This window comes from Bos indicus, chromosome 29 (genome assembly GCF_029378745.1).
Source record: "Bos indicus isolate NIAB-ARS_2022 breed Sahiwal x Tharparkar chromosome 29, NIAB-ARS_B.indTharparkar_mat_pri_1.0, whole genome shotgun sequence".
NCBI lineage: Eukaryota > Metazoa > Chordata > Mammalia > Artiodactyla > Bovidae > Bos > Bos indicus.
The window spans coordinates 27,477,748-27,593,949 of record NC_091788.1 but is presented as its reverse complement, the minus strand read 5'-3'; the positions used below and the strand labels follow the sequence as shown (position 1 = coordinate 27,593,949).

The 116,202-nt window shown below is 38.7% G+C and overlaps 6 protein-coding genes and 4 pseudogenes across 6 annotated transcripts; 8 read left to right on the top strand and 2 right to left on the bottom strand.

Annotated features, from left to right (window-relative positions):
• The first annotated feature begins 23,851 nt into the window (after window positions 1–23,851).
• LOC109554038 (olfactory receptor 8B3-like) lies at window positions 23,852–24,781 on the top strand. The gene has a single exon (XM_070782693.1). It carries the CDS (start codon window positions 23,852–23,854, stop codon window positions 24,779–24,781), a length of 930 nt encoding a protein of 309 aa, XP_070638794.1.
• Window positions 24,782–36,474: 11,693 nt separating this feature from the next.
• Window positions 36,475–37,407, top strand: LOC109554220 (olfactory receptor 8B3-like). Its single transcript, XM_019954542.2, has one exon. The coding sequence runs from the start codon at window positions 36,475–36,477 to the stop codon at window positions 37,405–37,407; it is 933 nt and encodes a 310-aa protein (XP_019810101.2).
• A 10,559-nt stretch (window positions 37,408–47,966) lies between these two features.
• On the top strand, window positions 47,967–48,538 carry LOC109554291 (olfactory receptor 8B8-like; annotated as a pseudogene).
• A 3,148-nt stretch (window positions 48,539–51,686) lies between these two features.
• LOC109554037 (olfactory receptor 8B8-like) lies at window positions 51,687–52,286 on the top strand. Its single transcript, XM_019954344.2, has one exon. The coding sequence runs from the start codon at window positions 51,687–51,689 to the stop codon at window positions 52,284–52,286; it is 600 nt and encodes a 199-aa protein (XP_019809903.2).
• An 8,711-nt stretch (window positions 52,287–60,997) lies between these two features.
• Window positions 60,998–61,930, top strand: LOC109554229 (olfactory receptor 8B3-like). The gene has a single exon (XM_019954549.2). The coding sequence runs from the start codon at window positions 60,998–61,000 to the stop codon at window positions 61,928–61,930; it is 933 nt and encodes a 310-aa protein (XP_019810108.2).
• A 10,726-nt stretch (window positions 61,931–72,656) lies between these two features.
• LOC109554036 (olfactory receptor 8B3-like) lies at window positions 72,657–73,356 on the top strand (annotated as a pseudogene).
• A 9,955-nt stretch (window positions 73,357–83,311) lies between these two features.
• LOC109554257 (olfactory receptor 8B3-like) lies at window positions 83,312–84,237 on the top strand (annotated as a pseudogene).
• Window positions 84,238–93,208: 8,971 nt separating this feature from the next.
• LOC109554035 (olfactory receptor 8B2-like) lies at window positions 93,209–93,841 on the top strand (annotated as a pseudogene).
• A 6,701-nt stretch (window positions 93,842–100,542) lies between these two features.
• LOC109554034 (putative olfactory receptor 8G3) lies at window positions 100,543–101,517 on the bottom strand. The gene has a single exon (XM_070782444.1). The coding sequence runs from the start codon at window positions 101,476–101,478 to the stop codon at window positions 100,543–100,545; it is 936 nt and encodes a 311-aa protein (XP_070638545.1). The 5' UTR covers window positions 101,479–101,517.
• Window positions 101,518–113,945: 12,428 nt separating this feature from the next.
• LOC109554033 (putative olfactory receptor 8G3) lies at window positions 113,946–114,917 on the bottom strand. The gene has a single exon (XM_019954342.2). The coding sequence runs from the start codon at window positions 114,879–114,881 to the stop codon at window positions 113,946–113,948; it is 936 nt and encodes a 311-aa protein (XP_019809901.1). The 5' UTR covers window positions 114,882–114,917.
• Between the last annotated feature and the right edge of the window lie 1,285 nt (window positions 114,918–116,202).

Here is a 116,202-nt window from a genome sequence, read left to right as displayed (position 1 = left end):
AAAAGCAGCAAAGATTATTTTCAATAGTAAAAAACTGAAAACATTTCTTCTAAGATCAGGAACAAGAGAAGACAATTACAATTAGTAGCCACTTTCACCACTATTATTCAACAAAGTTTTGGAAGTCCTAAACACAGCAATCAGAGAAGAAAAAGAAATAAAATGGATCTACATTGGAAAAGGAGTAAAACTCTCACTCTTTGCAAATGCTATACTGTACATAAGAAACCCTAAAGATACCATCAGAAAATTACTAGAGCTAATCAATGAATTTAGTAAAGTCACGGGATACAAAATCAACGCACAGGAATCCCTTGCATCTATACACTAATAACAAAAAATTAGAAAGAAAAATTAAGGGAAAATCCCACTCACCATTGCAACAAAAAGAATAAAATAGCTAGGAATAAACCTACCTAAGGAGACAAAAGACCTGTATGCAGAAAACTATAAGATATTGATGAAAGATGACACAAAGCAGATGAAGAGATATATCATGTTCTTGGATTGGAAGAATCAATATTGTGAAAATTAATGTACTACCTAAATCAGTCTATAGAGTCAACGAAGTCTGTCAAATTACCAATGATATTTTTCACAGAACCAGAGCAAAAAATTTCACAATTTTATGGAAACACAAAAGACCTCAAACAGCCAAAGCAATCTCGAGAAAGAAAAGTAGAACTGGAGGAATCAACCTTCCTCCCTTCATAACATACTACAAAGTCACAGTGATCAAGACAGTATGGTACTGGCACAAAACCAGAAATATAGATCAATGGATCAAGATAGAAAACCCAGAGATAAACTGACACACCTATGGGCATCTTATCTTTGACAAAAGAGACAAGAATATATTCTACAATGGAGGAAAGACAGTTTCTTCAATAACTGGTACTGGGAAAACTGGACAGCTACATGTAAAAATGAAATAAGAACACTTCCTAGCACCATACACAAAAATAAAATCAAATTAAAGACCTAAATTTAAGGTCAGAAACTATAAAACTAGGAAAACGCAGGCAGAACACTTTGACATAAATTCACAGCAAGATCTTCTTTGACCCACCTCCTAGAGTAATGGAAATAAAAACAAAAAATTTTTAATGGGATTTAATTAAGCCTAAAAGCTTTTGAACAGCAAAGAAAATGATAAACAAAATTAAAAGACAACCCTCAGAATGAGAAATAATATTGCAAATGAGACAGCTGACAAAAGATTACTCTTCAAAATGCACAAGGAGTTCATGCAGCTTACTGTCAGAAAAATAGACAACCCAACCAAAAAATGTGCAGGGGACCTAAGCAGACATTCTTCCAAAGAAGACATACAGATGGCCAATAAACACATGAAAAAAATACTCAACGTAGCTCATTATTAGAGATATGCACATCAAAATGAGGTATCACCTCACACCAATCAGAATGGCCATAATCAAAATCTACAAACAATAATTGCTGGAGAGGATGTGGAGAAAAGGAAAACCTCTTGCACAGTTGGTGGCAACATAAATTGATATAGCCACTATGGAGAACAGTACGGAGATTTCTTTAAAAACTGGGGGAAAAAAACTTGTGGATGCATGCATGCTAAGTCACTTCAGTTGTGTCTGACTCTCTGTAACCCTATGAACTGTGGCCCACCAGGTCCCTCTGTCCATGGGATTCGCCAGGCAAGAACACTGGAATGGGTTGCTATGTCCTCCTCCAGGGTATCTCACAGACTCAGGGATTTAACCTACATCTACGTTTCCTACATTGGCAGGCAGACAGGTTCTTTACCACTGACTCAGCAATCCAACTACTGGGAATACACCCTGAGAAAACCATAATTGAAAAAGACATGGGGGCTGTCCTAAGATAGCAGAGGAATAGGATGGGGAGACCATTTTCTCCCCCATGAATTCATCAGAAGATCATTTGAATGTTGAACAACTTCCACAAAACAACTTTTGAATGCTGGCAAAGGACACCAGGCACCCAGAAAGGCAGCCCACTCTCTTCAAAAGGAGGTAGGACAAAATATAAAAGACAAAAAGAGAGACAAAAGAGTTAGGGACAGAGACCCATCCCGGGGAGGGAGTTATGAAGGAGGAGAAGTTTCCAAATACCAGGAAACCCTCTCACCAGCGGGTCTGTGGGGAGTTTTGGAATCTCAGAGGGCAACATAACCGGGAGGGAAGAAAAACAAACAAACAAACAAACACAAAACCTACAGAATACATCCCTTAACCACAACTCCCAGTGGAGAAATAGTCCAGACTCTCCTGTCTGCCACCAGCGAGCGGGGGAGGTGTGGGGTGCATGCTTAGGGTAAGCACCAGGCCTGAATGCCCTGAGGACAATCTGAAGGAGCTAACTGTTAGATAGCAATCAAAACTGCTGGATAGCCAGAGAGAAAAAAGAGAGAGAGAGAGAGAGAGAGAACTTTCCCACAAAAAGCTCTAACCTAAGGCACAGCCTGGCTGGCTCACAGAACAAAGAATTGAGCAAATACCAAAGGAAAGCTAGCTGGCTGCGGCCTGGCCCATCCCCCTGCCAGATGTAGTAGAGAGGCAGGTGGGTGACAGCCAGAGACAGAAGGCGAGAGAAAATCTCGGGCCCAGAGATGGCATCCTCCACCAAACTGTGAGCAGGCTCCCAGTTGCTAACCACATCTTCCTGGGATCCTGGACGGTTGCCATCTGCAAGGAGGGTCGCAGCCTGAGATCACTGCCCCAGAGGAGACACATGGCACAGCTGAGATGGCGCTCTTGTGGTGCGCCCAGGAAACTGAGCAGCTGGGACTGGGGAGGTGATGAGATGCACACACCTAGGGTAGTGCGCCTGCCAAGCACCTAGTCGCCTGAGCTCCTGGACCTGGGAAGGGCACAAAACGCAGGCCCAACCAGTCTGTGCCTTTGTGGAGTACGCAAGAACCTGAACTTGAGCAGCTTAGACCTGGAACGTGCATGCAAACCAGGGCCCGCTTCGGACAGTTCCCCTTCAGAGCAACCTGGAGCCTGAGCAGTGTAGACCAGGAAAACACAGGTGCCATGAGCTGAGGCAAACCCAGTGTGGTCCCTACACTGTGAGCACTCCCCACACACGCCAGTGATATTTGTTTGCAGTGTTCCTCCCTCCCCACAGCACAACTGGACAAGTGAGCCTAAATAAATGACCACCTTTGCCCCCTTGTATCAGGGCAGAAATTAGGCACTAAAGAGACTTGCAAACAGAGGAAGACAAAATAAACAAAGAAGAGGGATCCGCTCTGGAAGTGACAAGTGCAATGGATTAAAACACTGTAGTTAGCATTGACTAAGCACTGGAAGGGACCTATAGACCTTGAGAAGAAGTATAAGCTAGAACAAGGAACTAACTGAAACTGAACTGACCTCGCACTGCCCTCTACAGCTCCAGAGAAATTCCTAGATATATTTTTATTATTATCATTTTTTAAATTTTTTATTTTTAAGTTCTTTATTACTCCTTTAATTTTCATTGTTATAACCTACTATTACTATGATAGGGGACTGGAATGCAAAATTGGAAGTCAAGAAACACCTGGAGTAACAGGCAAATTTGGCCTTGGAATACGGAAAGAAGCCGGGCAAAGACTAATAGAGTTTTGCCAAGAAAACGCACTGGTCATAGCAGACACCCTCTTCCAACAACACATGAGAAGACTCTACACATGGACATCACCAGATGGTCAACACTGAAATCAGATTGATTATATTCTTTGCAGCCAAAGATGGGGAAGCTCTATACAGTCAACAAAAACAAGACCAGGAGCTGACTGTGGCTCAGACCATGAACTTATTACCAAATTCAGACTTAAATTGAAGAAAGTAGGAAAAACCACTAGACCATTCAGGTATGACCTAAATAAAATCCCTTATGATTATACAGTGGAAGGGAGAAATAGATTTAAGGGCCTAGATCTGATAGATAGAGTGCCTGATGAACTATGGAATGAGGTTCGTGACATTGTACAGGAGACAGGGATCAAGACCATCCCCATGGAAAAGAAATGCAAAACAGAAAAATGGCTGTCTGGGGAGGCCTTACAAATAGCTGTGAAAAGAAGAGAAGCGAAAAGCAAAGGAGAAAAGAAAAGATATAAGCATCCGAATGCAGAGTTCCAAAGAAGAGCAAGAAGAGATAATATCACTTTATCAGCGATCAATGTAAAGAAATAGAGGAAAACAAGAGAATGGGAAAGACTAGAGATATCTTCAAGAAAATTAGAGATACCAAGGGGACATTTCATGCAAAGATGGGCTGGATAAAGGACAGAAATGGTATGGACCTAAGAGAAGCAGAAGATATTAAGAAGAGGTGGCAAGAATACACAGAAGAACTGTACAAAAAAGGTCTTCACGACCCAGATAATCATGATGGTGTGATCACTGACCTAGAGCCAGACATCCTGGAATGTGAAGTCAAATGGGCCTTAGAAAGCATCAGTATGAACAAAGCTAGTGGAGGTGATGGAATTCCAGGTGAGCTATTTCAAATCCTGAAAGATGATGCTGTGAAAATGCTGCACTCTATATGCCAGCAAATTTGGAAAACTCAGCAGTGGTCACAGGACTGGAAAAGGTCAGTTTTCATTCCAATCCCAAAGAAAGGCAATGCCAAAGAATGCTGAGACTACCGCACAATTGCACTCATCTCACATGCTAGTAAAGTAATGCTCAAAATTCTCCAAGCCAGGTTTCAGCAATACGTGAACTGTGAACTTCCTGATGTTCAAGCTGGTTCTAGAAAAGGCAGAGGAACCAGAGATCAAATTGCCAACATCCGCTGGATCATGGAAAAAGCAAGAGAGTTCCAGAAAAACATCTATTTCTTCTTTATTGACTATGCCAAAGCCTTTGACTGTGTGGATCACGATAAACTGTGGAAAATTCTGAAAGAGATGGGAATATCAGACCACCTGATCTGCCTCTTGAGATATCTGTATGCAGGTCAGGAAGCAACAGTTAGAACTGGACATGGAACAACAGACTGGTTACAAATAGGAAAAGGAGTACGTTAAGGCTGTATATTGTCACCCTGCTTATTTAACTTATATGCAGAGTACATCATGAGAAACGCTGGACTGGAAGAAGCACAAGCTGGAATCAAGATCTCCGGGAGAAATATCAATAACCAGATATGCAGATGATGCCACCCTTATGGCAGAAAGTGAAGAGGAACTCAAAAGCCTCTTGATGAAAGTGAAAGTGGAGAGTGAAAAAGTTGGCTTAAAGCTCAACATTCAGAAATCGAAGATCATGGCATCCGGTCCCATCACTTCATGGGAAATAGATGGGGAAACAGTGAAAACAGTGTCAGACTTTATTTTGGGGGGCTCCAAAATCACTGCAGATGGTGACTGCAGCCATGAAATTAAAAGACGCTTACTCCTTGAAAGGAAAGTTATGACCAACCTAGATAGCATATTCAAAAGCAGAGGCATTACTTTGTCAACAAAGGTCCGTCTAGTGAAGGCTATGGTTTTTCCTGCGGTCATGTATGGATGTGAGAGTTGGACTGTGAAGAAGGCTGAGCGCCGAAGAATTGATACTTTTGAACTGTGGTGTTGGAGAAGACTCTTGAGAGTCCCTTGGACTGCAAGGAGATCCAACCAGTCCATTCTGAAGGAGATCAGCCCTGGGATTTCTTTGGAAGGAATGATGCTAAAGCTGAAACTCCAATACTTTGGCCACCTCATGCGAAGAGTTGACTCACTGGAAAAGACTCTGATGCTGGGAGGGATTGGGGGCAGGAGGAGAAAGGGACGACAGAGGATGAGATGGGTGGATGGCATCACTGACTCGATGGATTGAGTCTGGGTTAACTCCGGGAGTTGGTGATGGACAGGGAGGCCTGGCATGCTGTGATTCATGGGGTCACAGAGTCGAATAGGACTGAGCGACTGAACTGAACTGACCTGAACAATTACCTTGCAAAAAAAGACCTCATTTTTAAAGCAAATTTCACATATATATTTTTTATAATTTTTGTGATCGATTTTGTTTTGTATTTTTAATATTGTATTTTTGAGAGTTTAACCTCTACTCTAGATTTTTAATTTTTGCTTTTTGGTATGTATTATCAATTTTGTACCTTTAAGAATCTAATCTTCAGTACCCATTTTTACTTAGGGGTGTGATTATTGGTTTGATCGCTCTCTCCCCCTTTGACTCTCGCTTTTCTCCCCCCTAATAGAGATAGGTCACCTCTATCTCCTCTCTCCCCCTTCTCTTCTCTACTTAACTCTGTGACTCTCTCTGGGTGTTCCAGGCTGTGGATAACAATTAGGGTACTGATTACTAGTTAGATTGGTCTCTCCCCTTTTGACTGCCCCTCTTCTCCTCCTGGTCACCTGTATCTCCCTTCTCCCTCTTCTCCTCTCTATGTTACACCGTGAACCTCTCTGGGTGTTCAAGACTGTGGAGAGCACATAGGAAATTGATTACTGGCTAGATTTCTCTCTCCCCTTTTGATTTCCCCTGTTCTCTTCCTGGTCACCTCCATCTTCCTCCTCCCTCTTCTCTTCTGTATGTAACTCTGTGAACCTCAATGGGTGTCAGTCACTGTGGAGAATCTTTTCACTATTAACCTAGATATTTTATCATCAGTGCTGTATGGATGGAGAAGTCTTGAGGTTACTTTAAGAATAAGACTGAAAGCCAGAGTCAGGACGCTTAAATTCAAACTTGAGAACACCAGAGAACTCCTTACTCCAGGGAACATTAATCGACAAGAGCTCATCCAAAAGCCTCCATACCTACACTTAAACCAAGCTCCACCCAAGAGCCAACAAGTTCCAGAGCAAGATATACCACACTAATTCTCCAGCAACCCAGGAACATAGCCCTGCAGGAACAGAGCATTAAAATACAGGCTGCCGAAAGTCACACCAAACCCATAGACACCTCAAAACTCATTACTGGACATTTCATTTCACTCCAGAGAGAAGAGATCCAGCTCCACCTACCAGAACACTGATGCAAGCTTCCCTAACCAGAAAACCTTGACAAGCCACTAGTCCAACCCCACCCACAGGGAGCAACCTCCACAATAAAGAAGAATCACAAATTTCCAGCATACAGAGAGGCCACCCTAAACATAGCAATCTAAACAAAATGAAAAGGCAGAGAAATATTCAGCATGTAAAGGAACATGATAAATGCCCACCAAACTAAACAAAAGAGGAGGAGATAGGTAGTCTACCTGAAAAATAATTCAGAATAATGATAGTAAAGATGATCCAAAATCTTGAAAGCAAAATGGGGTTACAGGTAAAAAGACTAGAGACAGGGATTGAGAAGATGCAAAAAATGTTTAACCAGGACCTAGAAGAAAAAAAAAAAAAAAGTCAATCAATAATGATTAATGCAATAACTGAGATCAAAAGCATTCTGGAGGAAATCAACAGTAGAATAGCTGAGGCAGAAGATAGGATAAGTGAGGTGGAAGACAGAAATAGAAATGGTGGAAATAAATGAAGCAGAGAAGAAAAAAGAAAAAGGAATTAAAAGAAATGAGGACAACCTCAGAGACCTCTGGGACAATGTTAAATGCCCCAACATTCGAATCATAGGAGTCCCAGAAGAAGAAGACAGAAAGAAAGGCCATGAGAAAATAGTTAAGGAGATAATAGTTGAAAACTTCCCTAAAATGGGGAAGGAAATGGCCACCCAAGTCCAAGAAACCCCAAGCGTCCCAAACAGGATAAACCCAAGGCGAAACACCCCAAGACACATATTAATCAAATTAACGAAGATCAAACACAAGGAGAAAATATTAACAGCAGCAAGGGAAAACCAACAAATAACACACAAGGGGATCCTCATAAGGATAACTGCTGATCTTTCAATAGAAACTCTTTAAGCCAGAAGGGAATGGCAGGACATACTTAAAGTGATGAAAGAGAAAAACCTACAACCCAGATTATTATATCCAGCAAAGATCTCATTCAAATATGAAGGAGAAATCAAAAGCTTTACAGACAAACAAAAGCTGAGGGAATTCAGCACCACAAAACCAGCTCTTCAACAGATGCTAAAGGGTCTTCTCTAAGCAAGAAACACAGAAAAAGCTTATAAACTCAAATCCAGAACAACAAAGTAAATGGCAATGGGAGTATACTTATCAATAATTACCCTAAATGTAAATGGGTTGAATGCCCCAACCAAAAGACAAAGACTGGCTGAATGGATACAAAGAAGACTCCAATATATGCTGTCTACAAGAGACCCACCTCAAAACAGGGGACACATACAGACTGAAAGTGAAGGGCTGGAAAAAGATATTCCACATCAATAGAGACCGAAAGAAAGGAGGCGGGGCAATGCTCATATCAGATAAAATAGACTTTGAAATTAAGGCAATTAAAGAGACAAAGAAGGACACTACATAATGATCAATAAAATGATCAATAAAAGAAGAAGATATAACAATTATAAATATATATGCAACCAACGTAGGAGCACTGCAATATGTAAGGCTAATGCTGACAAGTATGAAAGGGGAAATTAACAGTAACACAATTATAGTGGAAGACTTTAATACCCCATTCACACCTATTGATAGATCAACTAAACAGAAAATTATCAAGGAAACACAAACTTTAAATGATACAATGGACCAGTTAGACCTAATTGATATCTATAGGTCATTTCACCCCAAAAAAATGAATTTCACCTATTTTTCAAGTGCACACGGAACATTCTCCAGTATAGATGACACCCTGGGCCATAAATCTAGCCTTGGTAAATTTAAAAAAAGAAAAAAATGAATACATTTCAAGCATCATTTCTGATCACAATGCGGTAAGATTAGATGTCAACTATAGGAAAAAAAAAAACTATTAAAAATACAAACATATAGACTCTAAACAACACACTTCTGAATAACAAACAAATGACAGAAGAAATCAAAAAAGAAATTAAAATATCCATAGAAATAAATGAAAATGAAAACAAGACAACCCAAACCTATAAGATTCAATAAAAGCAGGGCTAAGGGGAAGGGTTAGCAATACAAGCTTACTTCAAGAAACGAGAAAAATAAATAATCTAACTTTACACCTAGTCTGATTTTGGTGTTGACCATTTGGTGATGTCCATGTATAGAGTCTTCTCTTGTGTTCTTGGAAGAGTGTATTTGCTATGACCAGTGCATTCTCTTGGCAAAACTCTATTAGCTTTTGCCCTGTTTCATTCCATATTCCAAGGCAAAATTTGCCTGTTATCCCAAGTGTTTCTTGACTTCATACTTTTGCATTCCAGTCCCCTATAATGAAAAGGACATCTTTTTTTGGGTATTAGTTCTAAAAGATCTTGTAGGTCTTCATAGAAACATTCAACTTTAGCTTCTTCAGTGTTACTGGTTGGGACATAGGCTTGGATTACTGTGATACTGAATGGTTTGCCTTGGAAACGAACAGAGATAATTCTGTTGTTTTTGACATTGCATCCAAGTACTGCATTTTGGACTCTTTTGTTGAACATGATGGCTACTCCATTTCTTCTAAGGGATTCCTGCCCATAGTAGTAGATATAAGGGTCATCTGAGTTAAATTTCCCCATTCCAGATCATTTTAGTTCACTAATTGCTAAAATGTTGACGTTCACTCTTGCCATCTCCTGTTTACCACTTCCAATTTGCCTTGATTCCTGGACCTAACATTCCAGGTTCCTATGCAATATTGCTCTTTACAGCATCGGACCTTGCTTCTATCACCAGTCACATCCACAACTGGGTATTGTTTTTGCTTTGGCTCCATTCTTTCATTCTTTCTGGAATTATTTCTCCACTGACGTCCAGTAGCATATTGGGCACGTACCGACCTGGGGAGTTCCTCTTTCAGTACCTTCTCATTTTACCTTTTCACACTGTTCATGGGGTTCTCAAGGCAAGAATACTGAAGTGGTTTGCCATTCCCTTCTCCAGGGGACCATATTCTGTCAGACCTCTCCACCATGACCCACCCATCTTGGGTAGCCCAACATGGTATGGTTTAGTTCCATTGATTTAGACAAAGCTGTGGTCCATGTGATCAGATTGACTAGTTTTCTGTGATTATGATTTCAGTGTGTCTGCCCTATGATAACCTCTTGCAACACCTACCGTCATACTTGGGATTCTTTTACCTTGGACGTGGGGTATCTCTTCACGGCTGTGCCAGCAAAAGTGCTGCACTGATTATGCCAGCAAATTTGGAAAACTCAGCAATGGCCACAGGACTAGAAAAGGTCAGTTTGCATTCCAATCCCAAAGAAAGGCAATGCCAAAGAATGCTCAAACTACCACACAATTGCACTCATCTCACATGCTAGTAAAGTAATGCTCAAAATTCCCTAAGCCAGGCTTCAGCAATACGTGAACTGTGAACTTCCTAATGTTCAAGCTGGTTTTAGAAAAGGCAGAGGAACCAGAGATCAAATTGCCAAAAACCACTAGATCATGGAAAAAGCAAGAGAGTTCCAGAAAAACATCTATTTCTACTTTATTGACTATGCCAAAGCCTTTGCCTGTGTGGATCACAAGAAACTGTGGAAAATTCTGAAAGAGATGGGAATACCAGACCACTTGACCTGCCTCTTGAGATATCCGTATGCAGGCCAGGAAGCAACAGTTAGAACTGGACATGGAACAACAGACTGGTTCCAAATAGGAAAAGCAGTACATCAAGGCTGTATATTGTCACCCTGCTTATTTAACTTATATGCAGAGTACACCATGAGAAACGCTGGGCTGGAGGAAGCCCAAGCTGGAATCAAGACTGCTGGGAGAAATATCAATAACCTCAGATATGCAGAGGACACCACCCTTATAGCAAAAAGTGAAGAGGAGCTAAAGAGCCTCTTGATGAAAGTGAAAGAGGAGCGTGAAAAAGTTGGTTTAAACTCAGCATTCAGAAAACGAAGATCATGGCATCTGGTCTCATCACTTCATGGCTAATAGATGGGGAAACAGTGGAAACAGTGTCAGACTTTATTTTGGGGGGCTCCAAAATCACTGCAGATGGTGACTGCAGCCATGAAATTAAAAGACACTTACCCCTTTGAAGGAAAGTTATGACCAACCTAGATGGCATATTAAAAAGTGAAGACATTACTTTGCCAACAAAGGTCCATCTAGTCAAGGCTATGGGTTTTCCAGTGGTCATGTATGGATGTGAGAGTTGGTCTGTGAAGAAAGCTGACCACTGAAGAATTGATGCTTTTGAACTGTGGTGTTGGGGAAGACTCTTGAGAGTCCCTTGGCCTGCAAGGAGATCCAACCAGTCCATTCTAAAGGAGATCAGTCCTGGGTGTTCTTTGGAAGGAATGATGCTAAAGCTGAAACTCGAATACTTTGGCCACTTCATGTGAAGAGATGACTCATTGGAAAAGACTCTGATGCTGGGAGGGATTGGGGGCAGGAGGAGAAGGGAATGACAGAAGATGAGATGGCTGGATGGCATCACTGACTTGATGGACATGAGTTTGAGTGATCTCTGGGAGTTGATGATGGACAGGGAGGCCTGGTGTTTTGTGATTCATGGGGTCACAAAGAGTCGGACATGACTGAGTGACTGAACTGAACTGAATGTCTAAAGCAGCTAGAAAAAGAAGAAACAAAGAATCCCAGGGTTAGTAGAAGGGGAAAAAAATCGTAAAAATTAGGGCAGAAATAAATGAAAAAAGAAACAAAGACTATAGGAAAAAATCAACAAAACTAAAAGCTGGTTCTTTGAGGAGATAAATAAAACAGACAAACCCTTAGCCAGACTCATCAAGAAAAAGGGCGGAAGAATCAAATCAGCAAAACTGGAAATGAAAATGGAGAAATCACAACAGACATCACAGAAATACAAAGGATCATAAGAGACTACTATCAGAAACTATATGCCAATAAAATGGACAACTTGGAAGAAACGGATGCATTCTTAGAAAAGTATAACCTTCCAAAACTGAGCCAGGAAGAAATAAAAAATCTTAACCGACCCATCACAAGCCCAGAAATTGAAAGTGTAATCAAAAATCCAACAAAGAGAAGCCCAGGACCAGATGGCTTCACAGGTGAATTCTACCAAAGATTTAGACAAGAGCTAACATCTATCCTAGTCAAACTCTTCCAGAAAATTGCAGAGGAAGGTAAACTTCCAAACTCATTCTATGAGGCCACCATCACCCTAATACCAAAACCAGACAAAATACCACAAAAAAAGAAAACTACAGACCAATATCATTGATGAACATAGATGCAAAATCCTCAACAAAATTCTAGCAAACAAAATCCAACAACATATTAAGAAGATCATGATCAAGTGGACTTTATCCCAGGGATGCAAGATTTCTTCAATATTTGCAAATCAATCAAAGTGATACACCACATTAACAAATTGAAAGATAAAAACCATATGATTATCTCAATAGATGCAGAGAAAGCCTTTGACAAAATTCAACATCCATTTATGATAAAAACCCTCCAGAAAGCAGGCATAGAAGGAACATACCTCAACATAATAAAAGCCATATATGATAAACCCACAGCAAACATTTTCCTCAATGGTGAAAAACTGAAAGCATTTCCCCTAAAGTCAGGAAAAAGACAAGGGTGCCCACTCTCACCACTGCTATTCAGCATAGTTTTGGAAGTTTTAGCCTCAGCAATCAGAGAAGAAAAAGAAATAAAATGAATCCAGATTGGAAAAGAAGTAAAACTCTCATTGTTTGCAGATGACATGATCGTCTACATAGAAAACCCTAAAAACACCACCTGAAAATTAGTAGAGCTAATCAATGAAAATAGTAAATTTGTAGGATATAAAATTAACACACAGAAATTCCTTGCATTCCTATATACTAAGAAAAAGCAGAGTGAGAAATTTAGGAAGCAATTCCATTCACCATTGCGATGAAAATAATAAAATACTTATGAATAAATCTACCTAAAGAAACAAAAGAGCTATATATAGAAAACTATAAAACACTGATGAAAGAAATCAAAGATGACACAAATAGATGGAGAAATATACTATGTCATTGGATCAGAAGAATCAATTTAGTGAAAATGAGTATACTACCCAAAGCAATCCCTATCACGCTACCAATGGTATTTTTCAGAGAACTAGAATATATAATTTCACAATTTGTATGGAAATACAAAAAATCTCGAATAGCCAAAGCAATCTTGAGAAAGAAGAATGGAACCAGAGGAATCAACCTACCTGACTTCAGATTATACTACAAAGCTACAGTCAGTAAGACAGTATGGTACTGGCACAAAGACAGAGATATAGATCAGTGGAACAAAATAGAAAACCCAGAGGTAAATCCACGCACCTATAGACATGTTATCTTTGTTTGACAAAGGAGCCAAAAATATACAATGGGGAAAAAAAAGAAAAAAACAATCTTTTTAACAAGTGTTGCTGGGAAAACTGGTCAACCACCTGTAAAAGAATGAAACTAGAACACTTTCTAACACCATACACAAAAATCAATGCAAAATGAATTAAAGATCTAAAGGTAAGATGAGACACTGTAAAATTCCTAGAAGAAACCTTAGGCAAAACCCTCTCTGACATAAATTACAGCAGGATCCTCTATGACCCACCTCTCAGAGTAATGGAAATAAAAGCAAAAATAAATGGGACCAAATTAAACTCAAAAGCTTTTGCACAATGAAGGAAACTCTATGCAAGATAAAAAGATAGCCTTTCAGAATGGGAGAAAATAATAGCAAATGAAGAAACTGACAAAGAGTTAATCTCAAAAATATACAAGAAGTTCACGCAGCTCAATTCCCCAAAATAAACAACCCAATCAAAAAATGTACCAAAGAACTAAATAGACATTTCCCCAAAGACATACAAATGGCTAACAAACACATGAAAAGATGCTTAACATCACTCATTATCAGAGAAATGCAAATCAAAACCACAATGAGGTACCATCTCATGCCAGTAAGAATGGCTGCTATCAAAAAGTCTACCAAAAATAAATGCTGGAAAGGGTGCAGAGAAAAGGGAACCCTCTGGCACTGCTGGTGGGAATGCAAACTAGTACAGCCACTATGGAGAACAGTATGGAGATTCCTTAAAAAACTGGAAATAGAACTGCCATATGACTCAGCAACCCCACTGCTAGGCATATACACCAAGGAAACCAGAATTGAAAGAGACACATGAACCCCAATGTTCATCACAGCACTGTTTACAATAGCTAGGACATGGAAGCAACCTAGATGTCCATTGGCAGATGAATGGATAAGCTGTGATACATATACAAAATGTAATATAACTCTGCTATTAAAAAGATAGGACTTTTAAAAAATAAGAAGCATATATAGATATAAGGAGAAAGTCCCTGTGCATGTGCTTGGAATGATACATGCTCGAAAAGACCAGAGAAAATTTTAAATTTTCACCTGAGCCTTATCCTCTACACAGAGATTTCCTAAAACAATCTAAACTACATCCACCTCATTAGAACTGATTCAAAATTGAGAAGGGAGTTCTAGATGACAGGTTGGCAGGATGCTAAGATCACCCTGCCTCAGGAACACATCACATTACAACTACATATAGAGAAACTCTTGCTAAAATCCATCTGGGCAAGAATTGACCAGCTGTTCTACAATGAAGGTTATAAAGAATAATCCATATGGAGTCTTCCAGGAAGGGGAAAAAAGTGATATTGTTGGGACCTATACTTCTCACCTGGGGCAAAGAAGAAGAAAGGGATATCACAGGCAGGGGAATCCTCCTGGAGGAGCAAGGATTTGGGGTCACAGTTTAGGCACACCAGCCCGAGGGTTTAACAACAGGAAATAAACCCCCTTTCTGGCTTGAAAACCAGTGGAGAGTTACCTGAATGCTGCAAGTAACTGACACCCTGCTCTTGAAGAGCATGTGCCAGACCTGCTCACTCCCAGTCACAGCATGGAGGCAGCAGATTGAAAACTGCGGGATTCCATCCAGCTGGCAAGGATCACCTCAGCATCCTCTCTACCCAGCCCTAACTGAGCTCCTGCCCCAACCTCTCATGCTCCTGTGGTTATTGCCCACTAAAGGGGAGGATACCATTGCTAACAAAAGTGTGCACACTTGGAGGGATGGGAGGTGACTTGGACACTGAGGCTGCAACTGAGCCACTGTCAACTCATATGTTTCTGCAGGCACTCCAGGAGGAGTGAAGTTGGGTCCAGGGAAGAGAATACTATCACCAGAGTGCACATCGTTTTCCATATTGGGAGAGGGCAGGTTCAGTTCTGTGTTGTGGCACCAACCCCTCCACCATGACTCAGTCAATAATCAAGGCAGGCACATTGGGGAAAAAGTGGGGGAAAAGTCACTAACAAGTCACTACCCAAGGCGAGGACACTGGGGGAAATGTGGCCAAAAGTCACTAACAAGTCACTAACCACACTGGGGAAAAAAGTTGCTAACCAAAGCATGCACACTGAGGAAAAACCAGCTTAGAAATATAGACCCAATCTCTCAGGCCTTGGTCCTGTCCCAAATACTGATTACCATCAAATGCAGGAGAAACCCAGTTTCTCAAGGTTCCTGTACCACCTCCTTAGGCTACAGCTCTGGACCTCATAGGAGAGTGACAGCCATTGAGAACTGGAGAAGCTTTTTCTCACCCCTGGCTCTGGCTCTTTTCCCACCAACTCCATCCATCCCACCAATGCAGTGGCTGCCATCACACTCCAGGAGAAGACAAAGTCCATGCTCGCTTCAGAGCCAGTTCTCCCAGCAAAGCCATTGGACATTCGCAGACTGCATAGGGACATTCCCACACAAGAAACCACCTTCAAGCATGGGATAGGTAATTGTTTTACCTAATGTCATGGAGACAGCGAAAATTAAGCAAACTGAGATGTTAGAAGAATTTGTTTTAAACAGAAGCACAACAAAACCTCAATAAAAACTGTAATAGAAAGGAGATAAAAAAAAAAGAAAGGAGATAAATAATTTACCTGATAGAGTTCAAAGCAATAGTAAGGAGAATTCTAACTAAAGTGGGGAAAGGAATAGATGAGCACCATGAAAGTTTTAACAAGTAACAATAAAATATATTTAAAAATCGTAACTGAAGTATGTAATAACTGAAATGAAAAAGACACTGGAGAATTAGCAGTAGATTAGTGATAAAGAGTAACACCTAAATGGATATGAAAGAGAGAATAATGGAAATTGCCCAGTTAAAATAGCAAAAAAATGCAAATAAAATTTTAAAATATGAATAGTTTAAGGGAGCTCTGTGACAACATCAAGTTTACTAATATTTGTATTCTAGTGGATGCAGCAGCAGAAAAGAGCAAGAAACTGGTGAAAAAAAAAAGTAATGAAATTATGGCTAAATACTTAATGAACTTGAAGAAGAAAACCAACATGTAGGTTTGGGAAGTAGAGAGTCTCAAATAAGATGAACCCAAAGAGAACCAAACCAATCCATATCATATTTAAAATGGCAAAATTTAAGATCACAGTAGAATATTAAGGTAGCAATAGAAAAATAAGGAATTTCATATGAGAGAATCTATATAACATAAACCTATTATAAGCTGATTATTCTGAAGAAACTTTGCAGGGCAGAGGAAGTAGCATAATATATTTGAAGTGCTGAAAGTAAAAAAAAACTACAACCTTAATATACTCTTTGAAGGCAAGCTATCATTAAAAATTGAAGAAGAAATAAAGAGCATCTCCAAGAAGCAAAACCAAGAAGCGTTCATCAGTCCTAAACCAACCATATAAGAAATGTTAAAATGTCTTCTTTATTGAAAAAGAAAAGACTAAAAGAATATTAAGAAATATAGGAAGAGAAAATTTCACTGGTAAAGGCAAATATATGGTAAGGGCTATTGATCAACCACTTAAATAAGCTAGTGGAATGGTTAAAAATAAAAATTGTGAGATCATGTCAAGATATCAAAGCAACCTAAGTGCCCATGAAAAACTGAGTGGATAAAAAAGATGTGGTATATGTACACGATGGAATACTGTGCTGTGATTATTCACTCAGTCATGACTGACTCTTTGTGACCCATGGACTATAGCCTGCCAAGCTCCTCTCTCCATGGGGATTCTCATGGCAAGAATACCAGAGTGGATTGCCATGCCCTCCTTCAGGAGATCTTCCCAACCCAGGGATCAAACCAAGGTCTCCCACATTGCAGGTGGATTCTGTACCATCTGAGCCACCAGGGAAGCCCAAGAATACTGGAATGGGTAGACTATCCCTTCTCCAGTTAATCTTCCCAACCCAGAAATCGAACCAGGGTCTGCTTCATTACAGGCAGATTCTTTACCAGCTGAACTACAGAGAAGTGTAAATCGAAATAATAGTGAGATTATCACCTCACACCTGTTAGAATGGCTATCATGAATAATAACACAAACAAAAATTGGCAAGGATGTGGAAAAAAGGAAACCTTAATACAATTCTGGGAATACAAACGAGTGCAACCACTATGGAAAAAGTTACAGAGGTTCTTCAAAAAACTAAAAATAAAACTTCTGTATGATCCAACAATTGGTATATATCTGAAGGAATCAAAAACAATAATATGAAAAAATACATGAAACCAGTGTTCATAGCAGTATTATTTTAATAGCATAGATGTGGCAGCCACCTAAGTGTCCATCAACAGATGAATTTATACATACATACACATACACATTTAATGGCTGAGTAATATAGATATTCAGTCGGTTCAGTTCACTCAGTCGTGTCCGACTATGTGACCCCATGAACCGCAGGATGCCAGGCCTCCCTGTCCATCACCAACTCCAGAGTCCACCCAAACCCCATGTCCATTGAGTCAATGATGCCATCCAGCCATCTCATCCTCTGTCATCCCCTTTTCCTCCAGCTCTTCGCATCAGGTGGCCAAAGTATTGGAGTTTCAGCTTCAACATCAGGCCTTCCAATAAACATGCAGGACTGATCTCCTTTAGAATGGACTGGTTGGATCTCCTCGCAGTCCAAGGGACTCTCAAGAGTCTTCTCCAACACCACAGTTCAAAAGCATCAATTCTTCTCCACTCAGATTTCTTTATTGTCCAACTCTCACATCCATACACGACCACTGGAAAAACCATAGCCTTAACTAGATGGACCTTTGTTGGCTAAGTAATGTCTCTGCTTTTTAATATGTTGTCTAGGTTGGTCATAACTTCCCTTCCAAGGAGTAAGCGTCTTTTAATTTCATGGTTGCAATCACCATCTGCAGTGATTTTGGAGCCCAGAAAAATACAGTCTGACACTGTTTCCACTGTTTCCCCATCTGTTAGCCATGAAGTAATGGGACCAGATGCCATGATCTTCATTTTCTGAATGTTGAGCTTTAAACCAACTTTTTCACTCTCCTCTTTCACTTTCATCAAGAGGCTTTTTAGTTCCTCTTCACTTTCTGCCATAAGGGTGGTGTCATCTGCATATCTGAGGTTACTGATATTTCTCCTGGCAATCTTGATTCCATCTTGGGCTTCCTCCAGCCTAGTATTTCTCATGATGTACTCTACCTATAAGTTAAATAAGTAGGGTGACAATATACAGCCTTGACGTACTCCTTTTCCTATTTGGAACCAGTCTGTTGTTCCATGTCCAGTTTTAATTGTTGCTTCCTGACCTGCATACAGACTTCTCAGGAGGCAGGTCAGATGGTCTGGTGTGCCCATCTCTTTCAGAATTTTCCACAGTTTATTGTTATCCACACAGTCAAAGGCTTTGGCATAGTCAATAAAGCAGAAGTAGATGTTTTTCTGGAACTCTCTTGCTTTTTTGATGATCCAGCAGATGTTGGCAATTTGATCTCTGGTTCCTCTGCCATTTATAAAACCAGCTTGAACATCTGGAATTTCGTGGTTCACGTATTGCTGAAGCCTGGCTTGGGGAATTTTGAGCTTTACTAGCGTGTGAGATGAGTGCAACTGGGCAGTAGTGTGAGCATTCTTTGGCATTGCCTTTCTTTGGGATTGGAATAAAAACTGACCTTTCCAGTCCTGTGGCCACTGCTGTTTTCCAAATTTGCTGGCATATTGAGTGCAGCATTTTCACAGCATCATCTTTCAGGATTTGGAATAGCTCAACTGGAATTCCATCACCTCCACTAGCTTTGTTTGTAGTGATTCTTCCTAAGGCACACTTGACTTCACATTCTAGGATTTCTGGCTCTAGGTGAGTGATCACACCATCGTGATTATCTGGGTCATGAAGCTCTTTGTTGTACTGTTCTTCTGTCTATTCTTGCCACCTCTTCTTAATATCTTCTGCTTCTGTTAGGTCCATACGATTTCTATCCTTAATTGAGCCCATCTTTGCATGAAATGTTCCCTTGGTATCTCTAATTTTCTTGCAGTGATCTCTAGTCTTTCCTATTCTATTGTTTTCCTCTATATCTTTGCATTGATCGCTGAGGTGGGCTTTCTTATCTCTCCTTACTATTCTTTGGAACTCTGCATTCAAATGGGTGTATCTTTCCTTTTCCTCTTTGCTTTTTGCTTCCTTTCTTTTCACAGCTATTTGTAAGGCCTCTTCAGACAGCCATTTTGCTTTTTTGCATTTCTTTTTCTTGGAATGGTCTTGATTCCTGTCTCTTGTACAATGTCATGAACTTCCGTCCATAGTTCATCAGGCACTCTATCAGATCTAGTCCCTTATATCTATTTCTCACTTCCACTGTATAATCATAAGGGATTTGATTTAGGTCATACCTGAATGATCTAGTGGTTTTCTCCACTTTCTTCCATTTCAGTCTGAATTTGGCAATAAGGAGTTCATGATATGAGCCACCGTCAGCTCCTGATCTTGTTTCTGCTGACTGTATAGAGCTTCTCCATCTTTGGCTGCAAAGAATATAATCAATCTGATTTCAGTGTTGACCGTCTGGTGATGTCCATGTGTAGAGTCTTCTCTTGTGTTGTTGGAAGAGGGTGTTTGCTATGACCAGTGCGTTCTCTTGGCAGAACTCTATTAAATAGCCTTTGCCCTGCTTCATTCCGTACTCCAAGGCCAAATTTGCCTGTTACTCCAGCTGTTTCTTGACTTCCTACTTTTGCATTCCAGTCCCCTATAATTAAAAAGACATCTTCTTTGGGTGTTAACATATATATTAGCCATGAAAAAATGAGATTCTGCTGTTTGCAATTATGTAGTTGACCACAGAGAATAGTATGTTCAGTGAAATAATGCAAAGATCAGTGCTATATGTTATGTTATATGTGAAATATTTAAAAAATGAAAGAAAAGTGAATATTACAGAATAGAAACATTTTTACAGATGTAGAGACCAAACTAGTAGTTACCAGTGAGGAAAGGGAAGGGGTGAAGGGAAATATAGGAGTAGGGGATTAAAAGATACAGAACAGTATGCATAAAATATATAAACAATGAAGACATATTATATAGATGGAGAATATAGTCAATATTTTCATAAAAATTTAAATGAAGTATAATCTATAAAGTGAAAAGTGAAAGTGAAGTTGCTCAGCCGTGTCTGACTCTTAGCGACCCCATGGACTGGAGAAGGAAATGGCAACCCACTCCAGTGTTCTTGCCTGGAGAATCCCAGGGACAGGGGATCCTGGTGGGCTGCCATCTATGGGGTCACACAGAGTTGGACACGACTGAAGTGGCTTAGCAGCAGCAGCAACATAATCTATAAAAATATTGAATCACTATGTTTTACACCTGAAACTAACATGATATTGTAAATCAACTATACTTGAAGAGAAAGCTCTTTCTTTGACTTCTGTTAACTTGATTGTAATGTGCCTTGTGATGGATTTCTTTTGGATCATCTTTTTTGGGATATTATGTTTTAGTTTCCTAATTCTGGATGTCCAGTTGTTTGCATAGACTTGAGGATTTTTTCAGCCAGATTTTATTTGATAAACCTTTTAGATCATCATTTACGTTTTCTCCTGTGGTGATCCATGGAATGCCTATGTGGCTCATGTGATACTAACACTTCCTATAAATCTTAGACTTTTGACACAACTTTTCATTCTTTTTTCTTTTTGCTCCACTTACTAAATTATTTCAGATGTCCTTTTTCCAAACTCTATAATTCTTGCTTACATTTGTTTAGTCTGCTATTTTGACCTTCTAGTGAATTTTTCAGTTCAATTATTGCGTTTTGGCTTCATGATTTCTGTTCGGTACTCTTCAACGAATATAATTGCCACTTTTTTCACGTACTGTTCTTCAACTACCTTGAGCATCTTTATGATAGTTAAAGAAATTCTCAGTCAGGTAAATCATGTATCTCCATTTCATGTATCTCCAATTCAGGGCCAATTTTAGGATCACTTTCTTGGAAAGATACTTTTTTTTTTTTTTTAATGTAATCGCACTTTTCTTCATTTTTCCTTGTCTTTCTGCACTCATGTCTGCATATAGACAAAATAGCAAACTATTTTAATTCTCATGACCTGGCCTTGTAAAGGAGCTGACCCTCTCAATAAACTTGGCTAGAAAAAGCAGACCTCTCAATCTTGTGATAGTATAACCACTTTGTTTTTAGCAGCTCCAGGCCTCTGGAGAATGTCAGGATCCTGTAGACCCTTAACACAGGAGATTAGTCAATTCCTCAGGCAGCTCCCAGATCAGTTGGGTCATTGGTTGAACAGTGTACCTTTTCCTTTACCAAGGAGAAACTGTAGGAAAAATATTTTCTACTACTAGCTATGTTAAGTTAATGTGGGGTAGGTGGCTATAGTGAATTTTAGCCCAAATTGGTGTCTCTCTTCTCTCTCACCTCAGGCAGATAAACTATGCCATATCCTATATCCCTTCAGCTTTCTCACACAGGCTATACAGAGGCAAGTCTTCTGAATGGCCCTTAGAAAAATTGGGGCTTTGGATGTATTGTGCATCTTTCTCTCCCCAGGGAGAACCTGGGAACTGGGGAATTTTGTCCCAGTCACATAGTTCTGGATCACCACACATATATGGCAAGATGTACCTTGCATTTTCTTAACAGTTTCAACATGATTGGTATCATGCTGGAACTGTGTGCAGCATCCTTTTGACTAAGTTTTGGATTTCTTGTAGAGGGAATCTGTACATAATTTGTTTTGAGTCAGTGTGTTCATGCAGGGAAGGAGATTCTAGGGCTTGCTCTTTTGCCATCTTGCTGATGGGAAATGGTCATTAATTTTGGCTGTTCCTTGGAGGATGAGCAATCCCTATAGCAAAGGAAAAGCTTGAATAAAATATTGAGTCTATAAGGAATTAAAGACAGATTGTATATACAACCCCCTTAGTTCCCTATTACACATAGAAACTGTTCCCTGGGGAATAGGAACAAGCTGCTGCCGTATCTATATGTGAGTACGTTATATCATTACACTCATATTAAATCCTCTGTGACTTACTATGTGGCCAAAGTGATAATAATAATAACAACCATTTATTTTTTTCTGATGCTGGATAGGAAGGAAATTATAATCAAAATTATGATCTCTAATTCTGAAAGAATTCTAGGGCATATAAAAAATTAATTACAGATGGTGGTTTCTTAAAATCAATTAACCAAATCCTCAGAAACTGAAATTGCCCTTCCAGGACTATGGGGTAAAAACAAGAAGAAAGACCTGGGGCATTCTGCCTTTAAGAGAGTGAGTTTCTGAATTCCATTTATATTCATGTTTTCCTTGTTCAAGAGGGAGACTGAGAACCTAAGATATGACAGTCCATTTCTTATTTGTGCAGTCCTGAGATTCAGTGAATCTTGCAGAGAAATCTTTTGAGGGGAGAGCAGGGAATGTTCAGAATCATTTACAGACACAAGAGATGCAGTTTCTTAGTAAGTTTCTTCTCCATGGGTGGAACACTATTTCTTCTACTTTTATAAATTTTGCTCTGTGGTATATGGAAGGACTGAGGATGAAGCTGAAACTCTAATACTATGGCCATCTGATGTGAAGAACTGTCTCACTGAAAAAGATCCTGATGCTGGGAAAGATTGAAGGTGGAGATGGTGACGACAGAGGATGAGATGGTTGGATGGCATCACCGACTTGATGGACATGAGTTTCAGTAGGTTCTGGGAGTTGGTGATGGACAGGGAGGCTTGGTGTGCTGCAGTCCATGGGGTCACAAAGAATCAGACATGAGTGAGCAACTGAACTGATATAGAGTAACTTAAGCTGTCCTAGACTTTAGTTCCTCTAGCCTTGTTTATTTGTTTTTTAAATAAACTGGAAGCAATATTCTTGGATCCTACCCTGTATAGTCTTATGTGCACTAGAGGCAAAAACCAGGCTTTGGAGATTACTGCCAAAAGAAGAGGAGAGGTGAGGAGAGAGTCCAAGTGAATGAAATAATGGTGAGATGAGAGAAGGGAAACTCTGTCCTCGTTCACACTTGTTTTCCTCTGTTGTTCAGTTGCCCAGTCATTTCCGACTCTCTGCAACCCTATGGACTGTAGCCCGCGAGACTCCTGTGTCCATAGGATTCTCCAGGCAAGAATTCTGGAGTGGGTTACCATTTCCTTCTCCAGGGCATCTTCCTGACCCACGGATCAAACCTGCCTCTGCTGTGTCTCCTGCATTGCAGATCGATTCTTTACCCCTGAGCCACCATTATTCTTTTGGATAAAAGGCTAAATTTTGATGCTTTACAAAGCATCAAACACTTTGTAAAATGCTTGCTTTACAAACACTTTGGTTTGTAAAGCGTTTATACAGGAAATTTATGTCACTGATTTCCATGGTAATGGTAAGTAAATTATGTGGGTCCAGTTTGGGCTAGTCACAGTCATTCCCAGTGCATACATCACTTTATGTGAGGAGATGTGGGAAATACTCTTTTTCCTCTATGTAACGCTTCTCTCCCATTTTCACAGATGCCCTTAGAGAAGAATGGCTCCAGGGAATGACTCTTTCACAACTCAGTTCATTTTAGTGGGATTAACAGACCAATCAGTTCTTCAGCTCCCCCTGTTTTTCCTGTTTCTAGTAATGTATATGGTCACTGTGATGGGAAATTTGAGCTTGATCATCCTAATTGGGCTGAGTTCACATCTGCACACCCCTATGTACTTTTTCCTCTTTAATTTGTCCTTCATAGATCTCTGTTATTCTACTGTTTTCACACTTAAAATGCTGATTAACATCATATCAAAGAAGAAGATTATCTCTTACATGGGGTGCATGACTCAGCTTTACTTCTTCACTTTTTTTGGTATTTCTGAATGCTATGTGCTGACATCAATGGCCTATGACCGCTATGTGGCCATCTGTAACCCACTCTTGTATAAAATTGCCATGTCCCCTAAAGTGTGTTCCAGCTTTATGCTTGGTTCCTACTTGATGGCATTTTTGGATGCCATGATTCTTATTGGAGGCATGCTGAGACTGAACTTCTGTGATGCAAACACCATCAACCATTATTTGTGTGATACCTACCCTCTGCTCCAGCTTTCCTGCACAAGTACCTACATCCTTGAGCTGGAAGTTATCATTGTGTCAGGCATCAACATCATTCTGCCCAGTCTCACCATCTTTGTCTCTTATGGCCTCATCCTCTCCAACATCCTTCACATCAGCTCCACAGAGGGCAGGTCTAAAGCCTTCAGGACCTGCAGTTCCCACATTATTGCTGTTTCTCTGTTCTTTGGATCAAGTGCATTTGTGTATCTCAAACCATCTTCTATGCCCATGAATAAAGGAAAAGTCTTATCTGTCTTTTACACCAATGTGGTTCCCATGATGAATCCCTTAATTTACAGCTTAAGGAACAAAGATGTTAAACTTGCTCTGAGAAAAGTCCTGAGGATGGTGAAGTTTTGATCAGAAACATTATCTGTCTGTGCATATAGTTTTAGGAGAAGGAGATTCTGTGTGTTCATTTAAATAGTTATAGTTAGAATTTATTTCTCTCTTTTTTAAATAACAAAATTTAAATAATATTTGAGCCTTCCCCCAATAATTTATCTCTGGTTTTTCTGTCTGTTGCTTCTTTTTCCCTAATCATTTGCATGGCATCTCCTACAGTTTTCCTTCTTACTAGTAATTTTAAATTAAAAATGTAGTATCTCTGTTATTTTTATTGTCATTTCATATTTTCAGTTTTTACTGAAAAGGAAAATGGTCCCCAAGTGATCAAATTTGAGACACCTCTGATATAATGACAGACCAGTGATGAAAATCACCTAGATAAAGTGGTACTAAAGTACCATTGTTTCACTGGGGTTGTGCTTATTTGCCACTTCCTGTTAGAAACATGCATCACATATTCTGTTTCTACTCCCATTTTTCCATTCTCTGACCTGGAAGACTATGTCTCCTTTAAATGTTAGAGATTGAAGTTTCCATAAAGGCTTTATCTGTAATTTATTTTGTATCTAGTAAATATTTTATATCAAACTTCTTTGGCTGGAGTTTTCCCTTTACCTTTCCACAATGAACTCAGCAGATAATCTAAATATATTTATTTCATTGATAGTAAAATGAAGCTCCAAAGGGCTAATTATTAAATGTCACAGGTTCATAAAGAAAAAAATCTAGACTAAACAGATAGCCTTCTAATTTCAAGTCTGCTACTTCTGTAGTCTACGTACATCTACTTCATTCTATTCTATTTGTTTCAGTTATGATCATTAATGAGAAAATATTTTTAATTTGAAGCTTAACTGTTGTTTATTCCAGGGGATGTATGAATTTCTCTCATGGTACATGGTGCTTTTTGTTGTTTGTTTGCTTGTTTAGGCAAAGAGTTTCATGGGTTTCTTTGGGTGGGAAAGGAAGGTCTTTTGGACTAGTATATTGGTGAGATGGGGCTTCCCAGGGGGCACTATGATATAGAAACTGCCTGCCAATGCAGGAAACGTAACAGATGTGGGTTTGATCTCTAGGTCTGGAAGATCCCCTGCAGGAGGGCAAGGCAACCCACTCCAGTATTCTTACCTGGAGAATCCCATGGGCAGAGGAGCCTGGAAGGCTACAGTCCATAGGGTTGCAAAGAGTCAGACACGACTAGATGACTTAGCACACACATTGGTGAAATGATTGACTCATATAGGAAGGGTTTTTGTATGTGTCTAAAATTAATAAAATGAATTTCAGGTGTTTGAAAGTGGTTTTTATTATTATTATTAAAAGAACAAGATGTGGTAAAGAAAGGAGTCCAGAATCACATCATGAAGACAGACCTCTACAAGACACATAGCCAGAAAATAAGAGGTCGCTGTGTGGGAAGTGGTCATAAGGCTTAGGAAACAAATTTTATTCTGAAATTGTATTCTTCTGTACAGGAATGTATATGTATCTCACAGTATATAAATCTTTGACAAAGTTATAGTGTACATGACTGTACAGTAGTAGGGCATTGGGAAATGATGGTGAAAAAGAGTCACATTTGGAACCAGGGAGAAAGAGGGCAGCTACAGGTGATAACATAGTTAAGAGCATTTGAAATTCAAGTTAGGAAGAAGGAATTTAGAGAGTACATTGAAGGACTTGAAAGCTCCTACCTATGACCCTGTTCTCCTTTCTATAATGCCCTAGAAATATTATTGAGCTCACAGTGTTTCTGTATATAGGCTATCAGCTTAAGTTCTTTGATTTTTGACAGGCCTTTTTTTTTTTTTTTTTTTTTTTTTGTGGAGCTTCATATGCTACTTCCATACAGATTTTAAATTACTCAACCTCAAAGTGCAACTGGCAGTATAATGACATCTTGAAAGAAATACTTGTTGGATACATATATTTTTGCACTGTCTATACTGGAAAAGATGTTGCACTCTTATGTTTTAAGGCAAAAATGCAACCTATAAAAGCCTCAGTATGATGTGTCAAGGGTTAATGTAAATATTTTCCATGGATGTCAGGCATGCACATGTCCAGGAGAGGCTTCGATAAAACTTATGGAACCAAAGGTCAGATAGTAGGACCTTTCCCCTCCAATATCCAGTGTCTGTGCTCTGATTACTGATTTTTGCTTCTGAACCAGATGTGCAGACACAGGGTGGGCAACCACTGTTGGTGTGTCTCCTCACCATGGCTATAATCCCCTTCTGATCCAGCTGAAGTGACTTCCAGGGACTTTAAAGGCTTGTACAGTTTTCCCTTCCCATCCTGTTTTTCTTTTTGGAGCCAGACATTAAAGACTAGGACTTTTGTAAAGTAAGAAGCATATACAGAGATAATGGGAAGGTCTCCTTGTATGTACCTGGAATGATATAGGCTCAAAAAGACCAGAAAGGAATTTAAATCTTTCACCTAAACCTGATCCTCTGCACAGAGGTAGCCTAAAACAATCTAAATTATAAAAGTGAGAAGGGAGTTCTAGATGGCAGGTTGGCAGGATGCTAAGATCACCCTTCCTCAGGAACACATCACATTACAACTACATATGAAGAAACTCTCGCTGAAATCCATGTGGGCAAGAGCAGAACAGCTGTTCTACAATGAAGGTTATAAAGAATGATCCATATGAAGTCTTCCAGGAAGGGGAAAGAAGCGATATGGTTGGGATCTATACTTCTCACCTGGGACAGAGACGAGGAAAAGGGATATCACAGGCTGGGGAATCCTCCTGGAGCAGCAAAGATTTGGGGCCACAGTTTAGGCACACCAGCCTGAGGGTTTAACAACAGGAAATAAACCCCCTTTCTGGCTTGAAAACCAGTGGAGAGTTATCTAAATGTTGCAAGTAACTGACACCCTGCTCTTGAAGAGCATGTGCCAAACCTGCTCACTCCCAGACATAGCATGGTGGTAGCAGATTGAAAACTGCCTGGGGCTCCATCCAGCTGGCAAGGACCACCCCAGCATCCCTGCTGAGCTCCTGCCCCAGCCTCTCATGCTCCTGTGGTCACTGACCACTAAAGGGGAGGATGGATTCCATTGTTAACAAAAGTGTGCACGCTTGGAGGGATGGGAGGTGACTTGGACACTGAGACTGCAACTGAGCCATGTCAACTCATATGTCTATGCAGGCACTCCAGGAGGAGTGACGTTAGATCCAGGGAAGAGAACACTATCACCAGTGTGCACATTCCTATCCATATTCAGAGAGAGCAGGGTCAGCTCTATGTTGTGGCACCAACCCCTCACCACTGCCCAGCCACTAACTGAGGAAAAGTTGTTGATGCTTAGTTATTAAGTCATGTCCAACTCTTTTGTGACCCCATGGACTGTAACCCACAGGCCCCTCTGTTCATGGGATTGCCCAGCCAAGAATACTGAAATCAGTTGCTATTTCCTGCTCCAGAGGACCTTCCTAGCCCAGGAGTCAAACCTGGGTCTCCTGTCCCTGGTAGATTTTTTTTTTACCACTGAGCCACCAAGGAAGCCTTTTGCACACTAAGGAAAAAGTGAAACCAGCACTGAGCCAAGAAACCAACACAGCCCCAAGCTCACAGGCCTAGAATAATTCAGAAACTGCCATCACATACAGGAGAAACCCACTTTCTCAACTCTCTTGTTTAAGCTCCTCAGGGCACACAGCTACCCCTGATAAGGTGATGAAAGCCATTGAGAACTAGGAAGCCCTTGCTCACACCTGGCTCTGGCTCTGGTCCCACCAACTCCAGCCCTACATCCCACCAATGCAGTGGCTGCCATCACACCCCAGGGAAAGATATGGTCCATGCTCACTTCAGATCCAGTTCTCCCACCAAAGCCATTGAACATACACAGACTTCATAGGGACACTCCTATACAAGAAACCACTTTCAAGGACTGGAATATGTAACTGCTTTACCTAATATCAGAGAGACAGAAAAACTTAAGAAAAATAAGAAGTTGTAAGAATTTGTTTCAGATGAAAGAACAAGAGCAACTAAAACCTTGATTAAAACCCTAATGAAAAGTAGATAACTAATTTACCTGATAAAGAATTCAAAGCAATAGTAGTAAGAATGCTAATAAAACCAGGCAAAATAATAGATGAACAGCATGAGTATTTTAACAAGGAACTAGAAAAAAAAAAAAAGACAGTTATAGCTCAAGTATACAATAACTGTATGAAAAATACACTAGAGGGAATTAGAGGCATTTTAGTGGTAAAGATGAATGCTTAAGTGATATGGATGATAGAATAATGGAAACCACACAATGAGAATAGCAATAAAGAACAACAGATTTTTAAAAATATGAGTAGTTTAATGGACCTCTGTGACAGCATCAAGCTTATTAGCATTTGTGTTGTAGTGGAACCAGCAGAAAGAAAGAGAAAATGTAAAAGATATATTTAATGAAATTTTGACTAAACACTTGAAGGAAGCAGCTATCCAAGTTTGGGAATTACGGAGAGATGAACCCAAAGCAAAATACACTGCAGCATATCATAGTTAAAATGGCAAAAGATTAAGATCAAAATAGAATTTTAAAGGCAGCAATAGGAAAACAAAGAATCTCATTGGAGGAAACCCACATAAGTCTATTATAAGCTGATTTTTCTGAAGGGCTTCTTCAGGAGTAACACAAATATATTTAAACTTCTAAAGGGGGGGGTGGGGAACCTGCAGCCTAGGATACTCTTCCAAGCAAGTCTATCATTCAGAATTGAAGTAAAAATAAAAAGCATCTCCAACAAGCAAAAACTAAAAGGGTTCACCAATACAAAAGCAACTATAGAGGAAATGTTAAAAAGTCTTCTTTGTTGAAAAAAGACTACAAGAAGAATAAGAAATTAGAGGAAGGGAAAATTCTATTGGTAAAGGTAAGTATATAGTAAAGGCTGTGGACCAATCACTTTAAGCTAAAATAGTGGTTAAAAATGAAAATTGTAAAATCAGGCCAAGATATGAAAGCAACCTAAATGTCCATCAAGGGCCAAATGGATAAAATGTGGTAAATACACACAATGGAATACTGTTCGGTTATTAAAAAGAATGAAGCTTTGCCATTAGCAATAAATGAATGGACTTGGAGGATATTATACTAAATGAAATAAGTCACTGAGAAAGACAAACACTAAATAATATCATTTATATCTGAAATCTAAAAGATACAACAAACTAGTAAATATAAGAATGAATCAGACTCACAGATATAGCAAACAAACTAATGGTTACCAAAGAGGAATTAGAAGATGGGCGGGCAATAAAAGAGTAGGGAACTAAGAGATATAACTACTGTGTACAAAGTAAACAAGCTATAAGGATATACTGTACACACTGGGACTATAACCAATATTGTATAATAAATATAAAAGAAATATAACCTTTGAAATTTGAATAACTCTGTTGTACACCTGAAACATATGATATTGTAGATATAAATCTCTATAAAAAGGTGAAAATTATAAATTCAGCCATGCTGCTGCTGCTGCTAAGTCGCTTCAGTTGTGTACGACTCTGTGCGACCCCATTTACGGTGGCCCACCAGGCTCCCCCATCCCTGGGATTCTCCAGGCAAGAACACTGGAGTGGGTTGCCATTTCCTTCTCCAATGCATGAAAGGGAAAAGTGAAAGTGAAGTCGCTCTGTCGTGTCCAACTCTTTACGACCCCATGGTCTGAAGCCTACCAGGCTCCTCCGTCCATGGGATTTTCCAGTCAAGAGTATTGGAGTGGGGTGCCATTGCCTTCTCCAAAATTCAGCCATAACTACAACAAATGGAATAGACATGAAAAACGTAAAAAAGAACATCTAAAACACAAAATGTGGGAGAAGCAAGTACAACTGTAAATATACTAGAATTTGTTTGAACTTAAATTATTACCAGTTTAAAATGAGTGGGTATAGGTATAGGTCAACATATATGAAACTTGTGGTAACCATAATAAACAACCTGCAGTAGATATTATAAAAACTAGAGAGAAAGGAGAGAAAGGAGCACAAACATAAAACTACAGAAATCATCAAACTACAGTGGAAGAGACCAATAGAAAAGGACAGAGAAGACATTCAGAAACATCCAGAAAACAAGTAGCAAAAGATAGTAAGTAATACATATTTACATGTCAGTAGACTAAATGTTCCAATAAGAAGACATAGGGTGGCTAAATGTATTAAAAACAAAACAAAACAAACCAACAGACAAACAGAGTACCATCTAACATATGCTGCCCACAAGAGATTCATTTTGGATCTAAAGAGACACACAGAATAAAATGAGGGATAGCAAAACCAATACAATATGGTAAAGTAATTAACCTCCAATTAAAATAAATAAATTTAAATGAAAAAAAAAAAGATATTCAAGTCAAGAGGAAAAAAAGAAAGAGGGGGATATAAGACAAAGTAGTCATTACAACAAAGTCAATGAAAGACAAAGGAAAGGACAAATGAAAGACAAAGGAAGGACAACGAAAGACAAAGACAAGGAAGGACATTAAAAGGATCAATGAAGAAGAGAATATAACGTTCAGAAACGTATATGGACCTAATATGCTTATGTGCTAAGTTGTTTCAGTCGTGTCCGATTTTTGCGACCTCGTGGACTGTAGCCAGCCAGGCTCCTCTGTCCATGGGATTCTCCAGGCAAGAATTCTGGTTTGGGTAGCCATTCCCTTCTACAGGGGATCTTCTCGATCCAGGAATTGAACCCGGGTCTCCTGCATTGTGGGTAGATTCTTTACCTTCTGAACCACCAGGGAAGCCCTTGGAAAAAGGTACAGAGGTTCATCACAAAGCTAAAAATAAAACTGCCTATGATCCAACAATCAGTATATATCTGAAGAAAACGAAAACAGTACCATGAAAAATTATATGTGACCAGAGTTCACGGCAGCACTATGGTCAATAGTAAAGATGTGGAAGCCATCTAAGTGTGAATCAACATATAAATTATGTATATATGGACTTCCCTGGTGGCTCAGATGGTAAAGCGTCTGTCTACAATGCGGGAGACCTGAGTTCGATCCCTTGTTGGGAAGATCTGCTGGAGAAGGAAATGGCAATCCATTCCAGTACTATTGCCTGGAAAATCCCATGGACAGAGAAGCCTGGTAGGCTACAGTCCATGGGGTCCCAAAGAGTTGGACACAACTGAGCAACTGACTGATATATGTGTGTGTGTGTGTGTGTGTGTGTGTGTGGATATATATACATACATCATACACATATACATTTAAAGGCTTAATAATCAGTTAAATTCAGCCGCTGAGTCATGTCTGACTGTTTGTAACCCCATGGAATGCACCATGCCTGGCCTCCCTGTCCATCAACAACTCCAGGAGTTTACTCAAACTCAGCTCCATTGAATCGGTGATGCCGTCCAACCATCTCATCTTCTGTTGTCCCCTTCTCCTCCTGCCTTCAATCTTTCCCAGCATCAGGGTCTTTACAAATGAGTCAGCTCTTCACATCAGGTGGCCAAAATACTAGAGTTTCAGCTTCAGTATCAGTGGGTTTGAGAGTCCTTTGGACTGCAAGGAGATCCAACCAGTCAATCTTGAAGAAAATCTGTTCTGAATATTCATTAGAAGGACTGATGCTGAAGCTGAAACTCCAATACTTTGGCCACCTGATGCAAAGAACCAGCTCATTGGAAAAGACCCTGATGCTGGGATAGATTTAGGGCAGGAGGAGAAGGGGATGACAGGTTGGATGGCATCATCGACTCAATGGACATGAGTTTGAACAAACTCTGGGAGATAGTGAAGAATAGGGAAGCCTGGAGTGCTGCAGTCCTTGGGATCTCAAAGAGTTGGACAAGACTGAGAAACTGAACAACAACCAAAAAAAGAAGAGGAAGTGGGAAGAATTAAGACATTGAGACTAACATATAAACACTACTATGTATAATATAGATAACTAATGAGAACCTCCTGTATAGCACAAGAATCTCTACTCAATGGTCTGTAGTGACTTACATGGGAAGGAAATTAAAAAAAAAAAAAAGTGGTTATATGTATACATATGACTGATTCAATCTGCTATACAGCAATAAACTAACACAACATTGTAAAGCAATTACATTGTAATAAAAGTTAACTAAAAAAATGAAACCTATTAGGCACCATCTACATGCTAGACTAGCGATATCCAATTTAAATATAATTCAAGTCCCACATATGATTTCAAACTTTCTGCTAGATGAATTAAAAAGGTAAAAGAGAAGATGTGACATTAATTATAATAATGTTTCCTGTAACTCATTAGATCCAAAATATTATCACTTCAACATGCAGCCAATATAAAAATTAAGATACTTTTACCTTTTATTGTACTAAGCCTTCAAAATGTTCTCAGAACAGCACAGATCAATGTGATACTAGTCTTTTTAATTAAAAACACTTGATCTCTATTTAGATTTCATAACATTTACAATTTAAGAGATAGATTCCCAACTTAAGTTGTGTCAAGCATATTCTGGGCTATCTCTAGTTCTGGCAAGTGGGGGTTGCTCTCAAGTTTCGGCTCATGAGCTTGGTAGTTGTTGCACTTGGGCTCTAGAGCGTGGGCTTCAGTTGTTGTGGCCCAAGGGCTCAGTAGTTGTGGCGAATGGAATTAGTTGTCCCAGGACATGTGGCATCTTCCCTTATCAGGAATTGTACCCATGTCCCCTGCATTGGCAGGTAGATTCTTTACTACTGGACTACCAGGGAAGTTCAATGGCCGTACACTTTGTGTCATTTAAAAATAAAATATCTTATTTAGTTAAATAGTAACTTTTTCATATTTTTACAGTTTTATTGAGATAAATTGACTGTATATGTTTAGTGAACGTGAAAGTGACTCAGTCATGTCTGACTCTTTGTGGACCCATGGATTATATGGTCCATGGAATTCTCCAGGCCAGAATGCTAAGGTGGATAGTCTTTCCCTTCTCCAGGGGATCTTCCCAACCCAGAGATCAATCCCAGATCTTCTGCATTCAGGGGGATTCTTTGCCAGGTGAGCCACCAGGGAAGCCCAAGAATACTGGAGTGGGTAATTTATCGCTGCTCCAGTGGATCTTGCTGACCCAGGAATTGAACTGGGGTCTCCTGCATTGCAGGTAGGGATTCTTTACCAAGTGAGCTATCAGGGAAGCCCAGTTTTAGGGAATGTGGTTCAAGATGGTGACATAGGAGGATCCTGGATTCACCTCCTCTCATGAATGCAGTGAATCTACAGCTACATATGAAGCAGTCACCTCTGAAAAAGATCTGAAAACTAGCTGAGCACCTTCTTCACCTTGTAAGGTGAGGAAAAGTCACACTGAGGTGGATAGAACAGGCTGAGATACAGTCTCACTACAAACTCAACCTCTGATGCATAAACCAAAAATGGCGAAGGTACTCACAAACCTGATTTTTTTTTTTTTGCACTATTCTAGTTCTGATATAGAAGAAAATTGTTATTTAGAACTGTTAAAATTATAAAAAACCTTTATCCTGAAGACCCAGTGTTCCTTTTCTCCTTTAATAAGATTTATTTTCTAGACTGTGTAGAGAATTTATGGATTAGGAAATCTCAGAGGGAACATTTTTCCTATAAATGAGTTATTGACAGGCCAGTTAATTGGGATTCCCTAGTACCTCATCTGGTAATGAATCCACCTGGAATTCAGGAGACCCCAGTTCAATTCCTGGGTCAAAAAGACCCTCTGGAGGAGGGATAAGCAACCCACTCTGTATTCTTGGGCTTCCCTTGTGGTGCAGATGGTAAAGAATCCATCTGCAATGAGGGAAATGTGGGTTTGATCCCTGGGCAGGGAAGATCCCCATGGAGGAGTATATGGCAACCCACTTCAGTATCCTTGCCTGGAGAATCCCCAAGGTCAGAGGAACCTGGTAGGTCACAGTCCATGGGGCCACAAAGAGTTGGACAAGACTGAGTGACTAAGTATAGCACCAGCAATGATTTTCTAGGACTCATTTCTGAATCATATTTTCCAGAATTGCTCTTATGCCAAGCTTAAATATGTCTGGCTTCATGCATAAACTGGGTGAAAGACTCTTAACAAGTTTCTGAATTTCTTACATATTTGCTACATAAATTGTTTTTGCATCAGTTGTTTTTGTAGGAAAAAAGAGATTAGGGCTTCCTCTTCATTTCTGTAATCTAAATGAACAGAAAATGGGAGTTTTGGCTCTTCTTTGGGGAATGGAAAATCCCTAAGTGAAGGGAAAACTTGAGTAAACTATGGATTCTCTAAGGGACTAAGGACAGGTTAAGCTACAGACTGCAAATGCAATCCCCCTAGGTCCCTATTATACATAGACTGTTTCCCTGGGGAAGAGACTGAGCAAACTTCTGCCACATTTATAAGTGAGTGCATTATAGCATTATACTCACATTAAATCATCTGTGACTTACCAAGTGGCAAAAATAATAATAAATAAAAATGTTTATTTTTCTCTGCTGCTTGAGTGGACTGAAAGTCATAAACAGAAATTATGATTTATATTTCTAAAAGATTTTGAAGTCAAATCAGAAAATACATGTGGGCTGAATTCTATTAGAATCAAAGGAACCAAGGCTTCAGAACCTGAAATTGCCTACTAAGACCAGAGGGTAAAACCAATGATAAGAAAGCCCTGGGGTTTTCTGGAGAAAGGAAGGTGAGTTTCTGAATTTCATTTATTCATGTTCTTCTTGTTTGAAATGGAAGTCCAAGGATCTAAGATATGATTATTTCCCAATTTTGCCTCCTGAGACTCACATAAATCTTAGAAAAATATCTATTTAAGACATGGATCAGTGAATGCTCAGAGACATGGGGCCTAAAAGGATGCATTAGATCAGTCAGTAAGTTCCCTCTCCATGGATGGAAGTCTCACTCATCTACAATTACAGTTTTTACTCTGTGATGTGGGGCGGAGAGTTAACCTCTTGTAGACTCTGGCCTACAATGGCAGCCCACTCAAGTACTCTTGCCTGGAAAATCCCATGGATGGAGGAGCCTGGTAGGCTGCAGTCCATGGGGTTGCTAAGAGTCGGACATGACTGAGTGACTTCACTTTGACTTTTCACTTTCACTTTTCACTTTTTCTTGCCTGGAGAATGCCAGGGACGGGGGAGACTGGTGGGCTGCCGTCTATGGGGTCGCACTGAATCAAACACGACTGAAGTGACTTAGCAGCAGACTCTGGCCATTTAGTTTTAGTTAAGAAGCAATTTTCTTTGTTCTCACCCCACCAGTCTAATCGGCTTTAAAGAGCAGCACTTAATCACTAGAGTCTTTGTCTATAGTCTTACTGGTGAGGGGAGACTCCAAGTGAAAGGAGAAATGTTGAGATATGGGAAGAATGAGTCGATCCTGGTCCAAATCTCTCCTTTATCCACTGTTTGTTTTTTCCCCAAGCAGTCAAGTCTGCACAGGGCAGTGGTTTCTTTCTTCTGTAGGCTAAGTTTTGATACTCTTTCCTATTTAGTTTATAAAGACCCAAAAAAGCAAAATTCCCTGTCACCCCATTTCATGAAAATGGTTAACACAGTTCCATGAGAGAGTAGGTAAGACAATTCCATAAATCCAGGCTGGGTTACTGTCAGATATCCCCGGCCGAAACACCACACTTGTGAGAGGAGATACTGTGTGAAAATTGAGTCATTGTTCTCTATGTAACCTTTTTCTTCTGTGCTCACAGATCACCTTAGAGAAGAATGGCTCCTGGAAATGGCTCTTTTGTGACCGAATTCATTCTGTTGGGATTAACCAACCAGCCAGATCTCCAACTCCCTCTATTCTTCCTGTTCCTAGGAATGTACATGGTCACTGTGCTGGGAAATTTGGGATTGATAACACTAATTGCACTGAATTCACACCTACACACCCCCATGTACTTTTTCCTTTTTAACTTGTCCTTCATAGACCTCTGTTATTCTTCTGTATTTACACCCAAAATGCTGATTAACTTCATATCAAAAAAGAATATTATTTCTTACGTGGGGTGCATGACCCAGCTCTACTTTTTCAGTTTTTTTATCATTTCTGAAATCTATGTGCTAACATCAATGGCCTATGACCGCTATGTGGCCATCTGTAAGCCACTCTTGTATAATGTTGTTATGTCCCCTAAAGTGTGTTCCAGCCTTATGCTTGCTTCCTACTTGATGGCATTTTCTGGTGCCATGGCTCACACTGGATGCATGCTGAGACTGACCTTCTGTGATGCAAACACCATCAACCATTATTTCTGTGACATCCTCCCTCTGCTCCAGCTTTCCTGCACAAGTACCTATGTCAGTGAGCTGGAAATGTTCATCGTGGTAGGTATCAATATCATTGTGCCGAGTCTCACCATCTTTGTCTCTTATGGTCTCATCCTCACCAACATCCTCCACATCAGCTCCACAGAGGGCAGGTCCAAAGCCTTCAGCACCTGCAGTTCACACATCATTGCTGTTTCTCTCTTCTTTGGATCAGGGGCATTCATGTATCTCAAACCACCTTCTGCTGTGTCTATGGATGAGGGGAAAATCTCTTCTGTCTTTTACACCAATATGGTTCCTATGATGAACCCATTAATCTACAGCTTGAGGAACAAAGATATTAGACTTGCTCTGAGAAAAACCCTGAGTATGAGACAGTTTTAATTAGAACTGTCTGTGTGCATGTGTTACAGGACAGTGATATTGAGTGTTTAATTTTAATGACAATCTTCTTATCATATTTTTATTATCTTTTTTACCTAGTATCTTAAATAAATTTGAGTCCTATTTATATAATTTATTTCCATTTATATATATATATTTTTTCACTGTTTTCAAGATACGTGTCATCTCTTTTTCTTGCATAGTAATAACATTAAATAGTGAATATATTATCTCTTTTCATTATAATTTTGAAATTATTTTTCCACTGGGAAAAGATGAGTGGTCTCCAAATAGTGAATTACATAGCACTAGACTGAAAACATATCACTAGGGCTGTTTTTATCTATCAACTTGCAATAAGAAGGATAAATGAGGATAAATGCTCTGTTTCTACTCTTATCTTCCCATATTTGACTTGGCAATAATATATCTTCTTTAAATACCAGAGACTGGCGGTTCTAAGAGTATCAAGGACAATCCATTTCCCATCCATAAGCTTTTGGCGAAGAGTTTTATTTTTCACCTTTGTAAGTAAAATTGACACATAGCCAATCAACAAAATACATGTCTTGCATGGGTGGGAAAGTGAATCCAATACTGGATAATGATTTACTTTAAGTCACACAGCTTTAGAAAGAAAAATTATAGACTAAATTCTGATCATTCAGACTTCGAATGTATTATTCTTTAGTATGTTCTATACACTCTTGATTATGTTATTCTTTTTCAATGAACATGAAATATAAGAAAACATTCCTGATTTAAAGTTGACTCTTCTCTGTCTCAAAATGACATATGAATTTTTCTTAAACTGGGTAATCCTTTCTTTTCTTTTTAGCAAAACAGCTTGATTGTCTTTTGCTGTTGTTGTTATCAGAAAGAGAAAGTTTTTGGGGATCATATAGAGATGGTTTGCTCAAAAAGGGAAATTACTATTTCTGCAAAATTAAAAACCTGAATTTGGAATGCTTTTAAGTGTTTGTACTTCAGAGAACAGAGCATGAGCATTAAGGATGCTCAGATCAGATCAGATTGGTCGCTCAGTCATCTCTGACTCTCTGCGACCCCATGAATCGCAGCACGCCAGGCCTCCCTGTCCATCACCAACTCCCGGAGTTCACTCAGACTCACGTCCATCGAGTCAGTGATGCCATCCAGCCATCTCATCCTCTGTCGTCCCCTTCTCTTCTTGCCCCCAATCCCTCCCAGCATCAGAGTCTTTTCCAATGAGTCAACTCTTCCCATGAGGTGGCCAAAGTACTGGAGTTTCAGCTTTAGCATCATTCCTTCCAAAGAAATCCCAGGGCCGATCTCCTTCAGAATGGACTGGCTGGATCTCCTTGCAGTCCAAGGGACTCTCAAGAGTCTTCTCGAACACCACAGTTCAAAAGCATCAATTATTCGGTGCTCAGCTTTCTTCAAGTTCAACTCTCACATCCATACATGACCACAGGAAAAACCATAGCCTTAACTAGATGGAACTTTGTTGGCAAAGTAATGTCTCTGCTGTTGAATATGCTATCTAGGTTGGTCATAACTTTCCTTCCAAGGAGTAAGCGTCTTTTAATTTCATGGCTGCAGTCACCATCTGTAGTGATTTTGGAGACCAGAAAAATAAAATATGACACTGTTTCCACTGTTTCCCCACCTACTTCCCATGAAGTGATGGGACCGGATGCCATGATCTTCATTTTCAGAATGTTGAGCTTTAAGCCAATTTTTTCACTCTCCTCTTTCACTTTCATCAAAAGGCTTTTCAGTTCCTCTTCACTTTCTGCCATAAGAGTGGTGTCATCTGAATATCTGAGGTTATTGATATTTCTCCTGCCAATCTTGATTCCAGCTTGTGTTTCTTCCAGTCCAGGGTTTCTCATGATATACTCTGCATATAAGTTAAATAAACAGGGTGACAATATACAGCCTTGACGAACTCCTTTACCTATTTGGAACCAGTCTGTTGTTCCATGTCCAGTTCTAACTGTTGCTTCCTGACCTGCATACAAATTTCTCAAGAGGTAGTTCAGGTGGTCTGGTATTCCCATCTCTTTCAGAATTTTCCACAGTTTACTGTGATCCACACAGTCAAAGGCTTTGGCATAGTCAATAAAGGAGAAATAGATGTTTTTCTGGAACTCTCTTGCATTTTCCATGATCAGGCGGATGTTGGCAATTTGATCTCTGGTTCCTAGGCCTTTTCTAAAACTAGCTTGAACATCCAGAAGTTCATGGTTCACATGTTGCTGAAGCCTGGCTTGGAGAATTTTGAGCATTACTTTATTAGCATGTGAGATGAGTGCAATTGTGCGGTAGTTTGAGCATTCTTTGGCATTGCCTTTCTTTGGGATTGGAATGCAAACTGACCTTTTCCAGTCCTGTGGCCATTGCTGAGTTGTCCAAATTTGCTGGCATATTGAATGCAGCACTTTCACAGCATCATCTTTCAGGATTTGGAATAGCTCAACTGGAATTCCATCACCTCCACTAGCTTTGTTCGTAGTGATGCTTTCTAAGGCCCACTTGACTTCACATTCCAGGATGTCTGGCTCTAGGTCAGTGATAACACCATCATGAATATCTGGGTCATGAAGATCTTTTTGTACAGTTCTTCCGTGTATTCTTGCCATCTCTTCTTAATATCTTCCGCTTTTGTTAGGTCCATACCATTTCTGTCCTTTATCCAGCCCATCTTTGCATGAAATGTTCCTTTGGTATCTCTGATTTTCTTGAAGAGATCCCTAGTCTTTCCCATTCTGTTGTTTTCCTCTATTTCTTTGCATTGATCACTGAAGAAGGCTTTCTTATCTCTTCTTGCTATTCTTTGGAACTCTGCATTCAGATGTTTATATCTTTCCTTTTCTCCTTTGCTTTTCACTTCTCTTCTTTTCACAGCTATTTGTAAGGCCTCCCCAGGCAGCCATTTTGCTGTTTTGCATTTCTTTTCCATGGGGATGGTCTTGATCCCTGTCTCCTGTACAATGTCATGAACCTCATTCCATAGTTCATCAGGCACTCTATCTATCAGATCTAGTCCCTTAAATCTATTTCTCACTTCCACTGTATAATCATAAGGGATTAGATTTAGGTCATACCTGAATGGTCTAGTGGTTTTCCCTACTTTCTTCAATTTAAGTCTGAATTTTGCAATAAGGAGTTCATGGTCTGAGCCACAGTCAGCTCCTGGTCTTGTTTTTTCTGACTGTATAGAGCTTCTCCATCTTGGCTGCAGAGAATATAATCAATCTGATTTCGGTGTTGACCATCTGGTGATGTCCATGTATAGAGTCTTCTCTTGTGTTGTTGGAAGAGGGTGTTTGTTATGACCAGTGCATTTTGTTGGCAAAACTCTATTAGTCTTTGCCCTGCTTCATTCCATATTCCAAGGCCAATTTTGCCTATTACTCCAGGTGTTTCTTGACTTCCTACTTTTGCATTCCAGTCCCCTATAATGAAAAGGACATCTTTTTTGGGTGTTAGTTCTAAAAGGTCTTTTAGGTCTTCATAGAACCGTTCAACTTCAGCTTCTTCAGTGTTACTGGTTGGGGCCTAGACTTGGATTACTGTGATATTGAATGGTTTGCCTTGAAATGAACAGAGATCATTCTGTAATTTTTGAGATTGCATCCAAGTACTGCATTTCAGACTCTTTTGTTGACCATGATGGCCACTCCATTTCTTCTGAGGGATTCCTGCCCGCAGTAGTAGATATAATGGTCATCTGAGTTAAATTCACTCATTCCAGTCCATTTCAGTTGGCTGATTCCTAGAATGTCGACATTCACTCTTGCCATCTCTTGTTTGACCACTTCCAATTTGCCTTGATTCATGGACCTGACATTCCAGGTTCCTATGCAATATTGCTCTTTACAGCATCGGACCTTGCTTCTATCACCAGTCACATCCACAGCTGGGTATTGTTTTTGCTTTGGCTCCATCCCTTCATTCTTTCTGGAGTTATTTCTCCACTGATCTCCAGTAGCATATTGGGTACCTACTGACCTGGGGAGTTTCTCTTTCAGTATCCTATCATTTTGCCTTTTCATACTGTTCATGGGGTTTTCAAGGCAAGGATACTGAAGTGGTTTGCCATTCCCTTCTACAGTAGACCACATTCTGTTAGATCTCTCCACCATGACCCGCCCGTCTTGGGTTGCCCCACGGGCATGGCTTAGTTTCATTGAGTTAGACAAGGCTGTGGTCCTAGTGTTATTATGTCAGGACTCAAAGAGCATATGGTCAATAAATAAGATGTCCCAGTGTGGGACACAATCGTGAGATTTAGGGACCTGGGTTTCCCTTGTGGTAAAGTATCTTCCTTCAGTGTGGAAACCTGGATTTGATCCATGGGTTGGGAAGATCCCCTGGAGAAGGGAACCCACTCCACTATTCTGGCCTGGAGAATTCCATGCACTGTATAGTCCATGGGATTACAAAGAATCCTACAAGGCATCAGTTACAGGAGATAAATCATGAGGAGTAATTGCATCAAGAAAAGAAAAAGTAATTTGCACAGAAAAGTTTTTGATAATGAAAACATTTATCTATGGACTCACTCCTTGTGCAAGACCCTAGATACTATTGAAATCACAGGATTTCTCTAGAAAAGATGAAAGCTTAAGTTATTTATGATTTAAAATGTTAAAGCAACAGGACTAGATGACTTTTGATCAAGTAGATTATTTCTGGTTTTGCTGGATTCTGTGTGCTACACTCATATGGAGTTTTAGGTACAGAAACATCAAATTGCAGCTGGGAGAATAATGCCAATGTGAAAGAAATATTTGGAGAATAAAGCGAGTTATGACAAGAATCTTGGATTATTTTTTGAAAGTAAAAATGTGCTACTTTAAAAATCCTCAATATGCTGTATCAGTGACCCTGTAATCATTTTCTAAGATATTTTGAAAAATATTAACTACCAAACGCTCTTCTTAAACTCCAGTCAGTATTTACGTATTTTGAAATTTGGCAAAGCTGACTTTTTACCTTTTTTTTTTTTTTTTGAGATGATCAGCATAACTAAATGTTTTTTGAGATGTTCAGCATAACTAAATCTTTGGCTAATATTTCTAGATGACCACTCTTTTTTCATCTCCTGACTGCAATACGGACATGACTGATTTTTCCTTAACAAGATCTATTTACCTAAAATTGTTGATCTTGGTTAGAATTTTGTTTGTTTAAACTAGTATTTCTCTCTATAAACTTGTTTTTCAAATGGAAGCAAATGCATCTAAACAAATGAACTTAACTGGGCCATTTGGAAACCTACAGAATACTGATGCATGTACTCTATTATGTATTTTATAACAATTTGAGGATCCCCAAGAGTAAATTAAGCCTGATCACTAATCTTTCATTTCATGCGCCTCAAAATTAGAATGAAATCTGTTCATTAATATAAAAGAACAGCTCTTTATAATGAGTAATGTATATCTTTGGTTAATCTGAAAAAAATATAAATAACTTAAAATACAATGTTTCATAATTACAGGTAGTAACCTTGTAAAGGAGGCAACCTTGCTGATTGTTTGGCAACTTAATCACGTTTTAGTTAGCAATCTAACTGTGCATCTCTCTACTTGGACTTCTTTTAAGCGGAAGGGGAATCAAGCCAGAGGATTTTTTTTTCTCCATTTTATTTTATTTTTTAACTTTACAATATTGTATTGGTTTTGAAATATATCAACATGAATCTGCCACAGGTATACATGTGCTCCCCATCCTGAACCCTTCTCCCTCCTCCCTCCCTGTACCATCCTTCTGGGTCGTCCCAGTGCACCAGCCCCAAGCATCCAGTATCGTGCATCAAACCTGGACTGGTGACTCGTTTCGTATATGATATTATACATGTTATATGTTCAGTTCATTCTCTTTGACTGAACTGACTCTTTGTGACCCAATGTACTACAGCACACCAGGCTTCCCTGTCCTTCACCAACTCCCAGAACTCGCTGAAACTCATGTCCATCAATTCAGTGATGCCATCCAACCATCAGATCCTCTGTCATCCTTCTCCTCCTGCCTTCAGTCTTTCCCAGCATCAGCATCTTTTCTAATGACTCAGTTCTTCTCATTAGGTGGCCAAAGTATCAGCGCCTAAGCTTCAGCATCAGTCATCCCAATGAATATTCAGGACTGAGTTCTTTTAGGATTGACCGGTTTGATCTCCTTATAGTTCTTCCTTTCCTGAGTTATGTCATTGGCACTGACAGGTTTTGAAGGAAGTTATGGTTCTGCTGAAGGTGTTCCATCTTAGAGTCAACCTCATAAGCCCTGGATTTCTCCTGTGCCCATGAACCAGGACAGAGCTTTTCTAAGTTCATGTGAAATTGGATTCTTTTTCAAGTTGCTGCATCATTAATATACATTTTCTTACCTAATTTAGCTAGACTAATGATTTCAAATATTATACAATATATGGGGAAGATTCTAAATAAGAGCTAGAGAACAAAGAAGATGTTTCAAAGAAGTCTACATTTAAAATTTCACATGGATGATTTTAATTTTCATTCATCAGAAATTCAATTGCTAACAATTTCTTCCATCTCTCCCTTTTAAGGGTTGCCCCACTAAAAACAAATAAGTAAATTACATAATTGTGGTAGCCGCACAAGTCATTATTTTGTTTGTGGAGGCCCTCTTTTTTTGGAGCATTTTGAAAGCATATTTTTGAGCATTTGATGCTTTTCTGTCAATAAGAGAGAGAAAACTCTATTATCATAGAATGATATTCTTCTCCCTCAAGATAAACTCATGTAGGTTTGTTTTATACACAAAAACATATGTATTTCTAAAATGTGTTTTGGACATTTCTAAAATGTGTCCAAGACAATTGAGTGGTCTTTGAAAAGTAAACATTCTCCTTTCTTTTTTATGTTTTTTGAGAAGGTTAAATTTTTGTAGCATATTTAAAGAGTGCAAGATACTTCAGTCAATCAGAACGGTACTTTCATGGCTTCTCATCAAAGTTAACTCTGATTCACTTTCTTCTTTAGTTTTAACCAAGCCTTAATCATAGTTCTAAGAAATTATTCTTTACTACATAGCTTCAATTTTCAAGTGGGTAATGGAGAACCACTGAAAGTTCTTGAACCAAGGAGGGACAGAGCTGTGCTTTCAGACCTTATTCTAGCAGCATTCAGTTCAGTTCAGTTCAGTCACTCAGTTGTGTCCGACTCTTTGTGACCACATGAACTGCAGCATGCCAGGCCTCCCTGTCCATCACCAACTCCCGGAGTTCACTCAAATCCACATCCATCGAGTCGGTAATGCCATCCAGCCATCTCATCCTCTGTCGTCCCCTTCTCCTCCTGACCCCAATCCCTCCCAGTATCAGAGTCTTTTCCAATGAATCAACTCTTTGCATGAGGTGGCAAAGTATTGGAGTTTCAGCTTTAGCATCAGTCCTTCCAAAGAACACCCGGGGCTGATCTCCTTTAGAATGGACTGGTTGGATCCCCTTGCAGCATTGTTCATGAACAAATGAGTGAATATATGAGAAAATGCTAAAATAAGAGTTATGTGCCTCTATAGTTCAACATTACACTAGTTCAGTTTAATCATAAAGCCAGAAGCTGTGTGGTGGCTGGGGACAGGTAGGTGCAGGTCTTTGTGGTTGTAAACATTGTGGTTAAGCATAAGAGAAGTTTTGAATGTATTCTGAAAGCTCTTAGATAAAAATAAGATGAGTTTCAGAAGTATTGATTGAGTTCTTTCTGTGTACTCAGCTTTGTTCTTAGTTTCAGGATCCAAATAGTTAACAGGGTAGAATAAATGTTTGACTTAATAAAATATACAGTTTATAGAAAAGCATGAATTAAAAGGGGAAAGTTTGATGAATATTATAAAAAAGAATCTACTTAAATTTATGAAAACATGAGTAGTAACAGCTGATGTTTATTGACACTCATATGCCAATACTGGCCCAACCATTTTACTTATTTTTTTATTCACTTGATTAACACAGCAGGTCAATGAAAGAGATGCTATTTTGACATTCCTTACTTCACGTAGGTGAACCTAGAGATTCAATAACTTGTCCAAAGTGTTATAGTATGTATAAGTGGAAGAAGGAAGGTAGGATTCAGAGGACTCTCTCTAATTCCATAACCCCTACTCTGTTCTATCATGAGAAAAATTGTTAATTTCAGTCACTGAAATGTTAAAGGAAATTAGCCAGTAGAAGAGTCAGGTAGAAATTTCAGGAAGATGTGAAAAGTATAAACTATAGAAGTGACATATTATATAACAAATTATTTCAGAGACATCTCAGATAGAGAACAACTGAAATGAGTCACTGCAACATTTGATGAATTCAGATAAAGAAATAAAGAAACCTGTAAGTAGGTCTCTTGTGGAAATACGCCCATTTAGTAAATGCGAATAAAGAGGGAATGAGACAATGTAACAGCTTCCCCTTCAGAGGTGTAGATAATGAGGAGATGTGAATTCACTTTGGATCTAACTGAGGGATGTACAGTCCCTAGAATAAAGCAAAAATGAGTAAAAGAGTGAGTCTGTAAGGAAATAAAGACAGATCATGAACCAGGATCCAAAATTTCCTTATTCCATATTAAACATATAATCTACATTCTGGGGAAGAGACCAGGCAAGCTTCTAACCTGTTTTTCACCAAGTGCATTACATCCTTAAACTCACATTAAATATTCTGGGTCTAATCAAGTAGCAAGTATTATAATAAAAGGACTATCTTCTGTTGCTTGCGAACACTGAAAATATCAGAAATTATAGAAGTTCACAAAGATTTCCAGGGCATATGTGAATTAATGTCTACTTTCTCTCCCCTAAAATCAAAGGGATCAAGCCTGGAAAACATGAAATGACATTTGCAGAACCAACATGGTAAATACACAGGGTAAGGAGAAAGTCCTGAAGTTTTAAGATCAAAGTTGGGTGAGTTTCTGAATTTAATTTATAATACTTTTTCCTCATTTTGTGATCAAAGTCCAGGGACCTATCATATGTCCATTCTTTCTCATTTTGTGAAGCTGAGACTCAAGTAAAACTACTGGAAGCATTTGTTGGAGAGGAATCAGCGAATATTAGAGGGGCTCAAAGACATATCAGTCAGGAAGTTTCCTCTAAGTAGGTGGATCTCTCATTCTTCTTCCTTTATGACTTTTACTCTGTGATAAGGTTGGTAACTTGATTCTCATAGACTTGGGTCCCCTCATCTTGAAGCAGTGTTCTTAGTTCCTGCCACATAAGGTCTAACCTGCATGAGAAGACAGCACCAAATTGCTAGGGTCACTGCCTCCAGTTGGACTGGTGAGGGAAGAGTTGACATGAACGAAGGTTGGGATAGTGTCAGGCATTCACAGTGTGTATACTCTTTCATAGGAGGAGAAACTGTGGAAGAGCTGAGTTGTTCTCTAATGGAACCCTTTTGCCTGTGTCCACAGATTCCTTTAGAGAAGAATGGCTCTTGGAAATAGGTCTTTCCTGACTCAGTTCATTTTGATGGGAATAACAGACCAACCAGATCTCCAGCTCCCCATTTTCTTTTTTTTTTTTTTCTTTTTTTAAATTTTTTTAATTTTTATTTTTTTTTAATTTTATTTTATTTTTAAACTTTACAATATTGTATTAGTTTTGCCAAATATCGAAATGAATCCGCCACAGGTATTCCCGCGTTCCCCATCCTGAACCCTCCTCCCTCCTCCCTCCCCTACCCTCCCTCTGGGTCATCCCAGTGCACCAGCCCCAAGCATCCAGTATCGTGCATCAAACCTGGACTAGCGACTCGTTTCATACATGATATTATACATGTTTCAATGCTATTCTCCCAAATCTCCCCCCCCCTCTCCCACAGAGTCCATAAGACTGATCTATACATTGGTGTCTCTTTTGCTATCTCATACACAGGGTTATTGTTACCATCTTTCTAAATTCCATATATATGCGTTATTATACTGTATTGGTGTTTTTCTTTCTGGCTTACTTCACTCTGTATAATAGGTTCCAGTTTTATCCATCTCATTAGAACTGATTCAAATGTATTCTTTTTAATGGCTGAGTAATACTCCATTGTGTATATGTATCACTGCTTTCTTATCCATTCATCTGCTGATGGGCATCTAGGTTGCTTCCATGTCCTGGCTATTATAAACAGTGCTGCGATGAACATTGGGGGTACACGTGTCTCTTTCCCTTCTGGTTTCCTCAGTGTGTATGCCCAGCAGTGGGATTGCTGGATCATAAGGCAGTTCTATTTCCAGTTTTTTAAGGAATCTCCACACTGTTCTCCATAGTGGCTGTACTAGTTTGCATTCCCACCAACATTTTCTTCCTGTTCTAGGAAAGTACATGGTCACTGTGATGGGGAACCTGGGCTTGATAATCTTAATTCAACTGGATTTACATCTACATACTTTTCCCTCTTTAACTTTTCCTTCATAGATCTCTGTTATTCTTCTGTGTTTGCACCAAAAATGCTAAGTAACTTCACTTCGAAGAAGATCATTTCTTACATGGGGCTCATGACTCAGCTCTACTTTTTCTGTTTTCTTGTCATTTCTGAAATATATGTGCTGACATCAATGGCCTATGACCTCTATGTGGCCATCTGTAAGCCACTTTTGTATAACATTATGTCCCCTAAAGTGTGTTCCAGCCTTGTGCTTTGGTTCCTACTAGATGGCATTTTCTGGGCCATGGCTCACACTGGATACATGCAGAGACTGAACTTCTGTGATGCAAACACTATTAACCATTATTTCTGTGACATCCATCCTCTGCTTCAGCTCTCCTGCACAAGTACTCGGTCAATAAGTTTTTTTCCTGTGGTTTTTTTCCCTGTGGTGGGCATCAACATCACTATGCCCAGTCTCACCATCTTCATCTTTATAGTCTTATTTTCTCCAGCATCTTCCACATCAGCTCCACAGAGGGCAGGTCCAAAGCCATCAGCACCTGCAGTTCCCACATCATTGCTGTTTCTCTCTTCTTTGGATCATGTGCATTTGTATATCTTAAACCATCTTCTGCTGCATTTCTGGATGAGCAAAACATCTCTTCTCTCTTTAACACCAATGTGGTTGCTATGATGAACCCTTTAATCTACAGCTTGAGACACAAAGATGTGAAAACTTCTCTGAGAAAAACTATATAATTTTGATTAGAAACCACACCTCTTTTTGCAAATAATCACAGAATAGAGATATTATCTTTTTAATTTTAATGATTTTTATTAGCAGTATTATTATCCTATTTTGTACCATATTGAAATAAATTTTTGACATATCAATTTATTTATACTTATCAAATAGGAGACTTCTCTTCTTGTTTACCATTTTCATAATTTCCTTCCAAACATGTTCCCACTTATTAATACTATTTAGAAGAACATTTATTATCTTATTTATCATTCATTATAATCATTTTATTTATTTATTATAATACATTTTCTGCATTAGTCTGAACTTAGCTTTTCCTGTGAAAATAGAAGACTGGCCAACAAATCATCAAGTCAGGGGACATTCAGTTCAGTTCAGTTCAGTCACTCAGTCATGTCCAACTCCTTGAAACCCATGGACTGCAGCACGCCAGGCCTCCCTGTCCATCACCAACTCCCGGGATTTACTCAAACTCATGTCCATCGAGTTGGTGATGCCCTCCAACCATCTCATCCTCTGTCATCCCCTTGTCCTCCCACCTTCAATCTTTCCCAGCATCAAGGTCTTTTCAAATAAGTCAGTTCTTTGCCTCAGGTAGCCAAAGTATTGGAATTTCAGCTTCAGCATCAGTCCTTCCAATGAATATTCAGGACTAATTTCCTTTAGGATGGATTGGTAGACTCGCCTTGCTATAGAAGGGACTCTCAAGAGTCTTCTCCAACACCACAGTTCAAAAGCATCAATTCTTTAGCACTCAGCTTTCTTTATAGTCCAACTCTCACATCCATATGACTTCTGGAAAAACCATAGGTTTGACAAGACGGACCATTAGTGTGACATAATGTCACTGGGGATGTCTTATCTGCCAATTGACTTTAGAAGCATGAATCTGAGAATGTTTCCTCTTCCCATCTTTTCAGGCTTCATTAAGCAATTATATCACATTTAATTTCTGAGGTGGAAGACTTCATAGACTATTAAGTATAACCCACTTTGTATCTGTAAGCACTGTGCATGCCTCCTTTGACAAACGATTTTGTTGCCTGCATGTATGGATTGTCAAAATATATTCGTTATATGTTTGGTACATAGAGTGGTTAATGATTTATTTATCATTTCAGTTCACTTCAGTTCAGTCGCTCAGTCGTATCCGACTCTCTGCGACCCCATGAATCGCAGCACGCCAGGCCTCCCTGTCCATCACCAACTCCTGGAGTTCACTCAGACTCACGTCCATCGAGTCAGTGATGCCATCCAGCCATCTCATCCTCTGTCGTCCCCTTCTCCTCCTGCCCCCAATCCCTCCCAGCATCAGAGTCTTTTCCAATGAGTCAACTCTTCGCATGAGGTGGCCAAAGTACTGGAGTTTCAGCTTTAGCATCATTCCTTCCAAAGAACACCCAGGGCTGATCTCCTTTAGAATGGACTGGTTGGATCTCCTTGCAGTCCAAGGGACTCTCAAACTCCAACACCACAATTCAAAAGCATCAATAATTTGGCGCTCAGCTTTCTTCACAGTCCAACTCTCACATCCATACATGATCACTGGAAAACCCATAGCCTTGACTAGATGGACCTTTGTTGGCAAAGTAATGTCTCTGCTTTTTAATATGCTATCTATGTTGGTCATAACTTTCCTTCAAAGGGGTAAGCATCTTTTAATTTCACGGCTGCAGTCACTATCTGCAGTGATTTTGGAGCCCCAAAAAATAAAGTCTGACACTGTTTCCACTGTTTCCCCATCTATTTCCCATGAAGTGATGGGACCAGATGCCATGATCTTAGTTTTCTGAATGTTGTGACAAGGAAAGTTACTTAATTCTCATAGACTATCTTCTTGGATTAGAAATACAATTCTTGGTTCTGACCACATGAAGTCTAATGTGTATTAGAAACCAGTGCCAGGTTACTAGGGTCACTGAAAGAGGAAATGTTGAGATGAGAGTAGAACAATAGTGTCCTAATCCAACCTTCTTCTCCCTTGGCTTTTCCAAGGGAGAAGATAGCAAACATACCTGCTACCATACGCAAAGCAGGTATGTTTGCCTATGGTAGCACGGGCCTTCCCTCTGTAGGCTCTCTGTGATTTCCTTTAGGATGAACTGTTTGGGTTTCCTTGCAGTCCAAGGGACTCTCAAGAGTCTTCTTTAACACCACAGTTTAAAAGCACCAATTCTTCGGCACTCAGCTTTCTTTATAGTCCAACTCTCACATCCATACATGACTACTGGACAAACCATAGCTTTGATTAGATGGACATTTGTTGTTAAAGTAATGTCTTTGCTTTTTAATATGCTATCTAGGTTGGTCATAGCTTTTCTCCCAAGAGCAAGTGTCTTTTACTTTCATGGCTGCAGTCACAATCTGCAGTGATTTTGGAGCCAAAAAAAAAAGTCTGCCACTGTTTCCACTGTTTTCCCATCTATTTCCTGTGAAGTGATGGGACTAGATGCCATGATCTTAGTTTTCTGAATGTTGAGTTTTAAACCAACTTTTTCACTCTCCTCTTTCACTTTCATCAAGAGACTCTTTAGTTCTTCTTCACTTTCTTCCACAAAGGTGGTGTCATCTGCATATTTGAGGTTATTGATATTTCTCCTGGCAATCTCAATTCCAGCTTATGCTTCATCCAGCCATGCATTTTGCATGGTGTACACTGCATATAAGTTAAATAAGCAGGGTGACAATATACAGCCTTGACATACTCATTTACCAATATGGAACACGTCTGTTGTTCCATGTCCAGTTCTAACTGTTGTTTCTTGACTTGCTTGCAGATTTCTAAGGAGGCAGGTTAGGTGGACTGGAATTCCCATCTCTTTAAGGATTTTCCACAGTTTCTTGTGGTCCACACAAAGTCTTTGGCATAATCAAAAAAGCAAAAGTAGATTTTTTTTGTGGAACTCTCTTGTTTTTTCGATGACCCAGTAGATGTTGGCAATTTGATCTCTGGTTCCTCTTCCTTTTCTAAATCGAACTTGAACATCTGGAAGTTCTTCACAGAGTTCTGCTATTCTTCTGTGTTTACCGCCAAAATGCTGATTAATTTTATATCAGAGAAAAATATTATTTCTTATATGGGATGCATGACACAGCTCTACTTTTTCAGTTTTTTCACCATTTCTGAAATATATGCTGACATCAATGGCCATCTGTATGGCCATACACATACAGATGTATGTGGCCATCTGTAAACCACTTTTGTATCATGTTGTTATATCCTCTAAAGTGTGTTACAACCTTATGCTTGGTTCCTACTTGATGACATTTCCTGGTGCCATTGGTCACGCTGGATGCATGCTGAGACTGACCTTCTGTCATGCAAAAACCATCAACCATTATTTCTGTGATATCCTTCCTCTGCTCAAGCTCTCTTGCACAAGTATCCACATCAGTGATCTGGTAGTTTTCATTGTGGCGGGCACCAACATCATTGTGCCCAGTCTCACCAGCTTTGTCTCTTATGGTCTCATCCTCACCAACATCTTCCGTATCAGCTCCATGGAAGGCAGGTCCAAAGCTTTCAGTACTTTCTGTCCCCACATCATTGTTGTTTCTCTCTTCTTTGCATCATGTACACTTATGTATCTCAAACCTTCATCTGCTGTGTATATGGATGAAAGAAAAGTCTCTTCTCTCTTTTACACCAATATGGTTCCCAGGATGAACCCTTTAATCTACAGCTTGAGAAATAAAAATGTGAAAGCAGCTCTGAGAAAAACTCTGAGTAGGACAGAATTTTGAATAGATACTTTCTCTGTGCAGCTTGTCACAGGGCATAAATTTCTGTGTTTAATCATAGTAATTTTGTTGGAATCTTTTTGATTCTTTTTTTTTTAGATGTTCAAAAATCTTTATTACTGCATTGTTTGTAAAAGTAAAAACTTAGAAACATCCATATGTAAGATTGTAATGTAATGTTCAATCAAACAAATATTAAATAAGAGTATGCAGCTGTTAAAATTTTATAACAATCTCTACATATGGTGGAAGGAAATCTGAGTCATCTCTCTATTTATTTCCACATTGTATTGAGCCAGACTTCTCTCTGACCCAATCATTTGCAGACTTTCTCACCATCTCCCATTTATTAATACTATTTAGAAAAAATTTGTTACCTCTTGTTTTTTTCTCAGTTTGAACATTTTTCCCCTCTGGGAATATAAAACTGCTCTATCTATAGTTGATGAAATCAGGGAACATTAGGGTGAAATAGCATCATTTGCAATGTCTCATCTGACACTTTCCATTGGAAGTATGAATCAGACAAAATTTTCTCTTCCTATCTTTCAGTCTTTCTTGAGCAATAATGTATCTCCTTAAATGCCTGAGATGGAAGATTACATGATGTTGATTAAGTATAAACAACTTGACTTCTCTAAACATTATGCATTATGATTATGGAAAAAAATTTCTTAGTTTGAACATCCAGTCCTGCACATAACACATTGTTAAAATATATTACCAGAATGAGAGAGCCAAGTTGAGAGTGGTACTTTGCTTCTACTTTATGTCATTGTTTTTGTTTCAGTAAACATTGAAAGGAGAAAATACTCTAATTTGAAAGTTGACTTCATCTTTGGGTGGTATATGACTTTTTCTCAGGATGGGTATCAGAAAAGTTTACAGCAGTATCAGAAAAGTTTTTTGGATATGTCTCCTCAGCCTAAGAAATAAAGGTAAAATTAAACAAAAGGTACTGCATTAAACTGATAAGACATTGTGCAGCTCAAGAAACATAGCAAAATAAAAAATCAGTCTATTGAATGGGAGAAGATGTTTAAAAACAATATGTCTGATAACAGGCTAGTGTCGAAAATATACAAATAACCTGTATTACTCAGCATCTAGAAAACAAAGAACCCAATTAAAAAATGGGCAGAGGTGTATTTTTTCAAAGACATATGGATGACTACCAGACCCATGAAACAATGCTCAGCTTCACTAATCTTCAGGAAAATGCAAGTCAAATCCAAGGAGATACCTCACTACTGTCAGAATGGCAAACAAAAAGACAACAAACAATATTTGTTGCTGACAATGTGGAGAAAAGGGAACACTCATGTACCATTGGCAGCATGTAAACACGATGGAAAACAGTGTGAAGTTTCCTCAAACATTAAAAACAGAACTACTCTACAGTCCAGCCACTCTACTCCTGAGTATTTACCTAAAGGAAATAAAATCATTACTTCAAAATATATACATACCCTGAAGTTACCTAAATCATTATTTATAATGGCCAAGATATGCTTGCCTAAAGGCCCAATGATATAATAGATGAATAGATAAAGGAGATGTGGTGTATATTTATACAATGGAATATTACTTACACATAAAAAAGAATGAAATCTTGCTATTTGAGAGAATATAAAAGAACTTACAGAATGTAAATAGAAAGACAAATACTGTATGACTTCACTTATATTTGGAATCTACAAAACAGAAAAAATTAACAACATAGGCAAGCAGAAACTCTTACAGATACAGAGAATAAACAGATTGTTTCCAGAGGGAAGGAAGAGGGGATTGGAGAGAAATTAGATAGTTTAAGAGGTGTAATCTTCCAGTTACAATATAAACAAGTGATAAGCATGAACAGTGTGGGGAATGTAGTTGATTATAATGTAGAACTTTGTATGCTGAAAGTTGGTAACAGGACATAATGTTAATTTAATTTTAAAGTGTATAGAAATAGCAAATCAGTTTATTACCCATTAGGAACTAATACAATGTTGTTGGTAAACTATACCTTAAAAGCTAACAAACAAACAGATGTATAGAAAAATAGATCAGATTTTTTGTTACCAAAGATGGGGATCTGGCGGGAAGGCAAAGTGGATGAAGACAGGACAAATGCCCCGTTCTCAGATGAATAAGGATTAAATGTAATATACAATATGATAAATGTAAATAACACTATTCTATGTTTTATATGAGAGTTGTTAAGAGAGGAAATCCTTGGAGTTCTCATTACAAAGAAAAAAAGATTTTTTTTCCATTTTATTTTGTATCCATATCAGATGATGGGTGTTCTTATTGTGGTTATTACCGCATGATGCATGTAAATCAAATCATTATATTGTACACCTTAAAGTTACACAATACCATATGAAGAAAAATGAAACTGTTTTAGTCTTTCAGTAGTGTCCTACTCTTTGTGATCCCATAGACTGTACCCAAAAGCTCCATGGAAATATCCAGACAAGAATACTGGAGTAGGTAGCCATTCCCTTCTCCAAGGGATCTTTCTATCCCAGGGATTGAAGCCAGGTCTCCTGCATTGTAAGCAGATTCTTCACCATCTGAGCCATCAGGGAAGTGATTATATTTCAAAACCCAGAAGAAACATGTTTAAAACTGGAAAAAAGATTGCCTGTGTTTAGATTTGAATGTATTCTGGATACTAGGTACTTATCAGATACATTATTTACAAGTTTTTCTTCCATTCTGTTAGTCCTCTATTCATTCTCTTGATGATACCTTTGAAACCTCAAAAGTTTTTAATTTCATGATGTTCAGCATCCACTTTTTTTCTTTTTTTATTTGCCCTTTATTAGCATATCTAAGGAGAAGGCAGTGGCACCCCACTCCAGTACTCTTGCCTGGAAAATCCCATGGATGGAGGAGCCTGGTAGGCTGCAGTCCATAGGGTCTCTAAGAGTTGGACACGATTGAGCGACTTCACTTTCACACACTGGAGAAGGAAATGGCAACCCACTCCAGTGTTCTTGCCTGGAGAATCCCATGGACAGAGGAGCCTGGGGGGCTGCCGTCTATGGGGTCGCACAGAGTTGGACACGACTGAAGCAACTTAGCAGCAGCAGCAGCAGCAGCAGCAGCAGCGTATCTAAGAACCATTGTTCATCCTGAAGTCAAAGAGATTTGCTCTGATGATTTCTTCCAGGAGTTTAAAAATATTACCTTTCATATTTAGATATGAGGTTTATTTTGAGCTTACTTTCTTATTTTGTGGAGTGTTCCAAATTCATTCTTTCAAAATGAACTTAATTATTCTAGTCACTTTTGTTGAAAATACTACTCTCTCCACCACATAATCTTGGCATCCCTGTTGAAAATCAAGTGAGCATAAATGGAATCGCTTATTTTAGGACTCTCTGATACACACACACACACATATATATATATCCCTCACATGTGTGTATGTAAATGCGGCAAATTCATATCTATGCTCTAACTTCATTTTCTTTCACTTCATTTCTCTACTGTGCTTGCATCACTATTTTTAAATATGTTTATTTAAAATTGTTTTTTTCCATTGGTTAAAAACAAAGGTAGGCATGGTGTTATAGTGTTTTCAAACTACAATTTGTGACTATTGTGACAATAAGAGAGATGGTAGAGAAGTAAAAGGAAGAGGCTTTATACTTTCTTCTCCTGAGCTATTTCTGGAAAAACTGCTTCCCTTACCTGTTAATATTCCTCTAAAGGGTTCAAAGCCTTCTTCCAATGAGATAAGAGGAAGTGAAAGTAGAGTGGAAAATGATTACCAATTTGTTATCCTGTAGTATTATAATTTATGGTTTTCTGCAGTTAAAATATATTAGACATATATTTCAAGGATCTTAATCTAACTTTTTTTAATTGCTGAGTTAGTAGGTTTTATTTATTTATTTTATTTTATTTTTTAACTTTACAATATTTTATTGGTTTTGCCATATATCAACATGATTCTGCCACAGGTATACACATGTTCCCCATCCTGAACCCTCCCTCCCCATACCATCCCTCTGGGTCATCCCAGTGCACCAGCTCCAAGCATCCAGTCTTCAGAGCCCTTATGTGGGAAATTCCCTAAAACAATTTTTACTTCTAAATCAAGTCTTAGTCAAGTCCAAAACTTCCACCAAAGGCAACTGTTTACCTAATCATGAAAACATTTCAAAATATATCCAAAACATTTCCAAATCATAAAATTCCCTTCTCTGACAAGGACCTACTTGGACAAAATACCTTTCTTCCTTAATTCCCAGGGAGAGCTATCAGAGATTAATTTTCACACTGTAGTTGTTTTGATTCCAAAGAACATTTTTACTTTTAAGACACATGAAATCTGTAAGAAGGCATTCCCCTTTCGGAAAAACTCTTTAGAGCCAGTTTCATTTTCCTCGTGTACCATCTATTATGTTGTAGACTTTTTAGAGAGTTTATGAGATAACATATCTCAGAGGCAACAAAATGTCCCTATGAGTGAGCTGTCAATAGGATTGTTGGTACCCCAAATAAATTCCAGATTACTGCACTTTCCTTCAAATAATGCAGATTCCATTAATTGTGGAATTTGCTAGAATGAATTTCTGAGTCCTATTTCTCTTCTTTTGATCTTTTCAGAAGTTTTCAGCTCTGGAACTGTTTGAGGAAATGAAAGGGCACTCAAACATGGCCACTTGGTTCTGAAGAGAACATGAAAACTCAGCACTGATCACATGAATCATGGATTGTCAGGTCCTGTTTGTGCTTCTTCATTTTTACTTAGGGTCTTCCCTAGTGGTTCTGATGATAAGAAACTGCCTCCAATCTGAGACCCGGGGTCAGCATGATCACCTGGAGAAGGGAATGACAGCCCATTCGGTATTCAGGGTCTCAGGAACACAGTCAGGTTCAGTTTCGTTCAGTCACTCAGTCAAATCTGACTCTTTGTGATCCCATGGACTGCAGCATGCCAGACTTTCCTGTCCATCACCAGCTGCCAAGGTAAACTCAAGCTCATGTCCATCGAGTCGGTGATGCCATCCAACCATCTCATCCTCTGTCGTCCCCTTCTCCTCTCACCTTCAATCTTTCCCAGAATCAGGATTTTTTCTAATAAGTCAGCTCTTCACATCAGGCAGCCAATGTATTGGAGCTTCAGCTTCAGCATCAGTCCTTCCAATGAATATTCAGGAATGATTTCCTTTAGGATGGACTGGTTGGATCTCCTTGTTGTCCAAGGGACTCTCAAGAGTTTTCTCCAACACAACAATTCAAAAGAATCAATTCTTCTGCTCAGCTTTCTTTATGGTTCAACTCTCATGTCCATTCATGACTAGTGGAAAAACCATAACTTTAGGTATATGGATGTTTGTGGGCAAAGAAATATCTCTTCTTTTTAATATGCTGTCTAGATTGGCCATAGCTTTTTTTCCCAAGGAGCAAGTGTCTTTTAATTTCATGGCTGAAGTCACCATCTGCAGTGATTTGGTGCCACAAAAAATAAAGTCTGTCACTGTTTCCATTGTTTTCCCATCTATTTGCTGTGAAGTTATGGGACCAGATGCCATGATCTTAGTTTTCTGAATGTTGAGTTTTAAGCCAACTTTTTCACTCTCCTCTTTCACTTTCATCAAGAGGCTTTTTAGTTCCTCTTCAATTTCTGCCATAAGGATGGTGTTATTTGCATATCTGAGTTTATTGATAGTTCTCCCTGCAATCTTCAATCTAGCTTGTGTTTCATCCAGCCTGGCATTTCTCATGATGTACTCTTCATATAAGTTGAATAAGCAGGGTGACAATATACAGCCTTGACGTACTCCTTTCCCAATTTGGAACCAGTCTGTTGTTCCATGTCCAGTTCTAACTGTTACTTCTTTTGACCTGTATACAGGTTTCTCAGCAGGCAGGCTAGGTGGTCTGGTATTCCCATCCCTTTAAGAATTTTTCACAGTTTATTGTCTAGCATCTCTTATTAAATATCATAAGCATTTGTGAAGTTTCCTGTGTTATTTATAACCTCAATTCATATAATTAATAATTTTCTCTTTACATTGGATCATTTTCCATAATGCTACATCATGTATTATACAGCCCCTTACCTAATTTAGTTTGATTAGTAGATTTAAATATTATACAATGTTTTGGGAAGATTCCAAATAAGTAATATGGAACTATGTAAAGTTTCAAAGAAGCCAAAAATTAAAATTTCAAATAGCACTATCTTTATTTTGATTCCTCAGAAGTTTAGTGTTTATTGGTCTTTTCCATCTCTCTTTCTTAGGCATTGCCTTGCAAAAAAATAAATCAAAATCACATAATCGTGATAGCACAAGTCATATTTTGTGTATGGAGGAACTCCTTTTTTATGAACAGTTTGAAGATCTTTTTTGAGAGTTTGATGCTTTTCTACTAAGAAGAGAACCCTCTTTTATTATAGAGTAGTATTCTTGACCTTCTTTCCAATATATATAAGCAATGTGTGTAATATAGACATATATTTTTATTTTTCACGCACAAACATACATATATTTATAAAATAGGTTGAACTTCCCAAGACAAGTAAAAATAGTTTAAAAAAAAAAAAAGACAAGTAGAAAGTAAAAATTCTCTAATTTTCTTTTTTAGATTTTTTAGGTTAAAATTTTACAAAGGTTAATCTGCGCAAAATACACATAACAATCAAAATGGTACTTTCATGGCTTCTCATCAAAGATAACAGTCTCAATTTCTTCTCTAGTTATAACTAAGCATTAATCATAATTTTGAGAATTATACTTTTAATTTATGCTTCAATTTTCAAATGGGTTATGGAAAACCATTGAAAGTACTTGAACTAGGGAGGGACAAAGCTGTGATTTCAGACATTGGTGTTTAGGGCTAAATAGGAGCATCTTGGGAAATACTAAAATTATCATTAGGAAGCACTATAGTTCAACATTACAGTAGTTCAGCCTAAACACAAAAAGCCAGAAGTTTTGTGGTAGCTGCGGTACATGGGTGGAGGTCACTGTGATTTTAGATGCTATGGTTTAGCATTTGAAAAATGTTAAATACCTTCTTGGACAAAAACAACATGATTATCAGAAATATTTATTAAGTTCCTTCCATGTCCTCTGCTTTGTGCTTAGATCTTGGAGCCAAACAGTAAACAAGATAGGAACTTAGAGTTTATTAAGGAACACAGGTATTCAGGAAAAACAAACAAACAAACTCTGACATGTGTTATGATGGAGAATCTAGTAAAATTTATGAGAACGTGAATAATGACAGCTGACGTGTATTAACTATTTACCATATGCCAGGCACTGATTCAGCCATTTTACTTGACATTTTTCATTTAATTAACTCAGCAGCATGATAAAAGAGATTCCATTTTTACCATCCAATTTTACAACTTTGGTGAAAGATTAAATAAATTGCCCAAAGAATTATAGGATGTAAGTAAATTAAGATTCACAATGCTCTCTCTAGCGCCATAGTCCCTACTCATTTCTATCATGAGAAGAAATTGATAATTTCAATTATTGACATCTTGCAGAAAATGACCCAGTGAGAGAATCAGGTAGAAATTACAAGTTTGTTTTTTTTTTTTTTAAGTATAAGCTATAGAAAGAATATACAACATTGCAAATTATTTCAGAGACATTTCATAGTGAGAAGAGCTGAAGTGAGTTGCTGAAACATTTTAAAAATTTCTGATGAAGACATACAGAAACCTGGAATTAGGAGCCTTACAGATGATATGTCCATTTGGGAAACTGGAATAAAAAGGGAATGAAGCCATGTAGTGGCCTTCCATTCAGAAGTGAAGATAATGAAAAGATGGGAATTTACTGTGGATCTACACTGAGGGATGCACAATACCTAAAATGAAAAAGAGCAAAAGAGTGAGTCCCTAAGGAACTAAAGGCAGATCATGATCCAGCATATATAATTTTCATATTCCCTTTTATACATATGACCTACTCTGTAGGGAAAAGATTGAGAAGCTTCTAGCCTGTTTTTGCCAAGTGCATTCATCATTACCCTCACTGTGAATCCTCTGTGTCTAATCCAGTAGCAAGTGTGATAATTAAAAGGCTTTATTTTCTCTGCTGCTTGAAAGGACTGAAATAATTATCAGAAATCATAGTAGTGCAGAAAGACTTCTCAGGCATATGTCTAGGCTCGCACCTCTCAGGATAAAAGAAATCAAGCCTCAGGAATCTGAAATTGCATTTCCAGCCCCAACTGGGTAAAGACCAAGGATAAGGGAGACAGCCCTGAGGTTTTCTGAACTCAGGTGAGTTTCTGAATTCAATTTATATACTTATTGGCTGTTTTGAAATGAAGGGACAGAGACTGAATGCATGCCCATTCTTTGTCATTTTGTGTAGATCTGAGACTTAGATGAAACTGGTGGAGGAATCTGTTAGAGGGTCATCAGAGAATGTTTAGAGACATTCTATGGCTCTGTCGTGATCTATCCTTCTTGCCCTTTGTGTTTCCAGAAAATTATTTGCATATCACAGTACCGGCCTTAACTCTGAAGTGTGTGATTTCCTTTGCTGCATTTAGCTTATATAAGTCCACATCACTCTGTATCCTGATAAAAATAAAGGCAGATTCTGTGGGACCAGGTAGGACTAGTCTCTGACATTCCCAGTGTTTACCCTCCCTTGTAGATGAGACACTGTGGCAAGGGCTGAGTTGTTCTCTAATGGAACCCTTTCTCCTGTGTCCACAGATTCCCTTAAAGAAGAATGGCTCCTGGAAATGACTCTTTTGTGACTGAATTCATTCTGTTGGGATTAACAGACCAACCAGATCTCCAACTCCCCCTATTCCTTTTATTTCTAGGAATGTATATTGTCACTGTTCTGGGGAATTTGGGCTTGATACTCCTTATTGTGCTAAATTCACATCTGCACACCCCCATGTACTTTTTCCTCTTTAACTTGTCCTCTATAGACATCTGTTATTCTTCTGTGTTTACACCAAAAATGCTACTTAATTTCATATCAAAGAAGAATATTATTTCTTATACGGGGTGCATGACTCAGCTCTACTTTTACTGTTTTTTTGCCATTTCTGAATGCTATCTGTTGACATCAATGGCCTATGACCGCTATGTGGCCATCTGTAAGCCCCTTTTGTATAATGTTGTTATGTCCCCTAAAGTGTGTTCCAGCCTTATGCTTGCTTCCTACTTGATGGCATTTTCTGGTGCCATGGCTCACACTGGATGCATGCTGAGACTGACCTTCTGTGATGCAAACACCATCAACCATTATTTCTGTGACATCCTCCCTCTGCTCCAGCTCTCCTGCACAAGTACCTATATCAATGAATTGGAAATGTTCATCGTGGTGGGCATCAACATCATTGTGCCCAGTTTCACAATCTTTGTCTCCTATGGTCTCATCCTGTCCAACATCCTCCATGTCAAGTCCACGGAGGGCAGGTCCAAAGCCTTCAGCACCTGCAGCTCCCACATCATTGCTATTTCTCTGTCCTTTGGATCAGGGGCATTTATGTATCTCAAACCATCTTCTGCTGTGTCTATGAATGAGGGTAAAATCTCTTCTGTCTTTTATACCAATACTGTTCCCTTCCTCAACCCCTTAATTTACAGCTTGAGGAACAAAGATGTCAAACACGCTCTGAGAAAAACCCTGAGGAGGAGACAGTTTTGATTAGAAACACTCAGTCTGTGCATGAGTTACAGGACAGTGAGATCTGTTTAATTTTAGTGACAGCTTTCTAACTATATTCTTTCTGTTATCTTTTTTACCTAATATCATAAAGAAATTTGAGTCAGGCTTGAATAATTTATTTACATTTTTATATAAGTATTTGCTTTCCCCACTGTTTTCAAATTACATATCATCTCTATTTCCTGCTGAGTTATATCATTAAATAGTAAATATGTTATCTCTTTATTTTCCTTGTCATTTTGAAATTATTTTTTCACTGGGAAAAGATGAATACTCTCCAAATAATGCATTTCAAAACACTAGACAATTTTAGTTGAGCTATTTCAAATCCTAAAAGATGTTGCTGTGAAAGTGCTGCACTCACTAAGGCAGCACATTTGGAAAACTCATTAGTAGCCACAGGAATGGAAAAGGTCAGTTTTCATTGCAGTCCCAAAGAAAGGCAATGCCAAAGAATGCTCAAACTACTACACAATTGCATTCATCTCACGCGGTGGCAAAGTAATGCTCAAAACTCTCCAAGCCAGGCTTCAGCAGTACATGAACCATGAACTTCCAGATGTTCAAGCTGGATTTAGAAAAGGAAGAGGAACCAGAGATAAATTGCCAGCATCTGTTGGATCATTGAAAAAGTGAGAGAGTTCCAGAAAAACTTCTACTTCTGCTTTATTGACTATGCCAAAGCCTTTGACTGTGTGCATCACAATAAACTGTGGAAAATTCTGAAAAAGATGGGAATACCAGACCATCTGACCTGTCTCTTGAGAAACCTGTATACAGTTCAGGAAGCAACAGTTAGAACTGGACATGGAACAACATACTGTTTCCAATACGGAAAGGATATGTCAAGGCTGTATATTGTCACCCTGCTTATTTAACTTATATGCAAAGTACACATGAAAAATACTGGACTACATGAAGCATAAGCTGGAATCAAGGTTTCCAGGAGAAATATCAATAACCTCAGATATGCAAATGACACCACCCTTATGGCAGAAAGTGAAGAGGAACTAAAGCGCTTTTTGATGGAAGTGAAAGAGGATAGTGAAAAAGTTGGCTTAAAACTCAACATTCAGAAAACTAAGATAACGTTATCTGATCCCATCACTTCATGGCAAATAGATGGGAAAACAATGGAAACAGTGAGAGACTTTTTTTGGGGGGGGTTCCACAATCACTGCAGATGGTGACTGCAGCCATGAAAGTAAGACACTTGTTCCTTGGAAGAAAAGCTATGAACAACCCAGATAGCATATTAAAAGGCAGAGACATTACTTTGCCAAAAAGAGTCCATCTAGTCAAATCCATGGTTTTTCCAGTAGTCATGTATGGATGTGAAAGTTGGACTATAAAGAAAGCTGAGTGCCAAAGACTTGATGCTTTTGAACTGTGGTGTTGGAGAAGACTCTTGAGAGTCCCTTGGAGAGCAGGGAGATCCACCTAGTCCATCCTAAGGGAAATCAGTCCTAAATATTCATTGGAAGGACTGATACTGAAGCTGAAACACCAATATTTTGGCCACCTGACTTGCTGGAAAAATCCCTGATGCTGGGAAAGATTGAAAGCAGGAGGAGAAGGGGAAGACAGAGCATGAGATGATTGGATGTCATCACCAACTCAACGGACATGAGTTTGAGTTGTATGGAGAAGGAATGGCAACCCACTCCAGTACTCTTGCCTGGAGAATCCCATGGACAGAAGAGCCTAGTGGGCTACCATCCCTGGGGTCACAAAGAGTCGGACATGACTGAGCAACTAACATACACACAAACACACAAACACACACTCAGGTGTATGGAGAAGGAAATGGCAACCCACTCCAGTACTCTTGTCTGGAGAATCCCATACACAGAGAAGCCTGGCTGGCTACAATCCATGGGGTCGTAAAGAGTCTGACACGACTGAGCAACTAATACACGTTCACAAGCTCTGGGAGTTGATGATGGACAGGGAGGTTTGGCATGCTGCAGTTCATGGTGTTGCAAAGATTTGGATAGGACTGAGCCACTGAACTGAACTGAGACTGAAAGCATATCACCGTAAGTGTTTTTATCTGTCGCCTTCAATAAGAAGGATGAATAAGATACTCTGTTTTCACTCTTAGCTTTACATATTTCACTTGGGAAGAGTATATCTTGTTTAAATGCCAGAGACTGAAGGTTCTAAGACCATCAAGGATAATCCATTTTGCATCTGTAATTGTTTGGTGTAAACTCCTTTTGACAAAGAGTTTTATTTTTTTCTTTTGTCATTCAAGTTGACACATAACTGATCATCAAAATACAGGTTTCGCATGGATGGGAAAGGGGAGCCAAGAGTGGATAATGATTTACATAAAGTCTTCACAAGTTTAAAAAGATAAGTAGGTATATAGATAGCATCAGTTATAGGAGATAAATCATGGGGAGTAATTGTATCAAGAAAGGAAGAAGTAATTTATACAGAACTATGTTGGATAATGAAAATGTTTACCTATGGATCCACTCTTTGTGGATGGCCCTAGAAATATTCTCTAGATCACCAGATTTCTCTAGATAGGGGGAAAGCTTAAGTTATTTGAGATTTAAAATGTTAAATCAACAGAGCTAGATGACCTTTGAATAACTGATTATTTCTGTGGTTTTTGGATTTCATTAGGCTACACTCATATAGATTTTTAGGTGCAGAAACATCAAATTGCAGCTTGGATAATAATGATAATGTGACAGAAATAAACCAGGTTCTACTGGGTTCCTCCTCTGGAGGCCATGAATCAAGACAGACTTCATGAAAGCAAAGGACCCCCGGTGAATGGGAAAGGATTGGGAGTCTGGATTAGCAGATGCAAACTCTTACATACAGGATGGATAAACAACAAGGACCTACTGAATAGCACAGTGAACTATATTCAACATCCTATGATAAACCACAATGTAAAGGAATATGGAAAGAATATATATATATGTTACTGAGTCACTTTTCATATGAGTGATGATGTTGAATTAATTTTTAAGGCAAAAATGTGCTACTTTAAAACACCTCAATATGCTGTATCAGTGAAAATGTAAACATTTACTAAGGTAATTTGAATAATATTCTTTATTTAAAGCTTTCTTAACCTCCAGTAAGTATTTGTGCATTTTGAAATTTGTCAAAGCTGATTTTTGACTGGTTTGTTTTTAGATGTTCAGCACAAAGAAATCCTTGGCTGATGGTTTTCAATGACCACTATTTTCCATCACCTCACTGCAAAATGATCATGATTGATTTTATCTTAACAATTTCTATTCACATACAATGTTCAATATTGGTTAGAGTTTGTTTGTTTAAACTAGCGTTTCCCTATATAAACTTGTTTTTCAAATGGAAACAAATGTGCCTCTAAACAAGTGGACGTAACTGGGCCATTTGAAAACCTGCTGAGTAGAGCTGCATCTACTCTGTTATGTATTTTATAATGATTTGAATATCCCCAAAGTGAGTTGAGCCTGGTCACTAATCTTTCGAGAACCTCAAAACTAATATGAAACTTGTTCATTTGCATAAAAGAACTGCTTTTGAAAATGAGTAATTTTTTTCTTTGGCTAACTTGAAAAATTATAAGTAACACAGAATACAGTGTGAAAGTAGCTCACTTGTGTCTGACCCTTTGCGACCCCATGGACTGTATAGTCCATGGAATCCTCCAGGACAGAATACTGGTGTGGGTAGCCTTTCTCTTCTCCAGGAGATCTTCCCAACCCAGGGATTGAACCCAGGTCCCCCACACTGCAGGTGGATTCTTTACCAGCTGAGCCACAAGGAAAGCCCAACTTAGAATACAATTTGAAATAACTGCAGGTGGTAACATGCTAACGGAGGCAACTAAATCATGTTTTAGTTAGCAATGGAACTGTGCATCTCTGTATTTGGACTTCTTTTAAGTGGATGGGGGATCCAGTCAGAGTATTTTATACACACAGCACGGTTATCCTTAGTGGTTTTTGCTTTCTTGAATTATGTGATTGGCACTGAAGAGTGTTGAGGGAAGTTACAGTTCTGCTGAAGGTAGTAAAGCTTAAAGTCAACCTCATAAGCCCTGGGTTTCTCTGTGCCCATGAACCAGGCCACAGCTTTCTCTAAGTTGGTATGAAATGTGAATTCTTTTTCAAAATGCTACCTCATTTATATACTTTTTCTCATCTAATTTATATGCACTAGTGATTTCAAATATTATACAATGTATTGGGAAGATTTTAAACAAGAAACGGAGAACTAAGATGTTTCAAATAAGCCTACATTCAAAATTTAACATGACATAATTTTAATTTTCATTCATCATCACTCATCAGGGCTGAGCGGTCTCCCAGCTCTGTCTTTTAAAGGTTGCCATACTGAAAATGAGCTTCCCTTGTATCTCAGTTGGTAAAATATCTGCCTGCAGTGTGGGAGACTCAGGTTCAATTCCTGGGTTGGAAAGATCCCCTGGAGAAGGAAAGGGCATTCCACTTCAGTATTCTTGCCCGGAGAACCCCGTGAATAGAGGAGCCTGGTGAGCTACAGTCCATGGAGCTGCAGAGTTGGACATGACTTAGCAACTAAATCACCATACTAGGGGGAAAAAAAAAAAGCAAATTTCATTATTGGGGAAGCACAAGTCATTGTTTTGTTTGTGAAGACCTTCTATTTTTAGAGCATTTTGAAAAAATATTTTTGATATTTTGATGCTTTTCTATCAATAAAAGAACATTCTTTTATCATAGAATGATATTCTTCTCCCTTCTTCCACTTAATATAAGTAGCATTTTAAAATATAGACCCATGTAGGTTTATTTTTCAAACACAAACATGTATATTTCTAAAATGTGTTGAATCTCCCAAGAGAACTGAGTGGTCTCTGAAAAGTAAACATTATTCAGCGTTGTTTTATATGTTCTGAGAAGGTTAAAATTTTGTACCATATGTAATGTGTGCAAAACACTTTGATCAATCAAAATAGTACTTTCATGGCTTCTCATCAAGGATAACTCTGACTCAATTTTGTCTCTAGTTTTAACCAAGCCTAAATCATAGTTTTGAAAATTATATTTTTACTACATAGCTCCATTTATCAAGTGTGTAAAGGAGAACCATTGGAAGTTCTTGGACTAGGGAGGCACAGATCTGTGTTTTCAGAACTTATTCTAGCAGTAATGTTCATGAACAAATAAGATTGAATATGTGGGAAAATGATAAAAATAATAGTTAGGAGCCACTAGAGTTCAACATTAGAGTAGTTCAGTTTAAAGATAAATTCAGAAATTGTGTGGTGGCTAAGGGACAATGGATGAGGTCATTGTGGTTGTAGATGTTATAGCTTAGCATAAGTGAAGCTTTTAGTGTATTCTGAAAGCTCTTAGACAAAATTAATACGAGTTTCAGAAGTACTCATTGAATCCTTTCTGTGTACTCTGTGTTGTTCTTAGATCCAGGATCCAAAAAGTTAACAAGATAGAATAAATGTTTGTCCTTATAGAATGTACAATTTATAGAGAACACAAAGGGAAAAAGTCTGATGACTGTTATGAAACAGAATCTAGTGAAAGTTATGAGAACATGAATAATAACAGCTGACATTTATTGACTATCATTGCCAGATGGTGTCCAAACCATTTAACTTTTTTTTTCATTTAATTAACACAACAGCTCAATGAAAAGGATGCTATTTTAGCATTCCTTATTTTACATAGGAGAAACAAGAGATTAAGTAACTTTTCCCAAATGATGTAGCTTGTAAAAGAGGAAGAAGGAAGGTAGAATTCACAATACTCTAACTCCATGGCTAATATTATTTTCTATGATGACAAAAAATTGATAACAGAAATATTACAGAAAATGAGCCAGTAGAAGAGTCAAGTAGAAATTTCAGGTATATGTTAAAAGCATAAACTATAGAAGGGATGTACTATATTACAGAGTCTTTCAAAGACATCTCAGAGAGAACAACTGAAATGAGTCACTGCAACATTTGAAGAATTTCTGATAAAAAAAGTAAAGAAACCTGAAAGTAGATCTCTTACAGAGACATGTCCATTTAGTAAATCTGAATAAAGAGGAAATGAGATGATTTAGTAGCTTTCCCTTCAGAGGTGTAGATAATGAGGAGATGGGAATTCACTTTGGATCTACCTGAGGGATGGACAGTCCCTAGAATAAAGCAAAAATGAGTAGAAGTGTAGGTCCATAAGAACTAAAGACAGAATGTGAACCGGAATTCATAATTTCCTTATTCCATATTATACGTATAATCTACACTCTGGAGAGGAGACCAAGCAAGCTCTAACCTGTTTTTCCCCAAGTGCATTACATCATTATTCTCACATTAAATCTTCCGTGTCTAATCAAGTAGCAAGTATGATAATAAAAAGATTATTTTCACTTAGTATGATCTAGGTGCATCTATGTTACTGCAAATGGCATTATTTCATTCTTTTTTAAGGCTGAGTAGTATTCCACTGTAAGTTCTCCATAGTAGCTGTACCAATATGCATTCCCACCAACAAGGTAGGAGGGTTCCCTTTTCTCCACACCCTCTCCAGCATTTATTATTTCTAGATATTTTGATGATGGCCATTTGGACCAGTGTGAGGTGATACCTAATGGCAGTTTTATTTGCATTTCTCCAATAATTAGTGATGTTTAGCTTCTTTCCATGTGATTTTTTTCTAGCCATCTGTATGAATTCTTTGGAGAAATGTCTACTTAGATCTCCTGTTCATTTTTTGATTGGGTTATTTGTGTTTTTTTGACATAGAGCTGCATGAGCTGTTTGTATATTTTAGAGGTTAATCCATTACAGCAGTGGTCTCCAACTGTTTTGGCACCAGGGACTGGTTTCGTGGCAGACAATTATGATACCATTCATTGATCTCTCTGAAATGTGACTCTTCCATGTCTTCAGTTGCCACTTTAATCCTGGTATCTAGGCAGGAACCAAGGTCAAAAGAGACAGGGCCTATTCTAAAATATTTTCTTTACAAAACCTTCTACTTAAAGATATTCCACTGTTTCCATTTTGTGTGTTTTAAAGGATAACTTCCCCAGATTCACACTAGACTCCTCTTTTAATAAACCTTCAAAAAGTGATGGCATAAAGGCACCTCATTTTTGTGGCCAACTGAACATGCATATTATCTCTTCAATTCTTTTGCAAATTGGCAAAAAAAAAAAAAAAAAAAAACAGGAAAGACATATGAGAGGTATAAATCGGCAGGGACAATGTTCCAGGGGAGGACATAATAGCAAACGTCCTGTTGGAGAGAAGAAAAGAAAAAACACACAAGAAAATTTCCAAGAACTGTAAAGAATTCCTCGTTGCCTAACAGAATAAACAAAAGAGATTCATTCAAAGTAATATTTTCACAAAATTTCACGGGCCTAGATAAACAAACCTTTTGGAAAGAATTAAAGTGAAAGTATTAGTTTCTATTAAAGTGAAAGAGTCAGTCGTGTCTGACTCTTTGAGACCCTGCCAGGCTCCTCTGTCCATGAAATTCTCCAGGCAAGAATGCTGGAGTGGGTAGCCTTTCCCTTCTCCAGGGGATCTTCCCGACCCAGGGATTGAACTCCAGTCTCCTGCATTGCAGACAGATTCTTTACCATCTGAGCCACCAAGGAAGCAAAAAGAATTAAAGCAGGTCACATACTGAAGAGCAGAAATCAGAATACCATAAACTTCTCAATTATAATAAGAGAGACTGAAAGGCAATGGAGAAATTCTGCAGGAAAAAGATTACCAACCTGGAAATACATAGCCCACCAAAGTGTACATCAAGAATTAGGACATGTTCAGACTCACAAGGAACTCAAAATAATAACTATGACCCTATCTTGAGAAGTTCCTAGAAGATGTGCTCTAGCACAGAGTCGGACATGACTGAAGAGACTTAGCAGCAGCAGCAAAGAGGAAATAAACCAAGAAAAGGGAAACATGTCGTAGAAGAGAAACTGAGACCTATTAACAATTTTAAGTGTTGACTGGAGCTACAACCTATTCGAACTGGGCAGAGCCAAAGCTGACCCGACGGAGAAAGCAATGGCACCCCACTCTGGTACTCTTGCCTGGAAAATCCCATGGATGGAGGAGCCTGGTAAGCTGCAGACCATGGGGTTGCTAAGAGTCGGATGCGACTAAGCGACTTCATTTTCACTTTTCATGCATTGGAGAAGAAAATGGCAACCCACTCCAGTGTTCTTGCCTGGAGAATCTCAGGGACGGGGGAACCTGGTGGGCTGCCGTCTATGGGGTCGTACAGAGTCGGACACGACTAAAGTGACTTAGCAGCAGCAGCAGCAAACCTGACCCGCAGTGATTAGGAGCACTTTGCCTATAGAAGCCAGGAAAAATGACTTATACAGAGAAAGTGCAGAAGCAAAGCAAGATTATTGATTGCTGAAGGAGGAAATGGCTACCCTCTCTCCAGTATTCTTGCCTGGGAAATCCCGTGCACAGAGAGGCCTGGTGGGCCACAGTCCATGGCGTCGCAAAGAGTAGGACGCAACTGCACGCATATATATACATCAGATCAGATCAGATCAGTCACTCAGTCGTGTCCGACTCTTTGAGACCCCATGAATCACAGCACGCCAGGCCTCCCTGTCCATCACCAACTCCCGGAGTTCACTCAGACTCATGTCCATCGAGTCAGTCATGCCATCCAGCCGTCTCATCCTCTGTCGTCCCCTTCTCCTCCTGCCCCCAATCCCTCCCAGCAACAGAGTCTTTTCCAATGAGTCAACTCTTCGCATGAGGTGGCCAAAGTACTGGAGTTTCAGCTTTAGCATCATTCCTTCCAAAGAAATCCCAGGGCTGATCTCCTTCAGAATGGACTGGTTGGATCTCCTTGCAGTCCAAGGGACTCTCAAGAGTCTTCAACACCACAATTCAAAAGCATCAATTCTTCAGCGCTCAGCTTTCTTCACAGTCCAACTCTCACATCTATACATGACCACAAGAAAAACCATAGCCTTGACTAGACGGACCTTTGTTGGCAAAGTAATGTCTCTGCTTTTGAATATGCTATCTAGGTTGGTCATAACTTTCCTTCCAAGGAGTAAGCGTCTTTTAATTTCATGGCTGCAGTCACCATCTGCAGTGATTTTGGAGCCCACACACACAAAAAGAGTGAAATAATGCCATTTGCAGCAACATGCATAGACCTAGAGATTGTCATCCTAAGAAAAGACAGTCAGACAGAGAAGGAAGAATATCATATGATATCACTTACATGTGGAATCTTATGCAAATGAACTTATTCTAAGAAACAGACTCACAGACACAGAGAACAGACTTGTGCCTGGTTATCAAGGATGAGGTGGGGCAGCAGAGAGATGGATTGGGAGTTTGGAGATAAACAGATGCAAACAATTATATATAAAATGGATAAACAAGGCCCTACTGTATAGCACAGGGAATTGTATTCAATATCTTGTGATAAACCATAATGAAAAAGAATATGAAAAACAATGTATATATATGTATAACTGAGTCAATTTGCTGTACAGTAGAAATTAACAGAATATTGTCAATCAACTATCCTTCAATAAAATAAATTTTTAAAAAGAAAAAAAAAGGTTATTTTCTTCTGTCACTTGAGAACACTGAAAATATCAGAAATTATAGAAGTTCAGAAAGATTTCCAGAGCATAGATGAATTAATGTCTATCTCCTCTCCCCCAAAATCAAAAGGATCAAGTTTGGAGAACGTGAAATGGCATTTCCAGAACCAGCCAGAACCTAGGGTAAGGGAGCCAGACCTGAAGTTTTAGACACAGTTGAGTGAGTTTCTGAATTTAATTTACAATACATATTCCTTGTTTTGAGATGAAAGCCCATGGACCATTCTTTCTCATTGTGTGCTGTTGAGTCTCAAGTGAAACTGGTGGCAGCATCTGTTGGAGAGGAATCAGAGAATATTAGAGGGCCCAAAGGACATAACAGGCAGGCAGATTCCTCTAAGTAGGTAGATCTCTCATTCATCTACCTTCATGATTTTTACTGTGACAAGCTTGGTAACTTAATTCTCATAGACTCGGATCCCCCCATCTTGATTTAGAAACAGTGTTCTTGGTTCCTGCCACATAAGGTCTGTCTGCAATGAGAAGACTGGTGAGGGAAGAGTTCACAGGAATGAAGGAATGCTTAAATAAGAGCACAAGAATTGCATCCTTGTCCATCCTTCCTTTCCCTGGGTTTTCCCAGAAGGTATGTTTGCATATGGCAGCACTTGCCTTGCCTCTCTAGGATGATTATGATGTCCTTTGTTATATTCAGCTTATAAAAGCTCTAATAAAGGCATGTCCACATCACTCTGTATCCTGATCATGGAAAAGGCAGACTCTACCGGACCAGGTTGGGATAGTGTCAGGCATTCACAGTGTGTATACTCCTTCATAGGAGGATAAACAGTGGAAGAGCTGAGTTGTTCTCTAATGGAACCCTTTTTCCTGTGTCCACAGATTCCTTTAGAGAAGAATGGCTCCTAGAAATGGGTTTTTCCTGACTCAGTTCATTCTGATGGGATTAACAGACCAAGCAGATCTCCAGCTCCCCCTTTTCTTCCTGTTTCTAAGAATGCATATGGTCACTGTGATGGGGAACCTGGGCTTGATAATCTTAATTCAGCTGAATTCATATCTACATACCCCCATGTAGTTTTTCCACTTTAATTTGTCCTTCATAGATCTTTGTTATTCTTCTGTGTTTACACACAAAATGCTAATTAACTTCACATTAAAGAAGATTATTTCTTACATGGGGCGCATCACTCAGCTCTAGTTTTTCTGTTTTTTTTTTTTTTTTTGTCATTTCTGAAATCTATGTGCTGACATCAATGGCCTATGACAACTATGTGGCCGCCTGTAAACCACTTTTGTATCATGTTGCTATGTTCCCTAAAGTGTGTTCCACCCTATGCTCGGTTCCTACTTGATGGCATTTTCTGGTGCCATGGCTCACACTACATGCATGCTGAGACTGACCTTCTGTGATGCAAACACCATCAACTATTATTTCTGTGACATCCTCCCTCTGCTCCAGCTCTCCTGCACAAGTGCCTACTTCAATGAGCTTGTAGTTTTCTTCGTGGCAGGCATCAATATAATTGTGCCCAGTATTACCATCTTTGTCTCTTATGGTCTCATTTTCTCTAACATCTTTCACATCATCCATGGAGGGCAGGTCCAAAGCCCTAAGCACTTGCAGTTCCCACATAATTGCTGTTTCTCTGTTCTTTGGATCAATGTCATTTGTGTATCTCAAACCATCTGCTGGGTGTATGGATGAGAGAAGTATCTCTTCTGTCTTTTACACCAATGTGGTTGCTATGAGGACCCCCTTATTCTACAGCTTTAGAAATAAAGATGTGAAAACTGCTCTGAGGAAAACTGTAAGTGGGATACAGTTTTGACTAGCAACAATGTCTCTGTGCAGATAGTCAAAAGAGGAGCCTGGTGGACTACACTCTCCATATGGTCACAAAGAGATACGACATAACTGAGCACGAATGCACGTTACTATTTATTGTAGTACATTTTGTGTATTTATTATAATACATTTTGTGTATTTATTGTATTCTTTTCTAGAATACATTTTTCTCTCTATTAGTTTGAACTTCCCTTTTCCTCTGAAAATAGAAGACTACTCAACAGATAAATCAGGGAACATCAGGGTGACATTATGTTGCTGGAGATGTCTTATCTGCCTATTGCCATTAGAAACATGACTCAGAATGTTCCCTCTTCCCATCTTTCAAGGCTTCATTAAGCAAGACTGTATCACCTAATTTCTGTGGTGGAAGACTTCATAGTGACTGTTAAGTATGACCCATTTTGCATCTGTAAACACTGCATTATGCTTCCTTTGACAAAGGATTTTGTCACCTGCAAATCATTGCAGGTTGTCAAAATGTATTCATTATATGGGTGGTACAATAAAGCTCAGAATAGTTAATGATGTATTTACAGTCATATGTGTTTTTAATGAAAAAGTGTATAATAAATTTGTCTCTGATTTCAAGTTGATTAAGCTCCTTATTATCCTTTGCTTCTATTCTATCTCTTTAATATTGCTTAAGTAAATATGGTACAAGAAAAACTATTCTAGCTTGTAAGCTGACTGTGCTTTGTTTCAGGGTGGTACATGAATTTCTCTCAGGCTGGGTATTGATTGCTCTTTTGCTATTTAATTTTTTTTTTTTAAGAAAACAGTTTGTCAGGGGTATTTTTTAAATGTAGTTTATTGAAAAGAGAATGCCTCTTGGGTTAGTATATTGGGGAGGTGATTGTTCAAGTAAGAACATTCCTTTTTTGACAAAATTTAAAAAATAAATAGTTTTTGGAATGCTTGCAAGTGTTTGTATTTCTGAGAACAGGGCATGGGAGAGAAATGAGCCAGTAACCTCTCATGAGGCTGGACCTCAACAGACACATGGCCAATAAATAAGAGGTCCCCTGTGGAGCGTGGGCATGAGGCTTAGGACCTGCTCTTTAATCTGGAAGTTTTTTCTGTTCCATCTAGTGAAGGAAATGTATCCAGTCCATAAAGTTTTTCTAATCTTATAATGCACAGTGACTATACAGTAGTACTGCTTGGGGGAATAAAGGTGAATTTAAAGGGAATAAAGGAAATAAAGCTGTGGCCAGAACCGGGTAATCCAGGTAGAAATAAGACAGTTTTGCATGAAATAAAATGGTGAGTAGTGACTAAAGCCCAAATAAGAATGAAGGAATAAAAAAAAAAAAAAATGATAGAAAGCAAAAACCTGTATTTATGAGTCTCCTCTTTTTTTTTTTTTTTGGACAGCCCTAGAGGACAGGGAGGCCTGGCGTGCTGCAATTCATGGGGTCTCAAAGAGTCAGACACGACTGAGTGACTGAACTGAACTGAGAAATACTATAGAGATCATGGGATTTATCTGGATAGGATAAAATCTTAAACTTTTGATATTAAAAAAGTTAAATTCACAAGTCTCCATTCCTTTGGTGTACCCTGAGTACAACTAAACCACTCCTGCTTTTATTGACTTCCATATGCTTCTTCCTTATTTATTTTAAGGTATAACATAAATCAATCTGCAGTTAAAACTATGATAATTTGAAAGAAACATTTGGTGGATAAATTGTAACAGTGTCTTTTCTGGAATAAGATGTTGGATTATTTTTCTTTCAAGAAAATAAGGAAAAGGGTTACTCTAAAATGCTTAAAGCTTTAATTGTGTCAATTTCCACATTTTTAAAGATAACTTTAATATTAGTGTTTGTTTTATAGTCCCCTCTGAAGAGTTAGGTACTGAGAAATTACGCATTTATCACCACCATGGTATGTTTGCTTTTTTGTGTATTTTTAGATATTCACCATTAACATAGTTTTTAACTCCTTGCTATAGCCTTGATTTGTAGTTTTCAATGTAGTTTTCACTCATACCACATCCCCTGATCTCAATATCAACATGTATGATTTTCATTTTAAAACATCTTTTTATATAAAACAGTTGACCTAGATTGGTATTTTTTTCATTTACCTACTATCCCTTTTTATAAAATTGTCTTCCTTATATATACAGAAGTATATCTAAATTAGTCAATAATGATTACACTCTTTATAACCTTTGTAGGTATGCAGAGGTACACCCACTCTGCTCACTATTTTACCATTATTTGAGATGCCAAAAATGTGCAACAGTTGGTCACAAATCTTCCATTTAAGAAGCCTCAAAATAGAAATTAAATTTGTTTCATTTTTAGAAAAAATGAACTTTCAAATTAGGTTTCATTCCATCAGATTATTGTGAAAAAAATAATTTTTGAAAGTGGAAGTTAGCTATACTCATGCAATTAAAGTGGAAATAAGTAATTTAGATATGATTTTTCTTTCAAGGTCTATAGCAATAAAAACATACCTCATGAAACAAGATAAATCTCAAATAAAGAACCTTATCTTGTATTTAAAGAAAATATAAAGAGTAGAAATAACAAAACCCAAAGTTAATAAAAGGAAAGAAATTATAAGGAAAAGAGCAGAAATTAGTGAAACAGAGACTGAAAAAGTACATAGGAAAAGTCAATGAGACTATGTTCTTTGAAAAGATAAACAAAATCAATAACCCTTCTGCCAGACTTATCAAGACAAAAGAGAGATGGCTCCAAAAATAAAATAAAAATGAAAAAAGAGGCATTACCAGAAACACCATACAAATAAGAAGGATCATAAGAGACTATATGAAGTATTATATGACAATAAAATGGATAACCTAGAGGAAATGGACAAATTCCTAGAAATGTACACTCTCCCAAGACTGAACTGAAAAGAAGTAGAATATGAACAGATCACTTGTCAGTAATGAAATTGATTCAGTATTTTTTTAAAAGTCCAAGACCAAATGGCTGCAAAGGTGAATTCCACCAAACAATTAAAAAGAGAGAACAGCTATCCTTTTCAAACTATTCCAATAAATTTCAGAGAAAGGAGCAATTTCAAGCTCATTATTTCAGATCAGCCTCATCCTGATATAAAAACAAAACAAAAATACCACAAAATGTTTACAGGCCATTATCACTGATGAACACAACTGCAAAAATTCTTAAGAAAACACAGGAAAGTCGATTTCACGAATACATTAAAAGGCTTATACACCATTATCAATTGGGATATATCTCAGAGACGCAAGGATGATTCAATAAATGGAAATCAATCAGTGTGATATACCACATTAATAAATTGAAATAAAAATAAAATCATCTCAATAGATGCAAAACAAATCTTTGGTGGAAGTTCAACATTTGTTTTTCATAAGTCTCTCATTAAATGGCCACAGAGGGAGGCATCTCCAAATAGTAAAGTCCACATGTGAGAAACTCACTGCTGACATTATATTCAATGGTGAAAAGCAGAAAGAATTTCCTCTAAGATCACAAATGAGACTAGGATGCTCACTATCACCACTTCAGTCCACATAGTTTTGGAAGTCCTAGCCATAGAAATCAGACAAGAAAATGACATAAAGGTATCCACATTGTAAAGGAAGAGCTAAAACTTGTACTCTTTGCACACATGATTGAAGAAAAAATAGAATCCTACAGAAACCACCAAAAACCATTAGCACTCATTCATAAATTCAGTAAATGTGCAGGAAACAAAACTGAACAAACAGCAATTTGTTGCATCTCTCTAAAGTAATAAACTATCAGAAAGATAGTTTGAGAGAACAATCAAATGTACAATTGCATTAAAAAGAATAAAATACCCAGGATTAAACATAACTGAGGAGGTGAAAGACCCATGCTCAGAAAATGATGACACTGATGAAAGAAATTTAAGATTGCACTAAGAAATGGAAAGATATACCTTGCTCATGGTTTGGCAAAATTAGTATTATAAAAGTGACCATACTACCCAAGGAAATTTCTTGCAATCCTTACAATAGCATTTTTCATAGAACTTAAACGAATAATTCTAAAACTTGTATGGAAACACACAAAAAAACAAATAGCTTCAGTTCAGTTGCTCAGTCGTGTCCGACTCTTTGCGACCCCATGAATCGCAGCACACCAGGCCTCCCTGTCCATCACCAGCTCCCGGAGTTCACCCAAACTCATGTCCATTGAGTCGGTGATGCCATCCAGCCATCTCATCCTCTGTCAACCCCTTCTCCTCCTGCCCCCAATCCCTCCCAGCATCAGGGTCTTTTCCAGTGAGTCAACTCTTCGCATGAGGTGACCAAAGTACTGGAGTTTCAGCTTTAGCATAATTCCTTCCAAAGAACACCCCAGGACTGATCTCCTTCAGAATGGACTGGTTGGATCTCCTTGCAGTCCAAGGGACTCTCAAGAGTCTTCTCCGACACCACAGTTCAAAAGCATCAATTCTTTGGTGCTCAGCTTTCTTCACAGTCCAACTCTCACATCCATACATGGCCACTGGAAAAACCATTGCCTTGACTAGATGGACCTTTGTTGGCAAAGTAATGTCTCTGCTTTTCAATATGTTATACAGGTTGGTCATAACTTTCCTTCCAAGGAGTAAGCGTCTTTTAATTTCATGGCTGCAATCACCATCTGCAGTGATCTTGGAGCCCCGCCCCCCACCCCCAAATAAAGTCTGACACTGTTTCCACTGTTTCCCCATCTATTTCCCATGAAGTTATGGGACCAGATGCCATGACCAGATGCCATGATCTTAGTTTTCTGAATGTTGAGCTTTAAGCCAACTTTTTCACTCTCCTCTTTCACTTTCATGAAGATAGCTTAAATAGTCTTAACAAAGAAGAGCAGATCTTGAGATATCACACTTTCTGATTTCAAACAATACTACAAAGCTATAGGGATCAAAACAGCATAGTACTGGCACAAAACATACGTCGATCAACTGGACAGAATAGAGAGTCCAAAAATGAACCCACACTTGTTTATCAATGAATCTATCACATGGGAACCAAGAATACAAAGTGTGGAAAAGATAGCCTCTTCAATAAAGGGTTTTGGGAAAACTGGACAGCTACATGCAAAAGAAACTGGACCACTATCACACCACATACAAAAATAAACTCAAAATGGATTTAAAAATTAAAGGTACATAAGATTTGGAAGATAAAATCTGGAACATAAAATTTCTTGAAGACTACATAAACCAAATGCTCTTTGACATTAGAATTAGCAGTATTTCTTTGGCTATGTCTTCTTGGCCAAGAGAAATAAAAGCATAAATAAATGGAACTATTCAAACTGAAAAACTGTTTCACAGTAAAGGAAACTGTCACCAGTATGAAAAGGCAGGGCTTCCTTGGTGGCTCCGTGGTAAAGACCTGCTGCCAATGCAGGAGACACAGGTTCGGCCCCTCATCTGGGATGACACCACATGCCACAGAACAACTAAGCCCATGTGCCACAGGTACTGTACCTGTGCTCTAAAGTCTGGGAGCTGCAATTACTGACCCAAGTGCTGCAACTGTTGAAGCTCTCATGCCACAGAGACCCCTGATCCTCAATAAGAGATGCCACGGCAATGAAGAGTAGCCCCCACACGCTGCAACGAGAGAAAAGCTTGAACAACAGCAAGGACCTGGCACAGCCACAAATAGATGTCAGGAGCTGTGTTAGGCATTACTGACAAAATGGAGGCACAGCCCCCAGCCCCCTCTCCTCATTCTGCAGGCATGGACCTGGGATTAAGGAATTAGGCCTTGTAATTCTGACTTGTCTTTTCCTCTCCTCGGCTGAGTTGACTGAAAAAGAATATTAAGGTGCTTATTATTCTTGAGAGGAGCATGAGAAGGCAGAAAGCCTTCTGCAGCTGTGCTCAGAAAATAATTCATAAAGTTAATCATTGACATTTGTTCAAGGACTTTTACAAAAGAGTGTTCCAGGATGAGCACATAGGCCATAGCTTGAGGCCATGGGAGGGATTGCTATCTGAAGCCTATTTGTGAGAAGAATGTTTACGGCAAAGGAGTTTACTGAATTTAGGGCTTAGAAATAATTAAAACAGTTAGAAGTTAAAGATTTAAGGAATGATGTAAAGTTAGCATATTTTACTATAGCTAATAGAAGTTAGGAATTTTTAGAGACACTATAGCTAGAAGCCTTTTTAAGAGATAGTGAACTTAGGATGTTAGGGGCAAACAGGATTTAGGAAGATAAATAGTAAACTGAGGAATGTAGCATGAGTTACAGTGTAATCACAAGTTACCTATAGGACACATTAGAGGAGGTAGATAATAGATGATAAGGCTGATTCTGAGAGAATCACTATAGCAGGAACTCCATTTGAAGAGCAACAATGATTTATGGAGATAATAAATCTGGGAGAGGGGGAACTGAAAATGTCAAACCTCTGGCCTAATGTTTTTGTAAAAGTATAAAAAAGAATCTTAAACTTGAAATAAACAGGCAGTCCAAAAAAAATGAGAGGCTGTCTCATTTCTATCACCGACACCGTTCATCTTTTCAGGTTGAATCCCTGGCTGCTGGAGCTGGACTCCGGCAAATAAATAAATAAATAAAATTATTTTAAAAAATGAAAAGACAGCACACTGAATGGAAGAAGATTTGCAAATGACATAGCTGATAAATAGTTGATTTACAGAATATAGAAATAACTGATAGAAGTTAATATCAAGAAAATAAACCCAATTTAAAAATGGGCAAAGAAACTGGATAGACATTTTTCCAAAGAAGACAAATAGATGGTCAACACACACATGGAAAGATGCTCAGCTTACTGATCTCAGGGAAAGGCTAATCAAACCCCAGTGAGATATCACTTCAACTCTCTGAATGTCCATTATCAAAAAGAAAATGGAGTATTAATAAGAATGTGAAGAGAAGGGCATGTTTGTGCACTGCTGGTGGCAATACAATGGAAAACATTATGAAGATTCCTCAAAAAATTAAATTTAGAATACATACATATTTCTGAAATGGCTTGAAGCTCTTGATGTTTAAATTAATTTTATTTATTTTATAAATAAAAATATTTATAAATATTTTATATTTATAAAAATATAAATTCTTATATTTTTGAGAAAGCTAAAAGTTTTTTCAATATTTAATCTGTGTAAAATATATTCTAATCAATCAAAATGGTATTTTCATGGCTTCTCATCAAAGATAACTCTGACTCAATTTCTTCATTAGTTTTAGCAAAGACTTAATCATCATTTTAAGAACTGTATTTTTACTCCGTAGGTTCAGTTTTCAAGTGAGTAATGGAGAACCATTGAAAATTCATGAACTAGGGAGGGCCAGAGCTACGATTTCAGACCTTATTCTAGCAGCAGTGTCCATGACTAAATAAGAGGAAGTAGCTAGGAAAATGCTAGAATAATAGTGGCCACGGTAGTTCAACATTATAGTTCAGTTTAAACATGAAATCCAGAAATAATGTGGTGGCTGAGGAACATGGATGAAGGACATTGTGATTGTAGATGCTGTGGCTTAGCGTAAGAGAAATGTTGAATATATTCTGGAGGGTTTCAGGCAAAAAAGAACTTGCTTTTCAGAAAGAGCCATTGAGTTTTTTCTGTGTACTCTGCACTGTTCTGAGATTCATTAGCAAAATAGTAAACATGGTAGAATAAATGTTTGTCCTTAGAGAATTTACAATTTACAGAGGAACACAGGAATTAAAGGAAGAAGTCTGTTGAATGTTATAAGGGAGACCCTACTGGAATTTATGATAATATAAATAATGACAGCTGACACTTAATGACTATTCACCATATGCTGGGTACAGTGCCAACCATTTCACTTAGGTATTTTTCATCTATTAACATAACAGCCCAATGAAAGAGGTGTTCTCTTTACCATCCCTATTTTAAACATTTGAAAGGAGAGATTAAGTAAATTGTTCCAAGTGTTGTAGTTAGTAAGAATAGAAGAAGGAAGACAAGATTCCCAACACTCTCTCTAATTCCATAGGCCCCTGCTCCTTTCTCAGAGAAGGCAATGGCACCTCACTCCAGTACTCTTGCCTGGAAAATCCCATGGACGGAGGAGTCTGGTGGGCTGCAGTCCATGGGGTCACTACAAGTCGAACACAACTGAACGACTTCACTTTCACTTTTCACTTTCATTCACTGGAGGAGGAAATGGCAACCCACTCCAGAATTCTTGCCTGGAGAATCCCAGGGATGGGGGAGCCTGGTGGGCTGCCGTCTATGGGGTCACACAGAGTCAGACACGACTGAAGCGACTTAGCAGCAACAGCAGCTGCTCTTTTCTATAGTGAGAAAAGACTGGTAACTTTAGTTATTGAAATGTTACAGAAAATGACCAAGCAGGAGAATCAGGTAGAAATTTTGGGTATATATTAAGAAGATAAACACTAGAAAGTATATACAACATTACCAATAATTTCAGAAATATCAATAATTTCAGAAATGAGAGAGAACAGCAGAAATTAGTTACTTCAACATTTGAAGCATTTTAGAAAAAGAAATAAAGAACTCTGGAATTAGGACCCTTGCAGAAAACGTGTCCACTTAGTAAATGGGCATAAAGAGGGAATGAAGTAATATAGTAACTTTCCCTTCAGAGGTGAAGATAATAAGGAGGTTGAGAATATACTTTGATTCACCTAAGGGATGCACAATCCCTAGAGTAAAGTGAAAAATGAGTAAAAGAGTGAGTCCATAAAGAACTAAAAAGAGATCATGAATGGGGATCAATAATCTTATTCCCTGTTTTCATCTAATCTACTCCCTGGGGAAAAGACTCAGCAAGCATCTAGCCTGTTTTTTTAACCAAATGCATTACATCATTACAGTCACATTAAATCTTTGGTGTCCAATCAAATAGCAAGTGTGAAAACAAGAGGCTTAATTTTTCTATACTGCATGAAAGAACTGAAAATGATTATCATAGATCACAGTAGTTCACAGAGATTTCAAGGGCATATGTCGATGCCATCTCATCAGAGAATCAAGGAAGTTGCATCTCCAGTATCAACTGAGTAAAGACAACTGATAAGGGAGTCAATCTTGAGGTTTTCTGAACTAAGGAGTGTGCATCTCTGAATCCAGTTTATAGTAATGTATTCCCCTTTTTGAGTGGAAAGTCCAGGGACCTGATATATTCCCCCTCTTTCTCATTTTGTCCAGTTCTGTGAATAAAGTGAAACTAGTGGAAGCATCTGTTGGAGAGGGATCAGAAAATATTCAGAAACATGAGGGGACACAAACGACATATAAGTCAGGAAGTTTCCTATAAGTAGGTGTAAATCTCTCCTACCTGTATGGCTTTTGCTCTGTGACAAAAGGAGTAACGTATTTCTCATAGATTCCAGTTCCTTCATCTTGGTTTAGAACAGTGCTCTTGGTTCCTACCACATCAGGTCTAACCTGCATTAGAAGAAAACACCAGGCTGTTGTTAGGGTCACTGCCTCAGTTATCCTGGTGAGGGAAGAGACCAAGTGAATGAGGAAATGTTGAGATGGCAGTAGAACAATCCATCCCTCTTCCCCTCGGATTTTCCAGGAGGTATGCTTGCATATGACAGGACTGGGCTTCCCTCTGTTTGTGATGTACTTTGCTATATTTAGCCTATAACAGCTCTAATAATGGCATCTCTGGTGGCTCAGTTGGTAAAGAATCCACATGCAATGCGGGAGAACAGGAACAATCCCTGGGTTGGGAAGATCCCCAGGAGGAGGGCATGGCAACCCACTCCAGTATTCTTGCCTGGGAGATTCCATTGAAAGAGGAGCCTGGCAGGCTGCAGTCCATGAGATCCCAAAAGAATTGGATAAAATTTAGTGACTAAAAAAGAAAAACAACAGTGCTCTTTTGTAGGATGCAATACTGTGGAGGGGCCAAGTTGTTCTCTCATGGAACCCTTTCTCTTGTGTCCATAGATTCCCTTAGAGAAGAATGGCTCCTGGAAATTATTCTTTTGTGACTGAATTTATTCTGTTGGGATTAACAGACCAACCAAATCTCCAACTCCCTCTATTCTTCCTGATTCTAGGAATGTATATGATCACTGTGTTGGGAAATTTGAGATTGATAATCCTAATTGCACTGAATTCACGCCTACACACCCCCATGTACTTTTTCCTCTTTAACTTGTCCTTCAAATATCTCTGTTATTCTTCTGTATTTACACCCAAAATGCTGATTAACTTCACATCAAAGAAGAATTTTATTTCTTACATGGGGTGCATGGCTCAGCTGTACTTCTTCTGTCTTTTTGTCATTTCGGAATGCTATGTGCTGACATCAATATCCTATGGTTGCTATGTGGCCATCTGTAAGCCACTTTTGTATAATGTTGTTATGCCCCCTAAAGTGTGTTCCAGCCTTATGCTTGGTTCCTACTTGATGGCATTTTCTGGTGCCATGGCTCACACTGGATGCATGCCAAGGCTAACCTTCTGTGATGCAAACACCATCAACCATTATTTCTGTGATGTCCACCCTTTGCTCCAGCTCTCCTGCACAAGTACCTATGTCAATGAGCTTGTAGTTTTCATTGTGGTGGGCATCAACATCATTGTGCCCAGTTTCACTATCTTTGTCTCTTATGGTCTCATCCTCACCAACATCCTCCACATCAAGTCCACAGAGGGCAGGTCCAAAGCCCTCAGCACCCAGTTCCCACATCATTGCTATTTCTCTGTTCTTTGGATCATGTGCATTTATGTATCTCAAACCATCTTCTGCTGGGTCTATGGACGAGGAAAAAATTCTCTTCTGTCTTTTATATGAATGTGGTTGCCATGATGAACCCCTTGATCTATAGCTTGAGAAATTAAGTTGTGAAAACTGCTCTAAGAAAAACTCTGAGTAGGAGATAATTTTGAATAGACTAGAGTATTTCTCTGTGCAGCTGGTCAAAGGCAAGAGGTTTTGTGTTTAATCATAGTAATTTTATTGAAAATATTTCTAATTCTTTTTCACCATGTGGCAGAATATCTGAGTCATCTCTCAATTTATTTCCAGTTTTTCAGAATAGGTCTCTTTTTTCTTGCCCACTAGCACAATTTCCTTTCCTCACTTTCTCCCTTTTATTAATATTATTCAAAAAATTGTTAAATCTGTTTTTTCTTTCAGTTTGAATGTTTTTCCCTGTAGAAATAACAGACAGGTCTACCGATGATCAAATCAGGGAACTTGAGATTTACATTGTGTCTTCATGGATATCTTATCCACAACTTGCCATTGGAAGCATGTTTTCTCTTCTCTTCCTTCTTGTCTTCCTTGAGCAAGAATATATTTCATTTAACCCCTGAGATATAAGGTTACATAATGACTGTTACATAAATACTTAACAAAATTGTTAAGTATAAACAATTTTGTTTTTGTTGACAGTACACATTTTGCTTTTCTCACAAAGAATCTTCTTACTTCTATACAGCCAGTCCTTCACATAACAGATTGTTAACATATACTACCTGGATATATAGCTCAGAGTAGTTATTGCTTTATTACAGTTATATATCTTTTAATGAAAACATCTAGACTAAATTCAATTTTATGATTTAAAATCTATTAATCTCAGTATACTTTGCTTATACTTTATCTTATTTTTTTGTTTCAGTAAACATGGCACAGAAGAAAATATTCTAATTTGAAATTTGACTGTGTTTTGTCCCTGGATGGTACATGAATTTTTCTCAGGATGGGTACTTTTTAGTTGTTTTTTGTTTATGAAAATAGTTTATTTTGTTCTTGTTGTTGTTGGGAAATGGGAGGCCTTATGAATCTGAATATTGGGGAGATGACTGGCTTAAGTAAGGATGTTATTTCTTCCAAAAAATAAGAAAAATAAATGGAACACTTGTAAGTGTTTTTAATGCAAGGAACAGGGCTATGGGAGATTAAAGAGTCCAGAATCCTGTCATGAGCCCAAGCCACGTTGCCAATAAATAAGAGGTTTTTGTGGGGAGTTCTCATGAGGCTTAGGAATTGTATTTAAACATGGGTTTTTACCTATTCCATCTAGTACATTAACTATTTAGTCCATAAAGCTTTCATAAACTTATGATACACAGCAACCAATCAATCAATGTTGTTCAATGTTTTTTGAAATGAGGGTAGAAAAGTTGTGGTTACATATGAGGAGAAAGTTAGAGGACTTTTTTCAGAAGATAAAATAATTATTAGTGATTAAAACTCAAATTAGGGGTAAGGAATCTAGGATATAAATTTTTAAAAATAAAAGCCTCTTTTTTATGATTCTCCTCTTTTTTCTGAAGGCCTAGAAATATGAAGGAGATCACAGGATTTCTATGGGTAGGATGAAAACTTATTTGATAATTAAAAAATTAAACTCACTAACCTCCATCACTGTGTGTGACATGGGCAAAACTAAATCATTTCTGCTTTTGTTGGCTACTTCCTCATGGATTTTAAGTAATGTGTAATATCATGTATAAAACGAGTCGCCAGTCCAGGTTCGATGCACGGTACTGGATGCTTGGGGCTGGTGCACTGGGACGACCCAGAGGGACGGTAGGGGAGGGAGGAGGGAGGAGGGTTCAGGATGGGGAACACGGGTATACCTGTGGTGGATTCATTTCGATATTTGGCAAAACTAATACAATATTGTAAAGTTTAAAAATAAAATAAAATTAAAAAAAAAAAAGAAAATCCTCAAATTGCTGTTAGAAAATGATAATTTGAAAGAAATATTTAGAGACTAGCTCAAGTTATGACTGTCTTTTAGGATGTTGAATTACTTTCCTTTTGAGAAAATATGGGGAAATAGTTACTCTAAAATGCTTAAGTGACTCTGAGCACAGCTGGTCAGTTATGTCCTACTCTTTGTGACCCAATGGACTGTAGCCTGCTGACTCCTCTGTCCATGAAATTTTCCAGGCAGGAATACTGGAGTGGGTTGCCAGAAGTTTGTTGCATATGCTGAGGTACGTACCCTCTATGCCCACTTTCTGGAGAATTTTTTTGTCATAAATCGGTGTTGAACTTTGTCAAAAATGTATTGTGAATCTAATGAGATGATCATATTGTTTTTATTCTTCAATTTGTTGATGTAGTGTATCACATTGATTGATTTGCAGATAGTGAAAAATCCTTGCTTCCCTGGGATGAATCCCACTTGATCATGGTATGTGACCTTTTAAAAGTATTGTTGGATTCAGATTGCTAGGATTGTGTTTAGGATTTTTGCATCTATTTTTCATCAATAATATTGGCCTATAGTTTGTGTGTGTGTGTGTGTGTGTGTGTGTGGTATCTTTGTCTAGCTTTGGTAGCAGGTATTGGTGGCCTAATAGAATGAGTTTGAAAGTTTTCCTTACCTACCAACATTCCTCCAAAGAATTCAGTCTTCTCAGAGTAAGAGGAGGTGAAAGTAGATTGTAAAATAATTACCAATTTGTTCTCCCTTAGTATTATAAAGTTTTCTGCAATTAAAAATGTTGGGCATATATTTCCAGGATTGTAATCTGATTTTTAGTATTTTTCTTAAGAGCCCTCATCTGGGAAATTCCCTAAAGCATTTTTTTGTTGTTGTTGTTAATTATTTCAAATCTTATCCAAGTCAAAAATTCCCACCAATGGGAGCTGGTTACTTAGATTATCTTGAAAACATTTTAAAATGCTTCCAAAACATTTCCAAATGATAAAATCCCCAATCTCTGACAAGGACCTACTCAGAGACAAATAACATTCCTCCTTAATTCACAGGAAGAGTTATCAGAGATTGATTTTTCACACTGTGGTAGTTTTCATTCAGAAGAATATTGTTACTTTTAGGACAGATGAAATTAGTAAGGCTTTCTTTTCCCCTTTAGGAAAAGGATCTTTAGACCCAATGTTCTTTTTTTCTCATTTATCTTCTATTATCTTGTAGACTGTTTGGAGAATTCATGATCTAACAGATCTCAGAGGCAAGAAACTTTTCCTGTAAGTGGTTCATTGATAGGATAGTTGATACCCTAAATAGCATAAACCCCAGATTAATGCACTTTTCAAATAACACATGTACTGTTACACTGTGGGATTTGTTAAGACACATTTCTGCATCCTATTTTTCATTCTTTCATCTGTTCAGAAATTTCTGGCTATGGAATTTTTTTGAGGAAGTGAAAGGGCACTCAGATTGGCCACTTGGTTCTGAAGAGGACATGAAAACTGAGCATTGATCACATGAATCATGGATTGACAGGTCCTTTTTCTGCTTCATTATCTTTACTTAGGGTCTGAGAAACACAGTTAGCTTAGCCAGCTTTTAATACATCATAACTTCCACTGGGATCTTTATTGTGTATAATCAGACTTTCTTTGAGATGGAGAGCCAGGACTGGTACAAGAATTTCCCTGAAGAGAGCCTAATGTCTCTTATTTAATATTAATATCATAAGCATTTGTGAAGTTTCCTGGGGGCATTTCTAACCTCTGTTCATAGAATTAGTAATTTTTTCTTTACATTGGATTCTTTTCCAAAATGCTACATCATGAATCATACCTTCTCTTACCTAATTTAGTTAGACTAGTAGATTTAAATATTACACAATATATTAGAAAGATTCAAAACAAGAGGTAGGGAGCTATGAAAAAATTTCAAAAAACCCCAAAATTTTAAATGGCATACTCTTAATTTTTATTCGTTAAAAATTCAGTGCCTGTTGGTCTTTTCCATCCCTCTCTTAGGAATTGTTATGAAAATAAATAAATAAATAAATCACTTAATTTTGGTAGTACAAGTTACTGTTTTGTCTGTGGGGAAACTACTTTTTTTGAGCAATTTGAAGATTTTTTTTTTTGAGAGTTTGATGCTTTTCTACTAATAAGAGATTGTAAAATTATAATCTTCCCCTCCTTCCATTAAATGTAAGCAATGTGTGTATATAGACTTATAAATGTTTATTTTTCACATACAAACACATGTATAGTTCTAAAATAGGTTAAGCTTCCCAAAGCAATTGCATTGTCTCAGAAAAGAAAACATTCTCCAATTTTCTTTTTTTAGGTTTTTCAGAAGGTTAAATTTTGTACAATAGCTAATTGGTGCAAAATACTTCATAAATCAAATTGGTCTTTTTATAGCTTCTCATCAAAGGTTACTCTGACTCAATTTATTATTTAGTTTTAACCAAGATTTAATCGTAACTTTGAGAAGTATATTTTTATTATATTGCTTGAATTTTCAAGTGAGTAACGGAGAACTGAAAGGTTGTTGCTGAATCATGAAAGACATCAGGATTCTTGGCCTCTGGAGGAGAAGAATTCAATTCAAGGCCAGAGACAAGGCTTGATTGCTCAGAGCTTTTGTGTAATAAAGTTTTATTAAAGTATAAAAGAGCTTCTGACATCGACATCAGAAGGGGGCAAAAGAGTACCCCTTGCTAGTCTTTAGCCTGATATTATATAGCTATTAGCAATCTGCTAATTAAAGAAAGGAAATGTCTCAAAACCCAGAGAATGGCAACAGGGCCCTCACCCACAACATGCATTGAGATAACATTGGCATCCCAGGCCATAAAATGATTGACATGAATCTTGAAGAAAGGCAGATTCCCATACAAATTTTAATTAACATAGATTAGGAGAACAATGTATGAGTATAACATACTGGTTTATCAGGTGTAACCAACTTGCTGCTGCTGCTGCTGCTGCTGCTAAGTCGCTTCAGTCGTGTCCGACTCTGTGCGACCCCATAGACAGTAGCCCACCAGGCTCCCCCGTCCCTGGGATTCTCCAGGCAAGAACACCGGAGTGGGTTGCCATTTCCTTCTCCAATGCATGAAAGTGAAAAGTGAAAGTGAATTTGTTCAGTTGTGTCTGACTCCCAGCGACCCCATGGACTGCAGCCCACCAGGCTCCTCCACCCACAGGATTTTCCAGGCAAGAGTAGTGGAGTGGGGTGCCATTGCCTTCTCTGGGAACCAACTTGAAGACAGAGTAAATGCATAGTACATTAGCCGCTGAGTGCTGAAGAACTGATGCCTTTGACCTGTGGTGTTGGAGAAGACTCTTGAGAGTCCCTTGGACTGCAAGGAGATCCAACCAGTCCATTCTGAAGGAGATCAGCCCTGGGTGTTCATTGGAAGGACTGATGCTAAAACTGAAACTCCAATACTTTGGCCACCTCATGCAAAGAGTTGACTCATTCTGATGCTGGGAGGGATTGGGGGCAGGAGGAGAAGGGGATGACAGAGGATGAGATGGCTGGATGGCATCACTGACTCGATGTACATGAGTTTGAGTGAACTCCTGGAGCTGGTGATGGACAGGGAGGCCTGGCATGCTTCGATTCATGGGGTCACAAAGAGTCAGACATGACCGAGAGACTGAACTGAACTGACTGAAGACAAACATTTCCATAAGAAAAATGCATTGGTTAGCTTAAGGTTTGAGAAAAGTTAAGTTCAGGTGGAACCAGGTGTCATTATGGCAACATAAAATTTTAAGAGAAACCTCTTTTTTTTTCTAATTTAAATTTATTTATTTTAATTAGAGGCTAATTACTTTATAATATTGTATTGGTTTTGCCATACATCAACATGAATCCACCACGGGTGTACACGTGTTCGCAATCCTGAACCTCCCTCCCCTCTCCCTCCCCATAGGATCCCTCTGGGTCATCCCAGTGCACCAGCCCCAAGCTTCGTGTATCCTCTTTTTATATTTGTATACAGAAGGGGAAAAAATATAACACTGTTTGTTTCTTCCTACCACTTAAAGGAGAGATAAAAAATGTGACACTTGCAGCCTATTTCCTCCATTTGGAGACCCCTGGCCTTTCTGCCTGTTACCCTCTCATAACCATAGAAGGTACTTGAACTAGAGAGGGATAGAGCAATGATTTCAAACTTCGGTCTTTATGGCTAAATAAGAGTGAGTTTAACGACAAAGTTTATGGCTAAATAAGAGTATGTTGGATAATGCTAAAATAATCATTAGAAGCCACTAAAGTTCAATATTACAATGAAGTGAAGTGAAGTGAAGTCGCTCGGTCGTGTCTGACTCTTTGTGACCGCATGGACTGTAGCCCACGAGGCTCCTCCATCCATGGAATTTTCTAGGCAAGAGTACTGGAGTGGGTTGCCATTTCCTTCTCCAGGGGATCGTCCTGACCCAAGGATCGAACCTTGGTCTACCACATTGCAGGCAGACACTTTACTGTCTGAGCCACCAGGGAAAAGCCAGAAGTTGTGTGATGGCAAGGGACATGGGTGGAGGTCATTGTGGTTGCAGATGTTGTGATTTGGTGTAAGAAAAGTGTTGAATATATTCTGATGGTTCTTAGAGAAAAATAACATGATTTTCAGAAATATTTATTGAGTTTCTTCTATGTACTCTGCATTGTCTTAGATCTAGAAGCCATATAGTAAACAAAATAGAAGAAATGTTTTTCCTTATAGAATTTACAATTTCTAGAGAAACACAGATATTCAGGGGGCAAAAAAGTCTGATGAGTGTTATGGTGGAGAATCTAGTGGCATTTATGAGCACAGATAATGACAACTGACATTTATTGACTATTTACCATATTCCAGATACTTTCTCAACCAGTTCACTTGGGCTTCTTCCATTTAATTAACACAGTAGCCCAATGAATGAGAGGTTATTTTACTGGATGGAACAGAAAGAGAAGTCACTTGCCCAAGGAGTTATAGTTTGTAAGTAGAAAATTAAGATTCACAACACTCCAATTCGATAATCCCTACTCTTTTCTGTGATGAGAAGAAATTGATAACTTCAGTTACTGAAATGTTACAGAAAATGACCCAGTGGGAGAATCAAGTATAAATTTCAAGTAAGTGTTTTTAAAAGTATAAACTATAGAAGGAAAATGTTGAGCTGCTAAGCCATGTCTGACTCTTTGTGACACCGTGGACTGTAAACCACCAGGCTCCTCTGTTCACGGGATTTCCAGGTAAGAATATTCGAATAGGTTGCCATTTCCATCCAAGGAGATCTTCTGACCCAGGGATCAAACCTGTGTCTCTTGAATTTGCAGGCAGTTTCTTTACCACTGAGCCACTGGGGAAGCCCCATAGAAGGAATATGCAACATTGCAAATTATTTCAGAGATATTCTAGAGAGGGAAGAACTGAAATGAGTTGCTGCAACACTTGAAAATTTTCAGATAAAGAAATAAGGAAACCTGGAAATAAGAGCCTTACAGAAAATATATACATTTGGGAAATGGGAATAAAGAGGGAATTAAATAGTAGCTTTTCCTTCAGAGATGAGCATAATGAGGAGATGAGAATTTACTTCAGATTTACACTGAGGGATGTACAATACCTAAAATGAAAAGGAGTAAAGCAGTGAGCCCCCAAGAAACAAAAGACAGGTCATGATCCAAGACATATAATTGCCTTATTCCCATTTATACATATAATCTACACCCTGAAGAAAAGACTGAACAAGCTTCTAGCCTATTTTTAACCAAATGCATCACATCATTAAACACACATTAAATCTTCTGTGTTTAATCAGGTAGCAAGTATAATAATAAAAAGGCTTTTTTTTTCCTCTGCTGCTTGAAAGGACTGAAAATAATTATCAGATTTTATATTAGCTAAGAAAAATTTCCAAGGAATATGTCGACATAAGTCTAGGCTATCTCCCTTAGAATCAAAGGAATTAAGCCTCAAGAATCTGAAAATGAATTTTCAGTATCAACTAGGTAGAGACCACTGATAAGAGAGCCAGCCCTGAGGTTTTCTGAACTAAGGAGGGTACATTTCTGAATTCAATTTACAACATATAATCCTTGTTTTGAGATGGAAATCCAGGGATGCAAATATGCCTGTTCTCTCCCATTTTGTGTACTTCTGAGACTCAAGTGAAGTTTGTGGCAAAATCTCTTCAGGGGATTGGTCAGAGAATATTCAGAGTCATTGAGGGGCTCAAAGAGTATATCAATCAGGAAGTCTCTTCTAAGTAGGTGGAACTCTCAGTCTTCTACCTTTGTAGTTTTTACACTCTAACAAAGGAAGTAACTTAACCTCATGAGGATTCTGGTGCCTTCATTTTGTATTAAAAGCAGAATTCTTGGTTCCTACCAGTCAAGACTAATCTGCATTGGAAGCTAGCGCCAGGTTGCTAGGAACACTGCCTCTGATTTTCCTGGTGAGGGAAGAGTTGAGGTGAATAAGGAAATGTTGAGAGGAAAGTAATACACCCCTGTCCTGACCAACAGTTCTTCTCCCTTGGTTTTTCCAGTGTCATCTTTGCCTGTGGTCTTCCCACTATAGGCTAAGTTTGTGATGTCTTTGTTATATTAGCTTACAAAAGCTCTGATGAAGTGAAAGTCCATTTCACTCTGTATCATGATAATGATAAAGGTAAACTCAATGGGTCTAGGTAGGATCTAGGCTCATGCATTGCCATTTATACATTCTACCTTAGGATGAAATATTATGAGAAGAACTGAGTTGTTTTCTAATGCTACCCATTTCTCGTGAGTCCACAGATTCCCTTAGAGAAGAATGATTGGAAATTACTCTTTTGTGACTGAATTCACTCTGTTGGGATTAACAGACCACCCAGATCTCCAGCTCCCCCTGTTTTTCCTGTTTCTGATTATGTATATGGTCATTGTGATGGGAAATTTGGGGCTGATAATTCTAATTGGGATAAGTTCACACCTACACACCCCCATGTACTTTTTCCTCTTTAACTTGTCCTTCATAGATCTCTGTTATTCTTCTGTGTTTATACTCAAAATGATGATTAACTTTGTATCAATGTAGGATATTATTTCTTACATGGGGTGCATGATTCAGCTTTACTTTTTCTGTTTGTTGTTGTTGTTGTTGTTGTATTTCTGAGATCTATGTGCTGATGTCAATGGCCTATGATCACTACGTGGCCATCTGCAATCACTTTTGTATAATGTTGTTATGTCCTCTAAAGTATGTTCCAGCCTTATATTTGGTTCCTACTTGGTGGCATTTTCTTGTGCAGTGGCTCACAATGAATGCATGTTGAGACTGACCTTCTAAGATGCAAACACCATCAACCATTTTTTCTGTGACATCCACCCTCTATTCCAGCTCTCCTGCACAAGTACCTACATCAACGACCTGGAACTTTTCATTGCGGCAGGTACTAACATCATTGCACCCAATCTTAACATCTTTGTCTCTTACCTTCTCATCCTCGCCAACATCCTGCACATATGCTCAATGGAGGGAAGAAAGCCTTCAACAACTGCAGTTCCCACATCATTGCTGTTTCTCTGATCTTTGCATCATGCATATTTATGTACCTCAAACAATCTTCTGCTGGGTCTATGAATGAGAGAAATATCTCTTCTCTCTTTTACAGCAATGTGGTTTCCATGATGAATCACTTAATCTACAGCTTGAGAATAAAGATGTGAAAACTGCTCTGAGAAAAAATCCAAGCATGAGAGATTTGATTAGAAACTATCCCTCTGTGCAATTAGTCACAGGGCAGGAAGGTTCTGTGTTTAATTAAAATAATTTTAATGACAATATTATTTCTTTCTCACCATGTTGAGGAAAATTTGAACCTTCCCAATTTATTTTCAGTTTTTGTAGAGTAGATCTTCCTACTCTACAAAATCTTCCACAATTTCCTTTCCTCTTTTCCCACTTAATATACTAGTAAGTGGGAGATGAACTCCCCAGGTCGGTAGGTGCTCAACATGATACCAGAGAACAGTGGAGAAATAACTCCAGAAAGAATGAAGAGATGGAGCCAAAGTAAATAATAACACCCAGTTGTGGGTATGATTGGTGATGGAAGTAAAGTCTGGTGCTGTAAAGAACAATATTGCATAGGAACCACGAATGTTAGGTCCATGAATCAAGGTAAATTGGAAGTGGTCAAAAGGGAGATGAAGAGAGTGAACATCGATATTTTAGGAACAAGCAAACTTAAATGGACTGGAATGAATGAATTTAACTCAGACAACCATTATATCTACTACTGTGGGCAAGAATCTATTAGAAAAAATGGAGTAGCCCTCATCGTCAACAAAAGAGTCAGAAATGCAGTACTTGGATGCAATCTCAAAAACAACAAAATGATCTTTGTTCATTTCCAAGGCAAACCATTCAATATCACAGTAATCCAAGTATATGCCCCAACCAGTAACGCTGAAGAAGCTGAAGTTGAACGGTTCAATGAAGACCTACAAGACCTTCTAGAACTAACACCCCAAAAAATATGTCCTTTTCATTATAGGGGACTAGAATGAAAAGTAGGAAGTTAAGAGATACCTGGATTAACCTGAAAATTTGGCTTTGGAGTACAAAATGAGTCAGGGCAAAGACAAATAGAATTTTTCGAAGAGAACTCACCCTTTTCCAAGAACACAAGAGAAGACGCTACACATGGACATCACCAGATGGTCACTACTGAAATCAGATTGATTATATTCTTTGCAGCCAAAGATGGAGAAGCTGTATATAGTCAGTCAAAACAAGACCAGGAGCTGACTGTTCCTCAGATCATGAACTCCTTATTGCCAAATTCAGACTTAAAGAAAGTAGGGAAAACCACTAAACCATTCAAGTATGACCTAAATCAAATACCTTAAAATTATACAGTAGAAGTGACAAATAGATTCAAGGGTTTAGATCTGATAGACAGAGTGCCTGAATAACTATGGATGGAGGTTCATGACATCGTACAGGAGGCAGTCATCATGGCCATCCCCAAGAAAAAGAAATGCAAAAAGGCAAAATGGTTGTCGGAGTAGACCTTGCAAGTAGCTGTGAAAAGAAGAGAAGCTAAAGGCAAAGGAGAAAAGGAAAGATATAAGCATCTGAATGCAGAGTTCCAAAGAATAGCCAGAAGAAAGAAAAAAGCCTTCCTCAGTAATCAATGCAAAAAATAGAGGAAAACAATAGAATGGGAAAGACTAGAGAAGGCAATGGCAACCCACTCCAGTACTCTTGCCTGGAAAATCCCATGGATGGAGGAGCCTGGTGGGCTGCAGTCCATAGGGTCGCGAAGAGTCAGACACGACTGAGCGACTTCACTTTCACTTTTCACTTTCATGCATTGGAGAAGGAAATGGCAACCCACTCCAGTGTTCTTGCCTGGAGAATCCCAGGGACGCCGGAGCCTGGTGGGCTGCCATCCATGGGGTCGCACAGAGTCAGACACGACTGAAGAGACTTAGCAGCAGCAGCAGCAGCAGAGATCTCTTCAAGAAGATTACAGATACCAAGGGAACATTTCATGCAAAAATGGGCACAATAAAGGACAGAAATTGTATGGACCTAACAGAAGCAGAAGATATTAAGAAGAGGTGGTAAGAATACACAGAAGAACTGTACAAAAAAAGTCTTCACGACCAAGATAATCACGATGCTGTGATCACTCACCTAGAGCCAGACATCCTGGAATCTGAAGTCAAGCGGGCCTTACAAAGCATCACTATGAACAAAGCTAGTGGAGGTGATGGAATTCCAGTTGAGCTATTTCAAATCCTGAAAGATGATTCTGTGAAAGTGCTGCATTCAATATGCCAGCAAATTTGGAAAACTCAGCAGTGGCCACAGGACTGGAAAAGGTCAGTTTTCATTCCAATCCCAAAGAAAGGCAATGCCAAAGAATGCTCCAACTACCACACAATTGCATTCACTTCACACGCTAGTAAAGTGTGAAGTGGCTTTAGAAAAGGCAGAGGAACCAGAGATCAAATTGCCAACATCCGCTGGATCATCGAAAAAGCAAGAGAGTGTCTGTTTGGACCTCACTAAAAAAGAAGAGGGAATCAAGGTAGAGTGTTTACATGTATAACAGAGTTATAGCTTATAGTGTTTGCTTTTTTGTGTTATACACTAAAGAAATTATGAGAGAAAGGATAATTATATTGAAGTTGTACTGCTGAGAGTTAAACAGGCAAGCTGAGAATTTCTCCTGTGTCTATGTAACAGGAGAGCTTCTCCCTGATGGCTCAGATTATAACGAGTTTGATCCCTGGATTTGGGAAGATTCCCTGGAGAAGGAAATTGTAACCCATTCCAATATTCTTGTCTGGAGAATTCCATAGACAGATGAGCCTGGTGGGTTACAGTCCATCGGGTCAAAGGGTTGGACATGACTGAGTGACTAACACTTTTTTCCTGCCCTCCCCCCCACCCAAATCAGTGTGAAAGCATGGGCTGTCTGGGTAGTTACAGAAATCAGAAAGAAAATTTACTAATTTTACTAACTCCGTCCCCCACTCTTTTACACAACCTCCCTGTAAACAAACATAGAGACAGATATACACAGGTGGCCTTCAAATCTTCTGTTTTGTGAAATCAAAACATCTTCTGCAGGGCATGCAATGCACTTTCTATCCCTGCAAGCACTTCCAGATACGTGGTTCTTGGTTCCACCTCCTAAGAACAAGGGTTGAACTGGAAATACTTGCTGATTTAAGGAAGAAATAATAATTATTGATTCAATCATTCATTATTTAAGTAAAAGCAAAACAGAATAAAATGCAACACATATTTTGTAACTGCTAAATGCCTAGCACATAAACAAAGAAATGCAAGAGACAGATATACATTTAAATTTTCATATGCCATATAATAGACTTTGGCAAGCCACTCCAACATTCTTGTCTTGGAAATACCATGGACAGAGAAACAAGAGGGACCCATGGGGTCCCAAAAGTGTTAGTCACGACATAGCCACAAAACAACAACAGATTTACAACCTACATGTGGGTAGATCCTCAAATAGATCTTATATGGTTACAATTATTTCTAAAAGTTGATTATGTCAGCAAATGCTTATGTTGAGGATGGACGTGCTGTTTTTCTCTTAATTTGACACAGTTGGTGTTTTCTCCATCTTTATGGCATTTCACTGCACATTCATTTTAGCATCAGATTAAGTAGGTGATTTATATGCGAGGCTTTGCCATACAAAATATGTACCTTTGTATGTTAAAATTCCTCTCTGTATAAGGAAGTTTTACATTATGAGTTTGGAATTTCCACCTCCCTCAGTGAGTGGTAGGATGATGGAGTTACTTTGGATATTTAAAGTCTCTCTGACAGCAAGCTGAATTTATTCACTTCAAATAATAAAGAGAATGAATAGGGTGCTATCACTGCTCTTAGTGTTGTAGTTTTCTCTTTACTGTTACCTCTGTCAGCATATGTAACAGTTATCAAACAGCATATGTAACAAATATCTCCTGGGAGAAATTTGAGGTAAATAGGGAAGGGGAACTCGGCTTCCATCTCCTAGATAGTGAAACTAATTCTCAGAGATGTTCATGGCTTGTTCCAAATCACCATTAATAATTGGTACAGCCGCGACTAGGTCTTGGGTGTTTTGATTCTAAATTTCTCAGGGTTGTTTTTAAAGTTATCATACAAAATTTGCTATACTTAAAAAAAGCAATAAACATAAACAGCAATTTTAGTGAATAAAAATGCCTCTGAGCACAAATAAGGGCAATATACTCAAATAATAAAAATATCTGGAAATAGTCTTTTATATTTCATATTTAACATCTTTATTGTCCAATTTAGAATGTGTGAGAATATCTTCATTTGATATCGGCTTGTGAAATAAATGGAAACACATAAAAGTAGCCTATAGTATTCAATATTGATATAAATGTTTCCCCAGTTTCAGCTCAGCCCTAAATTTTTACTTTCAACATCTTATTTAACCTTCAAACCAATGAGATTTGTTAGGCACCAATATGATTAGCCCAGTATGGCTAAGACTGCCAGCTGTTCACCTCTTCTTCCAGGACATACATTTCTCTTTCTCTCTTGCAGTGAGATATGGCATGGTCAAGGTGTGTCTTTTCCTCATTTTCTTTGACCTACTGTAGGCTGGATACAGAAAACACTGAGGCCCTATTTAGACAAGGAAGGTATATACAAAGCCAGAAACAGGTTACAGTAGAGACAAGATGGAGAATGGAAGAAAAGGGCCTGCAGACTTCTCTGGGCTATGGACAGTGTTCTCTTTATAGATCTGCATGTTGGTTATATGCTTTTCAGTGTATTAAAAATATGTGAAGTATACATTTTCATATACTTTATATATTAATTTATGTTAAATTTCATGATAAATTAAGGTTATAAAACATTGACTAGTGCTCTCCTGAACATTAACTTAAGACTGAGAAGAAAGAAAGGCCCAAGTATGTGAAACAATCTTCGTATAGAGTGTGTCACATAGAAGAAACCAGGAGAGGAAGGTGAACACATATAAAGTTATCCAGACCAGTTCAGGGAAGAGGGTCTCCTCTTTCCGAACCCAATTAAGAATTTCCACTAGTCTGTGGAGAGAGAAAAATTATTGCACAATCCTACTGCCTAGACTTAAAGTATGTTATATATCACTATGCTTAAGTTAATGGTAAACAGGGGATACTTCTCTTTCCATATTATATAAGGTTTTTTATTATTTTTAATTAGAGGACTCTTTGTGACCCCATGGACTGCAGAACGCCAGGCCTCCCTGTCCTTCACCATCTCCCAGAGCTTGCTCAAACATGTGTCCATTGAGTATTTAGAATTTTATGTGAATTTATAGTTACCAGATGTTAAATTCCCAGAAGCAGAAAAAGGAGCAATATGAGCAAGATGTTTCCAAGATAAAACTGACAAGAAATGGCAATTACATATAACTTGTGTGACAAAAGACTATGAACTGCATGAAGGTGATACAACTTACAGAATTTGGGACTATTATGTGTAGTTGATACAAAAATTTGTTGTAGTTTAGTGGCAAAGCCATGTCAGACTCTTTGCAACTCCATGAACTGTAGCTTGCCAGGGTCCTCTGTCCATGGGATTTCCCCAGCAAGAATACTGGAGTGGGTTGCCATTTCCTCCTCCAGGAGATGTTCTCCTCCCAAGGAGTGAAGCCACATCTTCTGCATTGGCAGCTTCATTCTTTACTGCTGAGCCACCAAGGAAGCCCCTGTTTATTATATAAACAGTATAGCATTAATGGTATAAAGATAAAAATGTGTTGGTCTGCTTCTGTAAAAAATTGTTGGTATTGAACATGATAATTTGAGTCTCATTGATGAATCTTATGATAAGTTCCTGCAGTAACTTTCCATTTGGTCTTTTTGTTTGATCAACACAGGTTTGAAATATTCTTTTTATTTTCATTATATCAAATGAAATGAAAGTGAAAATAGCATTGGAGAGATCTAGCCGAAAGCAATTACAATCTTACAGGAAAGGTAGAAGATTAATGTGTCAAAGAAAATTACCGAGAAGGCCTTACACATACCCACAATTACCTGGAGGCAATATACTACTTTGAGTAAAATCACAGTTCCTGAAGCCAGACATTCTAGCCTCTGTCTTTATTATGTTAGGGACTGTGTGCATTTCCTCTAAGTAAACTGAGCTTCAGTTGACTCATCTTTCAAAGGGAAACAATACTAGGGCTTGCCTTGAGAGAATACCATAAATATTAAAGAAAGTTACCTATACATCTGTGTCTCTTTTGCTGTCTTGCATACAAGGACTCTGTGGGAGAGGGACGGGGGGATGATTTGGGAGAATGGCAGTAAAACATGTATAATATCAAAAAAGAAAAGAATGGCCAGCCCAGGTTGGATGCAGGATACAGGAAGTTTGGGGCTGGTGCACTGGGATGACCCAGAGGGATGGTATGGGGAGGGAGGTGGGAGGGGGATTCAGGATGGGGAACACATGTACACCCATGGCGGATGCATGTTGATGTATGGCAAAACTAATACAATATTGTAAAGTTTAAAAATAAAATAAAATTTAAAAAATAAATTAATTAATTAAAAAAAATAATAATTAAAAAAAATTTTTTAAAATAATGAAAGTTACCTAATATAAAGTGCTGGGCACAGTGTTTGATATTTTATACTAACTCAATAATAACATGTTATTATTCTATGATTGCCATCATAATTGTTCTTGGTGTTGTCTGTATTTTTTTTTTTTTTTTTTGGTACCACACTTGAGCTTCTTGAATTCTCAAAGTCTTTGACTTTAATCTTGATATTTCTCCATAAATAGTCAATATAACATGAACTCAAAGGAATTAGCCTGGAGGAAACTTGGGGAAACTATTGTATGGGGAAATGACCGTGAATTTCCAAAAATTTGAACAATAAAACTAAAACATTGTGTATCTCAGCAAAGCACATTTTTATTTCCCATATGACACCATGACACTGAGTCTATTCATCTACATTTTCCACTGTACAGGATTTTCCTCAGGGCCAATTTGACAACCTTATTCCACAAACTGTAGATCAAAGGATTCAGCATGGGCACAATGCAGGTATAAAACACAGAGGACACTTTTCCTTGGTCCCTGGGGCTCACAGATGATGGCTGCAGGTACATGAATGCTGCAGATCCATAGAAAACAGCAACAGCCAAGATGAGGGAACTGCAAGTGCTGAAGGCTTTGAACCTGCCCTCAGTAGAGTGGATGTGGAAGATTTTATAGAGGATGAAGATGTAGGAGGTAAGAATGGTTAAGGCAGGAATCAGGACATTGAAAGAACTGCAGACTAGAGCCAATAATTTGTTGAAATAGATGCTAGAACAGGATAGCTCCATGAGTGGAAAAACATCACAGAAATAATGGTTAACCACATTGGCCTTGCAGAAATAGAGTCTCAATATAAAGCAAGTATGGAATTTCGATTGAATGATGCACAAGATATAAACAGCTGCTGTGAGCTGAAAGCACCTATAATAAGACATGATGGCATTATAAAGCAAGGGGTTACAGATAACAACATAGTGGTCATATGCTATTTCAGCCAACATATAACTCTCTGCAATAATAAAAACAACAAAGAAATAGAGCAGAGTGATGCATTCGGGGTAGGAGATGATATTTTTCTCTGTCACAAAGCTCACCAGCATTTTGGGAGTAATGACAGTGGACTGACAGAGGTCAATAAAGGACAAATTGCTGAGGAAATAGTACATGGGGGTGTGCAGGTGAGAACTGAGCCCAGTCAGTGTGATCGTGACCAGGTTCCCCACCACCGTGATCGCGTAGATTCCTAAGAAGAGGAGGAAAAGTGGCAGCTGGAGTTGTGATTGTTCTGTGAGCCCAGAGAGAATGGACTCAATCACTGAGGAGTGATTTCCAGGGTCCATTTTCTTCTCAGCAGGTTCTAAGTTTAAAGAAAAAAGGAAAATGAGTGTATTTGTGTGTGTGTGCGTGTGTGTGTGTGTGTGTGTGTGGCAGAGAGTAATTCTGCAGAGATCATTCTTTATCCCTCAAGAGGACAAACATAATGAAGGGAATTCTCCAGTATATCCTGCCACTGTAGGACAAACAATCATTCTGGTTGAACTAGAATAGAAATTGTAAACTTCAAGAACTTTGTAATTATGATACTTTATAATGTTTAAGAGAAACAAGAATTTATGAATTTTTAAAGTCAGCCAAAAGGAACGTTCTAGCATTATTTCTGAGTACTCCTCTTTCCTCCAAGTTTCTATGTTTAGATATTAATATCATGCATGTCGAATGGTATAGATATTTCCTTTCATTTATAATAAGTAATAGTAATGTATTCTTTCTATAATTAATGCAGAGAGGATTCACACGTCTGTGGAAAGTAGTTATACTAGCCGGGGCTGTCTTCTTTAGTAATATCTCAACTGAAAATAACTGAAGAACAGTTTCATTTCACCTGAGATCTGGTGCTTTAATGTCTGAGCTTCCTTTCCCCTGGAATTTGACCCCAGAGGGCAGAAATGTAACTGCTTGGCAGACATTTTATATCTCAATATACCTTTTACAACAAAGACAAACATCCCTATCATCAGTCACACCCTGAGCTGACAGTCAAAAGTTGAAGCACAGACTGAATAACCACGTACATAGCAGATATTCTTTAGGACACCCCTAATGGGTGGTTGGATTAAATGTATTTTTAATATCTTCATTCTAATAGATCCTGATTATGTTAGACAATAGAGGATCAAATCCTCAGCTCAATCCCATTCTTGCTCTGGGGTCTTGAGGTATACATTTTATACCTCATGTTTATACCTCAGTAGGTTTTCCCACCCCATGAACTATTCTTTCTCATTCTAATTTGGATAATCTTAGAGGTGAGAGTATAATGGCCTAAATAAAAGTCATGCACTCCACCACTGTGACCAGGGCATCAGTGTACTAAGATATATCTATGCAAAGCACTAAGCAATTGGTATGCCAACATTTGAAAAATATAATCATGTATTTTGCACATGCTCTAAATAGAATTCAAAGATGATAGAGATGTGGAATAATAAAATACATGCAAAATAAAATAAGTAATTTTAGTTCAGTTCAATACTAGTCAACAGTGATATGTTTTGAAAAAGACAAATGTATCTTCTGTTTAGATTTGCAAAGGAAATGAGTAGGTTCAGAAAATAGAAATTCATATTCATAACACTCAAGCATTATATGGACTACTGTATACAATTTGAGGTAAAAAGCAATTGTGTATGATATAGGAAAAGCTGCACAGTTTCATAAATATGATCTAGAAATCAGTTATTTTAAGATAGCTCAAACAATCGAGGATATTTTTTGCTAGCAAAGCAAAAATTCTTGTGGCACAGGAAGCTATTTAAACATTCGTCATATGGCAGTGAGAGGTACTGAATTTATTGTATACGTTCAAGAGATTGGGTAAAATTAACTGCTTCAAACTATGGGAAGAAATATTTGGTTTCACAGCAAAGACAAACATCCCTATCATCAGACTCACCCTGACCTGACAGTCATAAAAGTTGGAGCACAGACTAAATAACCACGTACATAGCAGATATTCTCTCAGTTCAGTTCAGTCAGTCAGTTGTGTCTAACTCTTTGCGACCCCATGAATTGCAGCATGCCAGGCCTCTCTGTCCATTACCAACTGCTGGAGTTCACTCAGACTCACGTCCATCGAGTTGGTGATGCCATCCAGCCATCTCGTCCTCTGTCTTCCCCTTCTCCTCCTGCCCCCAATCCCTCCCAGCATCAGAGTCTTTTCCAATGAGTCAACTCTTCGCATGAGGTGGCCAAAATATTGGAGTTTCAGCTTTAGCATCATTCCTTCCAAAGAAATCCCAGGGCTGATCTCCTTCAGAATGGACTGGTTGGATCTCCTTGCAGTCCAAGGGACTCTCAAGAGTCTTCTCCAACACCACAGTTCAAAAGCATCAATTCTTTGGTGCTCAGCTTTCTTCACAGTCCAACTCTCACATCCATACATGACCACTGGAAAAACCATAGCCTTGACCAGACGGACCTTTGCTGGCAAAGTAATGTCTCTGCTTTTGAATATGCTATCTAGGTTGCTCATAACTCTCCTTCCAAGGAGTAAGCATCTTTTAAATTCATGGCTGCAGTCACCATCTGCAGTGATTTTGGAGCCCAAAAAAATTCAGTCTGACACTGTTTACACTGTTTCCCCATCTATTTCCCATGAAGTGATGGGACAGGATGCCATGATCTTCATTTTCTTAATGTTGAGCTTTAAGCCAACATTTTCACTCTCCTCTTTCACTTTCATCAAGAGGCGTTTTAGTTCCTCGTCACTTTCTGCCATAAGGGTGGTGTCCTCTGCATATCTGAGGTGATTGATATTTCTCCTGGCAATCTTGATTCCAGCTTGTGCTTCTTCCAGCCCAGCGTTTCTCATGATGTACTCTGCATATAAGTTAAATAAGCAGGGTGACAATATACAGCCTTGACGTGCCCCTTTCCCTATTTGGAACCTGTCTGTTGTTCTATGTCCAGTTCCAACTGTTGCTTCCTGACCTGCATATAGGTTTCTCAAGAGGCAGGTCATGTGGTCTGGTATTCCCATCTCTTTCAGAATTTTCCACAGTTTATTGTGATTCACACAGTCAAAGGCTTTGGCATAGTCAATAAAGCAGAAATAGATGTTTTTCTGGAAATCTCTTGCTTTTTCGATGATCCAGCAGATGTCGGCAATTTGATCTCTGGTTCCTCTGTTTTTTCTAAAATCAGCTTGAACATCTGGAAGTTCATGGTTCACGTATTGCTGAAGCCTGGCTTGGAGAATTTTGAGCATTACTTTACTAGTGTGTGAAGTGAATGCAATTGTGCGGTAGTTTGAGCATTCTTTGGCATTGCCTTTCTTTGGGATTGGAATGAAAACTGACCTTTTCCAGTCCTGTGGCCACTGCTGAGTTTTCCAAATTTGCTGGCATATTGAATGCAGCACTTTCACAGCATCATCTTTCAGGATTTGGAATAGCTTAACTGGAATTCCATCACCTTCTCTAGCTTTGTTTGTAGTGATGCTTTCTAAGGCCCACTTGACTTCACATTCCAGGATGGCTGGTTCTAGGTGATTGGTCATACCATCGTGATTATCTTGGTCATGAAGATCTTTTTTGCATAGTTTTTCTATGTATTTTTGCCACCTCTTCTTAATATCTTCTGCTTCTGTTAAATCCATACCATTTCTGTCCTTTATTGAGCCCATCTTTGCATCAAATGTTCCCTTGGTATCTCTAATTTTCTTGAAGAGGTCTCTAGTCTTTCCCATTCTATTGTTTCCCTCTATTTCTTTGCATTGATCACTGAGGAAGGCTTTCTTATCTCTCCTTGCTATTCTTTGGAACTCTGCATTCAGATGCTTATATCTTTCCTTTTCTCCTTTGCTTTTCTCTTCCCTTCTTTTCACACCTATTTCTAAGGCCTCCTCAGACAGCCATTTTGCTTTTTTGCATTTCTTTTTCTTGGGGATGGTCTTGATTCCTGTCTCCTGTACAATGTCACAAACCTCCGTCCATAGTTCATCAGGCATTCTATCAGATATAGTCCCTTAAATCTATTTCTCACTTCCACTGTATAATCATAGGGGATTGGATTTAGGTCATACCTGAATGGTCTAGTGGTTTTCCCCACTTTCTTTAATTTAAGTCTGAATTTGGCAATAAGCAGTTCATGATCTGAGCCACCGTCAGCTCCTGGTCTTGTTTCTGCTGACTGTATAGAGCTTCTCCATCTTTGGCTGCAAAGAATATAATCAATCTGATTTCGGTGTTGACCATCTGGTGATGTCCATGTGTAGAGTCCTCTCTTGTGTTGTTGGAAGAGAGTGTTTGCTATGACCAGTGCGTTCTCTTGGCAAAACTCTATTAGCCTTTGCCCCGGTTCATTCCGTGTTCCAAGGCCAAATTTGCCTGTTACTCCGGGTGTTTCTTGACATCCTACTTTTGCATTCCAGTCCCCTATAATGAAAAGGACATCTTTTGGGGGTTCTAAAAGGTCTTGTTGGTCTTCATAGAATCGTTCAACTTCAGCTGCTTCGCATTACTGATTGGGGCATAGACTTGAATTACTGTGATACTGAATGGTTTGACTTCAAATGAATAGAGATCATTCTGTCATTTTTTAGATTGCATCCAAGTACTGCATTTCAGACTCTTTTGTTGACCATGATGGCTACTCCATTTCTTCTAAGGGATTCCTGCCCATGGTAGTAGATATAATGGTCATCTGAGTTAAATTAACCCATTCCAGTCCATTTTGGTTCTCTTGATTCCTAGAATCTCAACATTCACTCTTGCCCTCTCCTGTTTGACCACTTCCAATTTGCCTTGATTCATGGACCTGACATTCCAGATTCCTGTGCAATATTGCTCTTTACAGCATTGGATCTTGCTTCTATCACGAGTCACATCCACAACTGGGTATTGTTTTTGCTTTGGCTCCATCCCTTCATTCTTCCTGGAGTTATTTCTGCACTGATCCTCAGTAGCATATTGGGCACCTACTGAACTGGGGAGTTCCTCTTTCAGTATCCTATCATTTTGCCTTTTCATACTGTTCATGGGGTTCTCAAGACAAGAATACTGAAGTGGTTTGCCATTCCCTTCTCCAGTGGACCACATTCTGTCAGACCTCTCCACCATGACCCACCTGTCCTGGGTGGCGCCACATGGCGTGGCTTAGTTTCGTTGAGTTAGACAAGGCTGTGGTCCTAGTGTGATTAGATTGACTAGTTTTCTGTGATTATGGTTTCAGTGTTTCTGCCCTCTGATGCCCTCTTGCAACACCTACTGTTTACTTGGGTTTCTCTTACCTTGGACTCGGGGTATCTCTTCACGGCTGCTCCAGCAAAGTGCAGCCGCTGCTCCTTACCTTGGGCGAGTGATATCTCCTCACAGCCACCCCTCCTGACCTTGAACGTATGGTAGCTCCTCTAGGCCCTCCTGCCCCTGAGCAGCCACCATTCCTTGGGCGTGGGGTAGCTCCTCTTGGCTGCCATCCCTGACCTCAGAGGTGGGGTAGCTGCTCTCATCTGCCGCCCTTGACCTCGGACGTGGGGTAGCTCCTCTCTGCCGTTCCTGCGCCATCGCAGCCTGGCACTCTCGGCCACTGCCCCGACCTTGGACGTGGGGTAGCTCCTCTTGGCCGCTGCCCCTTGGGCATGGGGTCCTCTTGGCTTCTGCCCCTGACCTCACACGTGACATAGCTCCTCAGCCGCGCTTGTGCACGGTCGCGGCCACCCACGCTTGTGCACTGTTGCAGCCGCACCTAATGGGTAGTTGGATTAAATGTACTTCTAATATCTTCATTCTAATGGATCCTGATTATGTTAGACAATAGAGGATCAAATCCTTAGCTTAATCCCATTCTTTCTATGGATTCTTGAGATAATATATCTACTCTCCAACTCTGAAAAAAACAGATATACTAAAATCCACCTTCTGTGTAAATTCAGATAAATGATTCCTATGAGGTGCTTAGCACAGTCCCATACAGTTGGTAAGAACTGGATTCTGTCAATGTTATTTTAGTTTCAATCTATTGAGTTGCTTTCCATTATATCTTTTGTCTCAGTGGCATTTTCATTCCTTCTATGATGGCTGGGATTAAAAATTTTTTTTTTTCTTAAGACATTTTCTTGCTTCTACTTTCTACCTAAATACATACCATGATACAGAAATTTGAAATTATTATTAAATATTAACCTCTTAAATACAATATTTTCCAAGGTTGCCAAATAAAGTTTGAATAAATGTCTGTCATTCAATGATTTATTTTACCCAATAACAAAATCTTTTATTTTTATATCCCACCAGGTATCACATGATTTAACAATGACACAAAACAGCACTTGATAGAGTTTCTTTTATGACTCATCATATTTCTTTATCTTCTATCACACATTCCCAGGGCATCTGATGAAATCTATTAAATAGTTAGGGTCCTTAAGTTAAGGGCTTTAATAATGTAAACCCCAGTTAATAAGACCATTTTCTATGTGCTGAGGAATACCCTTATGTTTACATTTTTAGAACACGCTTGATTCTTTATCAATTATTATGAGTTGCTTATTGGCTTTTCTTCTGTACTAGACTGTAAACTCAATGCAATGCTTGCCACAATGCCTTGCATACAGCTACCAATAAATATGATTTTTTAATAAAATTAATGAAAGAATTGTAGTAATAAATTAACATAGACTCCAACACAAGTGAAGGAATCTCTCACACTGCCTGAGCTGAAGTGAGTAAACAAAGAAATACTGGCCATACATTTATCCAGTGGGGACAGAAAGATGGTAAGGGAACCTTTGCTCCTCAGGGAGTGTTGATATTAGAGTGAGGACAGATAGAGACAGAAAATAGCTACTTGCAAATCTATTAGTGCACTGAGAGGGAGCTAGAACAGAAGATCTGACTTTTTAAAGTCCAGGACTGGGATTCAGATACATCCCTCTTGCTCCCAAAAACATCAGTGCTGTGTATTCTTCTACTCTATTTTTCTGAAGGGAAAAATGGTTCTGGTGATGCTGATGGATAGTTCTGAGTACTAACCTTGCAGGACTCGTTGTAGAGTCATAACCTAGAAGACTCTGTTGTAGTAATTTTGAGTCACTGGTCCTGACTTGTTGAAATCAATAGCCCTCTGCAAAGGTAGATTGATATGAATTGTGATTTACACTCTGAGTATTGATGCTAAGAGTCAGATGAGGAACAAGTAATGTTAATGATCTCCAATTAGAATCAACTGTCAAGTATCAACTGTCAGGAAAAGTTACAATTAGCTCTTCCCTTTTCTCCCACTGACTCTGAAGTATTTAATAGTGTCATATCATTGTAATTTTTCATTTTTGTTAGATTATAGGTTGGAAGAAATGTTGTGATAAATCTTATTAGAGCTCTGGAGAATTTCACATCAAGCTATGTAAGAATTCAAAATTTTAGGAAATTTTTATGACCTGCATTAAAGGAACACTCTAAAGAGATTTCACACAAGAGATAAATAAAAAATCAGAAAAAAAAATTTGTGTGCAATATTTGAACTTTTTTTTCTCATAGACCTATAATAACTGTATTTAGATGTCATGATGTATTTATAAAACAGTAGTACTTTAAATATTTTAACATATGTGCTGCAGGAAGGTTTCAATTGGTTACTGTCATAACCCCATGAAAACTCCTAAGAAGTAGAATAAGTTAATGACTTTTCTAAGTATATAAACAAAAGAAATATTGAGGAATAATATAGTGATATGTCAAATAATGTGAAAATAATTACTAGATATTGTTTGCTTAAGATATAGAGTAATAAAAAATCATGTTCTGGTTCAAGGTGACAATCTAGGAAGATCCACAACTCTGCAACAATATAGCTCATCATCTTTTCTCTTTATCTAGAAATTAAATTTACATATGGTAAAATTCTACATACTAAGAATTTTCTCAGTGTCAATATAGGTGATGTTCTTTTCTGGTCTGCTTATGGGAAACCATGGTAATCTAGACTGGAGTATTCGAGTTCCAGATACCACTGTATCTCCAGATCTGCTATGTTGCCCCATCAGATAACAAATATACATATTATTTTTTTAACACATATATGCTACATGCTTGAAAACCAAGAGTTTTGTTTCAAGGACTTGGGGTAGTTGACTTCATTTAATGGCTTAAAAAATCATGTCTTCATGAGTTATCTTACCTGTACTGGGGTTTGATACAGAAGTTACTCAATTTCATTCTTCTAAATTTTTTATAGAAATAATTTAGGATGTCATCAATTTTATTGCAGATCTTTGAAGAACTCTTCAAACATAAGTTCAATTGATTTTAACTTTTAAAAGTCATATGTAGCTAACTGGATAAAGTAATGGATAAAGATAGCATGAGATGTTTATAGCTTCCCGTAAATATTTTTTAAAAAGGAAATAAGAAAATTATCAAAGTCTTTCTAGTGCCAGGAACTATCTTAGGTCCTGCAGATATGGCAGTGAAATACATGCACGAGGATAACCTTCATGAACATTACAGTACAATAAGCAGGCAAGTACACACCCAAAACAATAAATGACATAGTAGGAGCATACAGGTTTGAGCAATGGTACAAATCAAAATTGCTGGGAGAAATATCAATAACCTCAGATATGCGGATAATACCACCCTTATGGCAGAAAGGAAGAGGAACTAAAAAGCCTCTTGATGAAAGTGAAAAAGGAGAGTGAAAAAGTTGACGTAAAGCTCAACATTAAGAAAACTAAAATCATGGCATCTGGTCCCATCACTTCATGGGAAACAGATGGGGAAACAATGGAAACAGTGACCGACTTTATTTTTTTAGGAGGGGGGGCCTCCAAAATCACTGCAGATGGTGATTGCAGCCATGAAATTAAAAGACGCTTATTCCTTGGAAAGAAAGTTATGAGCAACCTAGATAGCTATTCAAAAGCAGAGACATTACTTTGCCAACAAAGGTCCATCTAATCAAGGCTATGGTTTTTCCAGTGAGTATGGATGTGAGAGTAGGACTGTGAAGAAAAGCTGAGCACTGAAGAATTGATGCTTTTGAACTGTGGTGTTGGAGAAGACTCTTGAGAGTCCCTTGGACTACAGGGAGATCCAACCAGTCCATTCTAAAGGAGATCAGTCCTGGGTGTTCTTTGGAAGAAATGACGCTAAAGCTGAAACTCCAATATTTTGGCCACCTCATGCGAAGAGTTGACTCATTGGAAAAGACTCTGATGCTGGGAGGAGCTGGGAGCAGGAGGAGAAGGGGACGACAGAGGATGAGATGGCTAGATGGCATCACCGACTCGATGGAGGTGAGTTTGTGTGAACTCCGGGAGTTGGTGATGGACAGGGAGGCCTGGCGTGCTGCAATTCATGGGGTCGCAAAAAGTCGGACACGACTGAGCAACTGAACTGAACTGAACTGAACAAAGCATGAAGGGGTCCTTAACTCAGATTTTAAGCTCTGATAAGGATTTTGAAGTAAGAGAACCAAACACCCAACAATGTAATAAGCAAAGACTATATCTAAAATAGCATGCTTATGTTATGTCCGGTCGCAAAAACATTCTCTCAATCATTTTCATCACGACAACATTGACATCTTTATTCCTGAGGCTGGAGAACAGGGGATTCAGCATGGGCACAGCAATAGGATAAAACACAGAGGACACTTTCCCTTAGTCCATGGAGCTCACAGATGATGCATGCAGGTACATGAATGTTAGAGATTCATAGAAAATAGCAACAGCTGAGATGTGGGAGCTGCATGTGTTGAAAGCTTTGGACCTGCCCTCTGTGGACCAAATGTGGATGATGCTGGAAATGATGAAGATGTTGGAGCTGAGGATGGTCAGCATGGGGACAGAGATGTTAGGTGCACCAAAACATAAAACCAGGAATTCACTGAGATAGGTGCTAGAGCAGGAGAGCTTGAGGAGGGGCAGAAGATCACAGAAATAATGGTTCAGTGCAGTTCAGTTCCATTCAGTCATTGAGTCGTGTACAACTCTTTGTGACACCATGGATGGCAGAACGCCAGTCTTCCCTGTCCATGACAAACTCCTGGAGCTTACTCAAACTCATGTCCATCTAGTTGGTGATGCCATCCAGCCATCTCATCCTCTGTGGTCCCATTCTCATCTGCCTTCAATCTTTCCCACCTTCAGGGACTTTTGCAATGAGTTTGTTCTTCAGATCAGGTGACCAAAGTATTGGAGTTTCAGCTTCAGCATCAGTCCTTCCAGTGAATATTCAGGACTGGTTTGCTTTAGTATTGACTGACTGGATCACCTTGCAGTGCAAGGGACTCTCAAGTGTGTTCTCCAATACCATAGTTCAAAAGCATCAGTTCTTCAGCTCTCAGCTTTCTTTATAGTCCAACTCTCACATCCATAAATGACTACTAGAAAAATCATACCTTTGACTGCTGCTGCTAAGTCACTTCAGTCGTGTCCGACTCTGTGCGACCCCATAGACGGCAGCCCACAAGGCTCCCCCGTCCCTGGGATTCTCCAGGCAAGAACACTGGAGTGGGTTGCCATTTCCTTTTCCAATGCATGAAAGTGAAAAGTGAAAGTGAAGTCGCTCAGTCGGGTCCAACTCTTCACGACTCCATGGACTGCAGCCCACCAGGCTCCTCTGTCCATGGGATTTTCCAGGCAAGAGTACTGGAGTGGGGTGCCATTGCCTTCTCCGACTAGACAGACATTTGTTGGCAAAGTAATGTCTCTGCTTTTTAATATGCTCTCTAGGCTGGTCATAGCTTTTCTTCCAAGGAGCAAGCTTCTTTTAATTTCACAGCTGCAGTCACCATCTCCAGTGATTTTGTAGACCGCCCCCCACCGCCAAAAAAAAAAAAAAGTCTCTCACTGTTTCCATTGTTTCCCCATCTATTTGCCATGAAGTGATGGGACCGGATGCCATGATCTTAGTTTTCTGAATGTTGAGCTTTAAGCCAATTTTTTCACTATCCTCTTTCACTTACATCAAGAGGCTCTTTAGCTCTTCTTCACTTTCTGCCATAAGCATGGTGTCATTTGCATATCTGCTGCTGCTAAGTCACTTTAGTCGTGTCCAACTCTGTGCGACCCCACAGATGGCAGCCCACCAGGCTCCCCCATCTCTGGGATTCTCCAGACAGGAACACTGGAGTGGGTTGCCATTTCCTTCTCCAATGCATGAAAGTGAAAAGTGAAAGTGAAGTCGCTCAGTCATGTCCGACTCTTAACGACCCCATGGACTGCAGCCTAAGAAGCTCCTCCCACGGGATTTTCCAGGCAAGAGTACTGGAGTGGGTTGCCATTGCCTTCTCCTCTGCATATCTGAGATTACTGATATTTCTCCTAGCAGTCTTGACTCCAGCTTGTGCTTCCTCCAGCCCAGCGTTTCTCATGATGTACTCTGCATAGAAGTTAAATAAGCAGTTTTGCTGGAGCAGCCGTGAAGAGATATCCCACATGCAAGGTAAGAGAAACCCAAGGAAGATGGTAGGCACTGAGAGAAGGTATCAGGGGGCAGACAGACTGAAACCACAATCACAGACAACTAGCCAACCTGATCACATGGACCACAGCCTTATCTAAGTCAATAAAACTAAGCCACGCCCATGTGGAGCTGCCCAAGATGGACAGGTCATGGTGGAGAGGTCTGACAGAATGTGGTCCACTAGAGAAGGGGATGGCAAACCACTTCAGTATTCTTGCCTTGAGAACCCCATGAATAGTATGAAAAGGCAAAAAAGACAGGACACTGAAAGATGAGCTCCCCAGGTCAGTAGGTGCCCAATACGGTACTGGAGATCAGTGGAGAAATAACTCCAGAAAGAATGAAGGGATGGAGCCAAAGCAAAAAACAACACCCAGTTGTGGATGGGACTGGTGATAGAAGCAAAGGAAAGAAGAAATGATTCTAAGATGAAACTGACACGAAGTGGTAATTGTTTGTAAATTATGGTTTTTTGGCTACTATAAGTAACTGTTCCATAAATAATACAGCATTACTAGTATAAAGATAAAAAATGTTTTGGGCCACTTTTATAAAAATTGTTGGTGTTGAGCATAGAAATTTGAATCTCTTTAGTAAGACTCTATTATAAGATTCTGCAGTAACTCTCCAACTGATTTTTTTTTTTTCCCTTTGATCAGGACAGGTTTGAAATATTTCAATTATTTCATTATATCAAATGAAACAAAAGTGATACTAGGATTGGATAGAGAGAAGAAAGCAGCACAGTCTTATAAGGAACTGTATATTAAAGTGTAGAAGAAAATTACTGGTAAGGCCTTAGACTTACCCACATTTACTTGGGGCCAAGTATTTATATTTTGAGTAAAATCACAGGTCCTGGAGCCAGACATTCTAGATTCTTGTCATTTATTATGTTTGGGAACATGGACATTTACTGAAACTAAATAAGTGTCAGTTTATTCAGCTTTCAGAATAAAATAGCACCAGGGCTTGCCCTGAAAGAAAACTGTAAATGCTAAATGAAGTCATCTACTTTAAATTGCTGGGCTTTCTGCTTGATATTTTATACTATTTTAATCATGTATGCTATTATTTTATGATGATCATCATAGTTGTGGTTGTTTGTATCAAACTGGAGCTTCTTTAATTATTAGGAATCTGTGAGTTTATTCTTGTTATTTCTCCATACATAGTCACTGTAAAACAGTTTCAATGGAAGTGTCCCAGAGAGAATTTGGGAAAGGTATTATATGAGAAAATGATTCTGAATTTCCAAAAATTTTAACAATAAAACTAAAACATTGCCTATCTCAGCAAACCAAAGGCATATTTCTGATATGACACTATGACATTGAGTCTATTCATCTACATTTTCCACTCTCTAGAATTTTCTTCAGAGCAAATTTGACATCCTTATTCCGCAGACTGTAGATCAGAGGGTTTAGCATGCTTACAATGCAGGTATAAAACACAGAGGACACTTTCCCTTGGTCCATAGAGCTCACAGATGAAGGCTTCAGGTACATGAATGCTGCAGATCCATAGAAAACAGCAACAGCTGAGATGTGGGAGCTGCATGTGCTGAAGGCTTTGGACCTGCCTTCAGTGGAGTGAATGTGAAGGATGGTAGAGAGAATGAAAATGTAGGAAGCAAGGATGGTTAAAACAGGAATCAGGACATTAAAAGCACTAAAGACTAGAGCCAATAATTCATTCATGGAGATGCTAGAACAGGATAGCTCCAAGAGTGGGAAGACATCACAAAAATAATGGTTAATCACATTGGCCTTGCAGAAATGGAGTCTCAACATAAAGCCTGTATGGATTGCAGATTCAATGATGCACAAAATATAAACTGTCACTGTGAGCTGGAAGCACCTATAACAAGACATGATGACATTGTAAAGCAAAGGGTTACAGATGGCAACATAGCGGTCATACGCCATTACAGCCAACATATAACATTCTGCAATAATAAAAACAATAAAGAAATAGAGCTGAGTCATACATTCAGGGTAAGAGATGACACTTTTCTCTGTCATAAAGTTCACCAGCATTTTAGGGGTAACGACAGTGGAATGACAGAAATCAATAAAGGACAAATTGGTGAGGAAATAGTACATGGGGGTGTGCAGGTGAGAACTGAGCCCTATCAGTGTGATCATGCCCAGGTTCCCCACCACTGTGACTGAGTAGATCCCTAGGAAGAAGACCAGAAGGGGAATCTGGAGCTCTGGTTTCTCTGTGAGCCCAGCGAGGATGAACTCAGCCACTGAGGAGTGATTTCCAGGGTCCATTTTCTTCTCAGCAGGTTCTAGGTTTAAAAATGAGAAAATGAGTGTACTTTTCTGTTAAGGTGTGTGAGAGACAGAGAGAGAGATTTTTGGACATATGTATGTGCATGTGTGTGCTGCAGAGAGTAATCCTGCTGAGATCATTGTTTATTGGTCATCAGAGGACATAGTGTGGGGATTTCTTTAGCATTTATTGCCATTCTAGGACGACTATGATTCTGGTTGAATTAGAATGCTATGCTAAGTCACTTCAGTCATGTCTGACTCTGTGCGACCCCATAGACAGCAGCCCACCAAGCTCCCCCGTCCCTGGGATTCCCCAGGCAAGAACACTGGAGTGGGTTGCCATTTTCTTCTCCAATGCATGAAAAGTGAAAAGTGAAAGTGAAGTAGCTCAGTCATGCCCAACTCTTAGCGACCCCATGTATTGCAGCCTAACAGGCTCCTCCATCCATGGGATTTTCCAGGCAAGAGTACTGGAGTGGGGTGCCATTGCCTTCTCCTGAATTAGAATAGAATTTATAAACTTCAAGAATTTTATAATTGAGATATTTCATAAAGTTTAAGAGAAACACTGATTTCTGGACTTTTAAAGTCAAACAAATTGAACATTTCTACTATTCATTTGAGCACTCTTCTTTACTCCAAATTTCTGGATTCCAACCTATTTCAAGTCAGCAGAATTTTACATCGAGGCCAAGATTTTAAGTTTTATAAGCATGAGCATGATATAGACACAACTTATCATCACTTCATATAGTCAAGTGGAACTGGATCTCATGATATGCTTGTGGGTAAGATGGAATTCCATGGGCTGGTCACTTTATGTCTAAGTCACTTCAGTCGTGTCTGACTCTGTGTGATCCCATAGATGGCAGCCCACCAGGCTCCCCTGTCCCTGGGATTCTCCAGGCAAGAACACTAGAGTGGTTTGCATTTTCCTTCTCCAATGCAGGTGTAAAAGAACATATCTGAACACAAAGGATATCTGTTGATTCAGGGATTCACCAATATGGTTGAGCATCACAGTCACATAGACAGAATACAATATTTATAAAAATAATGAGTGTAAAAATGTAAATATATTATAATTAAAACCACAAGTCCTGAATCATCATCCTTAACATTCTTTACTTCAGGGATATATTAATCTCTGTAGAACAGCTCTGAAATGATTTTTGTTTCTGTCTATTCTTTCACTTTCATGCATTGGAGGAGGAAATGGCAACCCACTCCAGTGTTCTTGCCTGGAGAATTCCAGGGACGGCGGAGCCTGGTGGGCTGCCGTCTATGGGGTCGCACAGAGTTGGACACGACTGAAGCG

Excerpts from the sequence above, each read along its gene's own strand:
- LOC109554033 (XM_019954342.2), bottom strand. The coding sequence starts at position 114,881 with ATGGACCCTGGAAATCACTCCTCAGTGGCTGAGTTCATCCTCGCTGGG.
- LOC109554037 (XM_019954344.2), top strand. The coding sequence starts at position 51,687 with ATGGCCATCTGTATGGCCATACACATACAGATGTATGTGGCCATCTGT.
- LOC109554220 (XM_019954542.2), top strand. The coding sequence starts at position 36,475 with ATGGCTCCTGGAAATGGCTCTTTTGTGACCGAATTCATTCTGTTGGGA.
- LOC109554229 (XM_019954549.2), top strand. The coding sequence starts at position 60,998 with ATGGCTCCTGGAAATGACTCTTTTGTGACTGAATTCATTCTGTTGGGA.
- LOC109554034 (XM_070782444.1), bottom strand. The coding sequence starts at position 101,478 with ATGGACCCTGGAAATCACTCCTCAGTGATTGAGTCCATTCTCTCTGGG.
- LOC109554038 (XM_070782693.1), top strand. The coding sequence starts at position 23,852 with ATGGCTCCAGGGAATGACTCTTTCACAACTCAGTTCATTTTAGTGGGA.